The sequence below is a fragment of the Trematomus bernacchii genome, unplaced genomic scaffold (genome assembly GCF_902827165.1).
Source record: "Trematomus bernacchii unplaced genomic scaffold, fTreBer1.1, whole genome shotgun sequence".
Classification (NCBI taxonomy): domain Eukaryota; kingdom Metazoa; phylum Chordata; class Actinopteri; order Perciformes; family Nototheniidae; genus Trematomus; species Trematomus bernacchii.
Window position 1 is genome coordinate 4,090,543 of NW_022987739.1, and position 118,963 is coordinate 4,209,505.

The 118,963-nt window shown below is 41.1% G+C and overlaps 5 protein-coding genes across 6 annotated transcripts; 2 read left to right on the top strand and 3 right to left on the bottom strand.

The window, feature by feature from the left end:
* The first annotated feature begins 502 nt into the window (after window positions 1-502).
* lingo3a (leucine rich repeat and Ig domain containing 3a) lies at window positions 503-35,663 on the top strand. Its single transcript, XM_034146432.1, has 2 exons — window positions 503-873; window positions 33,016-35,663. Exon 2 carries the CDS (start codon window positions 33,077-33,079, stop codon window positions 34,907-34,909), a length of 1,833 nt encoding a protein of 610 aa, XP_034002323.1. The 5' UTR covers window positions 503-873; window positions 33,016-33,076; the 3' UTR covers window positions 34,910-35,663.
* Window positions 35,664-40,820: 5,157 nt separating this feature from the next.
* Window positions 40,821-78,933, top strand: atp8b3 (ATPase phospholipid transporting 8B3). Its single transcript, XM_034147645.1, has 29 exons — window positions 40,821-40,949; window positions 58,186-58,475; window positions 58,674-59,080; window positions 59,892-59,983; window positions 60,120-60,233; window positions 61,246-61,344; window positions 61,951-62,012; window positions 63,567-63,639; window positions 63,812-63,882; window positions 64,203-64,294; window positions 64,409-64,567; window positions 65,574-65,662; window positions 66,061-66,254; window positions 66,357-66,565; window positions 69,430-69,461; window positions 69,987-70,143; window positions 70,514-70,702; window positions 70,815-70,927; window positions 72,394-72,561; window positions 73,072-73,183; window positions 73,292-73,367; window positions 73,452-73,575; window positions 74,469-74,655; window positions 74,981-75,204; window positions 75,307-75,390; window positions 76,110-76,334; window positions 77,298-77,436; window positions 77,701-77,831; window positions 78,364-78,933. Exons 3-29 carry the CDS (start codon window positions 59,062-59,064, stop codon window positions 78,604-78,606), a joined length of 3,477 nt encoding a protein of 1,158 aa, XP_034003536.1. The 5' UTR covers window positions 40,821-40,949; window positions 58,186-58,475; window positions 58,674-59,061; the 3' UTR covers window positions 78,607-78,933.
* Window positions 42,292-48,264, bottom strand: nfil3-4 (nuclear factor, interleukin 3 regulated, member 4). The gene is made up of 3 exons (XM_034147650.1): window positions 47,974-48,264; window positions 43,999-44,101; window positions 42,292-43,909 (listed from the first exon to the last, which is right to left on the bottom strand). The coding sequence occupies exon 3, from the start codon at window positions 43,878-43,880 to the stop codon at window positions 43,173-43,175; it is 708 nt and encodes a 235-aa protein (XP_034003541.1). The 5' UTR covers window positions 43,881-43,909; window positions 43,999-44,101; window positions 47,974-48,264; the 3' UTR covers window positions 42,292-43,172.
* On the bottom strand, window positions 49,015-52,648 carry si:dkey-172o19.2. 2 transcript variants are annotated; one of them, XM_034147649.1, is made up of 3 exons: window positions 52,634-52,648; window positions 52,485-52,552; window positions 49,015-51,839 (listed from the first exon to the last, which is right to left on the bottom strand). In XM_034147649.1, exon 3 carries the CDS (start codon window positions 51,833-51,835, stop codon window positions 50,891-50,893), a length of 945 nt encoding a protein of 314 aa, XP_034003540.1. In that variant the 5' UTR covers window positions 51,836-51,839; window positions 52,485-52,552; window positions 52,634-52,648; the 3' UTR covers window positions 49,015-50,890. The 2 variants fall into 2 exon arrangements, with proteins under 2 accessions (XP_034003540.1, XP_034003539.1); XM_034147648.1 differs by lacking the exon at window positions 52,634-52,648 and having other exon boundaries at window positions 52,485-52,601.
* A 6,501-nt stretch (window positions 78,934-85,434) lies between the features above and the next one.
* onecut3a (one cut homeobox 3a) lies at window positions 85,435-101,674 on the bottom strand. Its single transcript, XM_034147647.1, has 2 exons — window positions 100,648-101,674; window positions 85,435-85,727 (listed from the first exon to the last, which is right to left on the bottom strand). The coding sequence occupies exons 1-2, from the start codon at window positions 101,672-101,674 to the stop codon at window positions 85,435-85,437; spliced, it is 1,320 nt and encodes a 439-aa protein (XP_034003538.1).
* Window positions 101,675-118,963: the final 17,289 nt, after the last annotated feature.

Consider the following 118,963-nt stretch of genomic DNA (forward strand, 5'->3'; position numbering starts at 1 on the left):
CCTTTAAACAAACTCAATTCCCGCATCTCAAATTGCTGTACAAGATTACAAACGAACACTGACAGACCAAATAAATCAGTCATAACATAAGCATAGGCTATTTCAGTTTAAATGCTAATACAATACCAAATCGGCACATTTCTACATTTCTCTGTATTTATTCACATATTTATTTAAGTATATATTATTAAATCTATTTAACATTGCTTTTTCATACAGTGAGTCCCTGCAGAGTATTGTGAGTAAACCCTCCATCAGAAAGCTAAAGTGAGATTAATTTTTAAATTGAGATCTCATCTTTCGTTTCCCCCCCACACAATGCAGCACCAAACAGCCCGAGTACGAGAGAGAGAGAGAGAGAGAGACTGGAGAGAGAGCGCAGATGAGCCCCAGCCGGGTCCTCTTTCAAACACACACACGCTGACACACACATGCAGCGCTCCACGTCCCACACACATATAAATGCCAGGTCACTCATACACATGCAACCCAATAACGAGTGCACCGTCAGTCCGAGCTCCATGCCGCTGTCTGTGGTAGAGCTAACCGCTTCTCCGACACACAGCGCCGGGATCCCGCGGTGAGAGGAGCCGCTGCTGCTGCTGCTGCATTCCTCCCACAAAGAGGAGCGGAGAGGGACCTCATTTGGGGGGCGGTAGATAATTCAACAGCAGTGCTGGGAGGAGAGGAAGGTGAGTGAATGCAGTCCAGTACTACAGCTGCTGTTGCTGGAAGAGGAGGAAGCTCAGTGTTCTGAGTGTGGAGGAGCAACATCATCCTGCACTCAGACTCAGACAGAGCAGACGGCCAACAGTGATCTAAGCACCTCCAGGCTTGCAGATGGAAGGAGAGCTGTGCAAGATCTAGTCCTGGGTGAGCCAACTTCACACACGCACACGCAACCACAACCACATACACACAATCATCTGGTGGTCCACTTGATGTGCTGTCTGGCACTTTTTACCACAGAGAGTTGAGAGACATGGGGTTAATCTCTTGTGTTTTTTTCCCCATGCTGCCACTCTCCTCTCATCCAGATCTCAATGGTCACTTAAACATGATGACCGGCTGAGTGTAAGATTCACCCCCTGATCACTGTGACACTAGTTCACCCCCTCAGCCTCTTCTCACTCTGTCATGATGCAGTCCAGGCGGATCGATTTGCTCTCTAACTCAAATGGACATTTGGTCTTATCTCACGCCGCCCGTGCTTTTCTTTTGTCATCCATGAGATGTTTCATCCATGCAAGCACAGCCTCTCTGTGTGCCTCTGTGTGTGTCTTTGGTTGCCAGTTCTCAATTAGGATTTAATGATCTAAACGGGGCAGAGAGGGGAAGGCAGCCTTTGATCGATCCCTGCAGTCATCTTAGTGTAAGAGGCTCGGTGCCTGTTGTTGCTGTGACACATCTGAGCCTTTGCCTGTGTTTGCTCAGCCCCTCTCCATCTCTGTTAGTGCCTTAACTGTGTCTCTGTTCAGTTCTTTGTGCAGTTCCAGAAATAAACTGTTTCATAAGAAAGGTCTGCAGACAGTTTTGCTTTTATCTCATTCCTCATCTGTCAGGGTGTACCACCGTCCCGGCATTTCTTGCATACATTTGCCTACATACATCGCAAAACATGTAATTAAATGCACATTTAAATTTGGATTTGCATAGAAATAGATTTGCATTTGTTGATAGTCACAACTATGAAGTGTTTTTCTTCATGTAGCTTTCGTGGCATTATTAGAAAGTTAACAGCTGGGAAGAGACAGGAATTTAGGGGAGATATTAATGTGGAGTGATATGCATCAAAAGTGCTTGGCACGATCCGAACTGCAGAAATTCATGTTGAATGTCTTAAACCCTTTGACTACCAGGGGCTAACAGGGGTCTCTACCCTGATTTTTATGTCTTGAGTAGAAGGCAGTTCTTGTAGTGTTTCACTTCGTTGGGCACTTACTTTAAATTCACTGCTATCCCTAAATGAGTGCGAAACCAATCACAGTAATGCAAAAACCCACAAATCCACTGAAACGTGCATCTTATAATTTTTCATTGCCGGTACATTTCTGTAATTAAAACCCCAACACTTTATCATCCTCTCTCTGTTCGCTTCTTGTGTGCAGTGAATGAAGCATTACCTGATTTGTTAACCAAACAATTAAACATCTCAGGCATCGATCCTGTGACGTGATTAGGTATAAATATGTTGTATGTATGGGGAATTATCTAGTTTTTGGGCAAATGTTGATCAGTCCTGTTTGCCATGTTCAAGTATGATTTAGCAAATGACTCGAAAAATGATGTGCAATCGCTTTTTATAGCCGCCATTAGTGTGTGAAATAATGGCTTAATGAAAAGCACATTGTAAAGTGCTTTCATGTTCAATTACCATTTTTCATGTTTATCTCATCAAGTTAAAACTATACTTGTCTCACATGTGTCATTGTCGACACGCGCTGTTGAAAGCCACATTAGCTGCTACTGTCTAAAAATCAACATGAGCAAACCAGCGTTGAAGTGAATGCAACAGCGCTTAATGGTACCCGAGGTGCCACTTAGCCTCTCTATTTGACAGATTTATGTGTCAGTAATGAAATGTCTGCTGACGGTTCTATGTGGCCCTCAGAGTGCATTGTTGAATCAGACTTGTTAGTCTTGTCCATTACTACTCCTACACTTACCTCCTAATTTTGATGCTTTTTGCCGCACATAAAGCTGTCAGCCGTGCTCAATAGTGACATTAGCTCAGCTGAACACTGCCAATGCTCGGCCTCATTGTTTTCAACTCTGGAGTATTTATGAGGGCAGTAAAGCAGAGATGCATCCTCTGTCAGCAAGAGGAGGGTAGTGCTGCTCCTACAGAGGGAGTATGTGGGCTGAGGAGGAAGGACTAGAAGGAGGAAGAGGAGCGAGCGCCCCTATGAGTGGCTGTCAGATACCTGCAGGCTCGCTGGCATGTCAGCTGTCGATGTTAAGATGTCCAGCTGGAGCGATCAAGAGCCCTGTGTGCTGGCCGTCCTCCAACGCACAGACTACTGTAATGCCATTATAGATGTTCAGATGAGGCTGTAAGCTATTGCAGAGCTTAGAGAGAATTTGGGCCTTACAAATCTTTTATTTACAAACTTGATTGCGTCTTTTCATATGTGTTGTGATGATAGAAGCTGGCTGACCTGGTTACCTTAGGGCAGATGTTGACTACCATTTTTTTCATACAAGGTAAAACAAGGCTCTTGTTGTTTTGTTTTAATTTCCTGTAATGTGTTATATAGGTTTGTTGTGCATTTAAATGGTCTGCAAAGACTAACATCCCAAAGTTCCCTCCAGAGGGAGTTTCTCTCCCACACACACCTTTCCTAAAACCCCTCCATTGGACTCCTTTGTTTGCTTCCGCAACATATTGACATCACTCTGTAACACTTGAGTTCCTATTGGTTAGCGTTCCAACACATTGTACGTGATAGGCTTTGGGGGAGGGACATCTCTAAGCGGTTGACTAATCACAACAGAGCCAACCAGCTAACCAATCAGAGCAGACTGGGATCTGGTTTCAGACAGAGGGTGAAAAGAGGTGCTGCAGCACAGGCAGTATGAGAAGAGCTTTTTGAACATTAAAGCATGTTACAGTAGAGGCACACAATTCAAATATTAACCTGAAAATGAACATAATAGGGCCCCTTTAAGATTGGATCTTCCTGCTACTTTATCCGGTTTTAAGTCAAATGTACTTGTTTGACATACTAAGTCAGCATTGCAACATGTGTTTTCTTAGTAATGTAGCTCATTTAAAATGTGGATAAATCCTTTTAAGATCACATCCTATTTTCTGTAAAATGTAATGAGTTGAGCAACACCTCAATCAAGTAAGCCCTGGCACTCAGGGTTTTTCACTCCCTTTTAAAAGGCTTAGGTGCATCCCTAGAGCCGAATGAATGTGAAATCAATGTGCAGAGCATCGACTAACTTAATTACTTTTCCCAGATCTAAAGAGTATCGTCCACACTGGAATTCTTTAGCAAGTTCTCTAAACGGATATGTAATGGTTAAAAATTATGTGAAAAGAACCAGAAATAGTTCCAAAAAACAAGCTAGGGGCTTTGAAACTTTTATCCACAAAACAATGGGTGAGTACGTCCTCTTTTTATATAGAGGACGTACTTATTTATATCTATATACAGTCAGGAATTAAAGTAATCATTTTAAATGAATTAAAGTTTTTCATTCAAACATTTCATCGTTTTGTTTGTTTGGCCATATCTATCGCACCTGCAACTACAGCCTATCGCCATTGTTGCCGCCGTAGAGAATACAACAGAGTTTTTCCAGATTGTAATTTATAGCTGAGCTTAATATAATAGTTTGTATTCAAAAGTAGAGCAGTACAATAATGGTGAGCATACTGCAGGTTGTACTGAGGTGCAGTTTCTTTAAAATGACTTTTAAGGAGCTAGAAGCAGAGCTTCTGTTTTTTTTAACCAACTGGATCAAAGCCCAAGCAATACATCACCTTAGTGCATTAAAGCAGACTAATAAAAGTGCTCTGATGTTGAGGAGTCCATTTATCTTCCACATAATTTGGTTTTGCTTTTTGAAGATTTATGCCAGTGTCTTCTTAAAAGATATATTTCTCTATAATTCAAAACTGCTCTATTATTCGCTTATATGCATGTCTAGTTGCTGAACCTATTTATAGATTGTATGGCAGAGCACACACACTGCCACAGTGCTAGAAGATCATCCAGCACAAGCACTCATCCAAGCTCTGACCATTTATGTCGGCTGCCTTACACTTTTTCACCTCTCAATGCTTTCCCCCAGTTCCTTTCAAGTCTCTAAGCTAAATTGACTTCAAAAGCCGATGACAGGTCCTTTGTGACTTTATTGTACCGGTTCAGGATGACTAGAGCCGTGGTACAGATGAGAAGCAGCGAAAAGGCTGAGAAGTTTTTGCTCTTTGGATGCTGCATATTTTATGTTTCCTGAGGTCTCTGGAAGGTAGAGTCTGTGATGAGATGTCCGTAGTATTACGTAAGTAAAAGTGAGGCTAAGGAGTCTCATGTGTATAGATAGGCAATGCTTACTCACTCAAGAAGGAGTTACGAGACTACTATCTTTTGCTTTCTAAACTAAGTCATTCTGTTTGCCCAATGCTCCTCTGGAAGTGCGAGGCAACACTGACAATCCTTGTTATGTACATTTACACTCAAAAGATCAACACCCTATAAGAGACCTTTTATTTTTAAGTCTGGAAACAGAGAGCAAAGCGTCTCAAGCACTGGGATGAAGAGCTGGGTATTTGTGGAGTTTATATACTTGTCTCTCCCTACGGCTTATTTCATTTTATGTATTTCTATTGCTGCTGGCAGCTTGAAGTGGTGCAACCGTCCCTCCATAAAACAATATTCTCCGGTATGGATCGACCGCATGAGATTGCTGCAGAAAATGGAGTTCAAGGCACCTCATCAGAAAAGTACCATCTTTACCAGCCCCGGGAAACGTACCGCTTTGAATTGTTTGTGCTGACAGAAGAAGTCGATTTACTTATTTTGACAGAAGTGGGCTGGAGCTTCTCATACATAATCTACTTCAATCAACACCAACACTGCAAGACAGCAGAAATACCCAACTTCTGCTGTTCCTCTGGGGGGTTCACATCAGACTCACAACTCTACTGTTGGATGTTACTCTGTTATTGTTACACTCACAACTGTCCTGCGTAAAATAACAGAAGGTAGGAACTATCTAAGCTGTGAGATGGGGCATATAAATAAAGATTATACTTAAAAGGTACATTAAGTAGAATTGGCCAAACAGACTCACTCTTGATTAGATTTGTCTGCTTGGCGTTTCACAAGCTTCACTGTTTTTGCATTTTTCCAGGGCTTTGTCCGCCATTTCGTAGCTTGTTGTTGGATGTATTTCTACAATCAGGCACCTGGTTGCTATGTTTTTATAACAGCAGTATCCCAGAAATCTCCCAAATACAGCAAGAAAAATCAGGCAGAGGGTTGCATGGTCTCTGAAAATCCAGATGTTTGCACCTTCTTTTTTGGTGGGTTAAGTTAAGCCTGTATTTCATCAATAACTGTCAGAGTATTAATAGTTACATTTCCATGTTTCAAAAAGGATATCACTTGCTTATTAAAGCTTATATCTCAAGGAGCTTTCAATCACTAGATACTGATTCGATTTTTTACAAACCAAGTGGTAGATAACACAGATCTTTTAGTTACTATGCGTCCTTCCTGCTCTGTTATGGACCACAGATGCAGCAGCTGAACCCGGCAGACGTGGCTTTCTGCATTTTGAACCACTGAAGAGCCAGCTGTGTCCTACGGGTTGACTCAAGTTGCAAACATATTATATTTCTCTCCATGGGCCCTGCACATGGGAAGCTCTTTAATCAGCTGTCTTTAATTAGGTAATTATGAAAAAGATTAAATTAACACGTGCCATGCGGTGTGTTTTTGTTGTAAGACTGAATCAAAGGTCTGAGCTACGACACACACATTCACACTTCTTCATTTCCTTTTGCCTCAAGCCTGAAATGACAAATGACTCTGTGGCATTTAGACAAAAAACATCCTGAAATGTAATTAAGTTCAGAGGCCTGCAGCTGCTCACACACACATGCACACACGCATCACGTCACCAGCTTCTCCTAATTGATTTTGAAGTGCTTGACGATCAAAGCTAGCTCTTTTTGTTTTCGTCGTGATGACCCATCAGTCCTGAACCTACTAATGACTCAGACTCTAACGAGAACTTTTCATGTTGTGTTCAGATGCACGTAACACTGTGCAAGGGTATTAGGCGCATTATTAATTGATTATTCTTCAAATGGGTCCTTTCATCCCCAAGAGTGAACAGCAAGTTCGACAATCAATGCTTTCAAAATGCGTATGTGTTTTTGCTTATAAGTTATTGTGTTCCTCCCTCACTCCTGATTAAGAATTTGGCTTTTGAACCTTATGAACCCATTTGTATATCCCAGTGAGCCATCAGTTTAAAGTGGACCTATCATGCTATATATGAATAATATAGTGTAGGACCATACCTATATAAGGCATATTTATACTTTTTTTTTTCAAAATACCAAACAGATCATGCATTTTAGCCATGCCTCATTTTGCTCAATTTGAAAAATGTTAGCTCTGTTTTTGCAAGGGCTGATTCTGTGAGAACAGCACCATCTAGAGGCCTGGCATATGTACTACAGCGTCTCCAGCGCTTTCGAACGGCAATGCCGTGGTTGTCTCCTCCTGATTGGTGGAGTTGGCCCAATAGCCGTAGCGCCACCGTCCTGACGTCAGGACAGTGTTCAAATCTGGATCAGTTTTTATCAGATCCATTGCAGCCCCTTTTTTAGAGATTTGGGTATGGAGGAAAATAGAGAGGGTTGTGTTTTCTGACACTTGGTGAGTTCCCTGGAACACCGGGGACACATATTCATGTATAAAAGACGTACAAAAGTGCATTTTGCATGATAGGTCCCCTTTAATCAAAGATTACAGTTCCCTTTTTTTATCTTTCATATCAGCCATAACCCCCGATGCTCCCCAGTCTCTCTACTCTGTGAATCACACTGTCAGAACTAAAGCTGTCTTTTATCTCCTTTCAGCCACTGAACATAGATCAGATAATCAGTTGATCAAATCGCTTTCCTGAAGTGGAGATCAGTAGAACTGAGGGATGAGAGTGAACTGCTCAGTGAGGCCGCTGACTCGCTTTGACTTCACTTGATTTTACCTTCCTTTTCATCGGTTTAAAGGTGTCTTTTTGGTTCTTTGTACTTTTGCAAGGTTGCATTAATGGTGCAAACTCTCAAACTTCACATTTTTCCAGCAGCACAATAGATCACCATTGTGTTTTTGGCTGATGGGTAATGCAAATCTACTTCCCCCTTGCATGTGTGTCTCCATTTGGCTGGTAAATGGTGCTAATTTGTATCCTGGTTGCATGTGTAAGATCAAAGTCAGTGACCTATTTCAAATGGAAATGAGTAAATCATGATTTTTTTAATTTATTTTTTCACAGGGTTCGTTGAATAAGAGGAATAACACCACTATCGTGTCTCCATTGCAAATATTCAGATACAGTAGCTGGTTAGCTTAGCCTAGCTTAGCACAATGCCTGAAAATGGGAAACCGGGAACAATAGCTTGTCTGGCTCTTTCCCAAAGTAACAAAATCCACCTTCCAGCACCTCAGAAACTCACTTATTAACACATTATATCTTTGTTTAATATGTGCAAAAAACACAGTGTGAAAGGACAATTAGCTGTTTTATGGGGGGTTATGTGACAGGCTATTACTTGTATTAGTCACACATGTTCAGGCAGCTGTTGTATGCAAGTATTTTGGTGGAACAAATGATCTTCTTGTGGAACATACAGTATAGCTACCAAACTACTGCGAGCTAACTTCTACCCGCTTAATGCATGCAAGAGATAATTAGCATCGTCCTTTGAGATTTCGAGCACCAGAGGGATTACAAAGTCTTAATAATGCGGATGTTTCACCGACCCGAGGTCAGAAATGTCCTGTTGCACTTTAGTGTTCATTATGTTCATTAGTGCTTTTGAGCTTGTAGCTGGAAGGTGTTCAGACCATCTGCCAGCTGACAGAAACTGAAACACATTACTTCATTATGGAGATGTGTTGATATTGAACCAAGTGACCTTTTACTTTGACGAGAAACTGAAGTGTTCTCATTAATCTGGATATATTGTGAAAATGTTTAACTTGACATCATTGGATTCTGATTACATTTGAAGTTGATGGCTGTAATGATTTTACATGCAGAGCGTGCATTATCAATACCAGTCCAGTTTGTATCCAGTGTTTGAATCATATCATGAATAGCTAATAAAGGGCATCTTACAGTATAGCATATTTTTTGTTAGATATCTAAAAAATAATTACCCCTTTTAGTGTGCAGACTTCTGTTTTTGCACGCACGCTGTAAAAAGTGAGTCTCTTCATGAAGCCCCAGAGAGGCAGCAACATATTTTAAGGCAAAAGCTTTTTTCCAGACTCGTCTTTGAAAAGGAAGTCAAAGCGTGAAAGAAAATCTCTACATTGCTTTCTTTCTGCATCATTTGAAATGATAAATCTGCAGCTGTATGTGTCCATGCGCTACGGTGACAGATGGGTGTGATGAGTTGGTGCTTAGCAGACTGTGCATCCTCTTCCTCCCTCGCCTTCTTCCTCTCTTCTTCCTCTCATCTTCCTCTCGTTCTTCAGGAACATACGGATTTGGTTTGCCAAAGAAAAGATCCTCACAGACTTACTCCGATCAAGCCCCTCTGACAGGGGCTTGATCGGAGTAAGTCTGTGAGGATCTTTTCTTTGAACTCTCCCTGCTGTGGTCAGTTTCTCTACTGTTGTTTTTTGGGACCTTGTAGAGGCTATACTCTGCTTGTGAGTTGTCTTTAGTCCATTCATATCTGTGGAGGCGGGTTGCGTGCTGTTTCTGAGAAGCAAAGGGTTATGCTTGTCAGACTAAATCACAATCTGTGGATTTGTGTGTCTATGAATATCTCACATGCATGTGTATGTACCAAAACATGTCTGTGTCTATTCAGTGCCCCCCTGTCACATTGCCTCAGTTTGACAGGTGTACTTTGATCTGTGCTGTTTGCTACACTTTGAGGTGAAGAGGACAAGCTGCTTCTGGACATCAGGGTTATGAATTTATCATGGGGAGCCGGCAGAGATGCAGCGAGACGGTGTTGCATGGGGCTGACGCTCCTCTCTTCTTCACTAGCCTTCATTGGTTTGTGATTAATTATTCATCTTTTTTATTTTTTCTTAGAAAAACATTGATCGTCCTGTCTGCATGACAGTCGGCCTGTGTGACAGCTCCTGCCTTAGATCTTTCAAAGACATCCCTGCCTGCTTTCCTTCCCGTCTGTCCCCTATACACCATGTACACCCGCAGCTTTCTTTCAAATCATTTTCTTTTTACCCTCCCACTGCTTCTCGCTTTGTCTCATCAGAACCACTTTCAATAGATTTCTCAAAGTCGGGAAGACTGCTTTTACATGTCAGAGTAAACAGTTTCAAAAGAGGCTGTGAATAATTTCCACATCAGGACGTAGCTCTGAGGTTGTGTCTGTTTGCAGGGTCGAGGCTTTTTCTGTGTTTTTGGTGCGGTGCAGTGTGTGTTTCTTACTCTATCCAGCATTGCGTTTCATCCCAGTGCATCCGATGCTTAGTTCCTGTGTGATGTCAAAACAGATCTATGTTTAATGTGCAGGCAGGGCCCAATTACTCTGAGCCCATAGCTGTACCTAGAGACTTTGAAGAGAGGTCCCTTTGCATGCTAGATAACCATGATGGCGTGGCACAGCGATCCCCTTTAAGGACACTGATTGCTCATCCTCTACTCTGGTATTTTTGACGTTTGTTGTCTGCTTTGGGGTCAATTTCCCACTGAAGCGTCATTTGAGGCTCATGTCTGGGTTCCTGTGTTATTTAGAAAATGTGATAGTCTCTGTGAAGAGCATATCAACACCCCTGCTCTTTGGTGCCGCTTCATCTCTCTGTTCCTCCTGGAGGCTTTTAAGGAAAACAACCGAGATCTCTTTCCTCCCTCCGTTTAACCTCAATCTGCTCTTCCTCCACCTTCCTTCTGTCTCCCCTCACTCATCCTTCGTTACTGGAGTTGACAACCTGTGTCATTTGACGAGGTTTACTTTTATCTCCCTTCAGAGCCTCATCTGAGAGTTTGTATATGCGTACATTTTTGCATTTAGCATAATTTATGTGTGCATATTTGTGTTTTTTACCGTCACCTTGCCTGACTCCTATTTGTACGAGTCGTTGCAGGGACAGCAGCGAGTTGATGGAAGCTCTCTTGAGTTGAGATTTACAGCAGTGAGATAAGGGAGTGCAGCTGTCAACTACCGATCCCATGACAACACACACACACACACACACACACACACACACACACACACACACACACACACACACACACACACACACACACACACACATACACATACACATACACATACACATACACATACACATACACATACACATACACATACACATACACATACACATACACACATACACACATACACACACAGTTACAGTCTGTGTTTCTCTGAAGTGCCTCGCTTTTGACAAATCCATTTCACAGTCTCTCCTCCTTTCATGGCTCTGTCAGGATGTATAATCCCCCAACACCTTCCCTACAAACATCGCACATCTCTGCTTTCTGTTTTCATCAGTCATTCTTCAAAAAATGTAAATTGTTCTGTTCTTCTTCTGTTTCTATTTCCAGTTTAATTTAGCGTCCTTGTATCTCATAAATGTTTAAAGGCATTCCCGTTCTCTTTCTTCCTATTTTTCCCTTTTTGTTTTTCATGGTCTGTTTTTCAACACCTTCATGCATGCTGCTTTCTCTTCCACTGCTTGCTTTCTTCAAACACTTGACTTCCTGCTTTCTTTCAACTAGAAGCTCCTGGTTGCATTAGCTAATCTCTCAGAAGACATGGCACAGATACAAGATCTACTACCTCTTCTACTTCAGCTCATTGCTATAAACATCCATCCCCTCATTATTCAACCGGCACAAATAAAGCAAATACGTTGTGATTTAAAATGAATGCTTTGGTCATTTCCGTGAAAACACAGCACTGCATGTGATATTGATGTTTGAAGATTAATCAACAATTAGCTTCTGATGTGCGATGAGAGTCTGTCTGTGTCTCTGTACCGTGAGAGCAGATTCAGTGCCAGCGCTGTGGCTGGAGAACCTATAATTGCTTCAGAATACTTCCTGTAATTAACAACTCTCGGATAATTATGCCACAACCCCAGTCATCACTGTTCGCACATTATTAGGCTCAGTGTGGAGGGATGAAAACAGGAACACCAGGGCTGCATGATGTGAAAAAACAAAACTGTGTGTGCTTATGTTGACTAATATTGCAAATGCGATAGACGAGGGATTATCATTTTTGAAACATCATTGACATTAACATTTAAACATATTAATTACATATAATGCTAGGTTCATATTTGTATTACTGTGACACGTTTACATGCTTTTAATGTTCAAAAAGTGTTATATTTTTCTCATACTGTCTGTGCTGCAGCACCTCTTTTCACCCTCTGTCTGAAACCAGAGCCCAGGCTGCTCTGATTGGTTAGCTGGCCAGCTCTGTTGTGATTAGTCAACAGCTTAGAAATGTCCTGCCCCTTGTCCTGCCTATCATGTACAATGTGTTGGGAGCGCTAGCTAATAGAAGTAAACAAAGGAGTCCAATGGAGGCATTTCAAGCAGGGGGGATTGTTGCCTTTGCAGACCAATTACATGCACACAAACCTATATAACAAACAAAATATTGCACTTACTGCGATTTTGATATTGTACTAGTCCATGTTGCGATTCTGATCAAATGTAGGTTCATTGTGCAGCCCTAAAGCACAAGCACAAACATATGCGGGCACACACTTTACTGTATTGTAACAGCAGAATATTTCCCGCTCTTTTCATTGGTGTGAAGGCTGTAAAAAAGCAACAGTGCACTTGATCCTCATGAACATGGTCACATTTTAGCCCTGTCTGTTTTTCGACAGGGAGTTGTCCCAAATCTAGAGTTTGCTGTCTTTGCTGCAGCGAGATTAAGAAGAGACAGGAAGTGGACAGGGCAGTGTGGCAGTTCCCGATGGCAACAGGACCAGAGGGTGGGACAGTGAAGTAGGCCAAACAAACAAGCTTAGCCGGAATATGAACAAGAGACCATAACATAGAGCGGGATGGCCTAGGTCATTTCATCAGCATGTCATTATTCTGTAATCCCAGTACTGTACCGACTGCATGTGGATAGTGATTGGTCAGGGACACTTGTGGATATTGCTTTTTCCACCTTGATGCCGAAGAATAAGAATTTGATCACAGATGTACCCTATTTAATCAGAAACTGGTGTTATAGTGCAAGATTGCTTTTGTCAAGAAAGAAGAATCCAATTTAAAGTTTGTAGGTATTTTAGGAAATATACATTTAGAACAAAGCTGCAAGGGATTTAGATTTGTCTCCTGCTCTTTCCTGAACAGTCTGACAGTCTATATTTGGTTATCTTTGATTCATGTTGTTTCTATTCATTACAAAAATGCAAAAAGACAGGTGATGGGTATGTGTTCTTCTGGTTGTGTGGGTGTTGTTGAATTGAACAAAATATCTATGAAAGAGCAACACATTTCAGCTTACGATGACATGGGCTTTCTGAATTGTATGGCCTTTTGGGGAGCGAGAAAGGGAAAAAATATCGAAAGAAACTCTTATTTTCTTTATTTTTTTGCCAATCAAATCAGGATGTTCAAGGAATCTTTGTCAATGGACAGTGGAACCAGGACTAAATAGAAATTATCCAACTGGAAACTGAAAATTGTGTAAATTCAGTTCCCAACCATTTCAGACCAGATGCAGAGGAGATTTAATGAGACGTTCAACATGAAGTGACGTGATACACACTAACTCCACAGCACTACGGTTTCTCGCTTTCCAGTGGGAATGATGAGGGTCAGATGCCAGCTAGCATCATGTTACAGCTAGAAAGGCAAAGAATAAGCCAGCTTCAAAGCTCTGTTTTCGATAATGCCTTATTTCACATAAGCTATTTCAACCTCAATACTAATGGACACAACATATAATTAGCATATCCACAAGGAGCTGACAAAGCACATGTTGCAGTGAGCTCTAACGCAGCGTCCACACGGCGGCGTGCGTTGAAGCTTGCCGGCGGGCGTGTCTGAAACTCGACCAACAACCAATCAAATGAATCTCCCGCCCCGGACACACAAGCACGCGGTTTGATTGGCTAGAGCTTGTACTGGCATATGATTTGATTGGCTGACGCTTCCGTCGAAGCTTCAAAAGTTGAACATTGCTCAACTTTTGATGCGAGCAACGCGAAGAGACGGAACCACAATGCAGTTCGGCAAAGCGTGACGTCACCCCATTCAAAGTGAATGGGCAGAAGTGTTGAAGCTTCAACGCACGCCGCCGTGTGGACGGGCCGTAACTGTATGTTTATGTCAGTTAATGACTACAGTGATTCTCTCACAACCTTGGCTGACTTTTTCCATCATATTGTTGCACTTTTTCTTTACTGCTTACTTATCACTTACTTTTAAATCCTCTGCTCTAAAGCAATATTTTAGGATTCTTCCTGGAGCTGGCAACAAGACTCAGGGAAGTCATTGGTCTCCAACAACATAAAGTCCAGCACATTATACCATTATATCATAACATGTTGTTTTTACACTTAATCATTTTATGTATAAAGCTAACAACATGCAACATTTTTTTTTCTATAGACTGAGCCAAGCTAGTTTATTTGGTTTGTATGCATTCGTTGTAAAGGCTTAGTTAACCTGCTGCTATCTTTACCTTTTTTTTGTACCGTACAGACACTGTAAAGTGATTAGACTCTCCTCTAATAAGCAAGAACACGAATAAGCCTATTACTCATATAATAAAAATGTATCTTTATATGTAAACTCTTGTTGGCAATTGTGCTGGTTTTACCCATCTCACCTTGACTTCTTCTACTTGGTGCTTACCTCATCTCCACTCACAGTCTCCTGCTCTTCTTCAGGTCACTCTGGTGTCGTGTCTATGGGAGTCTGCAGGCCAGGCAAACATCCCGACAACTAAAGTCACCTCCACAGAGTACATTATGTGTTGTCACTACGCAAGCTGTGCGTGTTTCAGCATTTCAGTGAACTTGGGTACTTGTGAATGTTGAAGGTGAAATGCTTCTGCAAACTCTCCTTAGATGAGTCCACTTTCTATGTCTGATCTGGTTTTAGCTTTCATAATGTTGTCTGTTTCAGTTGAGTGGAGCTCAGTCAGTGCTCTGTCTGTCAGCGTCTGTCGTATTGAATCACTGTATCTGTCCTCACAAACTGTCAGTATGTGACATGAGGGAGTTTCATTTTCAGCTTCAGTTATGTTCATTCAAATCTGCTTTGAAATACAAGGGAATATATTTTTCTTTGAATTGGTCATATATTTCCTGGATAGTTCCTTGTTAAGGATGCTGAAATTCCTAAAATCAGTATATTTATGTAACAAGTAATGTGCAACGAGAAAGGGCTCACCCTTACCCACAGATAACTATGACATCATGAAGTATTTCATATATTTGAGCTCATTTAGGTTCAATTTCATCATTAACAAAACATTGTATGCAGACGCAGTAGGCAAAAAGGCTTTAAGCTGCATTCATAATCAAATTTCTCTTTGTTTTGCAAGGTTGTTCTCACAGCCTTGTGTTGAAAACAGCTAGTTAAGTTTCGTCCAATGATTATGTCCACTGCTAGCTACAAACAGCTGTCATCTGATTGATTGCAAGTCGAAAAGGTCAGCGGTAAACAAGGTCAAAGTTGAAATAACTTGAACTTTGAGCGCAGCGGTTGGTGATACATTTGCAGCTCTTTCCATAGAAACACAACGGCATCGCCAGTGTAGAGCCGTTTTACCGCCTATCATGTGAATGCAGCTTTAAGAACACACTATCTGATACTTATCCAGCGCAAAACAGTAGATAGACAAAGTTAATGAAGCTGGCGAACATAGTTTAGCATTAAGCAGAAGCATTTGTCAGCCATATGTTTGAGTCAGGAGTTGGTGGAGTCCAAAGCTGAGCTAAAATTAGAGTAAACATTGGACCTTTTCATCTAAAACGACTCAAAATAAGTACACATTTTGTGTTATTTGTCGTGTCTGCTGATGTATAAATGGGCACTTGTCTGCTTATATGTTTATCAATGTCAAGAAGAAGATGATATTTAAGTGTTGTATTTCAGCTTGCTTCCACTGCCCGAAAATCCCTCCTAGAAGGTATTGGAGGTTCAAGTTTCAGTATCTATCCGCATGTCTTCCATTTAGTTTAGTGAGTTCACTTGCTAGAGGAAGGAGTAGTCTGAATCCCTTGTGGTCATGCGCGTAAAAGCTTAAATTGCTCCAATTTGAGGAAACTTTAGTCCAAGTTATAGAAATCTTTGCTAGCGACGCTTGAATTCTGTCTTATTAGGCTTTCGACAGTGCGTGTTATCCTGACAGGGGCTCAGTCAGCTAATCTCTAGAACATTGCGGACGGACAGCAGTAGGATCTAATATGATGTGAGATACACAGGCTCCCATCTATCTGCTCCATCTGTCTTCCTGCTTATAACAAGTGCTGTGCCCACCTGGGACCCCAGCCGCACAGACTCTGATCTGCCTGATTCAGTGCCTTTTCAAAGATGTCTCTTCCTGGTTTATTACGCGGACAGAACTTTCTCCACCTCACTGCTGTCGAGTGATGAATTATGAATAGATGCGGATCCAGCAACACCGCCGGCCGGGCCTGAGGATTACTTTCAATTCGCACACCGCTCCCCTCTCTGCCTCGCTGGTTCGCTCCTCTAGTCAGACTTCTTCTCAAGGGACCTCAAAGGCAGTATTATATTGCCGCCTGAAACTCTAACCCCGCCAATCATGTAAAGAAAAGTTAGAGAAATGAATGTACATGCACTGTATCGTAACACAATGCTGCCCCTGTGTTCGACTTCTACGTGAGTGGCATCTCTTCTTACTGCTGTTAACAATTGTCACTTTCTCACAGGAAGAGGAAGGAGCAGAGCATGTGTGGCCCGTCTCAGATACTCGTTGACTCCAGATAACCGGTTGTAATTGGCCTGGTTGATGAGCAGGCGGCAGGCAGTGAAAGGGAAGGAGAAAGGACAGGGATCTTTTTAATGAAGCCAATGAGAAGGACATGGAGAGCCTGCAGGCTTCAAGAAGGATTAGGGCAGGCTCCAGCTGATTTAGGCTTATGATGCTTCCACAAGTCTCTCAACCTTGAGGGGCTGAAAAAGGACAAGGAAAGGGACACAGCCAGAATAAAGAATGAGAGTTCACATCTTTTTATTTTTTACAGTCTACGTGATATGCAACAGTCTATTTTTCTCCTCCTTTGTGATACGTTGATCTTTAGCCGCCCTTCATCCGGAGATGTTGGTAAACAAAATTATTTTTCTAAAGGTCAGTGTCCCCAAGACACTAACCTTTTAATACACAACTCACATGCATTCCTCTGCAGATTGTGTTTGAATATGCATGCAAGTCTCTCTGTATCTGTATCCCAGTGCATTCATCCGTTTTTCAATTGGAACACGTAAATCTGTGTGTGTGTGTGTGTGTGTGTGTGTGTGTGTGTGGGTTGATGTGAAGTGCAAAGGACTGTGAGCTAAAATATCCCGTCTCTGCCTCTCTGGATGTGACACGGCGTGCAAGAGTGACAAAGAGTGGAGCCAATTGGCATGGAAAGAGCCATGGCTGAAGTGATGGCTGGTAACACAGCAGACAAGCCAGCCAGGCAGGAAATAGATGCCAACAGAGATACTGATCACACTCACCTCCACCTCTTGATGACTTTGTCTCTCTGCTTCTGTCACTGTGCCATGTTTCTAAGTGGAAACTAGAAAGTGTTTAAATGATACCAATAAACAACTGTAGTTGTGCATTTAAGGGAGAAATCAGGTCACATTCATGACTCCGTGTTTACAGGGTTAGGGTTGCCTGCTATGTAACATGCTCATTTGAGCTTGTGAACATGATTCTTAGTAAAAGGGCCCTATGGGGTTTTCCGTTTCGTGTTGTGTGTTATATAGGTTATTGTGCATGTAAATGGTCTGCAAAGGCTAAAATGCCAAAGTTCCCTGCCTCAAACGCCTCCATTGGACTCCCTTTTTATGGGATAAATGTGCTGAAATGATCCGTTAACTGTTTATTTTGCCTAAAGCATTGATGCCTGGTGATGAATTGTCATTATTTTGGGTCTACCGTGTCAAACTAATAGGAAAGGAGAAAAAACAACAGCAATATTATGTGTTAAAATTGACCCTAGGTCTCAATTTCCCCGGCATTAATGGAAATTAAAGAGGGTATATACAGTTATAGGTTGAACAGTTGCCATGCATACGGAAGCAGGCAAGGCAGAGGAGTTGAGAACCTGCCCTTTACTCTGAAGAGTCACAAAGTAATGGCTGTTTCCAAGTCATTACATTTAGAATTTGATCACTGTGCTTTCAAGGGCACACATCTTGTGGTCAAATGGCCCTTGACGCCTTCAAACAGGATTGTGTCATTCTATCAATTTATCAGTTTCTGCCAGACAGAGACCTAATCACAAATTATATTGTATTTCTTTTTTAAAACAACCCCCAAAGATTTGGACATGGGCAAATGAACAAACCGAGCACAAACTATGCGTCCGTTCTACAAGGTCCCCCAATGACGTCCTCTCTGTGCTGTGTCACTTCTCATCCCTGAGAGAAGTAAATCGAGTATGTAGCCTGAGAAGCAGCCTGGGCCGGGGGGTCCGTTGTTGGCTGACACACTCTGTTCACAGGGGCTTAAAGGGAGGATGGACATTTAATACGTTAACTGCCAGTAGCGGCCTGTCCTCATGATAAGCTGAACAGAGAGCCGGGGGCTGACCCGAGTTGTCGTTTCACTGTGAGACCCATACTTTCCTGTCCAGAAGCAAATGACAGTGAGAAAAAAATTGGTCTAGAAGACCCCAAAAAGGTTTTCCCAATAGGACATTTCTGCCATTTAAGATAAGTTTCACAGACTCTTTTATAATGTTTTTTGGACTTTTAAATGATAGAGTTATGCTGACTCACTCGCTTGCCGAGAATAAGATAAGCAGATCAATACCACTGTCATGTCTGATCGTAAAATGTGATGCTTGCAATACAATATGATGCAAACGATACGAGAATACTTTGTCAGATCAAGTCTGAATTTGTTTCTGCATCACAGAAGCTCCAATTGCAACATCAACAAGAACAAATAAGAATACAGGGGGAAATAAATGTAAGATAACATTACAATCACTGAAGACATTGTTCAAAACCTTATACAAGCATTTGATCTGGGTTTTTAATATGAAGATTGACTGGTGCACAAAAGAGTGCTTCGGTCTAACCTTATTACATTTGATGGAGTTCATAATCACTGTTCAGGACATGGTTGGGATCAGAGATTAGTTGGAGATGGTCAGCTTTGCTTAGAATACCAGTATTTTGGGGACATTTGTGGAAAATGACTCACCTAGCTGTTATATTCAGAAACCAAAGTTGTAATAACATGTTAAGTTGTGGGTTTATGTTTTAGACTATCTCTAAAGCTACATCAGACAGAAAGTGATAGGAATATTTGTTACCCATACTGTGTGATGAGTGTATTTTCTGTTTCTGTTTATTTGTCACTTGTTAAGAGCCAGGCTAGCTGTTTCCAGTCTTTATGCTAAGCTAGGCAAATCATCAGGCTCAGGCTTCATGTTGTGTGAGCTGAACTAAATATATAATATAGAACATTTCCGCTTAAAAATGACTAAAATGACTAGATCTATGCTTTTATATTTTGGTGAGCAGTGTAATCCCAAATGTTTCCAATAATTTCTACATTTAGAGAATCCACTGTATGTGGTTGACTACCTAAAGCTTTACAACTTTGTATCTATTTATTGACACATTTGTATGACCCATAATCCCACTTTACTTCAATACTGAACAAAACTCGGGTCTTTATTAATGTTTTGACTTAACTCTATTGCAGAAAATAACATGGTGGGTTTTGAACTCTGTGCAATTAAGCCAATATCTTCTTAAATGTATTCCTTTGTGTATGGACGAGATCCATTCAGAAATGCTTTTTAAATAACCTTTTAACACAAGTTTGATTTCCTCTCAAGAAATATCGTTCTCTCATATCAAAAGAGAAATTACTATTGACTTAATAGAAACCACTCAATACTAAAAGATCAGCTCTTAGATGTGAATCATTAATTACTATAATTGGAATTTTTTAATAAGCATAAGTCTATTGACTGTGAGCTCTAAAGTCTCATGAGGCCTTGAAACAAACAAGCACCGGATACATACGTCTGCCACCCATATAATAGGCCTAAATTGATGGAGCACTGTAATGAATTACTGTTACAGAAGGTTGATAATGAAAACAGGTCAGATTGTGTGTCGATACAATAACACTGCTCCAGAGGCCTGTAGGACGAAGCCGGTTCAACATAACCTGGATATGTTTGAGTTAAAAGCCACATAGTTGCACCTGCAAGGTGAATACAGCTGGTAAAAGAAAAAGTGTTTGAATGCGTACATTAACAGGTTTATGATATCACTGCCTAAGACACGAGTGGATCTGACTTTAATTACATTTGACTCGAGTGTTTCGTCAACTTAATGTGTTGCTTAAAATAATACTTCTGCATACAGTATGTGACACTGTAAGTGTTGCACGTTGCACTGAGTTGATCTCTTATCCTGGAACCTAACCTGCTCCGGACCAGGCTAGCCGTTCAGCATAAGTTACCATGGACATCTAGCCCGCTAAGAAGAGAACCAGCGTCGTAGGACCGGAAACTCAGAGTTTTCCCTGAAGTTAGCTCGCTAAGCGAAAATCCGGCTTCGTAGTACAGGCCTCTATACTACGAAGCCGGATTTTGACGCGCTGCGCTGTCAGTACGCTTGTCCATGTTTGTGATTGGTCGAATGCTCCAAATACCACCCCTTTCCTGTGAATGCGCACCTAACTAGATAGGGCAAAGCTGGCTTGAGTTAACGTGTGTGTGTGTGTGTGTGTGTGTGTGTGTGTGTGTGTGTGTGTGTGAAAAGATGTGTCACCATGCATTACAGTGAAGGCCTGTGGCCCCTCCAAGAGTGGCATCGAACTTAATGTCCTTTTGAGCCACGGATCCCTTTGTGTTAACTCAAGCTGACTGTGCTCGGAGGTTTTGGATTGTGCGGAGGTGTTTGTGTAAGAGCCCTTATATTTGTTTCAACCTTCAGCTGTGGACCTACCTCAGTACATATTGGTAAAAAATAAACCATGAAAAAGTCAGTCTAAACACGATGTTTGATTGAGATGATTCCCATAAAGAAGAATGAATTAAAACAAGGCTGTATTATAATTAGATTACATGTACTTTATTGATCCCATTATCTTTTTACAGCAGCATGTTAACACGGCTTTGCTCATGAGTTAAAAAATTAAAAAACATGAACAGTAAATACATGCATATCAAAAGTAAAAATATGTATTGTCTATAGAAAATATGTTAGAATACACAAAAAATAATGGATATTGTTGTTGGAATTTTCTATTCAGAATATGTGAAGAAACATAATACAATTGGACAAATATAGCAGTAGTTTATTAATTTCAACAACAGTATACATTATTTGCATTGTAAGGACACAAATATTTTAGGGTTGAGGTGAAAAAAAGTAACCTTTGTGGGAAGTGTTTCCTCTTGAATTCTACCACTCTTACCTCAGCCATATGCAGTGTTAATTGTTAATTAGATATTTCCCTTTTACACTTACCTAGAATGAGAACATGTCTCAAAGATGCATGGCACTCTGGTCTACTGTGGTTACAGTTATTGAACAAACTCTATAATGAATTTGCTCCACGTCAATACTGGATTGTGGGTCAAACACCTTTTAATTTATGAACCTGACATGTCATTTAATTAAGAAATATCCTAATGAAATCAGGTTTGTTATTGATCCGTAGATATCCGGCAATTAGAACTTCCTGCTGGTGGGGAAACAGTTATCCATAAGTGATATACCACCTTTGCAAACAAGTCGATTTAAATACCCATTTACGCACTACAATAAAACGGCCGTACAGTAGCTCATGTCTAAATAAGTTGCAACTTGGAGAAACGGCATACATTTATTGAACGTTACAATACTAAGTTTTAATTCAAACTAAGAAATTCACTTCAGACTCTTCTTTCATGTTGCATAATAATTTGATCGTCCACTTAAAATAAGTCATCCCAGACTTCATGACGACAGATGATCTGATTAGATATTCCAAACCGGTGACTTTTAATTACTTAAGAAATTCCTAACATACTGCACTCCTAATACACACTTAAAGTTGTGTGATTAATGAACTCATTAGCAGATGTTGCTTTCAGAGTGCCACACAGATTGATGTGAAATATGTGGCTGCTTGCATTCCTCTTGCTTAATGATGTGTGTCTTTTGTTTGCGTTTGTTTTGGAAAAGGACACTTTACAAGCTGACAGCAGGTTATTATATCTAAACAGATGGAGGATGTGCAACACTCAGGTCTGTGTAGCATGAATAAATGGGTTGAGAGAAGCAGGCTGTGTCAAACAAATCTTTATTATTCAGACCTTGGTCAAAACTAATATGTCTACAAATTGATTCAGTGATGACTGACAAATAGTCACAAACTATTTTGATAATTGTTGAATGTTTCAGTAATTATTTTGTGCAAAAATGGCATTAAGTGTTGTTTTTTAGCCTCTAAGATGGAGTTTTATTTATTGTATATTTATATAGAACATTAATTGTAGAAAGTGGGATGGCCATTTTTTTCACTGTTATGTAATTTTACAGACCAAATAGTACAATGTGTTGGAACGCTACCCAATAGAAGTGTGACAGGCGGGCGGGGGGAGAGTGTGGGTGTTTCTCAATTGCGAGTAAAGCTGCTTCAGAGCCACTATTTCAAGCATACTACGTCATCGAGTGCCGCCGAAGTACTGTTCCAATCTCCAGCATACTTGGAAATCTACCGAGCCCGGCGTACTCCGTTTGGAGAAATATCGAGGCTGCACATGAGTAGACTCCGCGGTCTTAAAATCCCCACAATGCTTTGCGCACGGACCAACTTCCCCAAATCTGTGGCGGAAGATGTAAGGCGAGGCCTCTCATATGACGCACACTTGCTAGCCTGTTCCACACTTCGTTTTCCGAATGCCAGGAAGTATTCTTGACTCGCTTCTGAAGCAAGATGCTCGGCAGACATGTGCTACCAAGCAAGCGTACTCGCGATTGAGAAACACCCAGTGTGTGTGGGAGATAAACTCCCTTTAAAGGGAACTTTGGGATTTTAGCCTTTGCAGACCATTTACATGCACAAAAACCTATATAACAAAATGAAGGAAAGGGAAACCCCCCAAAGCATAATAAGGCATTAAATGAATATTCTATAAAATAATCAGCAGATGCAAAGATAATGAATATCATGCAGCCTGAAACTAAAGTCTCGCAGCACAAAAGTTCAGTTCATGCATAACAAGTGCAGAATCAGTTACTGTAACATTATATGGCTGAAGTTTGATCTACCATCAGTCATGTACTGCAGGTCCGTGATGTGTATCAGTGATGTTGAATGAGAGTATCATGTGTTTGTCTCTGTCTGTACTGTACATCTATACGCCCCTAAACAGTTCTCTCTTATCAAAGATTCATTGCACATGGCAGGACACATTCTTAATCACCTCTTTGTGTCCTTTGGTTTCATTGTTCATGCTTTGCATAGAGCAGAAGTGCAATTTAAGAACCTCACTGTAATCCATTATTATAATTAAAATCCCATTTGGCACCTTTTAAATAGTGTTCCATATGATTACATATGCATGTGGTGCATTGGTATAATGGAAGTTTCCCAACATATCTTATCAGCTAACTGCGACAGTTTTATTATGCGGGGCCGGAGGACGACACCACATTTAATTAGTGGACTGTTTGCACACGATGGCCCTCATCCATCTTTTTCTGACTTCTACTGTCACCTCAGGGTCCACAGCTGCTGGTCAAATACTTACACATATACTATACTCATTTAAATGCATAGACACGCTCATACTGTACCCCATCTTTCTATTCTCCATGGGGTTTCCTTGCCTGTGGTGGTTACCATGGTCCTGCCTTTAATAACCATCCATCACCACAGTGCAAGGTGGAAGTTACAGGTCATAAAAGGGAACAAGCAACTCAGTAATACCTCTGTCTCTGTGCCTTTCTATCACTTCAGGTGAGTGTGTGTAATGGCCTGTGTGCATATGTGTGTGTTCCCTGGACCATGCATGCACTGACAGGGATTTCAGGATGTTCGGGATTTATAGACACTGACAATGGAGTAATGTGTTCTCTCTGGTGGAAACACACACACACACACTCATAGTTTGTGCTTATGTAAAGCAATATGAGTGGGCATGGTTGAAATCAGTGTGAGTGCAGCCATTTGAGGAGCTTTTGTGGATGTGATGCTTCGGCCTGTGTGCCTTTCGGCGTGAATACACCTACACACACTCTAAAATACACTTCCTGCTCATTTGTCATCTGTAAAAACCTGCAGCATGATTATCGTTCTGGCAGCCTTTCCCTCTTTTCTGCTGCTGTTCATTTATCCAGGCCCTTTCTTGTTTTAAATAACACACACATATATATATAGAGTGCTATATACATACATATACGCTTGAATTTGAGCTGTAAAGGGGCTAAGATGCTTGTGAACAATATCGTACACCGTTGTGATTTTCTTAGATAATGTAACTTTTTGACTTATTGTCAATGAATCCCCTGAAAGTAATAAGAACAACTAAATATAGCTTATTCCATTGTGCCACGGAGCTCCCAGAACTATTAAAAAGACATCAGTCCACCACACTGTTGCACTGGCTGACAGATTCCTTCATTACTATTAACATGGGAACTGCAGTTTATTTTGAGTACATCCTACGTACATCAGCCTGCTGCCGGAAACACTCAATAAAGCACCTCGTGTGTTAATTCGCACCTTAAAATAGTCCCCAAAAATGCATTATTTCTTCCCGTTTACAGTAAGTCATGTTTGTTAGAGTGCCCATGCTGTTTTTTATTTTTGAAATATTAAGCTATATACCCGTGACATGTTTTTCAAGATGTTCAACAAAAGGGCTCGGGGCTTAAAGTATGACGAGACTGACTAACGGTTGTAGGTTTTTGGTCTTTTCATCTTTTTTACTTCAAACAATTGAATATTGCTTTCTCTTCCTTTTAAAGTCTCACATAACACGAGAACAGCCCACACGGCTCTGCATTTGCTCACACAGGCCCAGTCTACTTGCTGCTCGGCTGCATTGAAATCCTTTGTCATTCCACTCTCACACACACCGTTTTCATCTAGAAGCTTTATGCATACGTTAGTAGGGTGTGTGCGTGTTTAATGTGTATGAGTTGTCTAAACTTCAGCACTGCCCTCTGTCTGATCCCATCCTAATGTCCTCATGTTGAAACATGTGGGGTTCTCACCATCTATTATTTTTAATAGCCGAGAAGGAGCGTTTGCATAAAACACATTAGCTCAATTTGCTGTCATTCAAGCCCCTAATGGTGTCTGTTTAAACAAAAAAGAGTCTGGTGGGGAGGTAAGGCTGGAGTAAGGGCAGTCTCAGGAATACATGATGTAGGGGTTTGTGCAGGGAAAGCTGGTAAGGGGGTAGAGAGATGGCAGAATAATCGACCAAGCCCCCTGCCCTTGCAGCTTTAAAGCCCATTTACTGTCTAAATCTGGCTCTGCTGCTGTCTAACCTGACTTTTATTTTAGCTAAAAGGCCACACTCCCTCTCCCTCTCTTACTTACATTGCAGGGATTTGGATGGTAATTGGGCTGCGGTCAGAGAACACATGAATACCGGGTCAGCCACTCTGCCATCTGTACTTTACAGACTCTGAGATCCATACGCAGAGAGAGAGGACACCTGGCAGGAGAAGTGGAGGGGTGTCATCGCTGGATGATTGCTTACCACTCCTGCAATTAAACTATTCACTTACAACTGTAATTAAGAATGCCTAAAAAGAAATCTATATCAAATAACAAATGTAAATGTTGACCTAGTAGACACTATTAAAAGTTAAAGGTGGGGTATGTATTTTTGGAGAAACCAGCTCGAGTGCGCTAGAATTTGAAAGTACACAACCGGAAAAAATCTGCCTCTTCCTTCATACTTCCTTACAGAGCCCCTCCTCCAACACACACGAACGCGCACATGACCAATGAGGGCACGAGATAAGTTTGTGCACAGATGGAAGAATGACAGGCAGGTAGGCCATCCAGTTATTTTAGCCGGGCCGGTGAAAATAATTGGTTGTGCTTTTTACAGCGCCACGGCTTCCACAGATGACATTTTTTTATGTATTTATTGTCAAAGCATTTCATATATTCATTGCTATCGGGATGTTAAGAACATTCCATGGAATATAACAAAAAGTGTTTCTGAAATAAATTACATACCCCACCTTTAAGGTATGCCCAAAATGATAGCATTTCAACTTTAAGGATACTTGTTTAAGAAACTGCAGCAATGCATCCAGTAGATTTTGAGACCACTCCCCTAAAACATAAGTCAACCTCATCGTGTTTGCAAAAGAAAAAAATCAGAAGATTATCGAAGTCATCATGAATGCTTCCTCCACCAGGCGGTCAGGATGCTGAACTCTCTCCCCTCCCTCCATCTCTTCCGCCCTCTGACATCTCTCCCCTGAACTCTCCACCCTGCCTCCGACCTTTCTCCCCTGCCCCAAATGGTCCTGGACTCTAACCCCCTAACTCACTTTTCTGCCCATCTCCGCTGCTACTGCACTGAAACTGTACTTTGAACACTTAAATTATATTATTAACATTTTAAACTGTATACCCCGGTTATCTAGGCCCTTTGTTTTGTTTAATGTATACCATGTTTATATAGGCCCTTTTTGTTTGATGTATATATGTCACACTGTAGGACTGCGGGAAACGATATTTCGACATTTCTGGATGTACAACATGTACAATTATTGACAATAAAGCTGACTTTGACTTTGACTTTACCCGGTCAGCTCTGCCATCTGTACTTTACAGACTCTGAGATCCATACAGAGAGAGGACACCTGGCAGTAGGAGCGGAGGGGTGTAATTGCTGGATGATTGCTTACCACTCATGCAATTAAACAATTCACCTTCCACTGTAATTAAGGAGGCCTTAATCAGCATTTTAATTGAGTTGCACAAGGATCAGAAATAAACTAAAAAGTGGAGTTATAAATAATAAAAACAAGACTAAGAATCTAAAGCCATGCTAGCGGCTCAGTGACGATGTCCTGAACACAGCCGTTTTAGATCTAAATGATAACATCAGCATTAAAACATGCTCATGTTTAACAGGTAAAAATGTAAAAAAAGTGGTGGACCCAAAAACCTCAGCGGGTAATTTAAGCCTGACCTGTTCTGTGAAGGTGACCGTTATAATCACATGATCAATTGTGAAATTACTCTGTTTATTCAGATTAATTCGAGTTAAATACAAATATGGCTCAGGTTAAAGACAGGGTCATAAAGGCCCTTTGCATGTAGATGAGACGGGGCATTCAGGAAGATAAAGACACTAACAACTAATCATCGCCTTACTTTGCATGAGTACAGTAGCTGCAATTTTCGGAACGACAAAATAAAAAAGGGGCCATCAACAACTGCTCTTTTCCTTAATGACATTTTAATAACATCATATTCCCAGTTGTTTTATCCAGCTCCTGACGGAAGACTCTGTTGATACCATGGCAGTCACTGCACACCCAGACATGTGCTGAATATTGTATATCAGCACACGTCTCAATATCACTGACATAGTTGTTTATTCATGTTGATGTCACTTAACTCTTACTAAATGTTAAGGGGGCCCTACTGTATGAGGCTCGTCTTCAGCTTCATATTTGTATTTTGAGCCTCTACTGTGACATGTTTTCATGCTTTATTGTTCAAAAAGGTCTTTATTTTTCTCATACTGCCTGTGCTGCTGCACCTCTTTTCACCCTCTGTCTGAAACCAGAGGCCCAGTCTGCTCTGATTGGTTAGCTGGCCCGGCTCTGTTGTGATTGGTCACCCGCATAGAGATGTCCTGACCATTAGCCTATCAAGTATGATGTGTTGGAGCGCTAGCCAATAGGAGGGCGAGTGTTACATGGTGATGTCATTATGTAACGGAAGTAAACAAAGGAGTCCTATGGAGGCGTTTCAGGCAGTGGGGGAGTGTGTGGGAGAGAAACTCAACTGGAGGAAACACAGGGATTTTAGCCATTTACATGCACTAAAACCTATATTACACACTATAGGAAAGGGAAAACCCCCAAAAGCGTAACAGAGCCCCTTTAAATGTTCCTAAATGTTAAATGGAAATCATAGGATACTTCCGCATGAGAAGATGTGAAAGAATCTTTGACTTTCTGTACCGTGGCTTTTATTTAGCCAGAAACATTCTGTTCCCTTTTAAGTACTTGAATGCTTCAGGCTACACAAATGTGTTCCTTGTTGCTAACATGTCACCTAAATTTGTATCACAAAGCTAGTGTGATCTGCAATTCAAGCGTCTGAAGAGCAGACAACAACAGTGTTTGTCTGTGCTCGCATGCTGTCTTTCATTGTCATGGCAGAGTCTTTTCCTTTTATATATGGAATGTTTCAGGCTTTAATATATCCAATATATTTTAGATTGCACTTAAAGGTGGGGTAGGTAAGTTTGAGAAACCGGCTCGAGATACACTTTTTGTTATATTCCATGGAATGCTCTTAACATCCCGATAGCAATGAATATCTTAAGTGCTTTGACAAAAAATCCATAAAAAAATGTCATCTGTGGAAGCCGTAATACTGTAAAAAGTACGACCAATCATTTTAGCCGGCCCGGCAAAAATAACTGGATGGCCGACCTGCCTGTCAGCCTTCCATCGGGGCACAAACTTATCTCGTGCCCTCATTGGTCATGTGCGCGTTCGTGTGTGTTGGAGGAGGGGCTCTATAAGGAAGTGGCAGATTTTCTCCGGTTGTGTATTTTCAAATTCTAGCGATCTCGAGCCGGTTTCTCAAACTTACCTACCCCACCTTTAAGAGTCATCATCTTTGATCAAGGGCCTTTTTCACGGCAGACATTTTGTCATGTACCTGTAGCAAAAGCACAAGTTTTAATAATGGCTTAGTTGCATTTAGCTATTTCAGTCTTAGGTTCCTTGTATTTTGCATTTTGGCTCACTTCCACACTGCAATGGCTTACAGGGACACTTTAATTTAACAGAGCCATTGCTAACGTTATTAGTTAAACTCTTCCTGCAATAATAAGTTAAAACGTCTACTGTAAAAATGGTCTATTAGCCTCCAAGAAAAGATCTTCTTCTAAGTAAAGAAAGCTGTTAAACTTTCATAAACTCAAAGTCCACAACAAACTATTCGGTGATGCTGGCCGTGTCTTTTTAAGCATTGAGGCATTACAAAGTCATTACATAAATAATTTGAAAGTCAACAGCTGAGATGCCCAAATATGTAAAGCTGGTGTGACTAAACCGCGCATCATTCCTAACAGAAACAAACAGCGGTTTCAATTCAAACCACCCCCTCGTGTATAAATATTGCTGTTTTTCCAGAATAGAGCATTACTTCGGGCAGTTTTTCTAATAGAAAGTACTGGATGAGTAAATGTTGCCTGGCAACCGAATGATGAGTTAAAGAAAACTGACCTTTTGTCTAATGCTACAGGATGAGTGCACACAATATGCACTGACAATGATTTTGCATATAATAAGTCTTTCGGACAGTGACAGCAAATGTTCTTTTCATCACAGTTTTTGGGCAGCAGGTGACCTAAATATGATCACAGAGAAGATGCAGCAGGTAGAGTTAAGGCAGGAAAGCGAGTAAACAGGTACCACAGCATGAAGGCAATATTCCACTCTGAGATTTGCATGAAAATACTAACCTAGATATTTACTGAAGTGCTAATAAAGGAATGAGCAGCAGCTGTGCAGGCAGGTGGCTGCAGACGGAGACATTCAGGTGAGGTCAGCGCACGGAGGAGGAAACTGGTGGACAGGTGTGTGTGGAAAATAATACACTATGAAGAGAATTTGAAGCTGTAGGTGGGGGGGGTGCAGGCATCTCCATGACAACGTTAGACACCTACAGTATTGTTCTATCGAAGCTGATGTGCAGTTTATAACAGACCTGCATATTGATTGTGCCTGCCAGACATGGCTGGTGCAGATTGGAAAGTGAACATCCTGCGACTTCACTGGCAAGCTTTTATGTACCTCAACTTATTCAGTGATCGTGATGTTTTGTTAAATGTTTGTTCCCTTGTATCTTGTCTTCAATATTTTTCCTGGATGAAATGGAGCAAGAAAAATGTCAGACGTAAGCTGACAATAAAGTATTATCGTATCTGCAGTAAAGTACAAGGACTAAGAGTGAAGGTGTTGTTAAGACACTCTTTTCTGAGCAGTACCTCAACTCTCTGTCTTCAGTGTCAGCTAAGGGTCAGCAGGGTAGACTATGGTTGTGTTCCTGCTGTGCAATCACGATAACAACAATTATTTTTGACTTCAGCTCACTAGCAGGTAACAGTAGCCTCCTGAGCAGCAGCAGCAGCTCTGTGTGGAGCCCACGGGGGGGATCATGTACAGCAGAGTGCACACGGCCCCATCCACCTGCTGTTGACCTGTGCCTATTGTTGAGTGACTGCTACCAGACATGTGTTAGGAAAACTGGCCATGTGACTGACATTTTTATATGTGAGGTGGGGGCTGTGGGGAAGGAAGTTTGTGGTTACTTTTGTAGTCGCTGCCCACCTGCTGTTTACTGCAACACATGGTTATAAACGTAGGAAACTTCTTAACATTCAGATGTCACTGCATCTTAAAGTGCTTTAGTTACTGATTTCAGTGATTATATATAATGAAACTCATATATATATATATAAACTGTACATAGTTTACACATCAACGTTAGGTTTTTCAAACTGACTTTCTTCACATAAATTGCTGTACAGAAAAGGATCTGGGCAGAAAATGGAAAATCTGTGGGTGTGGAGTTAGAAAGAAGTGAATTTAGCAGATCTGTGTAGCCCGCTCCTCATCTCTGCTTGAGGCTAGCAGCCCAGGATTACATTGCAGAACTATGGATACTCTTGCATTGTGGATAGGTGCCAAGTTGTGAAGAAGAAAGAAGAATGTGTGGAATAAAACAAGACACAATGCCTGAGCTTTCATGTATGATCATTTATAAAGAATGGACCAAAACACAAGGACTGCTTTTGAGTGCAGAAATAGCATTTTCTTATTCTAGTGGGCCTTGTTAGACTACAGTGATAGACAAAATGTGTGTGCCGCCTGTGAAAGGCTGTCAGGCTGCAACATCTGACACATGGAAGTGTGTGTTGGCAAAGTACATTGCTGCCTTCCACAATGTCCTTTCTGATCCAAACAATGGGTTTGTTAACAATCTGAGATGTCCACATGTTGTGCTTTAAACTTATTTTTAAAGGGGCTTATTTTCAGAGAAAGAAAACTCCCTCTGGAGGGAACTTTGAGATGTTATCCTTTGCAGACCATGCACAAAAACCTATATAACACACTACAGGAAAATGAAAACCCCAGAAAGCATAATAGGGCCTGTTTAAGGAATATTCTGCTCATTTTAAGCCTGCCTTCTATCAGCAGTTCAGAAAGTTAATTTAATTCAGCGGCAGGTTGGGTAATGGAAATATTCATCTCAGAGCCAGGGTGTATTGTAAATGTGTGGAGGAGAGGGACTTTAAATCTGTCATGAAGTCATCTGTAACAGTAGCAGCTGTGAATTTAAAACCCTTTAATACTGTCTCCTTATATCTCACAGTAATAGATGTGTCTATTATTACTTTGTAACTGATGAGTAGGGCCCGGCACATTTCTGGTAACATTTGTGTTTCAATGTGTTTTCGGGGACAATTGTGTCAATGAGCACATGTTGTGTTTCATTTTAGTGACATAACCAGCACATATTGAAGGTCAGGGACCTCCTGATGTGTGAAACAGTTATAGTCCCACTGCTCAGTGTTTTAACACACTGTCAGCCTCACCACTCAATAATGACGATGTTATTGAATATGTTTTCTGGAGTTTCTCTCCACCATCCCACTAGTTGGTATTTCACAATGGGCTTTAAAAGGATTAGCACTCTGCTGCCAACAGCCACCAGCAGACGGAGGGGGGGGAGGGGGGGGGGGGGGGGGGGGTGGGGTGGGGGTGTGTGTGTGTGTGTGTGTGTGTGTGTGTGTGTGTGTGTGTGGGTTCGTGTGTGTAGGTGTGTGTGTGTGGGTTCGTGTGTGTAGGTGTGTGTGTGTGGGTTCGTGTGTGTGTGTGTGTGTGTGGGTTCGTGTGTGTGTGTGTAGGTGTGTGGGTGTGTGTGTGTGTAGGTGTGTGTGTGTGTAGGTCCGTGTAGGTGTGTGTGTGTGTAGGTCTGTGTAGGTGTGTGTGTAGGTCCGTGTAGGTGTGTGTAGGTGTGTGTGTAGGTCCGTGTGTGTGTGTGTGTTATATGAAACCCATAGGCAGGTCTGGATCCTCTCATATAAGCCTCATGCCTCAGAGACTTATGCAGATGATGTGATGGACTGGGCTTTTGTGGTGCACTCAGTCGTAGCCTTCTGCTATGGCCAGTGACCTTGTCAGGCATTTACTCAAAGATATACTGCGCCATACGATACAGTCTGTTGATTGGATTGTTCATTGTCACTGTCATATTTTATTTAGCATCTTTACATGCAGGTATTTTCTTCTCCAGAGAGTTTATTTGTTGATATTCTACCTCCCCACAGTGTATAAATGGACCGTTGTGTGTGCCTTTTGCAGTGCTAATAGCTGTTGAAGTGTTTCGAGAGGCTGCAATTGTTTTCCTTTTTTACGCATTTTCAGTTGTCTCACTATGAGGTCTGATGAATACAATCTATTTACAATGTAACTGTTTTCATTTACAATGCATGAAATAGCTAGAGAGCAAAACAACTGTCGAATATAGAATGGACTCACAGCTATTCCCTTTTTGTGTGTGCTGGCATGACTGCTTGTGAGGCACAGTCCCCCCATTGTAAATCGAACTGTTTCAAGTTGAACTGAATAAAGACTCAGTCCTTTTAGAATTAACTTGAGCTCCAGCTTTAATTTAGCTGCTGTGCCGGGTCAATTATATTTTATAATAGTAAATCCTCTCATTTGGAGTGTTTGGAGGGGAATTGAGTTCAATTAATTTGTCTCACTGTTGGTCTCCTTGTCTCTCCCTCTCATTCTCTCTATCCTCCCTTTTGCCCTCCCGTTCTCTTTTCTCTTCCCCTCTTCTCTCTCTTCTCTCAGGTGTCTGGCCCAGTGATTCAGCCCCAGACAGGAGCAGGAGGAAGCCGTGGAAAGGAGGGCCATGGGGGTGAGTCTGGGCCAGGATGTAGGCTGGCTCCTGCCTTTCCTGTTCTTGCTTCTCATGATCACAGTGTCACCCAGCCATGCTCAAGGATGTCCCCAGCGTTGTGATTGCATTGCGAAACTCAAGACTGTGTCCTGTTTCGGTAAACGCCTGTCCTCACTGCCAGATGGCATCCCAGGGGACACCAAGACCCTGGACCTCACCGGGAATAAACTTCGCTGGGTGGAGCATGGTGACCTGCTCCCATTTACACGTCTTGAAAAGCTGGACCTGAGTGAGAACATGATCAGTGTCCTCGAACCGAACGCTTTTTCTAGTCTCCAGAACCTCCAGTCGCTTTCACTGAGGAGCAACCAACTGAAGCTGGTCCCCATGGGGGCTTTCTCACGTCTCTCCAACCTGACTTCATTGGACCTCAGTGGGAATAAGATTGTAATTCTTTTGGACTTTACTTTCCAAGATTTGAAGAGTCTGACAAATCTGGAAGTTGGAGACAATGATTTAGTTTATATTTCCAACAAGGCCTTCCTGGGTCTAGTGGGGCTGAAGGAGTTAACCATTGAGCGGTGCAACCTGACGTCTGTGTCCAGCCAGTCTTTGTCCTACCTGCAAAACCTGGTGACTCTGCGCCTGCGCTACCTCAGCATCTCCAGCTTAGAGGACCAGAACTTCCGTAAACTGGGAAACCTGAAGGGCCTTGAGATCGATCACTGGCCCTTCTTGGAGCACATTGCCCCTCACAGCCTGCAGGGTCTCAACTTATCTTGGCTGTCTATAACTCACACTAACATAACCACTGTGCCCACATCCGCCCTACGCAGTCTGGCACATCTCACCAGCCTCAACCTCTCCCACAACCCCATCTCTGTGCTGGAGTCCTGGGCGCTGCGGGACCTTATTAGGCTGAAGGAGCTGCATCTAGTAAACACAAATCTGGTGGTGGTGCAGCCATATGCGCTTGGTGGTCTTAGGTCCATCCGTCTTCTTAACTTCTCCAATAACGGCCTGGTGTCCCTGGAAGAGGGAGCCTTTCAGTCCGTCAACACTCTGGAGACGCTGCGTTTGGACGGGAACCCTCTGGCCTGCGACTGCCGCTTGCTATGGATCCTCCAGCGCAGGAAGACCCTTAATTTTGACGGCGCCTCCCCAGTGTGCATGTCGCCCGTGGAGGTGCAGGGACGGGCGCTTAACGCTTTTTCCGACTCAGCTCTCTTTGATCACTTTACCTGCCAGAAGCCCAAAATCCGCAACAGGAAACTGCAGCAGGTTACTGCCCGTGAGGGACAGGTGGTGTCTTTCATTTGCAAAGCAGAAGGTGAGCCGGCACCGATGATATTCTGGATCTCTCCTCAACGCCGCCGCATCACCACAAAGAGCAGTGGCCGCCTCACAGTGTTACCAGAGGGCACTTTAGAAATACGATACGCACAGGTGACAGACAGTGGGACCTACATCTGCATAGCTAGCAATGCTGGTGGCAATGACACCTATTTTGCCACACTTACAGTCAGTGGGCTGCCTCTAGATGCAGCTCTTATGGCCAACCGCACGTATTATGCTGGAGACCTTAATGACACGAATCTGAATGACACCAGAGTCTTCTTGAAGTTTACTTTGGACCTACAGACCATCCTCATATCCACGGCTATGGGCTGTATCATGTTCCTGGGGGTGGTTCTCTTCTGTTTCATTCTGCTCTTTGTGTGGAGTCGAGGCAGAGGGCAGCACAAGAACAATTTCTCAGTGGAGTATTCCTTCAGAAAGGTGGATGGACCCGCTGCCAGTGGAGGGCAGGGTGGGGCACGCAAGTTCAACATGAAAATGATTTGATTATTCTGGACTGTTTCTCTCATTAGTGTTGTTTACAAGCAGTTTCAAGCTAAAGGGACAAGACACTGGATTAGACTTTGTGCTTGAAAATCATTTAATACTGTTATTTATAGGACATTTTATTGAGGAAAAGGTTTGTTACCAAAACTACTGTATATGCAGTATGAGATCAAGAAAATCTGCATGGATTTGATACGTGTATTTCTATTGCTTAGTTGTGCGTTGTCATTTATTTGCAGAAGAAACCTGGATCATTAATGTGTAAAAGATGTCTCGAATAGACTGTTAAAAGCAACAAAATCAGTCCCACCAGTCTTTAACCTCGACAAATCTCTTGCCAACTCAATCCTCCTGCCCTACAAGGAACTCTGTCCTCTTCATCTCGCTGCTCCATCTGAGGTGATGCAAGGTCTCCAAACTCATGAATACATTATAACAAGGTGGTGCTCAAGGAATGCCAATAACTTGCCAATATGTATTTGAAGAGTTCCAGCTATATACTGCATATTTAGACGTATTTACAGTCAGGACTTTAGAGCACTTTTGTCACATAAATACAGAAGCGCTTATTTTTTGCTGATGTTAGGTTTGTATAGATTACATTAGACTCTGCAACACTGCCAATTTGACTGGAAAAGCACCATGAAATGTGGTGAAGGGAAGTGACTTCTCATTGGATACCACTAAACGTTGGTCCAAGCCGTTTCAATCACAGACAGCATTCTGCCGGTTAGGTTTTCAATTGTTTATTCAGTACACTGTTCTATCCTCCTGGTATACAAAAAAAACGTTTGTAAAAGAAAAACGCATGTACAGAGTTGGCTTCTTACTTTGTGTATTATTTGTATATTTAACACTTGTTGGGATGCGTTCATCCCTAAGCTGAGTATATCATACTGTATAGGTAGAATGAATATATATATATATATATATATATACTGTATAGGATGTATTATATGTTTTGTTATCATTGACATTCTTGTGATTGTTTATAGTACTGTGATCAAACCGATGTTTCAATTCTACTGTAATTCTACTGTTAAAATATCTGTTTGACATCATTGATGTCCAATCCACCTTATCATGTCCTCAAATCCCTGAGCTCACAGAACAAATTATGAAGGGCGTTTACATAAATGTTCCGCTCACTTGTCTATTTTTGGTTGTAGATGACAGTGGGGAACCAGACTGACCAGTGAGATGTTAAGTGGGTTCTCTTCAGGACTTTCAGTCACGCAGGCGTACAATTAAAATATGATGAAGGTCATAATGTAACAGAGGGAGGAGAGCTAGAGAAGGTGACATCGCTTCAATAAAACAAAAGGCTGGATGGTAACTTGTAACAACATCCTGATAAACTGCAAAGCATTTTGTAAAAGTAACAATGGTTATGTAGATGATTCCAAACTGTTTCAAATATATTGATTAAAATAATACAAAGAATGTAAATCAGTGTATTTTGTTCCTTAGGATTAATAGTTAGTCCTGGCACGTACGTATGTGTCAGTGTTGGGCCTTGCAAAGCAATTTGTGGTAGTTTCAATACTTTATGAAAGGCAGAAACTGGGAGTAATGCAGTGTCCTTCATAGTTCAGAGTCAGACAAAGCTTAGTGAGAGTGAGCACAATGAGTTCCTGTTAATATTCTCACCTCAAATAATATCTCTGTCGGAGTTGGGAACAAATATTCTGCAGCTGTAACAGTGTTACTCTGCTGCCCTCTGTCGCTCAGAGACGGTACTGCAGTCTACACTTTTAATGGAATTTGACCTGCAGTATTTCAAAATAAATTGATTCCTTCCTTGGCCTATGCTCTTTCACTAAGTTTCATGAAAGTCTGGCAGGTATATTTTCCGTAGTCCTGCTGACAAACACACAAACAAACCTAAAAAATGTTTTGTTCATACACATATACAACGCACAACAATTTTAACAGATTAAATTCACAATATGGACTTAATAATTATGAACTGTAAATATGTTACCGGACTGATTTGACATCAGTTAAGTTTTAGAAGTGTAAAACAACAAGATACTGTTCATTGTCCTCTTCTGATATCATCCTGTAAATATGAAAACCATTGTGTCTGGAAATTGTGCTAGACTGTTTTGTATTGTACTGTTTTATAAAAATGAAGCACACTCTTTATAAAGCATGCTTAATGTCTGCTATGGTGATGTCTTTGCCCTGTCCCATTTTTATAGTAGTCATCTGGTCACGCAACACCGACATATACACATACACCTGTGACCCCGTCACTGTGAAATAGTGTTGCAAATTTGTATTTTATTTCCAGGAGTTCTTCATATTTAAATGTTTTAATCAAATGGATGGATGTCCCATGTACATGCCACATTAAGATATACTTTCATGATTCACTCAAGTTAGTGATGTTTGTATAAATACTGCATAGACTTTATGAGAAGAGTTATTATTGTTCATTTTCTATGCATTCATCATAACAAAAATTACAAAAATAAAACACATTTTTGTGAGCACAAAGAAATAGTGTTGCATTCTTGGTTTTATGTGTTTATGGATCCAGACTGTTCGTTTTGTGTTTAAGTTGAATTTATTGGAATCAGTGTAACTTATAAAACTGAAGTAAGCCCAGTGGGTGAAGTTAGTTTACAGTGTACTGATGTTCTGACTGGTAAAAGGTCAATAAAAGACTAATTAAAACGTATATACACTTCAGCAAACATTGATGAGGAAGTAGAGTAAAAGAGGAAGATGCTCTGCCCCCAGTGCTCTTATATGTATTTAAATCTGTTCCAATTATATCATTTTTAAAGTGCATCCACCCAAATGTGTTTTGATTATTGTTTCTTACCTTAAATGTTTGCCTAAACTGTACTGAATGATGAGTCCCGCTAAGATCCAAGTCCAATATGCAACTTGTGATGTTAAAACTTGACTTAAAAATGACTACCAAGTAGACCTCATGGTCTAGTTAGTTGCATTCAAATATTTGACAACACAACATCTCCTATAAGGATTCAGTCACAACGAAAGTCCGAGCACATGATTCATACATCACGATCATCAGTCAGCGACAGCTCGTGCCCTGTGGGTGGGGGTATTGCCACCATATGAACAGACCTCTAAGAAATATTTCACCAAATGCAGATGACACTATTAACTTTGTGTTGCTTTTTAATGACCACCATCTTATGATACCAGGGGATCTAAACCAGGCCAAGAAAGGCCCCTCAAGGATTCACACATGATCCGCTCTCTTGGTGCTCGACACTTTAGCACCCTCCGATACCCGAATATGACTCATCTTAACATATTGCTTTTTCCCAACACCTCGAGCCCGTGGTTTTTGCACCTCTGATGCCTCAGGTGTCACTTATATCATCGCTTTCTTTTTGTCTTGATCCAAAATCAAGCCTTCCCAGCATATGTAATGTATGCATATAAATAAACCTTAACTGTACTGAACTATGTGTTTCAGGTCAAATCCAAGTCCAATATGCATATTTATGCATATTATATGATGTGGGGTCTTAATTGTATCATATACTACTATCCCTGTATTGAAGAATCTGTTATGATTCTCAACTCATTTATTCAAGTCTCTTCTAATAGCAAAAGTCAGTGTTCTAACAGCAAAAGATAAGAGACCATCTTGTTAACCACTTAAAATGTGTGAAAAAAAGGTGCTAAATGTCTGAACATGATTCTTCTCAAAGCTGCCCTTTTTGTAGATAAGAGACCATGAGTGACTGAGACCACGAGTTGTTGCTTGTGGCCACAGCTTTGTTTAGTTAGAAGAAACCATTTATGATTCACTTAATGATATACTAAATTATTGATGTGCATTACACTGCAGTTTTATTTAAATGTTACTCTCCGGTGAAGATTTCAAGAAACTCCCATCCTAGCTAGACATTTAGCCAAACTACATTAAATTTGATCAGGAAATTATTAAATGATTCTTCTCTTTTACTGGAAATCACTGTGATTCCATTTTTTTTTGTAATCCTAAATAAAACATCTGAAACTCCCCCCCCTCTTTGTTAAGAGTTGACTGTTGTCTTCTATGCTGAGAAGGTTCAACTCTCTGAAGAGGAATTATCACATGTCACCAACATTTCAGATGAACCACCGAGAGATGTGTCATCAACACGCATTAGAGACACGTTAGACTTTAACATGTCATTATTACGATGGATTCATAATGTATTTCATTTACTTTGAGTAGACTGTCTCTCTTATTTGGTTTAGAGGGGAAATGTCAGAATGCACTTTAACAGGCATAATCTCTACTTCTCTAGAGCTATTTCCAGATATACATGGGAACAATGATGGGCAATTGAAATGATGTAACTAAGTGTGTGTGTGTGTGTGTGTGTGTGTGTGTGTGTGGGTGGGTGTGTGTGTGGGTAGTAGTCACACCTTTTCTGTTACCATGGTGTTGAAACGTTGGTGGTCTAAATGGGATTGTAGTGGTTAGCAGTTGCAGAACAAACTATAAACCTGAGAATAGAGAGTGCACATATTTCCATCAAGGTACTCCTTTTAAATACACTGGATGATAATGAAACCAAATAAATCCCTCTTACTCTGATGTATTTCATATCAGCTGCTGATGAACCCCAGATTTATAAATGTCTCTTTATGACTTACAGTTAGTTTGCCATAATAACTTAAATGTCATGCAATTCATCTCTATTTGCAACTTAGACCCATCACACACTGTTTAGTTTTGGTTTCTGAACTTATTCATTAGTTTCACAAGATTCAGTGGTGACTGGTGAGGTGCAGTGAATTATCTGCCACATTGACGTGCTGGTGATGGTGAGGTTGCAACATTTGAATTAAATAAATCTTGTAGAGAAGAAGTAAAACGGCCAAGTAAAGGATTTGTATCCATCAAAACTTGATTTATTTTTGTAGTTCATGGCCACTAAATGCAAAGATCCCTGGCCTCTTATAACTGAAAACAGGGCCAGACTTCTGAGTTTTGGTTAAAAAACAGAAAGAAAAACTGAGCAGCCTTTTAACATTGACACCAAAGATCAGCCAGATGTAGATTTAATTGCAAAAGGACACTTACCATTTTCATGTTTTAATATTAATGTCTTTCCTTGCATACCAGTAGTAGCAATGAACAGGAACAACACTGGATCACTGCCATGTCTTCACATTATAATTCTGTTTAATAAGAAACATAATGCTCAGGGCTTATGCTCTGGGCCATTAGGGAGTCTGAGGTGCCAAGAGGGATTTCAACTATATTTATATCAACTTCAAGTTAACAGTATTTTAGCTTTCTTGGACTGGGATCTTACCCTAACAAAAGCATAATAATGCAGCATGGCCTACCCAGCAAGGACACAGCCTTTTTCAACTTCTATAGTCTTATGTGAAAGAACAACACAAGAGATATTATAGAACTATTTTAGAAATGTAGCCTCGTAAATGCAAATTCTACAAGTTTTACATATGTTAAATTAGAACACCTTTGACCAAGCCTATAGATAAAAGTAAACTTTCCCTGGCCCTCACTTAAAAAAATACTGGCTTTTGGTAATCACAGAAAGCAGAGATTTGAACCACTATTAAGACGAAAGCAGTCACACCAACATTTATTTGGCAAGCTTTGTTTTGGTAAAGTAACATTTATATAAAAACAAAAACAAAAGAATGCCCATATTCAAATTATTTTAAAGAATCCTTCCCGATTACCGGAATCACACAGGTGGCTGTTTGATTCCCTACTCTACTCTTCACTGTAAACTTGTTTGTACACAAAATATACAGTAGCCTATGATATTATATTCTTGAATACATAAAGGAAAATAAAAACTGAAACGCACTTACGGTAAAGCCCTTTGCCGATAGGTCAGGTGAACCTTTACAATTAAAGATGGCGACGACAAGATTCTAATGAAATTAGCCTCGGCTAACACTTCCTGCTCCTCAGCTCACAGGCTCCTAACTGGGATTACAGCACAATAAACGGGTTTAAAAGGTTTTCAAACATCCAAAGTAGAAGACCAACATGTACAGTTTGGCCCTCTTCGGACTTGTAAGTATATATCTCACTTTGACTTAATTACAATAACATTTTCAAGAAGTAAAAATGTGTGTTCCTAGCTGTTAGCATTGTGAAGTGTATGCTAGCTGCTTTTTAGGAGTTAAGCTAAAAACACGACATCTTCATTTGCTGAACTCTAAATGAGGTAGAAGCTAAGGGTTATAAAAACACACTAAATGCAACAGTTACATATAAATAATGTAAGGGAATTAAAACAGTAGTTTGAGGGTACCTGTATGAACATTTAGCACTCATGGTGTGTCTACAAAGACTACCACCTTCTCAGACTAACATAAACAACTTATACCTTAAGTTTCTAATGCCTGTAAAGGTAAATCAATTGGCCTTGTAACATAGAAAATGACACTTTTAAATATGAGGTGTGGAAGAAAGACATTTGAATGATAACATGTTAAACATGGAGCTGTTTTTATCTTATCACGTCTGTTTTAAATATCCAAAACACTCAACAATTTATTATTTTATTTTTCATTCCACATCCATGTACCGATACCCCTCTATTTTCATGCAATATTATCAGCTCCATTTTATCAAATCATTTTTGTTACTTCCACCCCTCAGATTGTACCACCTCCAATTTTTTAAAACATGATAAGAAATGTTTGATAGTCCTGGCCTTAAACACAACTGTTATATATTTCTAAAACACTTTGTAGTCAGCTGCTCTCTCGTGCCTACACTCCAGAATTTCTCTGAGCGAGCAGCAATTTCGCCATCAGTGCTGTCAGGCAAAGAGCCAGAAACCAGCTGTAGCCCCGGTGGGTTGCTGACTCACAAATAAACTGAAAGAAACAACAGATGTCAACTGGAAGAAGAGAGCCGTAAGCTACAGTCTGTGTTACCTAAAGCAATAGCTTTACTGTTGTTCTCTGGACCGGGGACTATATATTTTCAACAAGCCTTCAGTCTCCCTGAGGCTGCAGAGCACTGAAGAGTTAGCCTCTGTATGAAGACACAGCTTCTATGTCCTTTTCTGTTCAGGAAAGCAAGTGACATGGTGATTTAAACATTAGATTTTGGGTTATGGAGGAAGTGAGGAGAGATTTTCCGACATTATTAACAATCAGGTTTGTAAAAAAACAATGTAGACTTAAATATTTAGTTGTTTTAAGCTTTTAATGTTGTATACATATTTAACAAAATGTCATCCCCAAGCTTATTGGAATATTAGAAGATTCAAACACACTTTATGTAGGAAGGTGACTAGTTCTGCCCACACAGGAAACCCAAAGAAATGCCTCATCACACTTCACTGTTTCCATTTTAAGGGAGGTTGTAGGCAAGTGAAACCATGTGATGTCCTTTTTTTTTAAGTCAATGGGTTTGTCTTTTTAAAATCAAAAGAAATGTGCATTGTAAGATCTTTTCAATTGTTAAAAAGGAAATTGTTTGTGCAGCTTGGATTGGTTGGATAGTTTTTAGTCTAGTCCTAAGTGAGCTGTAATCTTTATAACACACAATTCGACATCTTCTCAACTTTGTCATTAGAGCGCTCGCAGAGAAAAGCTGAAGTAGTTTCAGAGCTCTATTTTTTTTGATGTGTGGTTTGAACTTATACCTGATTGGAATCTATTTGAACACCTACTTACATTTTCTGCCGTAATGTTCTTAATGTGGCTGTAGTGTGTTACTTTGTAACAGTGCTTCTTTGAATGCATTATGCACTATTTATTAACAAAAATAAAGCTCTTGAATTACAGTCAGCAGGAAAATATGACTGTAAATAAAGCGAAATTTAAGAATTTAGTTTCTCAGTCAATATGTAGAGTGGACAAACCTTTGTGTTTTTGGATAGAGAAGTTCCGATGGAATTTATTTTACTTATCGATACCTGGACTTTAAAAACTGAAATATATGATTATTATTATTTTAACAGCTGTATAATACTAATCCTATATGGCTGTGATCATTGTTGTAAAGCATTGCTCAGGTTAAAGCTTTGTAAAACATTTACAAAAACATACACAAAAAATGAATGCCAAACAACTGAATATTTGTCACACTCATCTCTGGTGAGAGTTGAATAAGCACAGTAGAGAAGAGGGCAGTGAGTTTAGCTGATAAATGATAAGATAACATTATATCGTTTTACTGAATGGACTCTCATACTCCACCAATACCAGATCCAGCATTTTAGGCTGTAACCGAGGAATACAGGTATCAGTATCGGAGCAAGGATCTAGGAATCGATTGTCAATCGGACATGTATTGTCTGGTTGGAGAGTAGTTTCTATCCCCTCTGGAGGTGATTTTGCCAGGTGGAGATGGCCAGGACCGGGACAACACCCCAGGGTCCTGCTGCTCCTCATCCTCATCTGAAGCAACTTTGGTAGGAATTGGCCTCAGGAGGGGAGCTCCAGGACGGGATGAGTGCAGGAGATCTTGAGAGAGGAGAAGGGGAGATAGGAAGCCAGAACCCGTAGTACTGGACGCGTTCAAATATGAATAGCCTCTCATGGCATGAAGGGCATAAGCAGGGATGAAGAGAGGGTGAGGTGGTTGGTGTCTGGGCATCACAGGGTCTCTGCCACCCCAGTAATAGTCCCTCTGAAGGGCCTGGTGGTGTGTGTGCAGGTGGGGGTTTGGGTGAGCAGTGTAGGCTGCAGAGGGGACCAGGCCAAAGCGCAGTTTGATGGCCATTAATTCAGCACTAAGTCTGGTGTTTTCTTCTTTCATGGACAGGAGATGAGTCTCCAGCACATAGTCGTTCATCCTTCTCTTCTCCCGAGACCGCTTGGCTGCGTCGTTGTTCTTCTTTCGTTTCTCCCAGTAGAGGTCATCCTTCTTCTCGTCAGGTATGAACTCTCTTTTGCGACGAGCTCCCTTATGACCCAATCCCTCTGTCACTTGTAAAATATGACCATCTCGGCCTCCATGTAAGAGTGACGACAGGGTGTCCATGCTAGATGCAAAAGGGAGTAACAACCAACCTGAAATCAAAAGGAAAGTTGTGAGTCTTCTGTGGGAGGTTGAGTAATACCGTCTTGTATAATAGTAACCTTATCTGATTTGCATTTACCTCTTCTTATCTTGGTTTGCCTTCGATGAAAGCACCGTAGTATTTCTGAATGCGGTGACGGCTGAAGTCTGAGAGACTGTAGACACGTGATATCCACAGCTGTCTTTAAAAGGGGAAAAAGGGTCATGATGAACAATGAGTCATGTTGAAAAATGTATTCAAGTACTGCATCTGTTGGTTTTGAGTGTAAAAATCTAATTGAATTGTGTTGAGATAGAATAAGTCGAAACAGGGGTGATTTCGGCCCACACATCTTCCGTCGCAGACTGAAAACCCACATGCACCTTGGCCAATACATTAAAAAAAAAAAATTCTGTACCTGTATGTCAAAAGGACTCTGGCCATTTTAGCAAGAAATCGCCAATGGGTAGAAAGTTACTATGAGGTTGTGCATATGTGTTTTCTCTCAGAAAAGCTCCAGAAGCTACAACAGCCCACTCAGTTGCGCCTACTCTGTCTAGCGCCTCCAGCATTCAAACCTCCCCCTTCCTGACCTCACCTCACCTCACCTTCTACCCGTCTAGACCACACGAAAGAATGTGATGGGAAACAAGCAGACTGAGAAAATGTGTTGTTATCAATATTCTCGTAAATATGTAGTTGTTTCTGCTGCAACATGCATAGTTACATATGTCAAACAGAGGCTAATGTACTAATCAGCACCACAGGTTGTTGAGAGCTCACTTTATGCAGGTTAAGTTCACTCCAAAATGTACTTAGAATTATGCAGAAACCTTGTCACTTTGCAAAGTAAATTTGTTTAAATGATACAGCATTTTTTGATATTCCAGATAGCATTTTTGAGTATTGATATTGAACCTAGCATATGATTCAGTTGAGTGAAGTGGGGATACTTGAGCTTGTCTTATAGAAATGATATACAGGTTGTCATCAAGACTTTTCTGTAGTTGAGTTTGAGTCTAACAGTCTTTGTGTTTCTCACTTTATCCACCCAGTCACCACTTCCCCCTACTCCATCTCTTTTATCTACTTGCCTCTCTTTACTCTTCGAAACTGTGGGGAGAAAAAGCAGTCGGTAAAGGTTTGTCCGCAATGTGACATACGGCAGAACGTAAAAATCTAACTGGAAGACATTATTGAATAACAGGTCTGAGAGTAATGCATGAAGCTTCTAATACAATCTCTTTCATTTGTGTAGGTTTGTGGCTGGTTTCATGGGAAGCTGTGCAAGAAAGATGAGCATTGTGTTGAAAACCACAGCCAGCCCTCTGTGTGCGTGCAATAAGCAGAAACTCACACTGACCCACACACACTTTACGCTTACACACGTGCCTTTTACCTCATTGATGTTCTCCTCACACCTTGTTCTTATTCTAACAACGGATAAAGTTAATTTCTAATCAGACATCATGCTGCACTCTATTGCAGCTACATGCGTCACCTCAGAAAGGAACTGTGAAATAAACTGTCGCTCAGGATTTCACACATGAGGAACCAAATCTCAAACCATAACCTCACGGTCTATTACCTCAAACATTCTCATGCAGTGTCCTTTTTCTAAGTAACTTCTCATTTGTAGTTATGTGATTCACACTCAGTAACTTCTCAGCATATTCACAGGCCTTAAAGTCAAATGTTGACGTGCCAGTCGGTCTGCTAAAAGCATCAAAACAAAAGTTTCAAAGAGGCCATGCAGCCCCTGCGGTGGTTAGAACACACATCAGGTTAAAAATATTCAAGCATATGCCCAACAAGAGCGAGGACCCGAAGCCCGAATGTGTTTGTCTGAGTGACATGTACACCTGCATATGCGTGACACAAAGACTTAGCGTTGTATGATGTGCTAGCAAACCCAAAAAAGCAACAGCAGGAAGAGAGAAAACAATAATCACACAGGGAGACAGAGAGAGAGAAAGAAAAAAAGAGTGGGTTCCTGAATGAAATCTCTCTTGAGGCTCGGCCTGCTTTCTACTCTGCTCAACATGTGCACCTGTTTCTTATTGACTAATTATAGCCCGCCTGCTTTTTAGTAAGGAACTCTCTAACTTCTTCTTTTTGAGTCTATCCGTTTTCTCATACCTAACCATCTGCTGTTGTGCAGCTACTGTTATAACAACTACCTTTTAGGAGAAGGAATTTGGTCATTTTGTGGCCTTCCCTCTTCTATGTTCATGTCTATTGTTAACTGCCATTGTGGAAGTTAAAGTACATCGGATGCTCTCTTGAGGGAATAATGTTTTTTCACATAGTTATTGACTAGAATGTTCTGTTAAACGCATCAATTCATTGAAGGGCATTGCTATTAATTCATAATTCAAACTTTGTCCTGCGCTCGTCATATATTGTAAATGGAAGGCAACATTGAAATATAACATTTACTTTTGAAACTGATGGGGAAATACCTGTAATGTATTTACGGCATCATAAAAAGAGGAAACAAGTGTTTGTATGAAGAAAATGTGGTCCTAAACCATCATGTATTAATGCATGGTTGAACACCATCATATCAAATATATTTATTGAGTTCAAGATTCTGCTTTTAACCAATTATCCTATTTTCTTTTATCAACATAGTGTACTGTAGGAGGCTGATTAATACTTTGTTTTCTTTTAAATCATCAGTCTGAGATGTACAGCTCTATACCAGCTTGTCTATATAAAGGGTTGTGGAATTTCAACAAGACCGAACTCCTTGAAATAGTAAAATAACTTTTGTAGCTTTTATTCGGTAAAGTACAAGAGCTGTTGTATCTCTGAGTTTGGAAAATGGTGGTTGCGGCATTTATAACGGTTATGAAAATTTAAACGCTGTTTCTCATGCGGTGTTTGCAGCCGACCATAATGTGAGACTTCGAACATTGTGTTATGCAACCAGGACCAAAATATCCTGTAAGAAACCTTTGTGACTTGTGTGATACTTGTGCACAGATATTAACTCCAATAAGGCCCAACAACAAAAAACGTAAACTGTTCACTCATGTTGTGTGTTGGACATCAATGTTATGAACGGTATATTTGTATTATTATCATCAAATTGGGATGAACATGCCTGTCACACATGATCAGCTTTCTAATGTATTTATCACAGTAGAGCTTTACTCTGACATCATTCTACTTTTTTTCACTCAGTAATACGGCGTACACTTTACACGACAAACTTTTGTGTTAGGAGCTCCTTCTGGTATCCTCAAAATGAACGTTGATTTCTTTTAAGATAATCTCAGATCATTTTCCAGTTGTAAATCAATTGTAATCGCTATTTTAATAGTTGAGTAACTTTTAAGGTAATTCTTCATGCAAATGAGAATGCTTAATGTCTCATATTTCCTGCTTTTCTCTGTTTTATGTCATTAAACTAAATATCTTTGGGTTTGAGGCTGATAAAACAAGACATCTAAGATATTATCTTGGACTTTGAGTAACTCGGATTGACTTTTTTGACTTTTTATAGATCAAATATCAAGAGTATAATCAATTGATTAACAATAGTTAGTTGCAGCTCTGCTAAACAACCAGATAACCAGATAACATTTTGACCTTCGGTTTCCTGTTCATCTATCAAGATTATTATGGTTTCATATATATTTTGAATGTTCAGTACTCTACCCAGTTAGTCATGTTATAAAAACATAATCAATATTTTACCTCCTTGTAATTTATCTTGATATTTACAAGGTAGAAATACTTCCTCTTCCTCAAACAATCATAAACATTTCCTGTTAACCTACTCTTTATTAATTGATTTTGATATTCAATACAAATATGAAATGTGAGAAGCTTCACTTATATTTGAAATTGTTATAATGGCTATACAAGTTTTCAAATTCTAACACCAATTCTAACACCAATTTCAACACGTGAGACGTTGGGCTGCACAAGAGACTGATGAATACATGTGTGAAAAACATTCATCATCAAGTCACTGATACCTAAACTATCTCCTCTCTTGAATACATTAACTGACACACATGGTCCAAATCCCTTTTTGATTTGAAAATAAACTCAAGATTTTACCTTTTAGCTGCTTTGTGCAGAAAGTCCTCTGTCCGCAGAGGAGCCAACGACCTAATGCAGAATTATCTCGCTCTCACCCGGTGCTAATACCCAACTTAACGCAGTGAACTGTCCTTTGAGACTGCGTCGTGAGATGGATGTTCATAAACAGGGGGGCTCGTAAACGCTTGTCGCTTTTTCGGTCCTACCCTCTCCTCTTCTTAGCTTTCTCTCAGTCTGTGTTGTTTTCCTGTCTTTAACTCTGATTGTCCACCTCTGCTGTCACATGAAAAGTGTCTGACTGGCCCCCTTGATCTTGATAGAGTCGTGGTGTCAGTGGCGTGCCCACACAGGGGTCTCACCTTTGCTGAAACTGTCAGTTTAACACCTACATGTATTGTATTATTAAATTACTCAAGTATACAAACTAAGTAATATACCATTATTTCATGAAGTAAACACATGCATTTCGTTTTCTTTGAATACAGTAGTTGCATTATAATGTGGTGTTTACAAGTAGAAACAGTAGTAGTAGTATTATTAAAAGTAGAAGCAGTATTATTAAAAGTAGTTGTAGTAGCAGTAGTTTTACAAGTAGAAGCAGCAGTAGTAGTATTAAAAGTAATAGTAGTAGTAGTAGTAGTAGTATTACAAGTAGAAGCAGTAGTATTAAAAGTAGAAGCAGTAGTTTTACAAGTAGTAGTAGTACAAAAAGAGTAAAGCATATCTGATATGAGTAAAGTGTAAGAACTGACATTTGTTGTGTATGTGTCAAATAAATCTTTGCCACCTCAGATTAACAAAAAAGAGAAGTGTTTGTCTCTTATCAGTTAAGACGTTGGTGGTGTTGAGATAACTTGTCTGAATACTTAAATCCTCACTGATCTGAAGACAATGCAGGCAAAACAAAAATTCCCTTTGCAATTACAACATACTTCTGTCATTACATTTGACTTTAACCCCCATTTTTACTTGTATACAGTGTCACATGAAGACAAGTTAGATGTTTGCTTCCTGTTATGTGCTGAAGCCGTTTCAATTTAGAAAAAGAAAGCACCAGGGTTTAATGTGAAAATGCTTTATTGTTGTTATAGGGCACAGAGGTCGCAGTCTGATCTGTACGACTACAAAGAGATAATCAAACTCTCGTATGTTGCCCTGACACCTGTATGTGTTCAGTCTTCTTTTTATTCAAAATGCCCCTTTCCGTCTGAGGGATGTATGTACAGTAACTGTAACAAAGTCTTCTTGTAAAAACCAGAAAGTATATTACATCATTGTTCAAATTCAACACCATTTTACATTAAACAAAGTGTATTCCTGAACTATGACCCAGAATAGATTATTGTCTTTGAAAACAGCTAAATGTGACGACAATGTGGTGTTTGAGAGTTTCAAAATCGCACAATAAAGTCTTATAAAATCTTCCTGAGATTCCTGTTGCAAAGCTTATAGGACAGCAAAAACATGTTTAAGAGATTTTCGTTTTTTTTTTGCAATAACAAGTTCAATGTTATTTTACAAATGATTGTGCACAAAACCTGTAAAATGTTTTTTTTAAGACTCAAGTACCTTTCCAAAAAAGGATGACTACCTTTCTAGTAGGGTGATAAAAAAAAAAATCCACGATAAAATATATTTTGTTCCAACTCACCTTTTTTTGTTTGTATAAAATCCGTGCAAATCTTAAATATAAAAAAAGGTATAAATACAAATATATGCTCATACATACAGAAAATGGGCAGAAAGGTCGTCCTATTTGTTAACAAAAACCGCATGTTTTTAAATACTGTGTTGTAGCGCCATCTGCTGGTAGCTTCAGGAACATGTCCTTACAGAATATGACCTGAAAACCGGGAGGAATTAAATTAAACTAACAAACACTACAACTAAACCTATAAGAACAGAAAGAAGCAAATCATTTGAATGTTTGAACACAACTTTATGTCAAAACGTATAAGATCTGTTAATAATAATGTAGGCTTTCTCCGCTGTTTTGTTTTAGAGTGACAGGGCAAGAGAGAAGACTTTTCAAGATGGAATACAACTTTTAGTTGTTCCTTTACATACCAATGTTGATTAATGCATCTATATGGATATAGGCCTATTTAAAAAGGCTGCAGGAATAACAGATATTAATTGTATGTTGGAGCATCACGCTATTTATTTGTTTTGACTTTGGAATTCATTTAAGCGTTTTTAAAGGACCTATAGGTTACTGATCTTAAAGTATTCCTAACAATATTTCCTCAAGAAACATTTTCAAGAGAGGTGTTTTTTATGTGTAAGTGCAGACTGCTTTAAAAAAGGTATTGTACGCATTAGGACATGTTCTTATTGATTTCTTAAAATAAAGGTAAATATGAGCAGATGCAATGGAGGGCGGGGTCTCGTGATGCTGGAGGTCTACAGATAAACGGTTTGATTTTCCGCTGAATCTAATTTAGCTGGGAAATCACGCAGTGGGGATAAAGGGGAATACCAAGCCAACAACAACCTAGTTTCGTTGGCTTTGTCAGCATGTTTTCCACCGCAGATATAAACCGTAAAAAATCACATCATTAAATCTTAACCCCTAATCAACCCCATGTCTTGCTACAAAAAAAACTGGAATGATTTTTGTTAGATTCTATTATTTTACAGTAGCATTAAAAAGTGAAAACTTAAATTTATTTTGGGTTTCTGACAGGGCTGTTTTCATTCTTACAATACAACAGTCAGAACAAACACATTTGACTTGCAGTAAATTCGCATTTGAGACATGGATTTGATATTATCTGCAGACTATATTTTGATAAATATGCACACTGTAATTGGCATGTTCTTCTCATAATGGCAAAACATCGAACGGCCTGTTGCATTGAGGCTTGTTAAAATGACCAGATGTAAAGCATGTTTTGCATCCATTGGCCTCTAAATAAACGGTAATAAGCGTCAATCAGGACTGAGGTGCATCCCGTCTGCTGAAGCGGCTCTTTAATCCCCCCAGCTGGGTGTCTGCCTCCACACCGAGACCCTGGCCTTGTCTCTCCTGGATGTAGAGAGGCAGGCCGGGGTAGACACCCGGCGGGGGCAGGTATGAAGACCGCCAGGGCAGCAGGAAATTATTGCACACTGCGGATGGATTCATGTGGGGCAGCAGCCAGGATCTAGGTGACCGGATGGAGGCATGGTGGAGGGGGTCAGGTGAGGGCAGAAAGGCTCGGAGGGAAGACGCATGGGTGGATTTGTAGATGTCGTCGCTGGAGGAAACCTGTCGCTGAGCATCCATCTCTGCCTCTGGACAGAGGACACGGGGCCCGGAGAGGGGGGAGAAGCCTTGTGAGAAGAGGGAACTGTGTGGATTGAAACCACCCACACCTGTTGAGCTAAAGCGAGGAATCTTGTCCTCTAATGAAAATGCATTGCTGCCGTTGTTGCCCCAGAGCCCTGGCTGGAAAACGGCAGGTGATGAGGGCACATTGTATGTTGCAGAAGCAGGTTTTCTCCTTTCTGCACCCAGGCTGCTGTGGTAATGCATGCTGAGCAGCTTAGCCCGCAGCTGGGTGTTTTCCTCGCTGAGAGCCAGCAGCTGCCCATCCACTATCAGCTCGCTCAGCCTCTTCTTCTCCCGGGACCGCCTGGCCGCCTCGTTGTTATTTTTCCGCTTCACCCAGTAGTTTGAGTCCTTCTTCTCGTTGGGGATCATCTCCCTCTTGCGGCGGGTCACGCTGCTGCTGTACGCCCGTAAATTCAGGAGGCGTCGAGCCAACACGGAGGACTGGGTCACCGGGAGGAAGAGGCCCGGGTCAGGCTCCGTGCAGCCGCTGCTCTCCACCGAGGAGGAGGAGGGCTGACACGGAGCCACGGCCCCGGGACCGGTACGGCTCCCCGGTGTTGACATGGCACTACAGGAAAAAGTTTAAACAACTTTTTTTTTATAAAAATTACTCCTTAATTAATATCTTAAAAGACACTAAAACCTTTAATTTAATAAATATATAATGTGCAAATTAACAATAATACATGTTTAACTTTTTATTTTGAGTTAGACCTACTTTATGGAAATGATAAAGGTATTATTCTAATGTCATTGATTATAATACAAAACATTAAGTTAAAAAAGCAGATACATGAAATGTTGCATGTCTTTCAATAGCCCTAGCTCAATAACATGAACGATTTCAATTGGCTATGTTAAAACACAAATATTTCGCCTGCATTAAACTTAATATTCAAGATGAGTAGGCTACTTTAGCACAATGTTTAATTGCAGGATGTTAACATTTAGTGAAGTTTTGCATTGTGGTATGTAGCCCACCTGAATGATCTGAGTACTTTTGCCCCCACTTAAATAATTATTTTCGGCTTAACCGAAAAGATGACATGAAGTGTCTTAGCCCAATATTTATTTTGAGACATGGTTACATTCAACCTCAAGTAACCTTAAATAGCCAAAGTAGGCCAGTAGTTTGATAGCAGCAATGTTTTGTCTCCCACAAACCAATGCTGAATGTTCGACAGTGTTACAGAGATAAACCCGCCGCACTGACCTGAATGATATGCCACCTGTGAGAGGATTTGGAGGAAAGGATCCACTTTGCGAGAGCTTCTTGTAATTCTGCAACACACACAGTTAAGTACAGAGTTTGACGTTGCACTCGGTTATTAAGAAGTGTGTGGATGTTGAGACTGCGCTTACCTGTCAATCACAGACTCATCGGTGCTGAAGAAAGCAGAGCTGCGGGGCCGTGCGCACATTTACTGAAGACACGCAGCCAATCGCGTTGTTTCCTCGCGCTGTAATACCGTGGAAACTGATCGCAACTTCACTTTGGAGAGCGGAAGTCCAAGACAACCGTGTGGCCACGATCAAACCAACAGGTGATACTGAAATGAATCACTTTGGATCAGCTGCCCTACTTTTGTTTTTGTTGAACTATTTTACATTGATTCGCTCTTTAATCCGCACATTGTCTGCACAACAGTGCACGGTTGAAGCTTTATTTACTATACTGTACTTATAACAGAGTTTACAAAAGGGTTTGCATTAAAACCTGGGATACATTGGATTGATTGGCGATGAATAAAGTAGTAATTTCTAATATCTTGTAAAATAATATACAAATAAAAGGGATATATATATATATATATGTCCTAATTAACAATGTTGATTTAATGAGGTAAATAAGATTTAACCTGATGGCACTATAACACATCATTAATATCCTCAGTTACTATACCCAACCTGGTGTTGATACCAGTACATGCACATCTATGCAAACTGCCACACTGTAAATGCTTCATCTTTAATTCCTCCTCTGAGGCATGGTCTATCCCTTTGGTTTATCCATCCGTCTAAACAATACTTTAAAGAGTTTATGTTGACCTAAAAACATACAATGACAGTTATTTTTTAACTTATTATGCTTAATGTTACATGTACTAATGTTAAAGAGAGAGAGAGATCACCCCCAAAATCCCCCAAATACATATTATACCTCTTAGAGATATCAATCTAGATGGTTTGTTGTGTGTTATTGTGAGCTATTGCCTTCTTTCATATAACATATAACCACATGGCTCTTACCTTGAGGTGCTAAGGGTGCCAAATCGACTGCAACGTCTCTTTCCAGAAATCCTGACTTGGTTAAAGACCGAACATTCGGACCAAAACTCACCTTTTTAGACTAGCTTTTAACATGTGATTGATGCCGTGTCCTTTTGATAAATGTGGTTTTATTGCTCGATTTTAAATATTTGTATCTTCTTTTTTTTGTACCTCTGTAAAGCGTCTTTGAAAGTGTTTGATAAATAAAATATATTATTATTACTCAAAATAATCCTCCATCCTTGTTTTGAGCCGTTTTGTGTAGCAACTATTACTGTATCACTTTGCAGCATTACGCTTGCTGCAGCTACTAGTGGAATAAAGGTGCATAATGGAGTGAGAAGTAAACATTAATTGCGTCTTTCATAACAAAACGGCTTCTCCCCTGAAGTTGTGAAGACCCCTTATCGGAATCGCACGACCACACTCAAAAATGAACTGAAATGGAAAACCACACTCTATTGTATAAGATCACTTTTTTTGCAGTTTAGATTTAGCGGTGGTTTGCTGAGTTTGGGGGCTGTCCACATCAGGTTGGAAGCTGCATCGTCTGCTCGGTGTTTTTTATAAAACTCCAGCAGAATTTTCTGTCTGACTCACTGTAACCACAGATGCCAAAGTCAACCATGTTCCAACAGTCAGGTTAATCTTTGAGTAAAACCTAATCGCAAGATTTGAAAAGAGTCCATCAAATATCAGAAGAAGCAGAAAACAAGTTGTATTTATTACTATTCCTCCTCCAGGTGTATTATACATGTCAAATGTTTCACCTTTTAGGGATGAATTAATAAGAATGCAGAACTGATTTATTAAATTATTCAACATTGGCAGCACTGACGTTATCTGTGCCCTTTGAGGTTGACTCATTGTCACTGTTTCAATGAACTTGTTTACAAAGTATTGTGGTATATCAAGGTATTCCTGTATAATTTGTACCACCGCCACTTTCTCATTGTCGGGCACCCCCCACTTCCTGACTGCATGTTGCAGAGGATTGCTCTGCATGTGTGGGATCTATATTGAGCAGTACATTTCCTTTAGGTTTGGTAACAATAGTTACGTTTCTCACTTATGGGACATTCCCGACTACACTTAGCTGCTTGTTACCTAAACATGCAGTGGGCCTTCCCCGCAAGCCTATGTTAAAGGTAACTGCTGACTTTATAATGACACTTTTCTTATTGTCAATTAGTGCCTTTTTAAAAGACCAAAATCAACAAATCTTTATTATTATACTTTCTCTATAGTTTGAACACTTACTTTCCCAGCATAAGACACTGAGCCCATGTGTTCACACAAAACACATCAATCTTTAAACAGATCATGAATTTGTTATTTAGACATTTAAACAGGCTGCATGATTTTTTTTGGTCACTATAATTGTTTAGCTAACATATCAGGAATGTATTTACTTGGGACTATCTCAAAAGTGGATTAGGCCATACCCTTTTTATGTACCTTGTATATCTTTGCTTTTCATTTAGCCAGTATTCCTCTTAATCTGTGCTTTTGCTAGCACTTACTATCCATAATGAGTTTGTGTTAAGCATTGTGTTGAGCTATTTTCCATCATTTCCTGGTTAAAGTATAATGTTTGTTTATGTATTTACTCTTCAGGCTTTCCAGTAGTTAAAGGGAGTGCCAATCAAACCTTATCTTCACGCAATTGTGAGTCAATTTGATGTGATTTCAACACACTAGGATTCCTCTGAAAGGTTATAAACTATTGAATGAATGCCTTGTACTCGATATACAGTAGAGGAACACTGTTTATGCTTTTCCTACAGAAATTGGAGTCGTCTCCTTAAGATTTAGTCAAGTTGCATCCGACCAAACCTGTAAGAAACTGTCAACATGACTCGGTTATTGAGGATAGGTCTTTTCATTATTCCTGTGAACTTTGAGGCTTGTTTTGTTTGTTTTGTCACCCCCCCTCCACACAACACACACACACACTCCCACCCAAAAACTACCATGTTACTTGACAATCTGCTGTACATTGAAACACCACTTCAATGGAAATACCGCTGCTTTGTTTTGGCTGTATCTTAACCCATTTCCCACTCTATGTATATCATGTCAACCCTTATTTAATTTGTTTTTTAAAGGGGTCTGCTGGCTTGATTACTTCGTTCTTAACTCATGGCTGACTGTTTACCACTTCTTCTTTTGTTTTAAAGGAAGTTAATTTGAGGGTCCTGCAGTGTTGCACGCATATATCGGTAATATAAGGCCCTGGGAAATAAGAGCATTAAGAAGCTTCCTAGAGACCAGGGCTTTCTCACACTCACTGAAGTCAGGGTAATGCACTGCTCAGATCCTGTGAGATACAGAATCAAATGAGAACAACCCCGCTCACATTTAGCACGAGGTGGAAACTTGGCCTGTATTTTTAGCTGTGTGATGCATTGCATAGAGATGATTAATGTATCTGTTTTGGGTGGGGTCTTGTCGATCGTGCTCGAGTGTAAGGTTTGTATAAAGTGCTGATCATGAGGCGGTTCAAACGTGACATTATGCGGTGCTCCTTGATGCTTTCTCAAGTCACAGTTAACGGTAACCTAAGAGAAAGAAAATATTTAGATCATTGGTTAATCTTTGTGGACAACAGCACGGTGATAACAATCAAGAAACAAACCTCACTGTGCTTTACTGACATGACATGTTTGAACAGCTTGCTCTTATTTCCATTTTGTAATGATCAAAACATGAGGAAGTAGCACTCGTCATCTTTTCCTCTTGTGTGTGTTCTCACTGGCTTTTGATGCTGCGGTGAGAATGTTGATCTTGATGTGACCTTGAATTATTACTAATTTTAACAGAGCTCAGTTCCTATTGGCCGAGTAATGTAACTTAAGGTATACTGTTTGACCTGCCAGTTACTTTTTTTTTACACGCACTAGCAGAAACAAACTGTTCACACACATGGTTTATATGTATTTACTTTTCAGCTACGAGGGTCCTACATGTGGCTTACGCATAATTTAAAGGATATGATCAAATGTTTTAAGTCTCTCGCTGTAATAAGGTGTTAATTCCTGTGAGAAATGATTTTGTCTCGACTTACTGTGAAGAAGTCCCTTTCTTATGCGAATCCGAATAAGTGATGAAGTGAACACATCATATCAGGCTTGAAAGATATCAATATGATACCATAAATATATATTGTTTTTTGCAAATAAGAACTGTGGATAGTGTTCCCCATCTCTTACATTTGGAACATATTAGGAAGGGTGCTTTACATCAAGTATTATCAGGAGAGTAACAGCTCTTTCAATGTGACAGTATTGTTTTAAACTATTAAAGCATTTATTTAAGCATTTTATTCATCAGATCTTTTTGAATCAGTTTTTTATATTTAAAGCTATTTGAATAAATATGTCAAGTTATTTAATGTTTTCTATTTGGCTTGGTTGTATTTTTTTTGTTATTTTAAATTACTGAATGAAATGTGTAGTACATACATGTTTCATTTAGAGCTATCCTTTGTCTTTCCCCCCACATTTGCAAAGTAGACATTTGACAATCCCCCACAGGCTTTAAAGGCCTATTCTCCTGTGTGTTTAATGTGAGGTAGCCATGAAGGGAGCAACGGTTAAACTGTGGTGGAAAAGCCTGGCCTGTTGAGCACCATCGGTTCATCTCCCTAACCACTGTGCTGCACAGACAGCTGTAACATCAGATAGGAAAGATCGCCCTAGATATGCACACGCTCACACATACAGTACACACACACACACACACACACCTAGAGACGTAGAGACGTAGGATACACACCTTTAGCTGTTGATATGTGGCATTTGTGGGAAGAGAAGAGACAAAGATATGAAACCACAAATAGTACATTTAACTGACATTTAGTGAACCTATACATTCAGTAAGCTTCCTTTTTTTTCAGACGTGCTATTGTTGTCAAATTCACCCCCTGTGACCTTCATCTGATGGTTAAACTGCAGTGGGTGCTACCCTCCACCAGGTGGCATTAGACTCATGAAGAATGCACATTTGAAACTACAGCATGTTGTCCAGTTTCTTAACTGAGGCACTTTATATACTGTATGTTCCGTAAGATCCTGTTTTTAAGGGCATATTAATTCAAATATGCTATTTAAAGTATTAGTAGTAGTAAGTATTTAAAAAAGTTAATTCAATGTTTCTTACTAATCTGAAAGTACTGTACATCACAGATTAATGTAACACTTTAATTTCACTTTTTGAGTGTTTTTGACCGCACACTGTTAATAGGGTCTGGGGCTCTTGCTTATACAAACAACTACTAGACTGAATCCAAGGGTTATTTACTCTTTATTGCACACATTTGATTCCTATTTAGAGTATGATTATCATTTTTAGTAAGCGATTGTGGGAAAATGGACCAAAAAAAGCAGTGAGTGAGACCAGTGGTTGTCACGCCTGCTCAGTCTGAATAGTGTCGTACATTCCTGTAAACCAATACTCCCAGATTACCATATTGTCACAAAAGGCTTTCCGTGACACCGTTTGTTAGTTACAAAGGTTAACCCTGTGAGTTTATCTTCAATCTTGGTTTGCTTCCAAAGACTAAACATTTTGTCGTTGTCATAGCTGCATAAAATAACCTAAACAGTTCAGTGATTTGTTCTGCTTTTTCTTCTCTTGTCTAGGCGCCCCTCCTCCACTCCTCTTCCCCTCGTCAGGTGAGGTGCACAGGGAGTACAGTGTGCGATACCTGAGCCTTTACCTGGGAGCGAGATGAGGGCGGGGCCTGAAGCACACAGAGGAAGAGGGGGATGCGTGGAGCGGGTTTGCTTTTATGTAAACCAGCTGAATAATGGTTATGAAAACAACCGTGTTACAGCGGTGGACAGTAGAGCTTCATGATTGATGGTTCTGCTTTGTCACCTGGCTGCTAGTACTATACACTTCCCATGGATGGCACTAGCTAACAACGCAGGTAAGTGTGTGTTATTTATAATCTGCTGCTTATGGTTCATTTCAACAACACTCCTAACAGCTTTACAAAAAAGATTTATAAATGAGAAAATACTATTTTAATGTCCTTTTTGGGTTTTAATTGACAAATGTATTGCTTGAGAGGTAAATGGTGTGTCATCAATTACAGTTGATTTATCTCCACGTTAATCCTTTGCAGGTTTGATTCAGATGTTGGATCTGAGCAGCCTCAGTTGTCTCTCGTCGGGATTGCTCATCCAACTTCCTGCAGATTTAGCCAGAGGAGTTGTTACATCTTTGAGTATTTCATCATAAAGAAAACAAGCCTTGAGTTGCCTCTGTTCACTTTTAGTGACATTTTGTTTGAGTGGTGAATCAGGGATGGGTAAGGTTTGTAAAGTTACAACTAGTAGGGAAGTCTGATTTGGACAGCCATACTGATATTGTAGCCTTTTGTCTGATGCATGTTAGCATGGTGACAGTGTAATGAGTTACCAGGATTTTAACTAGAAGGACACAAGCAGCCATATCACTCTGTTGTCTCCTTCATAACCCGAGTCTACAAGCGTCTCTTCTGCATCATTTCCATGGAAGGATTTGAATCTGGTACGTTTCCTTTGATATCTTCCATTTCATATTTTGTTACTCTCCACCTGCTGCTCACTGTCGCTTTATCTCACTGTTGACTTTGAATCATTAGAGGTACAATAGAGGTATCAGCGTTTTTTTTTATTCAAAATGAAACCAACTTTTAACATTCTCAGCCACTTACACAAATTAGCAGTGTTATATTTACGTAAGCAGCCTGCATGTGATCTCTTATCTCAATTGAAATCTACTATAGGGGCATCATGTTTCTCCACCAGATGCTATTAGAGACATCTTCGCCTTCTTGAGGCTCTGAATAGGCAATGCAATAATCCCTTTGAGATGTATTTACAGTGAACAGCAGTACACTACTTATGCCTGCATATTAAAATCCATCTGTTGTCTGCTGTAAATGATACATTACATCATTGCGTGTAAATGTCTCTTAGAGCTAACTTTCAGGTCCTTCCTTCCTGCAGCGGTCAGACTATACAACCAGCACAGCCCCTAGTAGAACCCCCCCCACACACACACCACAACACAGACAATAACACCCCTTGCTGTTAAATACCAACCAACTATGTGCAATATATAATATATGCTGTTAAAACTGTGCTATATATACCTGGCTGCTAAATCCTAAGAACTGTTACAGGATGTGTATTTTGAAAATTACATATATTTTTTATTATATCATAACTTAGTACTTTTTAATGCATGTAACATATGTAACATTAAGCTGTCTGTGGTTCTTTTTTCTGCTGTAACTACGTAAATGTCCCCTCTGTGGGACTAGTAAAGGGATTCTGATTCTGAGTGTGTGTGACAGGCCTCACGTGGGAGGTGAGGGCGAACAGCAGAAAGCATCACAAACACAAACAGATTAAATCCTTTCTGTGCTTCCGCTGGGGGAGATATGCGGTGAGTCAGTGCTTCCTCCCCTCCACACGGTAACCTAACACCTGTTGGCATGCTGATACATTGAGACACATGTTAATGTGCTAATACATACGTCTCCCTTGTGTTTTTCTCTTCTGCTGTTCGTGTCTGTTGCCAGGACAATTTGGTCCGCAGCTTCAAGTACTCCCCCCTGACCTTCCTGCCCCTGACGCTGTTCGAACAGTTTCAGCGAGCGGCCAATCTCTACTTCCTCCTCATGGTGGTGATGCAGGTCAGACTGCCTCTCTCGCGCTGTCTCTTGTGCTTTCAATCTATAAAATATGTTATTTATTATTATTATTATTGTTATTTTACAGGAGCAGCTTATATTTTATAATATTGTGGGATAAAATGTTATTTTTTATTGTGCAAACAATCCAAAGTTATGAGAATTATGCCAATATGTTTCTTTTATTGTATTGTTTGCAACATTTTAAAATACACAGACCTAACAAATTATAAACAGTGCAGGAAGAGGCAAAACAAAGTCATAAAATGTGAACGTTATCGTACAGCGGTCGAATGTTTTTTCCGGCAATTGAGGTACATTATTTAGTTGTGTATGAAAAGCCATTCCAGATATTTGTTCCCCCTTAAAACGGATGGAAAATGGAATGTTCCTCAACCTGGGATATACATATCCAGCTATATATGAAATAGTCTAATAAAACTGTAGATATGTTTCTTACGGCTCTGCAAATGTATTTGGTTTGCACGTAACATTGGCATGAATGTGATGTCTCAGAACACCTTAAAGGAATTTCTTCTAGTTTGTCACAGACATACAGTAAACTTGCACCCATGGTTGAACTGATGAGATTTTAATGGTCAAATTCATTATGTCACAAAACATGTTTGTGCCATAGCTCATGAATTCAAATACTATGACATTTTCCAAGATAAATGAGGAAGTGATCATCTTTACACTTGGATTTAAACTCCAACTTGACTGGTTGGTAGAGTTTAGTACCTGGAGGGGGTAATTCCAGTACTGTAATTTAAAGGAGGGTAGATGAGAAACAACACACCTTAAATAAACTCAGGAGAAGAAATTAGCCTCAACTGAAACAGGATGTCATGCTTTTCAAACGCTTAACTTAAATTTGCCTCGTGTAGTTTGACAGAAATCCTCTAAATTCAAGGTCTGCTTTTGACCGTTTAGTCTATTGTGTGCGTTTGGTTCATACAGTATGTGCGACTCCTTTCCCTTCTGTGTTTTCCCCATGCTTGTGTGTGGTTTCCAGTGTGTCCCCGTCATCTCTTCCATACCTTTCTACATCACCATCTTCCCGCTTCTCATCGTCCTGTCAGTGAGAGGGCTGAAAGACCTTGCCAACGACATGGTAAGACCACCAATCACTCCGTAGTAACCCTTTCTCTCCTGCTGGGTGGAGTCTAAGGAGGGGGAATATCCCCCCCTCACTCACACAAATGCAAGATCTTAAAACGCAAATATACGACCGGCCTCACTCATGCATTTATGCACCTGGCACTTAAGAATGTGCACACTCTTCCCTCTCCTTCATTGTCCGCATTGACTCCTTGTCCTCTCCTCATTGACTAAACCAGTCATCCCAGTAGCATTAATTTTCTCTCCCATCATTAAAGCTTTTCCTTTTAAATGCAGGCGTGATGTTTTGCATGGAGAATTCTCTGGTTAAGTGCATCACTGAGTTACGGTCGTTAACAGCTCTGGGTGAAACGCTTGCTTGACCCCTCTCTATTGACTAATCATTTAGTGGAGGGTGTAAATCTCCCAGCTGGTGTCACTGTAGAGCCCCGTAATGGCGTTTCTCCTTTCTCCTCTCTCCTGTTCAACCTTTCACGGCCACCCTCATTCCCTCTCACACGCTCCCTGTCCATCACTCTTTTTCTCCATCTGTGTCTCACTTCTCTATCTCCTTCTCTCATTATCTTTTTGGGTCTCACTCTGTCCATCTGTGGTCCAGGCGAGGAGGCGCAGCGACTCTGAGATTAACTCCCGACCCTGTGACGTACTGGACTCCCAGAGGTGAGGACAAAGACGATGTGTTATTCTCTCAGGACTTCCAGTTTGAAACGGCCCTCTAATGAACCTCTAATGAAGTGTGAATGAGTGAATCCCTATATGGTCCTGCTGTGCATTAGAGCAGGGCCAAAACATTTTCCACACTTATTGGAAGACATGAACTATGACCAACCTCTTAATGACATCTTCTCCCGTCTTCAGGGATACTGTTGCCTCGGTATATTCCCTGAGAGTGTTACACTCCAGATGATATGTCTTCTCTTGGGGATTCAGACATCACTTAAAAAAGATGTGTACACTACCCTTAAAAGTGTGGTTAATGCTTGAGAGCTGCAAAGAAGAGAATATTTTTGTTGTTTCTAGTAATGGATAATACGTTTTTCAGATTAAATGTACTTTATTGATCTTGAATGTATATTATTTTAATTAAAGGTGTTGCGTTCCCTCCAAATCTAGGGGTACCAAGGGAAGTAACAAAACACAACGTTGACCAGGCACGAGAAAAAAGAGAGGAAACCGTTCTCTGGAGTCACGAACAGGCCTTTTAATAGTCAAGAAAAGAACACGGGCTGCTCACCAGCTAACTTGCACATTAAACTAGTGTCCCATATCCAGGAGCACATCTCTTATTGATCTACACAACACAGGTTGTACGCATGCAGCCAGAGAAGGAAAAATGGGGAATCACTGCAGTCTTCCTCCGGTCCTATATGGAGGCCCTGATTGGGAATTTGGAGCACCTGGGGAGAGGCTGCACCTGGGGACAATCAGGCTGCACCTGGGGAATCAGAGGGAGAGAGAGACAGACACACACAGAGGCCGTTTCTCAATCGCGAGGATATTGGCTTCCAAGCCAATATTTCAAGGATGCTACGTCATCGAGTGCCGCCGAAGGACTGTTCCAATCTCCAGCATACTTGGAATTCCACCGAGGCCGCGTCCTTGGTTTGGGGGAAATTTCGAGGCTGCACATGAGTAGACTTCGCGTCCTTAAAATCCCCACAATGCTTTGCGCATGGACCAATTTCCCCAAATCTGTGGCGGAAGATGTAAGGCGGGGCCTCTCATATGACGCACACCTGCACACTTGCTAGCCTGTTCCTCTCTTCGTTTTCCGAATAGCAGGAAGTATTCTTGCCTTGCTTCTGAAGCAAGATGCTCGGCTCGGCTGTGCTACCAAGCCAGCATCCTCGCGATTGAGAAACGGCCACACACACACACAAACACTACGGCACGTAACAAAGGCCTGTACAGACTTGCTACACTGTAAACGTGTAAAGTACTGGTAAAGTCACATATGTCAAGAGTTTACTTATCGATAAAAAGTAAGCGTTTTTTAACAATAATATAACATACTAATATTTATAATAAATGGCATCAATTTGGGTTAGGGTGATTTAAAATGTGATAGTGTATTTTGTTTACACTTCTGTCTGTTAATTTGTGTTGTATGTATACATGGTAGCATTGTAGATTTGTGAACAGCAAATTCTATAAAATGAAAGGGCTTGTTTTGTTTGTTCCCCATTTGCTCCTTCCTCATCTGTCCTGCCTCAGTTTCAGCAGAGCGCAGTGGAAGGATGTGTGTGTGGGAGATGTGCTGCAGATCCACAAAGACCAAGTCATCCCTGTGAGATTTCTAAATGATGAAACATTACATTAACAGAAATATTAAATGAATCTGAATAAATTGTTAACCTACCCTTTAGGTGGCATATTTTATAACTTTAAGTGAGAAATGTCGGCATTAGAGCTGCTAAACTTTTAAATTATAAATATCGGTTTTCTCTCTTTCCTCGCAGGCTGACCTTCTCCTCCTGTGTAGTTCAGAACCTCACAGTCTCTGTTATGTAGAGACGGCAGATATCGACGGGTAAGAAACTCTTTCTGCTCTATTAAGCTTATTCTGTAGAAAATGAAGGATTTAATTCATCATGTAATGATAACATGCCTGTTTTTATGTAGTCACTATGATAAATATACACATTTTAGTAGTAATATATCAAAAACAAATGGATACTACTTTTTGTTACAAGTTTAAAACGGAAGTGCTTTAAGGGTTATTTCAGAGTAAAGACATTTCCACATTTTCATCTATGCGTGTAACTGCATACTCCCTTAGCTTCTCATCATTATCTCTTGTACATGATTAAACTATTAAGTGTTAATACAACTTTTATTTTCTTCATTCAGAGAGAGTAATCTCAAGTTCAGGCAGGCGCTCAGTGCTACACACAACCAGCTGACCTCCCACCCCTCAGAGGAGACCCTTGCTGCCTTTGATGGTGAATAAATGTTTTCCATTAAGGAAAATCTCATTTAAAACTAGACGAGTAAACTTCTTTAAGACTTGCATTACTTGTCTTAAGAAACAGCGCATTCAATTTTGATTTTTCCAGGTGTCGTTCTCTGTGAGGAGCCAAACAATCGCCTGTACACCTTCAGAGGCCAGATGCACTGGCGAGGAGAGAGTCTTCTGCTGGACAACGAGCACATACTCCTGAGGGGAACCGTCCTACGCAACACAGAGTTTGCCTACGGCTTGACCATATACACTGGTACATGAAGCAAAAACTTATTTAGTTTGGAAAAAAGAATATGAACATATACAGTATTTCTGTGGAATGAGTCAGTTAACGGAAAGATTGTATTTCCCTTTAGCAAATGGTTAGTAGAAACTGCACAACTGGTCTGTTGAGTCTAAACTATAAAGCAGACAGGAGGAAGAGAAACCCTGAGACGTGGCATCATGCCTCATCGAGGTGTATGATATCAGAGATAATACCATACAAAAATGTGCTGTGTCCATGCCACCTATCCTCATTTCACCTTCTACTGTGGCCTCCACTTGTTTCAATGACAAATTGTAATATGTGGAATGCATTATACTGCTAATTATGGACAGTACTTAACTCTTGCAGCTGTGTCTTAAATGTGGGTCTGTTAACGTCGGGCAGATAACCGGCTGCTTCTGTCTTTTAAGTGATCATTGATCGGATATTACTGGACCATGCAGAGGTGTCATGGATGACCCTTTCAGTTCGGGTGGAGCAGATCAATAGATCAAATTCTTCCAGAGATGGGGCTTATATCATTCATCAGAGACTGTCTATCGGTGTGACCCCAGTTCAGCCTGATTATAACTCTTTACCCTCCTCACACACACACTTGACACAGCCTACTTTAAATTATGCGTGATCAAGGTTGAAGTATTGTTGTTGTAGGAAGTTTGTCCCTGAACATTTTTGAAGACATGGCACACACATTTGTCATTTTAACTTTCAGCAGTCAGAGTTGGAGACAACATCACTGGAAAACATAATGTGATATCATATTTTATTGATCTTTGCAAGGGAAATTCTCTCTCCCCGCTGACCCTCTCCACAGCCGGGTCAGACACCCCCGGAACTGGTAGAAACTCAGCATCTTGCTCAAGGGCACGTCGGAGGATACTCACTGACACGAGGGCTTGAACTTTCACCCTCTGGCTGCACAGCGGTCTCCGAACTTGCTCGGACCAGCAGCCGGAGCGATAGCATCTAAGAGTTTCTGCTCCGCACACAGGCGCAGACAGCAAGATCCTGAGGAACTGTGGGAAACTGAGAGTGAAGAGGACTCAGATGGAGAGAGTTTTTAACCAAGTGGCGATCGGGGTGAGTGGGCAAAGGGCATGTGGGGTGACGAGCATGAGATATCTTATGACTTTAAGATACACACACACACTATTCTAAACTGTGTATGTGTGTCTAGAACTCAAGACTTACTGTTTTTATTAGGGAGGCAGACAGTGTCCAAAATGTTAAGAGTGTGTTGAAGACCTTGCTTTTTAATAAAGCCTATAGTTAGAGCTAGTTTAAGAGTTTTTCCACCGGAGTCCTACATTTTATTGTATTTTTACTGTCTTTGTTTTATTTTATGTCGATTAAATGCTTTTGTATTTCACGTTCTATCATGTCTTTTATAACATTTTTGACATTTTAATTATCTTTTAAAACCTCTATGTTTGTTAATCTGTAAAGCCTATATAAATAAAGTTTAATTTGATGTGTAGATCGTCCTGTCCGTGCTGCTGGCAGCTCTTCTCCTTGCCATCGGCGCCGGCGTGTTTTCCAGCTGGGTCATGAGCCACACAGGGCCTACTTCTGCTCTGGTGATTAACGACAACCCCGTCTACACCGGGTTCCTCATCTTCTGGAGCTACATCATCCTGCTCAGCCCGGCCATGCCCATTTCTCTCTACATCTCGTTAGTTCCATCTAAGATGATTCACTCTAGCAGGGTTGATACAGCTGTGTTTGTGTGTTTACTGTCTGACTGTGTGTGTGTCCTCCATGTGTGTGTTCACAGGTTTGAGGTGATCCACACGGTCCACAGCCTGTTTATCGGCTGGGATATGGAGATGTATTGGCAGCAGGCCGACAAACCGGCCCAGGCCAGGAACACTTCACTGAACGAGGAGCTCGGCCAAGTGGGATACCTGCTGAGTGACAAGACTGGGACACTGACCCAGAACCGTCTGCTCTTCAGACAGTGCTGCATAGCTGGGGAGGTCTACGGTAAAACATGTTTTAACTAGCTAGTATTTTTATATTTGACTGTTTTGGGCGGTCAGATTTTCGTGACATGATTTCCAAAAGAAATCCCAATAACAACATTGTCGCAATTTCTACAAAATACTTTTAAAAAGAATGCACAAAAATGTATATTTCACTTTGTTTAACCCTTGTTCAAAAGCTGTTACCGTTCATGGTGTTCGCGGGTCAGTTTTGACCCATGATTTATCTCAGTCCAAAACGCACACAAAAAATGACTATCATCCAATATTGTTTTAACTACATCATAACTAACTTATTATGCATTCATAACCATACTATCCTGTTGTAATTTAATGTTATGGCCCAAAACACATTACACCACATATGGCACACGTGCATATGTGTGTTCAGGTTCAAGTGTTAGTGTCCATATTCTTTGAGAAAGGTCGAGTCTAAAGTCAAAGATGAATCTTGATTGGGCCAAATTTGACCCCGAGTGACCCACAACAATGCTGCTGGGTCTCCCCAGACCCGAACACCAAATTATACAAAAATAAAGAATTGGATGTGCTGCATTATTTACTAATAAATTATCATATCTGTTGGAAGATAACATCAACCCCAACTCCAGCACTTTTACTTATTACAAAACAAAGCATATCTTTGACCTTACGCTGCATGGGTAGCTCTAAATTAAAATTCAAACCACTCACAGACTTTTGAACTACAACATAAAATGATTTGAAAGATGAATTTGACATGCCATCCTTAAACAACCTTGTCACAGGAGTGCAGTAGTCATGTTGACTCTAAAGTTAAGACAAATATGAGAATTATTTCTCCCATTTTGAAAACAGCTTCATATTAGAACTCATTCATAATATTAATCATATGTCCTTGTAAAGAACAAAGTGAACAATAGTTGAATAAAATCTCAAATAAAAGGACAGAAGGTGACCAGCCCTATCCATTAGTATATGAAATAGTGTAATTATTGAGATTATAGAGTAAACTTGTTCACACTAACTAATCTTTAAGATGACACAATAACACACTATTCATATTTATGTTGACTTCACTTTGTAAAAAATAAAAAATCCAGTCTTTGTCCAAATTCATGTTTAGAGAAGATTGCATCCCAGTAATTTGCTTCCTTAACAATTTATGTAACAGAGTTTGATAATGACCCCAGAGACAAGTTCCCTCGCTGACTTTCAGTGGAGCAAAGACTTCCTCAAGAGACCCAACAGGAGACACTAAACATGCTCTCATCAAACAAACAGCGACTCCGTCTAATTAATGGTTAACCCCGACTCTGCTCAGTGAAAACAAAACCAGTTAAAACCTTGTCAGAATCATATCAAACCATATGTACGGCACACTGTACACAATGACATTCTGTCTAAACATCAGTCTAAACATCAGTCAGGCTTCAGAAAGCAACATAGCACCATCACTGCCACAATGAAAGTGGTGAATGACATTACAAGTATTTTGGATAAAAAGCAGAGTTGTGCAGCTCTATTTATTGACCTTTCCAAAGCGTTTGACACAGTCGATCATCACATCTTAAAGCAGAGGCTACTCAGTATTGGCTTATCCAGCCATGCAGTGGGGTGGTTTGTGAACTACCTCTCTGAAAGGTCCCAATGTGTTCACTTTGATGGGCTGTCTTCTGAGTGGTTGAACATTGCTAATGGTGTTCCTCAAGGTTCTGTTTTAGGTCCACTTTTATTCTCCATCTACATCAATAGTTTAGGTGAAAATGTGGATGAAGCTACTTTGCATTTTTATGCGGATGACACCGTGATGTACTGTGCAGGTCCCTCCATTAAGGAGGCGGTTGTTAAATTACAGGCTGTTTTTAACATTATTCAGACTCAGCTCTCTGAACTAAAGCTTCTTTTAAATGTTGAGAAAACCAAAGTAATGCTCTTTTCTAAAGCTAAAAAGACTCCAGAGACTGCTTTGGATATTGTGACTATGCAAGGACAAGTACTCCAAGTGGTTAGCTATTATAAATACCTTGGTATCTGGCTTGATGATTGTCTTACTTTTAAACTTCAGGTCACTAATCTGCTTAAAAAGCTGAGGGTTAGATTAGGTTTCTTTTTCAGAAACAAGTCCTGTTTCTCTTTTGAAGCCAGGAAAAGGCTAGTCACTGTGACCTTTTTACCTGTGCTAGACTATGGTGATTTGTTGTATATGAATGCACCTGCCCATTGCCTGGAAAGGTTAGATGCCGCCTATCACAGTGCTCTGAGATTTGTTACTAACTGTAAAGTACTTACTCATCACTGTACCCTGTATGCCAAGGCAGGTCTGCCTTCACTTACTGGTCGGAGGCTCAGGCATTGGTACATGTTCATCTACAAAGCCATGCTGGGTAAACTACCTTCTTATATCTGCTCTTTGATCTCACGGACAGTGGCAAGTAGCTATTGTCTGAGATCACAGGATGTGTTTTTATTACATGTGCCAAGTGCTAGGACTGTTTTAGGTGCTAAAGCTTTTATGTGCGCTGCTCCTCTGGCTTGGAACACCATGCAAAAAATATTGAAACTGAGCATTTTGATTCCCTTGCATCGTTTTAAAGCACGGCTGGATGAAATATTATTGGATACCTGTAAATGTAAATAGGTTGCTAATGTATACCCCTGTAATTATGTTGTGATGTCCTTTTGTTTTCTGTTTGTTTTTATATGTGTAACTAAATGTGCCGCAGGTCTCCCTTGTAAAAGAGATCGTTGATCTCAATGGGATTTTTTAACCTGGATAAATAAAGGCTACAAACAAACAAACAAACTTCCTGGTTCAGCCTTCATTATTTATTCAAAATGCTTTTTGTTGGTCAATAAATAAAATAAAATGATCTTCTTTTACAGGTGATGCTTCAGGCAAGGCAGAGGACACAGAGGTACCATAGCACTGCTCTCAAATCTGGGTCTTTGAACCGTTTTCTTTCTTTTGTATTTCAACCCGCTGCAAAGATGGCATTTTCTTTCCTCCTTTGTAGTATATCTTCTGTTGTAGAAGTGCCTGTTTTTCCGTCATCATTTCTGTAACCATTTGCCCATGAGACTGTCTTCGTGTTAGCCACAGTTGCGACACTGTATAATATTAAGCTTTGTTTACAGGTTGCAGCTCAAAGTTGCTTCAACAATATAGCACACAACACAAAATACACAGAAAACAAGAAAGCCTATTCAGGTCAAATATAAAAACGTATCGGCACACATATAGCATACTGTATGTAATGTCGAAATAGGCAAGAGAATAAATATAATAACCCAAAAGTTCACACAACAGATAACCTACTCAGTATAAGTAATAGAGATATAAGACCAAATGAATAATAAGATAAGAATAATAAGACTTGTAGACTAATAATGTCAGTGCAGATTAACCTTGGATGCACCATCTTCCTCCTGTATGTCTGCAGCCCATGGACCTGAGCTGGAATCCCTTCTCCTGCGGCGGTTTGTTCATGTCGGCTCCCAGCCTGGTGCAGAAGCTCAGAGGACAGCAGTGTCCAATCAGCTGCCAGTTCCTCAGAGCGCTGTCTCTCTGCCACACTGTCATGGCCGAGTGGAAAGAAGGTTGTTTCTGTGTGAAAGTATCCGTTTTTACTGTGATCCAGATCAAAGTAGCTCAGTTCTCATCCTACATCTGAGAAAAGTGCTAAACCTCAGGTTATACCTCAGACAGCGCTGGTTTATTATTTGATGAGATTCTCAGCGTGTGATTCATGTTTCCACTGTTTGTTTTGTATTGACCTGATGGGGGTGCTACAATTAAAAAGCCAAAAAACCTGTATGTGAACTTTGAGGCACTGCTTTTCAAATGTTGAAATAAGAACTTGAAAGGATGCTCACATTGATTCCACATCCCCATCACTGGTTTGACCTGATAATAACATAATATTCCTTGCAGACATCATGTTTACATCCACCTTGTGTGTTCCTCCAGAGGCTCCAGTTTACCAGGCTGCGTCCCCAGATGAGGAAGCTCTCGTTGGGACAGCGAGGGAGCTGGGCTGGGTCTTTCTCTCCAGGACACGAGACTTTATCGTTGTCTCCGAGCTGGGTGTCACTCGCGAGTATCAGCTGCTCGCTCTGCTGGACTTCACCAGTCACAGAAGACGTATGTCAGTACTTGGTGAGAGCAGCACTCGTAATACACACTTCAATCTTACAATCTTTTATAATTTACAAGTTGAACTTCTTTTTTAAATAAATTATACATACTGTTTTTATTTGTTTTCTCTCAGTGCGGGAGCCTGAGGGTGGGTTAAAGCTGTACTGTAAAGGGGCCGACCTAGTGATCCTGGAGAGACTGCAGAAGGACTGTCTGCATCAGGAAAGGACTGAACGAGCCCTGGAGGTGAACTGGAGTTTCTACTAAATGTGTGCCGTTATTGAGCCTACTACTATTTTTATGACACTCTGTTAGTATCTTTGGTCTCCATGGCAGTATTAAGAAGTTACACAATTACAGAGTTCACAATCTTGGCTCTGTGCTAAGCATGTTAACATTTGTTGAATATCTCAAGACGCAAACAGCTAAGGTTTTCCTGGTGGTAGTGCTGTATGAAAAGTCAGAGAATCAAAGTTATATGTCAGGGTGATATTAATGTGCTACATTTCACGGACCTTAATATAGAGAATTCACTGCAAACTCAAATAAAATAAATGTCAAGTTCACTCGTATAGCACATTTCAACAAAAACTCAAATCTGTGCTTTACACAACACATTAAAATCAAGAGTAAGCAACAGAGAACAGTTTATAAAAGCTAATTTAAATACAATCATTTAGGAGACAAGTAATATACAAATAAAACAAACAAAAATACACTGACACAGGTATGAGAACCAATTAATACTAGAAACTATAGATGGGCTAAAGGAAAAGTTAGAAAATGAAGTCATTAGGGTGTTTTTGACTATGCATCTGGAAAGTCTCTACAAATGTATTTAAAATGTGCAAGGTTTTGATCCAAATATAGTCATTTGTCAAACAAATCGATGTTTAGATTGTCTTTTGTATGAATATCTGTATGGGTCACATTGTACTGAAGGCACAATATCTTCCATCAATTCTATTAGCTTTGACACACTGCATGGATCATCTCAGAGTAGTTCAAAGTTCTTGATCAATAGAGTTTTAAGAACGTATCGGGCCCTGCTGAGAGTTAAAGCATTCCTGCCAAGACCCAAGAGTTGACCTCATGTTTCCTTTGTCAATTCTTAAATGCTGCTTGACGTGTCACTCAGTGAATAATATACAGCCTGCAGAGGTGGGAAGTAGTGGAGTACAAATACTTCGTTACTGTACTTAAGTACATTTGTCTGGTATTGGTACTTTACTCGCTACTTATTTTTCTGACTTTTTACTTTTACTTCTTACATTTTCAACACAAATACCTGTACTTTCTACTTCTTACATTTTCAACACAGGTTTGTTACTTTAGTTTGAATGTGTGTTTGGTGGCGTGATCATTATTATTTAGAGTCATTGCGTGCCTATTGATTTGAACACGATCCGTGTATCCATCATTTCCTGGTCTTCTCTAAAGAAGAGGGACCAATGAGAACGTTGCCGTTGTTCAGCATCGAAACATTCATTAGCTAACAATGACATTATTGTTCTATTAATATAAAGGGAGGTCAGGTACTCTTTAAAACAGCTGCTAGTTATGGGTACTTTTTACTTAAGTACATTTCGAAGCCCTCTTTACTTTTACTTGAGTAAAGAAGTTTAGTCAGTACTTCTACTTTTTAAACACGAGTATCTGTACTTTTGCCATCTCTGGAACCTGTAATAACGTGTGAACTCGTCTCCTGTCAGCTGTTTTCCCAGGCCTGTCTGAGGACTTTGTGTGTTGCGGTTCGATCTGTTCCCGAGGCATCATGGGAGCAGTGGAGTAAAACTCTGGATCAATCTGCAACCATGGTTACCTCTGACCGCGACGCACTGCTGGAAAAGCTTTATGATCTGATGGAGATAGATCTGCAGGTGGGCTCCTCCTCGGTGGGATCTTTCATGTTCATGTCACAGGATCATCTTTAAATCAAGCCTGTCATTATTTATTTCTTCCCTTTTTACTTTTCCCAGAATTCCCGAAAAGAGGCCCTATTATGCTTGTTTGGGTTTTCCCTTTCCTGTAGTGTGCTTTTAGGTTTTTGTGCATGTAAATGGTCTGCAAAGACTAAAATCCAAGCAAGAGTTGCTCTCAACATTCTGTTTCCATAGCAACACATTGACACTATCCAACTGTTGCTGTGTTAGTGTGACAGTAAAAACATCGCAGAATAGGCAAATAAGAGGATTGCTAGCGTTTAACCACATACAAATGATGTCCTTAGAGCCTATTACTGCAGACACTTTACTTTTCAAAGCAAATCATGTGCATTTTTCCATGTTATCAACCTTATAGTACCTTTTTTATATCCTTGTCTCGCTACGTAAAAAAGCCAATATCCTTCAGGAATGCTTAAAGATAATTTGTACTCTTATGGTTCGTAGCTTATTGGGGTGACGGCGATAGAGGACAGACTTCAAGAAGGTGTTCCTGAGACTATTGCTCTGCTTCAACAGGCTGGACTTAAAGTATGGATACTCACTGGGGACAAAAAAGGTATCGTGTCTTACTGTAGCATCATTTGGAGTGGCACCACTTTTTCGCTTCATGTCTCACTGTGGTTTCTGTCTTTCCTCTCTCATTCCTGCTCGTTCAATCTTCTAGAGACTGCAGTGAATATCGGATATTCTTGCAAGTTACTGGATCCTGATACCAGATTACTGGAATGGCAGGAGCTCAGGTTAGCAGAGATACAAATACACAAACACACACATGCACACACTCACACCAGCTCATTGATCTTTGTATGTTTTTGCCCCTGCAGACAGATACTCCAGTCCCCAGACCCAGGGGTCACTTTCTTCAAGGCCAGGCAGACAGAGCTGTGGGCTGTAGACAAGCAGACGGTTGAAGCGAAGACTGCTTTGGTGCTCACTGGACCTGAGCTGGTAAACACTGGACATACAGGATATAGGTTACACATTTATATGATGAATAACTGTCATCATATAGTTTGCAGAAGATTTGGCTGTGTTTGAAATTGCCTATTAACCTTCCTTTCACTCTTTGTTAAAGTACCCGTGTAATGGCTTTCAACTGTCATTTACTGGACATAAATCACAGCCCCAAATGTAATGCTGTGCTTTAAACTGTCCAATGGCAGACTGCAAGGCCGATGGTTTAAATAATTAACCTCTTGATTCAGTTATTACAAATGTCAGTGAGGTACTTCAAGGAAATGTTAAGGGGCAAAGAACAGGATCCTAAATATATAATGTACTATTAAAAAAACATATTTAACACTAAAATATTTATTAATTCAAACATGCTTAAAGATTCAGAGTGTAAGAGTTCATTTTGATTTGGTTTAGTGATGAACAATTTTCATTCAACTGTACCTCGGAACAAGAAATGTGATGTCATGTGATACAGAATAACATCATTACAGTTCAACATTTCTTGTGAAGTTACTGTTAGAAAAATATCCCTCGTCACCGGCTTGAGCTTCAATATGAGGAAACATGTATTTATTATCCTTGCAAGAATGGAAGTAGTCATCACATACAGAGCTGCATGGGACAAAATAGTTCCCCGAATAGTGTCCTTGACATGCTTATATACAAGAGAGTGTGTTACAGTCACAAGATGGAAGAATACCGGTTAGCTAAGGCCTGCGTAAGCAATAAACATGATAGTCATATGCCTATCTCTCTAGGTTACGTACACAGCTACGTAGGGCCTTTGTTATCATGTGCTACACTGATATTAGAAGAGTATATTCAGTATTTTCCCAACAGTAACTATAACCTAATCTGAGCTGTTTGATGGTGTTGTTCTCCAGGCAGAGTTTGACCAGAGGCCTGAGTGGGGGGCTACGTTCATGATGCTGGCGGAGCAGTGTCAATCGGTGCTCTGCTGTCGCGTGACACCGGGACAGAAAGCTGACGTCGTCTCATTGGTCAGGAAACACACCCGCTCCGTCACCATGTCCATCGGGGACGGTGCCAATGACGTGAACATGATCAAAAGTAAGTCAGGTTAAACTCACAATAGCGTCGCTTGAAAGTGGATAAAAAAAGTCAATTTAAGACGGCAATCTTTTGGCAAACCACAAAGCTTACGCATGCTCAAAGAAGATTCTATAAAATGTACCAAACTTTAACCAGGATCAATATTACAGTTTTGGTTTGAAATGATCCAGATTTGTAATGAAATAAGTACACAACTAAACAATACTATACCAGATGATATAGATCTACTTGACTCTTAACACCCTGTCCCTGTGTTCTGCTTTGATGTTCTTACATGTTCTTCCTCTTTTTCAATGCCTTTTCCGACTGTTGCCACCCCCAGCGGCTCATGTTGGCGTGGGCCTTGCAGGAGTGGAGGGGGGTCAGGCCGTGCAGAACGCAGACTTTGCTTTGTCCCAGTTCAGATTTCTGCAGCGGCTGCTCCTGGTCCACGGCCGCTGGTCCTACAGGCGCATTTCCTTCTTCTTGCGCTACTTCTTGTTTAAGACCTGTGGCTTTGCTCTGGTGCACATATGGTTTGGTTTCTTCAACGGCTTCAGTGCTCAGGTTAGCTGTACATGGATGAGACTGAATGTTACATAATGAACTGAACTCAAATATGGAGATAATCATCCTGCATTAACTCAACCATCTATTCTTCTCTTGCAGTCTCTATATGAGACATGGTTCATTGGTCTCTACAGCGTCTTGTACACTGCATTCCCAGTTATGTGTTTGGCCTTCTTTGAACAGGTGAGACAGTTAAGGAGATGCATCTTTTGATGTATTCAATAATCATATTTAAAAAAATGTAAACAGGAAATGTCCAAGGAACATTTCTGGCAAAAATTCAAGTCTAATGGGATCAATATTTCATGTTGATATTCTAAAATCATAAATATGCATATACATGTTACGGTGCACACCATAAAGAAAAGCTGTTAGGGCCACTATGAATTGGTTGTTCTTTTGTTTTATTTATTCTTTTGTATTTCAATTGGTTCAGAAATGATTAGAATCATGATAAAGCATGATGTGAGCAGATTTCTGCCGCATAAAAAATAAACATCTTTATTTTAAATGAACATTGCCATACCGATGAAAGTACCTGAAAGCCTTTGATTTTAGGAATTTCAACATGAAAGAGACTTAAAGGCTTTTTAAAAACATTTAGCGAGAAGTGTGCCTTGGACTTTTCGTTTTTTCTTTACTTTTTTGTGTACCTGCAAAGAGTGTTTGTAAATGTGTTTTAAAACGTGTGTCATCATGGATTTCTTGTCTTTTAACTGCAAACCAAATCTACCCTTCGGTACAGCTTTTACCCTGAAGAGCACCTTATTTAACTTGTTTGAACTTCTAAGCACTCCGGACCGTGTCTTTTTTAAATCATGAATTGTGATTGTAATATTGGAAATCATTGAAATACATAAAATGTAAGTCATAAAGCTTCATCCTCCATCTTTCTGTTGTAGGATGTGAATGCAGAGAGCAGCCTGAAGTGGCCGGAGCTGTACCGGTCGGGACAGAGACAGGAGCTCTCCAGCCCTCTCATTCTCATCTCATCGCTCCTCTATGCCGTCTACTCTTCTCTCGTCTTCTTCTTCATCCCTTTTGGAGTTTTTCACAACACAGCTTATGACTTCCAGACCATGGCAGTGACTGTCACCATGGCAGCAACATTCACTGCCAACGTTGAGGTAATGATCACATTTTGTATGGATGCAAGTGAACCACAGGAAGATTTAATCATAATTTAAATCATGTTATAAAATAATATATTGTGAAAACACAGGGGGAATGCTATAAAATATTATTATTATTATTATTATTATTATTATTATTATTATTATTGCACAATCCACCATCTTTGCACCCTCAATGACATTACATATTATGTGAAATTGGATGTTTTTTAGTTCATATGCAATAAATACATCTTTCTCTACGGAGCTTTTTCTCTATTTTACATTTAAATGTAAAACACAAGATGGTGTCTGTGTATTAAACATTATAAACTGTATTACATACACACAAATATTTATTTGTGGCTGACTAATATTCTCTTTTAATTCTCATTTGATCAAATTTAGAAAAGAGAACTTAATTGATATATTTGTTCATTTAGAAATGATGGAATCTACTTTTTTAACTTCAGCTGCAGTTGCCAAAATTGAGAAGAATTATGATAATTAAAATGATGAAATTGTGATGAATGATCAATTGCTTAGTCCTTGAACTCATGAGAAAACAAGCTTTATTAAAAGTTGGGGTAGGCAACTTTGGAGAAAACAGAGTAGTTAGATTTTGAAAGTAGCAAACAAACAGCTAGTCCTTCAGGCCTACATTCAAAGCAACAAACACTTGAACACGCATTGCCAACTGCTGCTGGAAGACAATTTCGCAAGTGTTTGGTGCAGGAGCGCAGGTTATCATTGTCATCGCTTACTGTATCCAACCACTATAGATTATAGGCATACACATATTTGTTACGATATAACAGCTTTGTTTGAGAACCGTAAATACAGAAGCAGGCTGGGGAAGTTTCCAAATGTGGTGGTCATTAGAGAAATCTTACGGCTAGTTGGGGACTCTTTGGGAACAGAGCGTGAGGAGGAGGAAGGCTGTATATCAAGATGACAATATTTCTGTTTGTGTTTTAGATTTCTCTGATCACCAGATACTGGACCAGGTTGAACGTGGCAACGGTGTGTGTCTCTGTGGTGATGTTCTTCATCTGTTCCAGGATCACCCACAGCACCCGTCTGTTTAAAACTTCACCCATGGACTATGTCTTTCTCGGTACACTTCTACTCATCTCACCGCAAGCTTACTCTATTCATTTCTGTCACTTGAGCGATGTTACTCCAGGCTGTGTTTTTTTTGTTACACCCATCATACAGCATGAACTTCTTCACTCTTGGGGTCAAATAATATAAAAACAATTGTTGGACAAAACATACATCCAAACACAGTTAAAAATGCTATTATAGTAAAATGTTGATCTGATGATGTGTAACCACCCCTGTGAGCTGGTTTGATTGCTCTGCGTGTGCTTTTCATCAGGAGCGTCTGATAGGGCCTTCATTGATCCACTGGTGTGGCTCACAGCTCTGCTCACCACCTGGACGGCTGTTTTACCCTCAATGACCGCTCTGGCTATCAATGTCATCCTCAACAGGCACGACAAACACAAGGTAAGACTGCACGAAAAGAAAAATAAGTAATTTAGATAAAAAGGATGAATTACAAAAATTATCCAATTACATCGATATGTCAAAGCACACGGCAATTAAGCTCCTGTACATCCGTCTTTTATTCACCCTTTGGCTTTTCTTTATTTGTAATATAGTTTCTTGTGTTTTTTTCTTACCAATATTGTATAAAATAAAGCTTTGAGACTACTTTACCAGTACCTTCAAAATATGGTTATGTAATATTTTGCTCAGTGATTATTTTTATAGTTGTGTCGATCCTACTGGACAAGTTAACAGCAAGTTTAAAACTATATCTGCTTGACGTGAGGACCAACTCGATATGATTTAAATCTGGTTCTCATTTCATGTTATTTTGGAGCTGTAAGCGTGCTACCAATCTTAGCGTCTTTTATATGCGATGGGGTTAGTTGTTTGCCATTCGCCGAGGTATTGATTCCTTATAAACACAAAAGCAGAAGCAGTTGTAAAGCTGAATGTTGACTGATGTCTCTCTCACCTGGCTGTGCTGCAGGTCCACAGTGTGTCCTCTCAGCCGGTGGAGCTGAGGTCGAGGTTTAGAAGAGGAGCGTCTCTCCGCCGCTCGTCGTACGCCCTCTCCCAGGGGGCCGGGCCCGGGCGCCTCATCTCTTCAGGAACCTGCATCCGCAGCACCGTGCCGACGGTGGATGAGCAGGTGACCGCAGATAATAACTCCACTGACTCACAGCTCCAGATCAACATGAAGAACAACAGTGATGCACCAAATCACGCATGAATAATGACAATGGTACATTTAGGGTTTTGATATGGGACAATATTGGATCATACATATTCTTAGTGCAAAATATTATTGAATATAATACTTAAAACAGGCAACTCTGTAGAGCCTGCACTGATCTTTTGTAAACCTATCATTTTTGCAATAAAGTAAACAATTTAATATACAAAATACATTATGTACAATACATTTTGTTTATTGTCTGTACTAGACAGTTTACCTCTGCATGAATATCTCCTCTTTGTTATTGTTGTGGTAAAAATCAAATTTCCATCCGCGGGGGTCACAGGGGACTTCCTTTGAAGATCAAACCAAACACAATAAACCGACAGCACTGCTTTTGTTTTACAATTGTTTTTATTTGTTAATTTATTTCAAAACACGCAATTTTTACCCATATTATCCTTTTAAGTTTTTATTTTTCTGTAACAGTTATTACTCAGATTTTTTTCCTTCACAAAAGTCTCAACTAGAGTGAAACTAAAAGTCCTCCACAGGCTCTCCGGCTTCTGCAGTGGGAGGAGGGAAAAGAGGCTTTCTGACCAGACGTTGTGAGTGGGTGTATCCCTTGTTTCTGTGTGGGTGGAAGTGTGTGTGTGTGTGTGTATGTATGTATATGTGTCTGTGTATGTGTGAGTTTAAGTGCAATAGGTGGAATGTCCTTGTTGCCGGTAAATCACAGGACCCGTACAGCTGAACATTGTCTAGGTTTGATAGCCAGATTGTCATACCTCTGATTTCATCTTTGGTTTCAGCAAACACTCTCAAAAGGCAGACTCACCCTCTCCAGCATGTGTCTGTTTGTGTGTCTGTCGCTCTGAGTGCAATATAAGCCACCGTCTCCAGACGACTTTGTAAACTTAAGTAAGTACAATGTAAGTGTCTTTGCATTGATTGTGGCCCTTCCTTGGCGCTGGGGACAAAGACAGTCGAACATTGTAGAACAATGGAGCCATGAGCGGGGTAGCTTGCAAACATCAACATGGACTCCATTTTGATGTCAATGGCAGTTTGGGGGCATTTATGTAAAGCTGTGTTGACATCAGTGTGGTGGAATGGGGGTTATGGAGGTCAAAGTGTGAGGGGGAGTGTTGAAATGTCAAGGGGAGGGAGGGGAGGGGTTGTACACTCTGACCCAGCAGCAACGATTAAGATTGGGGGGGTCAGGTGTTTGCATAGTTCTCTGTGCAAAAGCCACCAACCGGAGCCATTTTTATTCCTCGCGGCTGATTACATCATCATTAGATTAGCAGGAAGTCGTGGCGGGTGATGGAAGTGTGCCTCTGCACCACAGCTGTTGTTCTCTACTCCTGCAGTGCACTACATTGTGGCAGGAGGGTGAAAAGTGACAGGGGATGAGGAGGGAGTGAATTTCAAAATGTCTAATGGTTTTGAGTTATGTCGAGTTTGATGTGATGGAAGGTGGATGTTTTGCGGGTGCGATGGGGCAGTCGTTTGGCAGTCGGCCACTACAGCTCGTCAGGATTCAGAGAGCCTCTTTTCCCTTGATTTCATTCTTCCGTCCTCCCCTTCCTCCTCCCCACTGGCCTGCTCTCTCTCAACCTTTTTCCTTGTTTTGAAACTGATTGTCTTCTACCATCACAAAGACACTTGGTTCTGATTGATTAACAGGTAACAGAAGAGGGAGAGCACAGTGTGACTGGGGGTGTCTACATCAGTCCCATTGGCAACACTTGATCCCACGGTGAAACGACACACACATATGCTGTTTGACAGTAAATGCTGGGCGACATTTCGGGTCGGATCATCAGTTGCCAAATGGTACTGCGGTTGGTTGGTCGGTCAGTCAGTAAGAAATGGTTTTCAAATTTTCGCATGACAAATATTGCAACCCATAGGAAAGGAACATAAAAAAGAAACACTTTGTCTTCCACATCGGTACAAATGAACACACATACACAGATTGAAGAAAAGCATGTAGACAGACATACAGGTTATTCAAGGCCGCTCGGGCCTGTGTGTGTCCCTCTGATTAACTCCAAGTAAACAGCCCGTCTTTGGAAAAGCAAGACACACATTTCAGGACCCGAGTGAGGACCACAAGCTGAGGAATGAAGATTGAATGCTATTGATTGGGAGGAGAGGAGTTTGACCTCCCCCAGCACACACTGCCCCCTACTGTCTGGATTTATATACATCAAAAAAACATAGGGAAAGGGGAAGGGTTGCAACAACACATGCACACAACCAGTGAATCCAACAGTGACGGAAATTCTAAAAACAAGGACCCCTCCAACGCCTAAAACCCAAATCCTCCCACCCCTTTTTTTTTGTTTTGATAACCAAAATATCACCCTCCCCTTCTCCACCCACTCCCAAGTCTTTCCATTCTCCTCCTCTCCCCACAAAATCACAGGTCATTCCTGTTGGTTTCTATACAGTTATACAATATCCATGCACAAAAGAAAAAAGCGCACCTTCTTTTCAATAGGAGGTGCTGGTTTTTAATATTCTAAGAACATCAGGAGCACTTGAACACACCCAGGAACCTTCAAAAGTAACTGTGAACGTTTTTTTTTTCAGAGAAAAGACAAATTAAAGGCAGAAGAAAGCTAACAATGAGTAAAAGGTTATTCCTCCTTTGGTTTAACATCACATTTTTGGTAAAGACTTCAGCCCAAATCATATCAAATCAAGTCTTTTTTTTTTTCTTGGTTTTGTTATTTTCCTTTAAACATACCCGCCTTGGACAGAGCTTTGAACTAAACATCTAAAGTGAGTTACGCTCTTGCTCCCCCCCCCCTCTCTATTCTAGCTGTCTCTTCTGTCTCTTCTTTTCTCATGTAACCCTTCACAGAAACATTCACAATGTCTTTTTCCTTTATGAAAAACAGTAAGTACATGCCGTAGCAAAAACAAACAAGAGAAACGTACGAGAAAAATGAGCAAACAAATGAAAAGGAATTTAACAGTATAAAGCTTCAAGTCACAAGTTCCAAAACTAACTATCATAGTATCATAGTTTCATAATCATTGTTATCATTAGCAGTATTATTTTCAATCTAAATTACATAAAGTTTACATGAAAGGTTTTTGAGGTATTTCAGAATTAATTGTCAACACATGCCTACCGGGTCTTAGTACTAGCCAGGGGGAGAGGTCGACTGGACAGACAGTGTGGAGGGTGGAGAGAGAATTTGTGTCTTTACACTGTCAGTGAGTCTTCCACACTTTTATAGTGCAGCCTCTGTGCTTGCACGCAGTGGAGAGAGACATTAAGTGGTAAGATTTTAAAAACGACAGCCCTGCGAGTGCTCAGAGCCTCGGCCTTTTTACCTTCCTCTTTCTCTGTTTCACAAAAATATCTCTGATGCGAGAAAGGTAAAGTGGCCGAGAATCTAATCACACCGGGCGGGAATAAAACAAACTAAAAACATGAAGGCTGTGAGCTACTAGAAGAAACACTAAGAAAGACTGACAGATTAATGAGCAACATATACATTTGTTTCAAATAAATAGTGTATAGAAAATGTTGTATAGACTTTCTACATGATAAAGTGCTTGTATTCTAGTGTATCAAGATGGAAAGTCAATATGGGAGAAAATGCTGACACAGCCCCCACTCTGTGTCCCCCTCTCTGGCCCCCCTTTTCTGTCCATCCAATTATGGGTGCGTTGTCTGAATGTGAGTGCATGTTTGTAAAAGGGTGTGCAGCTATATGCATGCACCCACATGGCTGTGTGTGTGTGTGTGTGTGTCCAGTGCAGTCCCACCCGTGGTTGAAGGGAAAAGGCACTCAACTCTGTCTGCATGGCGGCCACCTCCTCCACGTGGCACCATGCAGTCCGACTGCACTGTGTGTATGAATGTGTGTGTGTGTGAGATATCAGTCTGTAATATTTTTGGGCTAAGAGGGGGGGGCTTTTTTTTTTTTTGGTTTGTTTTCCCCCTAGGCAGTTTGGGACCGGTAGGCTGCAGTATCTTTGGTATTAGTGGCGGTTTCACAAACCACTCAGCTTAGTGAGGTAGCCACATTGGTTCTCACTACAAACACATGTCATTTTCTCAGCCTAATACCTAGAGCTGAATCTAGCTATTCACCTATGCTCACTGAACTGTATACCACAAATCGATTTCAGCTCATTATCCTTTGGCGACGTCAACTCACTGCTTACAGCAACATGAAGTTAGTCAGTCTCTCACTCAGCTTCTCTACAATGACCATCTTTTTATCTAATCTGCACCGCAAATCTGACTACATTGTTGGAAATGCTACAGTTGCATCTTGAGACCATACAGTTAACAATTGAGTCCCGAGCATTACCCCCACCCGCCCTCGGATAAAACAGCCGGGACATTTGGAGGTCATGATTTGTCCCCCTCCAGTTTGCCCCGTTCCTTGGGCTCAGCTTAAAGGGGGCTGAGAGTAACACAGTTCTGACACGAAATGCCAAAAGAGAGAGAGCGTCCGTCGTTTATTCGTCTCTTCAGCAGCTCCCTGTTTCTTCTTTTTCTCCTCTGTCTCACGGTAAATGTCTCCTTCGAGTCCATATTCACATAGAATGCAAAAAAAAGAAAAAATACGTCCTTCATCGGCCTCTGTCCTTGCATCCCTCCTTTTTTTTATCCTTTTAAAAAGTCCTTCCTTTTTTGTTTTTGATTTAGCAACAAGGTGCCTTACTTATGCACAACAGAGCACAATAGTAACAAGAAATAGAAACTTTGTGTCTATGGAACTAATTAAATACCCGCATCAATATAGAGAGGAAGAGAGAAAGAGAGGGGGGGGCAATGGGGTTAGAGGGACAGAGGAGGTAGAGAACCAAAGATAGAATGAGAGATTTTTTTCTTCTGCTTCAAAATGTGTCCAGTTATGTTTTGGAGACATTTGTATTTGTAACACATACTGTATGTATGGTATCTTTGTCATTTGAGGTTTGGTTATTGTATGCCTTAAAATCTGATTCTTTTTTTTCATTTTTTTACTAAAAAAGTATATTTTAATTCAGATAAAAGCTGATTGTTGGTTGCTATGGCCCACACCGCCCGTCATCAGTGGGGCGCACTGTAGCTGTGTGTGAGCCCTAGTACCATATTCTCTGATTCGCATTAAGGCAGTAAGCATTGGCACTAATTATTGTAGCATTTTGACAGCTGAGTGTGGTGGTTAGCTTTGGGTTAGCTACTGATAACCCTTGTGTGGGAATAACCAGGAGATTTGGTTTGAGTCACATCTGTTGTGACCTTTTTTTTGCAAAACAGATGGGATGGAAGAATGATTTGACAAATGAAGCCTCCCAAAAAATTATGTAAATTAAACCTCCGCTACACTTCAAATGTGTCTCTCTCAGTAAGCCTTTCTGTTACTTTTTACTCTGTTGTGATTTCTCCGATTTCTTTGGATCTTGATTTGGATTGGCTAAATAAATCCCTGCCTTTGCTAAATCCCTGCGTTTCCAGCATTCAGTTGAACCATCCCCCTCCTCCGGCTTCACCAGTGCTGGTTGGATGAGGAACAACAATAGGATAATGGTTAGCTATTGATCTGCCTTCAAAGAGCTGCGAGGGCCTGAATGTGTTGTGCCATGACTTCTCCTCAGCATCTAGTGGCTTCTTCCCTCCCTCTCCTCCGCTCGGAGCCCCATCGCTCTGCTGGATGCAGGTGTCTGCTATCGGCAGCAGGGGGCACTGTTGCTCTGCAGAAACCGGGTTGATCTGGGAGGGAGATGTGCTGCTGCTGCTGTTATGAGGCCTTTGTGTCCCCATCTCCAGTGGGTTCCATGTGCTCCTCTTACATCCTGCTTTTCATATGCAGCTGTAATGTAGTTGGCTGGATGCCGGAGCGTGTTGTTGTCGCTCGGTTCTCAGTTATTGATCAGAGAAAAAAAGCTCCCAACAGAACAAAGAGCATGTCCAGACATCTCAACCGCCTCTCCTGTTGGTCAGAGAAACACAGACTCTATGCTCAGGCGTAAGACATGTCTCCCTACAGGTCTTCCAACATCTGTGCAAAAAATATAGACCTGGGCCTGGAAGACCTGAGTATCTCTACCACTGAGCATCTTGAGTTTCACCTTCAGGAGGGGTCAAGGCCCCGCTCTCTCTGTCTGCATCGATTCATTTTTCAATTCATTAGTTTGCCGTATGATCAGGCTGAGCTGCTCTCTGAAATGGCTGGCCATAAGGGAATACCTTTTGGCTGAGGAATGAAGGAGACAACAGGAGGAAGGGGGAGGTAGAGGCGGAGAATTGGAAAGCCTTGTTGTTTTTTTTCATAGGCTGCGTTGTTTTCTTTATGACGGCCTTGTGTGTGCGGGATGGGGCTTGGATAATAAGGCTATGTGCTGTTCTGTTGTCAGATTTATTGCCGTTCTTTCGCCCTTGTTGCTTCCGTGTGCCGGCGTGGAGGAGATGAGAGAGAGAGGCAAACTCAAAGGAGGTGAGTTGGGAGAAAAAGCAGAATCAGTGGCTACTTGTGTGGTGATGGAGGCCGGCAAAGTGTCTGATAACGTCCAACAAATACATCAAATCTTTGGTGTCTCTTTACTTTGTCAGATGCCATAAAAATGATTTTCTTTCAAAAAAGACAGAATCAATGATTGTCCTTTATCTGAGTTACGCAGAGTGGACCTGACTTCACAATTCACCTTTTTTTTTAGATTATTCTTGTTTCAGGTGAGAGCTTGAAATTCTGACTGACAAAAAAGATGATTGCATGGCACAAAGGATTTCTTTTGGTGTGAGGACACGTTCAGACGGTCCTGGTCAGGAAGGGTTGTCATACACAGGTTTCACAGCCAGTCTTCCATGTTGCATGCTGCTCCAACCTGGTTCCCCGGCCCTCTGAAGGTCCTCCCCTCCTCTCAGGCCTTGGAGAAGGTGGTGGCGGAGGTGCCCGGCTGCCCGGGGCTGGCACCGTGGTCGTCGTGCCAGCGGTCCACGCAGCGGCGCCGTGCGTTCATAAAGAAGTTGCTGACGGTGCTGAGCTCCAGGCCGAGCTGCTGGGAGATGGTGATCTGCATCTCTTTGGATGGACGCTTGTTCTCCTTGAAGATGGCGATGAGTGTGCGGCGCTGCAGGTCAGTGAAGACGAGGCGCTGCTTCTTGGGCGCCGTGTTGCGGTCCTTGTGTTGCTCCTGTTCTTTGCGCTTGCAGGCTTGGTGTGGATGGCAGCGGTGGGAGGGATGGGGATGAGAGTGAGAGGCAAAGAGGAGAAAGAAAACACAAAGCAAGGTAAATATACAAAAGTGATTATTTTTCAGATTGGACAGCAAAGACAGAATGTGGAGGGATGTTAAGTAACTACATGTACCATTAGCCAATACTTAAACACATACAAAACTAGTTTATACACCAGCACAGATTCTACTGCTCCATCTCTATTGCCATATTAAAGTTGATTTAAAGCTAATCCATGCCTCCTGCCCAGTGGGAATATTCCTTCCATCCTGCAGAGTGCAGACAGGGAGCCAGCCTGCGGTGAGAGAAAGATGGGGTGAGGAGGAGGAAGGGGGGGGGGGGACGCCTGGCTGTTGCCTGCTAGCTGGAGACACTGCTGTTTGATTCAATATTAATGCAGTTTGAGTCGCAATGGGGGACTGAGTGACTGTTGCACAAAAGTAAGCATTTTGTGTGTGTGTGTGTGTGTGTGTGGAAATCAGAGATAGAGGAGGGGCTGCCAAAGAAAAGATTGGAGAGAAAAGAACATAAAAAGGTGGAGGAGTAAGACAAAGTGTGTGTGCATTTGTGTGTGTGCATTTGTGTGTGTGTGTGCATTTGTGTGTGTGTATATAAGAGCCAAAGAGAGGAGCTGAGGAAAGGAAGGAGGGGCGGCGAGTGAAGGAGAAAGAGAGATATTGACCGATTTTGCTGTAGGAATTGGGGGGTTCTCTGTAGGGACTGAGGTCAGAATCCCCCCCAGCAGGTCTACAGTCTGCTACTTCAAACAGAGCCCACTGGAGCCCACTCTATTGAGCTCTGAGAGGGTATTTATAACCCACCCACCCCTCCCTCCCCAAACACAAACACTCGAGAGGTGCATGCACCGGCTGCTATGAGCCCCTTCCCATACACAGAGCAATTTTCAAAAGAAAACGCAGCGAGCGTATACTGCTTGACGTTTGGGAGGGGGTGGTGAGGATGTAGCCAGCAAACACAGAAATGAATAGTTAATAGAGCGCTGTATTGTGGGTAAGTGTTGTAACTCAAAGTATTCGTAGGACACGGGTGGAAAGCAGCAGACAGGTGCAGGGTAAAAACAGAGAAACGGCGCCCAGAAATGGTGAACGAGGAGTTGTGTGTGTGGAAGCTGTGTGTGTGGAAGGTTAAGGCACCACCTCTGCAGCCACATGTTCCCCTGCTGGCTGAGGATCGAATCCTGCCAGAACAGACTGTGTGTCCCTCTCAGCTTCCCTACTGTCTCAATAAAAAGCGAGCAAATTGGAGCGAGAAAGATGCCGTCCCTGTGGGGTCTACACCTGCTGCCGATGCTATTGTCTGATACTTTCATACTCTCCTTCAATAATGTCTCACTCTCACGCTGCGTGTGTGTTGATGCATTTAAGGACAGATTTCATTTTTCCCTCTTTAGTTCTACTTGTGTGTGTGCAGGAGTGTGTGTGTGTGTGTGTGTGTGTTTAGGGGGGGTTGTGATTATGCTGAAGTGGCTGGAGCCAAGCAGTGGCGCTGTGTGTCTAATTACAGTGGAACAGAGCCCATTGATCAGCCATTGCAGTCCAATCTGTTTACTACAGATGTCTAACCTGCACACGGCTCCATCCATCATATTCATATTTCACATCAACACTGCAGCTAAATGTATCGCACACGTGCTAATATGCTACGTACACATTTGTCTAAATGCATGCTTGTAGGAACAGTATGTATATCATCGTATAAGTTTGATTTATTATAGGATTAAGGCTAGTCATGACGATGAGGAGGATTATCATTTGGACTTCATGCTGAGGTCTCAGGAGGTCAGACGCTACAGGACGGAGTATTGAAGCTGGCACGAGACACAACAAGGTTTTGTTTGGGAATTATTGACACATATAAGGCCTATCACTACTATAAGGACTTTCTTACCCTGAACGCGCATTTCTTCGAGTGACACCGACCTACCAAGCAATATAATATCCTTCAACTTGAAGAATAAATGTTATTAGGCCAACTTATATGATGGATATTTTAGAAATTGTTAATTGTTATTAATCAATATGACAACATCTTGTCATATTGATTAATAACATCTTTGGTTCTGGTCTCAGTCTACCGCAAATAAATGTTTTTATAATTAATTATTAATTAAACTTTTCTTTTGCCTAGTGTAGTCTCTTAATTCAAGCTAACTTGGAGAAAAGCTTGTCATTTTTTACTTTTTTATATAAATTAATCGGGATGTTAGCTTTTGGTGTTGACATCAAATATTAGTCTAACAAGGATGCTCCTCAGATATATAGGGTGCATTTTTTAAATAATTCTACTACTTGTAAATCAGACACAGATGTATATCAAATATATATGTGTATATAAATATGTATATACGTCACACACACACTTTATGCATAATGCAATGCAGCTCTTTGTATTATTGTGTGTCATTAATAAATGTTTAATCATGTTTCCCAGTTAACCCTGCCAGCGTGAATATAGATTAAATTAAACCAATGAACCAGAAATGAAGTCATCTTTAGGTCAAATTGTTTAACTCAGTGGTGAAAATTTATCCCAGCGACAAGCTGCGGTTTAATCTTTATTTAGGTATTTCAAATTAAAACCAATGCAGACGCATACTAGTTAAAGTCACTATCACCAACAACACATATTCACATCTGTATTCAAGAAACAAAACCTAAAACTGGTCAAACGTTGGTTGGGATTGTGCAGCCTTGATGGGGGAAGAACAGTTTCCAACCATTTCTCCTTCAACACAGTAAGTCAAATATTTATAATTTACCAAATAATATACCTACATTTCAGACCAGAGTAAATTCTGTTTGACTTTTTCTAAAATCATGTGTGTAAAGGTAAACATGTGAGGATGCTCTGCTTGTTCCACATGTAGGGACTCACTCTGCATCAGATCCCCACTGACTGAAGAGGAGCTCTGCTCAGCAAAGACATGCGATCCCCTCCGGCTTTCACTTGTGTGGAGGAGGATTCGTTTCCCAGCAGGACAATGAGCCGAAACATGCAGCGAAGTGTGTTTGAAGAGCAGGGAGGAGCAGTGAGATGTGCTGATGTGCACCGGCTTCCCTCCACAGCCACCAGACTGCACAACAGACTGCAACCCAACGCAGGGCGAACGGAGTTATTATAAAAGATGAAAATACAAAATATTTGACCATTTTTTTTGAGTTTGTCTTTTTTTCCACATAACTTGTATAATTGTTATGCAATATTGATAAAACGTTATATTACTTTTGATTGGACTTTTGCTTTTAAAAATTAAAAACCCTCTGGAGCAATGCAGTTAATATTATTATCAATATAGGTTTATTACTTTCTCAACATTTCCACACTGGCTTTCCTTTTTTTTTTGTACAGCTTTCAGTTGCTCTTCCCTGCAGTGCCTGACCTTTTTCTTCTGTGATTTGTTCACGTGTGACCTTGCACAGGTATGCATGTAAACACACACACCATATACACGCACAAACACACACGGACACACACAAACACACACATTTTATTTCCTATTTTGGCAAGAATATACTTGTTTTTAAATGAATCAAAGACAGTGTATTAGTTTAACATCAATTCATTCACTTATTTCATACTATCATCAAGTAGAGAATATTTAATTTCGTGTTTATATAGTCTCACTATCACTTTGGTTTCAGGCAGTACAATCTAGTAAAGAGGGGCTTTAACAACAAGTATCAATATATTGTTTTTAAGAAGACAATAAATCTTCAGGGTAAACGCTTTGAAAACTAACTGCTGCACAACATTTTTATTTACATTTTTTATGGCCCCTTTCATCTCTATAAATCCCCAAAGGTCAAGATAAAGTAGACATAAATCTGGTGTTTTCTGTTCATAATAAGCGAGCCTTGGGAGGGGAGTGTCTCTCTCTCTTAATGTGGCTCCACATCAGCTCAGACAGTCCCAGTTTCTCTCTCCACATCCCTCCACCGGAGAGGCACGTCCTCCCCCCCACCCCCCCATCGACCGCTTGCTTTGTGCGGCTGCGGTCGGCAGGTGTCGCTCTCTCCGTGGCCCCGGCTGCACGGGGCGCCACAGTGCGCTGCCTTTGCTACAGGCGCTGGATTTACTAATCAATATCGATCGATCGGTGAGGAAGGGGGCCCTGATTACTGAACCAAGCTCGGCGTAGAAAAGGAAAAAAATCAATCATTGCAGCTTTTAGAGCTACAGTAGGCACCGAGCAGAGAGACGGACATAAACTCATGCACAAAGAGCAACCGGACAAGAGCAGAAATCCCGGTTCTGTGTTGAGTGTTTTTCGGAGGTGTTACGCCCTGCTGCTGCTCGGCCGGACACAAATGTGATTTCTATGACTGCCTGTATGCAGCTGTGAGCAGGAGCTGACCTACTTTTAATGGATCCCTCAGGCTCCTCACAAACATACAAAGACAGATTAACAAAGACGTGTTTTTCATGGGATTTACTATAATATTTTATTTCCAATAAATACAAAGCAGTTTTTTTTTTTGTATTCAAAGGCCTCCTCCTGCATTCTCTTTCATCTTAAACTATCGAATTCCTTAATGAGTGATTTTCCAACTAACTCCTTTCCGCTCCGATGATAACGGGTATAACTTAGGCCTATTTCTTTTCCACTGATGACATTAATATTCTTTGCTCCACGACAAACCAAGCGAGGTTAAGAGAAAGGCCCTGGGTGTTCAATATCGATCGATAGATTCGTGAATAATTCGTGTGTGAAATTCAGTTCGTCCAATTAATTATGCCTCGGAGGGGTGGGGGCCGACGAGGAGATTCATGGAGGGGTGGAGAGAGCAAATCCACCAGGAAGAAATGGAGGAAAGGAGGGAAGGAACAGTGATTATCGGGACAAAAAAAAAAATATATATGTGTTGGAGATGAGTAAATGATGATCACCTGTTCTGTGTTTGCTGTTCACAAGTCTCAGGTCCCTGCAGATGTGAGTCCATCTCCAGCATTAATCATGTATTGATCACCACTGCCCTTCCTGCTCATAATGAGAAAGTCAAACGGCCTAATATTATGCCCATAGTGTTTTATGAAACCATGATTACACATCTGCATCTGAAATTATATACTCCTCCAAGCTCCAAACCTCCACTCCTGCAGCACAGCCCTGCGAAGCTTACGAGGTCAACGTCTGCTGATTTAATTAATTTACCAATAAACATGTTTACCGGTTACGGCTTGGCGAGTTTATACACACACACACACTCACACACTCACACTCTGCAGCTCGTTTTAAAATGTGAATCATCACTATTAATCTATGCACAGCCAGTTTGCTTGTAGTAGGAGGCTTTAAGGGGGCCATACAATGTTATGATGACGCCATGTGTGATGTGGTTGCAGGAAAGACTGTAATGTAACTTGGGTCGAAAATAACCAGATTTTTTTCAGAAATTAATTTTTTTTATTATAAAATTGTAACCACATCAGTGACACATAAAAGTATGTTTAGTGTGTTACTAAAACAAACACCAAGTTTATTTTTTAGGGAATGAACACTTCGTCTCCTTTATGCCCCTCTCATTAAATAGCTGCCCCCCCTAGAACCACCACTGCTAGCACTCTTTTCCAGATTGTAGCATGATTGGGCAATTTGATGTTGAGGCTTCAGTGTTTTATTAAGTAACGCGCTGTTGCTTTAAAGATTGATGTATATCTTCTTTGTATACGGTGGCATTTATTTTATTCTGTGCTGCAAGGCAATGCCAAGTCCCCCCCCTTCCCCTCTCTCTCTTTCCCTCGCCAGGCCAAAACACTTCCAGCTCGATACCCCTTAATGTAATGAGTGAGAATTGGTGTTAATATACTGATAAAGCGACACAATTTGTTTGTTTGCATTCTCCAGCGACTCAGCTGCAAGGCATTTCTTCTGCAGCACTTCAATAACACTCAACCTGATCTCAGTTACACCTTCGCCCACCTCAGTCTGAGTCTCAGCAGCATGCAACATTTTACTTTTACATTTTCTCCACCATTCCTGCATGCACATTTCATTTAAAAAAAACTATCATGTCCTCTGTCAGTTTGAGATAAATATCATTGTATGCAGCTCTGTTTTCACTCCAACCTGTTATTATCAACCCAGTGGTAAACCTAAGAAATTGCAAAGTGCTTTAAAAATCGAATAATCAGTGAAGGCTGCTGCCTGCGATCATCACACTCCTTATGAGGTTTTATATAATTAGATGCACTCAGCCATTTAAGCGCATGATTGAGGGAAAGCGTATGACTGAATTTTAACCCACATTATTTATTTATTTTTTCGCCAGTTTAATAACAGCCTTGGTCCGCATGCATGTGCCATTTGTGTGTGGAGTGGCTCCATTGTTAGAGTAATACTCTTATCTGCGATTATCATTGATTTCATTCATAATTGCTTTGACCAGTTATGCGTGATATAGCAGTAATGATCATGATGCTTTATTTTGGAGAGACAGGCAGGGTTTCATTCCCCCACAAACAACAGGTGTGTGTGTGTGTGTGAGAGAGAGAGAGAGAGAGAGATACAGTGTGTGTTTTTATGTTATTTATTAATTTATTTGGAGCTTATTTTTATTAGAGGAATTTAGACGAATGTATCCTGATTGTGCTGGATATTTGGTGTGTGTAAAAACCGGACTATAGTTTTTAAAATAAAAAATAAAAAGGGCTTTCAGACTCTCAAACATATTGCTTTCATAAAATAATAAATAAATAAACTCGTGACTGTTAAATTAAATTCAGCCCATAAACTATTAATTGAAAGGAATTAACATTTAAATAACAGCCTCTGTGGGGTTTCTTCTGTGTGGTGTGGTGTGGTCGGTCAATACACACTTCTGAGGGTTCATGCGGATGTGAAACCGTGTATACCAGGACTCAAACTCCCTGTAAAGATTATTATTTTATCTGCAAAAAAAAAGCATTATTTTTATGTTATTTATCGTAAACACAAAACAAACGAATATGAGGAGGAGAATTTAAGGACAATAAGAACTAATACATATTGTTATTGAGGATGCCTCTCGATTACAGTTTTCAATAGGATAAAGTCATGTATCTAATGTATTTAATACACTAATGTCAAGGTGTGCAGGTTCAGAAAAGTGGCATCAGGATTTATCGAAATATGCTCATATTCTCCAAATGTCAGCTGTCACAGCTCTGTTCATTTCTTACTCGTCGCAGGAGAATCCGGCACTGATCTGCAGTCAGAGGATCTGTTTGCCCTCCGCGGGGAGACAGACAGGTTTTCAATATGCAGGAATTCAGAGATTCAATTCAATACAGTTCTCACTTAATCATGAGGAGAAGAGTCAACAGAGAAACTTCTGAACCAGCCCTTATTGTGGTTACAACTAATTGCATTAATATTGTCTTTTTTTATTGTTTTTCTCACAATGCTAAACAAAGAGAATTAGATTTCAAATAATTAGTGTTTTTGTTATTCTTTGTCTCTTTAGGGTTTACTTTTTCATTAGGGTTTATTTAAGGGTGTGTTATCGCGAAGCTTCAATTTTCACACTTTGCAAATCAAATCAGAAATGTATTTTAATTCTTAGTATACATTGTAGAACAGTACAAAGCTATATTTTAATTTTTAAGTGATTGTGTGCAACAATTCTGAGCACGTATGGAAACTGAGATTATACCCAAAATAATAAAATATCTATGAAATAAGGATGTAAAAAAAGTATCTAACTTTAACATTTTAGTATAAACATTATTAAGACTGCAATATGTTACTGTGTAATTGTTCTTTTTATCTGACAGAGGTGCAACAACACACACAGACTCACACACACACTTTGCAAAACACCTGAATAACCAACTGAAAAACGAGTCAGCGTTTTCACATCGGCTCAGTAAAGCAACAAATTATTAATTTGAGAATAACCCGCAGCAGGCTGTTCGTTATATTTAATAACGTGTAATATAAAGGCTATATGCGCTCACATCGATTCATTCATCAATTGATTTCACAGTCGTTTTGTTCCTTTGTTGATCTGTGTGGGGTTGCCCAACCGGAGTTTCGGGTTGCATCTGTGGGTACGATAAACTGTGTGAGTGTGTGTGTCTGTGCGCAAAGCCATGCACGTGTGTGTGTGTTTGCGGTTTTGTTGAGATCGACCCTGCAGAAAGACTTACAGAGAAGCTCCGTGCAAACCATCTGCAGGCTCTCACTTAAAAAAGGCCCCGAGACAGTTTGACATCAGGAGAAGTTTAATATTTCTGACTTTACCTGATGTTTCTATTTTCTATTTTCAGAAATGAATTATTAAAACCAACAATTAACCGAATGCGGGCTGCTTAACTGGCAATTCAACACCAATTTGTATCATGTGTTTGGCTCTCAAAAAATGATTTGCCTTAAATGAGTGAACAAGAGTTTTTATTTCATATAAAAAAAATATTAAGCCTAATTCTATTGTTTCGCAGAAAGATATTTCCTCTTTTCTATTTCATATTTGTTTCCAGAATTAAAACACGTGACTCCCCGTGAGAAATACATTGAATACTCTGTTTTCTAAATGAAATAACACCTAATAGTGGATTGGATGTCTTCCTGCTGTTTTAGAAAGCTTACAGTGTTCAATGAGATTTGTTCCTTCGCTTCTCTTTAATGGCGTGGACAATGTCCTTGCCTTGTATTCTTAAACTGCACATTAAACAAGCCATTATGGGCCCTTTAATAACCGATGGCCTGTCAGGGCGTCAGATAAGCAGCCAGGACACACCACTGCTGCTTCGACGAGCACTGGACTCAGACTGTAAAAACCCTCCCTAAAAAAGTAACTTACGTATACCTAATTTTAGATATCTCACTGCGAGCATTGACATCTGACACTTAAAAGGTAAATGTTTGTTCAGCAACAATAACATCTGCAAAGAATGAGGATGATCAGGAAGTTGCTAATACAGGTTGAAGTAGAAAAATACTGTACAAGTCAAATTATTTATATCAAACTCTTAGTCTTTGCAGAAATTGACTGAAAGACAGTGCTACGTGAGTGCAGGAGCAGACCCAGTTTTTTTGGGGGCATCCCTGTTACATAACAGCTCCATCGACACAATGCTGATGCTCTGGTCAACATTTTAATTGCACAACAGTCTGCTCTTTGGAACGTCCCCTGCTTGGTGCTCTTATGTAAACCTCTGCAGATTGTGGCGGGTCAAAAGCCACGTGATCTGTTTCTTCATCAGCCCCACATCTGACTCCGGAGTGCAGGGACGAGTAATGAGATGTAATTATGATTATCTTAGGGTTTGGACTCCTTTTGTATTTTTTCTTTTGCCTGGGAAATGAGGAGGGGGGGCGCACGCGGTGCCATTAACCCTTTGATGCTAGCCTCGTGCATTCAGTCGACTCTGCCAGCAATTTGATTTAAAGGTCATTCTCTCATATCGATCCGGTTTGGCGAGGGGGCGACGGAGTAGCGTAGGAATTGATCATCTAAAATAGAAGAGACGGTATTCGAAACTGTACAGAGTCCAGACCTCTGCTGCATTTATAATTGCTTAGCACGCCCCCCCCCCCCCCCCCCCCCCCCCCGTGTGAATTGGAGCAGTGTGTGTGTTTGCATGTGTGCGTATGGCTAAAAACAGAAAAGTGTAAAGATGTGGGAGATGTGCAGACTCCTGTCTCTGTCGCTAATCCGATTTCTATTAAAATTACATTATTTTGAATAATAAGGTCGACTTGGTCAGTACAGTGGGTGGCATGTATAATGAGGGGAACACCACGGTGAACTGCCAGTCGTCTGGTGCTGCTAATCCGCCTCTTACAAAAATAAAGCGGGAGCTACTAAACCTCCAGCAGTGTAAAGTCAGCATTTGCTTGTATTTTTGACCATGCATCGTCGTGTGCTGCAATCCAGCGTGAAAGCATGCATTTATTAGTCATTCTGCTGTGTGTTATGAAGGGTGAGCTGTTAATGGGAGAAATGGTGTTGCATGGTGGAGATGGGAGGGGGGTTGCATGGCGCAGCTCCAGAGATGGAAAGCAGAGGCCGGGGAATGGAAATCGATACAGATCCAGGGCTCGCCAGATCGGCCTTAACAATGTGGCGCAGACATACTCTATATCCCGATCACATACACACAGGAGGGAAGGAGCGGGGAGGCGACACGTATGCAGGCTGTAGCTCGTGCTATGATATTGTCCTGTGTTATGCAGGCATGCAGTGGTGAGAATATAGGAAGCTGTAGCCTCAAACCCAATCAATCAGGATGCATGTGTAGCCCCCCCCCCCCCCCCCCCCCCCACCCCTGCGTAACTTCCCACGATGCGTCCACATGCGAATATTCATTACTACAACAAACAGTATTTGATTTTACATTCTGTTCTTGTTTATCTTCTATTTTACATACTCTTGCATGTACTTGTTCACTTGTACAACATTCTCTGCAACATTAAGCTTTTTTGTTTTTGCACTATTTGTATTTTCTAAATTAGTTTTTATCGTTTAATGTCTTTATATTTATGTTGCTTTGTTGGAAGGACTTAAGATTTTCATTATGCAAATGTTAAAGTTAGATTGACTGACTCCCCCCCCTTCACCAACCACATACAACCAGCCTCCTCCAGATGCAAGGCGTGAGATGTCATTTCATCTGCTCTGAGCTGCACTGAAGCCGGGATTTAAACCAAATAGCCTGGAGCTATAACCTCAAGAAAATGGCTGTTGCTCTCCCACCACATTTCAAAGGCGATGCTTGTACATGCGTGTCTCAGTACTTACAGCACACGTTGCTGTGCTTAACGAACAACGAGGCTCTGAAACCGCAGCTGCACTGTTTATCCCCCCTATCTTCCCCTCACACATCAATTATTAAAGTACCAATCGATCATTTCGCAGGCTAACATCAAGCCATCTCTTCATGAAAAAAAAATCCTGTTTTAGATTAACCCGCATCAATCACATCTTAATGCCCTGTCCAATTAAACCCATTTTACCGGCTTAAATGACCCCAAAAAAGAAGCTTCACTGCTGGCTATTTTTGCTGCTCTTGGATATTTTGGTGAGCATCCCAAAATAAAAAGAGCTCCAGTTAGAATTCTACAAAAAACAAGAAGACGCTAGAGCTGTGATTTAAATGGAAACCCCAGTTGGTCATGCTGGACTGGAAAGGATGCAGGATGCAGGGTGGTGTGATTGACGCCATTGTGGATTGTAATATTGATCGATGGGTGGAAGCTGTTGGATGAAATAATGGTGTTTAAGGCCTACAAGAATGCTATTAACTATGTATTGGTAAAACTCCAGTTCACCACCTTGAACTGTCCTCGAAACAGAGAGAAGAAGATAAGCTGCGGTTCAATGTGCATGCACGATTATTTCAGCACTCTGGACAGCGGCTTGTAACGTTAAACTAAGGGAATTGACCTACAAACTGTGTGCTTCCCAATAATAAATTAGAATAAGAATAAAACCTACTCTGAATAGGAAAAGCAATCTTTTTTTATTTGCATATAGCAATAATAAATGCCCTCTTTCTGCTAAAAGCATACACATTAAGGGAACACTATGTAATGAATGTCATGTTTTTGGGATGTCTATATTTCATGTAAATATTTCTCTATATTTTTCTCTTATAATAGTCTTTTTTTTTAAATGTTTTTTATAATTGTTTTATTTGTTGGTCCCTTTCTTACAATGTATCTTCTATAAACACCATGCACCAATGCAAACTCCTCGTATAGCTTAACCTACTCGGCAATAAACCTATTTCTGATTCTGATTAAGGCAACTCAATATTTAACAAGGAAAATAAAAGTAGGCCTATATGCATTGCAGAGATGCATGCATGGGGGAAAGGGTGCAGTCACGGGGATGGGGTGGTGGTGGTGGAGGGGGGGGGGGGATTGCTCCAGGATTAGGCCCGTGTAAACTGCGTGTAGTCCATTGAAAGATGAATAGAGGCCTCCCACCCTCATTCTCAACAATGTTTTGCCTCCGTGGCCCGTGGGTCTTGACCTGCACACCCCGGCACGTGCTCCGGCCATTCAAATGGTAATAAAGCAACTGCGCTTTTTTTTTAAGACAGGGGGGACCCTGGCATGCACCTCATCACTGTCACATGAAAGGATAAAGGCGAAAAAAGATAACTGCTATCAAATGAGAAGTAGGGATGGTCTTTTTGTGGGAATATTCCGGATTCTGAAAGATATAACGACTATTTTCTATGTTTTCAGCATTCTTCTGTTTGTGTCTAATAGGCGTGACTAGTGCAGGAATGACCGTATAACCCAAACCCCACAGGGCAAATGAGAGAGAGTGCATTACACACACAAACGGAACATGATTACAGCAAAGAAAAAAAAAGGTGTGCAAAAGCGTTTTTTTATTTTTATAACAGCTGTCCTCTTTCCCCCTTGTTCCGGCTCCCGCCTCCCCCCTCTGCTCCAGGGGAGAGACCAATGGGAGAGAGTGCTGAGGCGGGATAATTGATAGATGCACTGGCTATCCTTATCGATCAGGACTGTATTGACCCGACCAAATACATTGAGATGGAGTGTGGAATTCAACACAGATGCAAAGACGAATTGTTTTCATCGTTAATGCGATCTTTAAATGCCTCCCAAACCTTTGCTTCCTTATTTGTGCAGCTTTACAATCAAGTTGCCTGTTTATACAGTCGTGGAAGAATACTTTAGTTTTGATAATCAGCAAAATGAAAGACACCCAAAGGTTAAAGCTGGCTCGGGTGCAATGAAGAACACAATAGGTGGGATGCCTGTGGGTCTTTGCCCTCGTTGCATTAAGAGATGTTGAGCGTGAAGGGCAAACGTCCCGCCCACCCCCCCAAACAGCTAAAGGCCCATCTCTGCTCTGCTTTTCGTTTCAGGGCTGGATTGTCATGTGTGTGTGCGCAGACACTGGCATTTTCACATTAGCTAAGCAGGGCAGCTGCATTGATTTGTGTGACTGTGATGAATTTGGAATAGTAATTTGAATTTATTGATTGATGTGGCCGAGCGAGTATGGCCCAGCCTCACTTTCAGCATCACAAACCCCCCCAACTCCCACTCACAGCCCACATGCGCACCGAGGATAATGGTGATTTTAAATGCAATAAGTAAAATGTTGCTGTGCACATTTACATACAAGTCATTTGTCATTTTGCCCAACTGGCTTTTTTTGTGGCTGCAGGTTAATGCATAATGCATAAAAAGTGCACTAAAATCAGCTGTTGCAAGACAACAAATAAACATTCATTTATTGGATATGTACTATAATGCAATATATTTTCAAAATCAAATAATGAATAACATGTCGCGCCTGCATCACATTAATAGTGCAGCCCTAATTTCCATTTTACAACCAAATACGCACACACGTACACGCGCCTCACACCTATAGGCTGCTGTGGGCCTGACCACGGTAAAATATGCAGAAGGTGTAGCACTCACAGGACTGTGCCACTCCAACATGTCAATTGAATTGGGGGGGGGGGCGGGGTTTATCCTGATGCCGGGTGTGGAAGATATAAAACCTCACAGCCCAATTAGCTTTAACAGCAGTGGCACTTAAAGAGACAATTGTGGAGTGTTTAAATCTTTATTTACCAGAACCCCACTAAATGCGCAAAGGAACAATTTACATGCCATTAAGTGCTTTTCAATAGGGCATTGACTGGAACTAAAATATGCCACTATATCTGCTTAATTGAACTATTCGCTGAAATACGACACAGAAGAGCTGATTGACGTTTGGAAGCACAGCACGTCTGAACGAGGCCTTTACACAAACATCAATGCGAGAGGACCTCTCATTCACATCTCGGTTTTAACCCCAGCGCGTCTTCTCGGCTTTTCATTTACGTCCTCAGGTGTTGCCTCAGGTGGTGTGTTAAATGGTTTAAAGGGGCGGGAATGTGGGTTTCGAATAACAGCGTTTACGCAAAAGCACTAGAATGTATATGAAAAAACAAACAGGCGACAGCAAGGGTTTGTGCCACAATGTGTCTCTTTCTGAAGAGAAGGGATGCCTGTCTGTTATAATTTCCCAATAACCCCACACATGTTATCTGCCAAACCACAACAATCACCGTTTCTTAGTGTCAGAATTGATAAACAGGCCATCGACCAACTTTGGAGAAAAATATACCCCAGAGTGCAGAGGAGATACGGGCCAGAGAAAGACGCATCTGTTTGTGTCTCTGTCTTTCAGATCCAAAATCGATCATTTATCAGTGTGCTACTCTGAAATGGGACGCCTGGACCTGAAATATTGATCCATAGGAGGTCATGCTCCCCCGACTCTTTGGCTAGGCCTAGACGATCCTTGTTTGCGACGACGTGCTTATTTGACAGGGGGAGTGAAAGATTACTACATCAAGTGTGTTTTGATACAAATGAGTCCAAAGTTAAACTGAGTATTTGAGTTAACTTGTCTCCATGTTTGGTTTGCCTTCAAAGTATTATAGCTGTCAGATGCAATCAATTTTGATCACATCCTGATTTGATTTTCTTTGTTTGGTCTCTTTCTATCTGTGTGTTTTTGTTTGTGTGTGTGACAGAGAGGGAGGCCGAGTGAGAGGGATATGTGTGTATCCATGCTGTGCGTAAAACCGCTGTATGTGAGTAAGAACAAACATCAGTGCACAATGCTGTTTGCACCTCGTCTGCTTTTGAGAGAGGCATCCTCTCTTTTGTTTATACCACATCCAGTGTTGCACAGCGTCTGTTTACACTATCATGGATTGTAGCATCAATCAAAATATAGATTTCCCCCAACATTTAACACCCCAACTGTCGTGATGAAGTTTTACTCGATACAATCGACTAATAACTTCTAGTAATGTCTGTTTGAGCAGCTATTGACAGTCTTGCCACATTGACTTCTAATTGATCCCTCCACATCACTCAGGTTGGGAGCTGTCTCCTCACTCACCTGCAAGCCTGAGCGCCGACATCCTCTGAAACTCGGGCTCCTGGAGCCACTTCCACATCCTCCTGAACGTCTCCCGGCCAGACTTGAGTTTACTCCACGGTTTAGGATTCCGCAGCAGGTCAGACAGAGTTCCCTGGGACCGGCACAAGATCCTCTGAGCAAAGATGGCCTGGGGGATGCTGTAGCGCTTGAGCTCTGCCGTTATTCGCTGTGCTACCTCCTTGGTGTTTATCTCCTCCACCTGCCCTGACCCACCTCCCTGCCCTCCTCCCCCCACCGTCTGCCTGTCTCGGTCTGACAGCATGGACCCGTTTGCCTGAGAGTGCGGATGGCTATGATGGTGCATGCCGTTCAAGGATGTCATGAGTCCGGCCCCATGGCCCCCGAGACCCCGGGTCAGGTGCTCCTCGCCCCGCGACAGCATGTGGGACTCAAACCCCCCCGAGGAGATCATCTTGTCGTTGGACAGGTGAGCTCCGGGACCGTAGGCGCTGAGAGTCTGCTGGGAGCTGTGCAAGGATCCGAGCCCGTTGGACAGTGGGGACAGAGACTGCCCCATGCCGGACATGTCTTTAGGGTAGTGGCCGTAGATGTTGCCCATGGAGGCGAGGCTGCGGTCGTCCCTCATCAGGGTAAAGCTGCCGCTGACGTTCCCGGCGGAGAGTCGCTGGTGTGCCGGATGATGGTGAGCATGTGGGTGTTGATGGTGAAATTTATCGGAGACCGTGGAGATGGGCGGCAGGTGCTGCAGCGGCGTCAGCGTGGTGTAGGTGCTGCTCAGGCTCATCCCGGAGTCGCACGACATGGTCATGGCCGGGTGCAGGGGGCCAGACAAAGCGTGGTCTGTGCGGTAGTCCCCCGCGCCCTCCAGTATCGAGGCCATACTGGACACCATGGCTGACCGTCCGTGCGACACCAAGTTCCGATGTGACGACTGGCGCGCGTGTTGAGAGTTCATTAAGTCGCTCGTCTGATGGGAGTGAGACACACCGTGCAGATTTCCAATGTTTTCCATTGTAAGCTCCATCGTTGAAAAAGGATCTTTATTTCCACCCCTCTCGCCACTCACTCTCCCTCGCTTCTCTCCCTCTCTCTCTCACTGTCGCTCTAATCTCACACTCCTTTCCAATAAATTTTGAACGATTTCAAAGCCAAGCCATTGATTGTAGTTGCCTCTCTGCAGTCAATCCAGCATGGTTTTAAAAGATCGGGTCCCTGCCGCCACACAAACTGCGCCTCAGACCTCTGCTCAGTGTGGAGGAGGATTTCTCTCGCTGTGGAGCACCTTCTACTAAACCCAAAGCGCTGCTCTGCTCTCTGTGTGTATTGACGTGCCTGCGCTCATGTTAAGATGAGACCGAGCCTGTGCGCATGTGCGCGTCCCCGTGGCGTATTCTCGCACTCGCGCACTCTGTCTGGGGCCAAGCTGACGTCACTGGCCCCTATATGTCATGGGCAGGGTTGAGAAGGTTACTTTAGAAATGTAATCCGTTACAATTACTAGCTACTTGGAACCTAATCAGAGTATCACAATCAATGTTATCTGATTACTATTGGATTATCTCTATATCAAATGTAATGTAAATAACAAGGGAAATAAATATCAATATGAAGTTTTTATTTATGTTAAACAGAACAATGTAACCTTAGAAAAGAAGAAATCAAGATATTTAGTATCAAAAATGATTTTATTTATAGGAAAACTTGCCTTCCGGATATTCTGGCAGTAACCATACACCAACAATTAAACACATGAGCACATATTATAGTTTAAATAAGCCCAAATATTAAATTGAAGCTAAAACTTAAGCCCACAAACAATTTCAGCACCATATAGGTTGACCTACTGAATTTAAAAACAGAACAAATGGCAATCCCTGTACTCCGTTACTCCCCAAACCTGGTCATGGGTTGTTCATGTTGCACACTGAACCCCGAATTCCTGAAAAAGATTGCATTAGTCACTGAGATAAAACACAGAAGTGCAATCCTCTGCAGTGTGTGCAACATTTACACTCAGATGGATAAGGAGGACTTGCTCCTTGTTTTCTCTGATAAAGCGTTTGACACGGCGCCAACAACATGTGATGACTCTCTTAGAGGTTAAATATTAATTGACATGTGTCACATCGGGCCACGAGTGTAATGAGAAAACCACACGTTATTTTTGAGGGGAGGTCACAGCTCACAGCCTTTATATTTTTTTCATCAAATTGAAGATGCATCATATCGCAATGATAGCAGATTTTATTAAATTGTTTATGAAAACATGAGATTCTCAGCTTCAGAGTGCATGAATGACCCTTGACACGTTGAAATGATAACCATCTTAGCAAAGAAATGTTGTCTCTAAAAAGTGAACGATCAGATGTCTTGCCGTTAACTTTCACTCATAACTTTTTCTCTTCTTCAGCTAATACTTACTGAATAAATCTTTCGAGTTTCATTTCATCATCGCCTCTAGGCTTTGACCCCTTTCCGCATCTTTGCTCCTCGCGTTCAGGCCTACAAAAAATCAAACTCCCTCACATAAACTCTCACATGATGTTTCGTGCATCTCAAAACTTCTATATAAAACGTGCTGCTCGCTGACGTAAATCCAGGTCAGCAATCCATCAATGTCAAAGTATGTATGGATCAGGAGATGCATCGATAGGTTGGTGCTCCTTTTGCAGGAGCCCGCAATATGAATGCAATACTTAGCAGCATGTGGAGATCGAGGCATTGGATTCTGTTGAATTCACTCGTTTTGGGTGCAAACTGAGGAGAAAATGCTTTAAAAAAGTAAATATAGCTTTATTGGTTCCAGGTATTGCTTCCTGATGGGGTGCATACAACGTCATAGGCACCTGCACAGTCCAGCCAATATTCCAATATTAAATTAAAAAATGATAAGGTTGCAAGATTTGGTACTGCATTCATTTGAATTATAATGTAAGGTGCTTTATGTTGTTTTGTCCCTATATGGCTCCAGAAATGACAACATCTGCTCATTATAAGCGTCACACACCTATAGGATTTATTGCATGGTGTTTGTTTTGGGTTATTAATAATAGCCCATGCATGTGCAGATATAGGGTGAGATGTAGAGTAACACATGAGGGATTAGTGAGAGAAATCGCAACATCAACACCTCTGTGACATGTTTGAGACATGTTTGGACACACTGGGGAGTGTCACTTTGCAAATGTGTGTGCGTTGCAACCAATAATCACAGCAGCCCTCAGCAGGCCTTTAGTTGTAAACTATGTGAGCACAAGTGATCAGCCCTGGCATTTACACCAATTTCATGTAAAATTAGGTCATTAGGATTTCGACCTGAAGCTGGGAAAAAAAACTCCAACAGTCCAGGAAGTGGCATCACTTATCATTTGCAAATTGCGTAAACTAATTTCCATGACCAGTGTTTACCAACAGTTAGGTCAAAGCTATCCATAACTGCACTGATGAATTGTGATATCAGCGGCCTTGGCACACTGCTCCTCGCCCCCAAAATAATGACCCTAAAAAGTGTTTCTTTGCTGATTGCCAACGGGGGATGGTGGCTTTTGGCTTGTGCCATCAGGAGAACAGCAGTGTCCGCTTGGGTTAATGTCCCTGTATTGATCCCAGCAACCACTGCTATCGAAAATGAATTACCGAAGCCCGCACAGCAGCGAATCCGTCATCTGTGCTCAGCCAGCCGGCCAGAGCAGCTTATTGGTCGCGGTGGTGATGGATGTTAACTTTCATTGCTGGCTCCTTGCTCCTAATTCACCAGGGTTTACAACCAGAAACAAACGCGCTGAAAAGTTTTATACTTTCACCAAGAACTTGTAGACTTCATAGCCATCGCCTTCATGTTCTCTCCCCCTCATTTGTTTTTTTATTCTCGATGGGCTCCTGTGCACAACAACGCGAGGTCATGTAACTCCACAGATAAAAACAGCAGGGCGACCAGGGCGTGGGGAACTGATCAGTGTACTTTCCCCAATTTCCAATCAATGTTGTTTTCTTCTATTTTATGCAGCATGGTCAAATCGTTCATTCAGCCAGCCAAAATAAAAATCTGAATGCAAAGTAAACACATCTATTTTCCCCCATAAAAAATCCATGTGTCCGCCTCGAGCCCAGTTTTAATTTGTATTTTAATGTACTGTTTTCGAATACTTAAATAAGCATATCCTATGGCGAATACAATATGAAATATTAACTGTGTCGATATCTGCGGTGTGACTGGGGCGATGCCGCAGAGACCCGGTGATTTATTTCATATTAATAAGAACGGGCGAGGCGGTGGCCTCACGTTGGCATCGACTTTACACACCCCATACACACGCACACGCGCGCACACACACACACACACACACACACACACACACACACACACACACACACACACACACACACACACACACACACACACTGCAGTGATTGTGCAGAGGTCTTTTTAGTGTTTTAATGTATCTTTAATAATATAAAACCGTGTTCCAAAAGTTATAATAATTTCTAGGACTTCAATTCAATACAATATGTTTGAAGTCACTGGCTCACCATGACTGTGTTTTATGAGGGCCAAAGCATTTTGTTTTTATCTTTAAGCACTGCTGTCGTTTGCTGATCAACTAATCAATGCTGAACCCGGAGCTCCGCTCAATGCATTGCTGAAGGATCGATGTATTTCCCAAAATGCATTGTGCTAAAATGCTTTAAGTCAGGTGTGTCCTGTCATGTGTTTGACCTGTCTCAACAGGCAGTTTCATTACAGGAAATGACCACATAGCACTCAGCTGAAAAGTTAACGCTGAGCTTTTCATTTGGCTGAGTGCTGCAGACCGTCAGTGTAAAAAACACATTATATTCAATCTATATTTGCCTATTGTAAATACTAACTGCCGTGTAAATTATTAATATTATTGGTGGTGTAATTATAACTGAAAGTATTGTGTAGATTATAAAAAGTCATAATAAAAGACAGGATCATATTTTACGCAGCAGGCGCCCAAAAGTAAAAAATTCCCCCTCAAAACTACTTGTAATTAATTGTATTTATATTAAACATAGTGTGTTAATAAAAGCTATTTCTAGTGGGTCAACTCCTCTGTACGCGTGTGTATTTCCCAGGATTCACTCGATAGAGACAGACTAATCTTTTCATGACTTCTTGAATGACTCCGCGGCTGATGCATCACACTTAATGTATTCTAAAGTATATTTACTTGAATCTGGCTATTGGCAAAAGTTAAGCAGCAGTGTTTAGTAATGTCGCATTGATCAGGCCTCCGAGCAAGTCAGCGACACACACACACACACACACACACACACACACACACACACACACACACACACACACACCTACACACACACACACACACCTACACACACCTACACACACCTACACACACCTACACACACCTACACACACACACACACACCTACACACACACACACACACACACACACACACACACACACAGTGGCCTTGTTGGAGAATGTACCTCACATCTGCCGTGTTTGCATATGGTTCTTACTGTGTGTGTGTGTGTGTGTGTGTGTGTGTGTGTGTGTGTGTGTGTGTGCGTGTGTGTGTGTGTGTGTGTGTGTGTGGTGTGTGTGTGTGTGTGTGTGTGTGTGTGGTGTGTGTGTGTGTGTGTGTGTGAACAAGAGGGATTTACATTAATATCATTGACATCTTAGACGCCCCATCAAGTGTTTAACTATGTTCATATTTCTCATATAAATTACAGATATTTCCCCACATTAAAAACTAAAACGTGTGCTCTGCGGGGTGCATTTGCTTTAAATAATGCTAAACTGATTATCTTTTTTTTGTAAGGCTGAATAGTTTCATGTTATTATTTTTTCACTAGTTCTTTAACTTATTGCTTTTCCACCAACATTTCCCACGAACGTACAATAGGCTACAGGCCAAATCAATGTCACCCTGCGTTTTGAATGTTACCTTGTTTGTCCTGTTAAATCTTTAAACGGGAGCCTACTGTTTAAACTGCGTGTTTCACAGTCAGAGGTGAAATTTAAAAAGGCCCAAATGTTGAAAAAGAAAAAAGAATCACTTGCACTTAAATCGCTGTGTTTGTAAAGCGTTGTCCTGCAGTTTGTTACGGAATTAGTGTGTTGCCACAGATTTTTATTTAGGCACATTTGCATTTGAAAGCGCCCAGCAATAGAGGGCTGTGGTGATCAATAGCCCTGGTGCCATATCGATCCATCCGCAGTCTGATCGATTGGCAGGAAGAATTGGGCACACATGTCTTCTCTGCTTTCGGTTTCACCCAAAATAAAAGTATATTTATTTAGAAATAGTCGCTTTAATGCAACAGGCCTGTCTCTAAAATATTTAGGACAACAGGTGCCAAATAAGCCTGCGCCTTCCAGAAGAGAAATCAATAATTCAACGGTAAGATGTTTCTTGATATATTTCTATAAATATAGTTTTTTAATATAATACATTTTGATAAATATTATAGAGGATAGTAGTAAAGCGTCCAAAAAACCCGTGTGTGTATTAAAAAATAAGATGGGACTGGAAAATAAAAAAATAAGGTTACAAGAGTTTCGGTAGTCATTTTAATAGATACACATATTTCTTCACGGAAGTGATTTTCACTACTGGGATTTGGGATCTGTGAAATAATATATGGGTCGTGCAATTAATCGAAAAGAAACGCGATTTGAGAAAACAATTTCTATATACATATACTTTTTCGTCATAAAGGTAATTAAAACGCCACAGATATATTTTGATTCGGACAAGCTGTTATTGAAATCAGCATCACTCCGGTGTGTTCACATGATGTCACTGCAATCAATAGAGCTACTAATCACAAACACATTCAATAAAGCATCGATCCCATCGGGCTGGATTACTAAATGTTAGACGGATTAACTCGTTTTTCTGCTTCTTTCGGATTCCTCCAACTTCAGCAGGGAAGGCCTCAGAGTGCTTTAATGAGACGGGGATATTTATTGTGTTGACAGCAGAAAAACAAGACCAGACTTGAGGATCAGGCCTTTATTTGACTTGTTTCAGTCTTTGCAGAGTTACAATAAAATACCCAAGTTAAACTATTTCGTGATGCAAAGGTTTTATTGTCTTAAACACACAATAGATGCAGTGTAGTTTTGGCAATGAAAATCGTGGGCTCCTGCAGCAGTGCAACATAAATATACATAAGACATAGACAGCAAGTAATGCAAAAAGAAACCGAAAAGAAACCCCAATGTGAAAGCAGGTGCAAAACTAAGTAAAACATATATCTTAAAATAATATTACCACTTTTATTTTATTGTATTACATGTTTTTTATTATTGTATAACTATCACAACCCTGTAAATCTAGTAGACTGCAGAGCATACTGTTTTGCATACATATTCCAAATATATAAAACATTTAAATATTGGAAATAATATAAATAATATATCGAAATCCCCCCAAATTAAAAATTAAAATCTGCAAAGAGAGAAAAAGTTTAACAGGACTTTACTTTTGAATGTGTGTGTGAGAGAGAGAGAGAGAGTGTTGGCATGAGAGAGATACTTGAATATCATTGACATCTTATATTCCCAATGGTGTTTAATTATGCTCATATTTCTCATATAAATTGCAGATAAATTAAGATTAAACTCTAAGACTTTCCTAAAATGTTACTATATTTGTAACGGAATTATATTTCTATTTTGACGAGTTGTATGATGTGTAAAAATAGATCAAAGCCTGTCTTTATAAATGGATTGGGAAAGTCTATTGATTTGAGCGGAACAGATGCAAGTGAACCGAACATGCTTTGGACTCATTTTAGATTTTTTTGTGTGTGTGTGTTTACGATCCATCAGCTCTCTGCTGTTTAACCGACAGTATCATTGCAGTGTAACTATTACATGTAATTTCCCAGCATGTGCAGCTATTGGGTGAGATGTATGGAGAGTAACACATGAGGGTGCAGGATTACTGAGAAAGCACAACATCAACACCTCTGTGACATGTTTGAACACACTGTGGAGTGTGACTCTGCAAGTGTGTGTGTGTGTGTGTGTGTGAATGCATTTAAACAAAAGGTCCGAATGTATGAATATATCTATAGCAGTTTAGTTTCTGCAAAAACACACACACGTTTGTACTTCTCTGCTTTTAGATTCTGGATTACAGCGCTCATAGATTGTATTGGGGATGTATATAACAGCTTTGACACGAGGGCCTAATATCTATACGTTTATTCAGCTTCATAGATCGTGGCTTAGAATGATTATAGATTGTAATGTGTACGTATTATCTCAGAAGCTGGTTAAGAGCATTATTCATTGTTCTTCTCCCCCTGCCCTCCTGCTTTTAAACCACACAGCTTTTTCGTCTTAAGCACTGCTAACGCTGGATTTATTAGGCTTAAAGAATAGCCTACACATCTTCCTCAAAGGGGATCAGACGTTAAGTGTAGATCAAAAGGATAAGGTCTTAAAAACAGAACAATGCTTCGTGCTCTACACTTATTCTTATTCCCACATGCATGTTAATACAGGGATTGTACACAGAACACTTTAGCAGCTTTTTGTTTTAAATTGTATTCATACAACTAACAATGATGCTCATGGCCACAGGGGTGTATTATTATCTTCCCTGCGTTTGATTTATTTTGCTCCAAGATAAAATGCATGTTTTTAATTGAGTGTAAAACCAAAAAGGGTTTATTTAAACGCTGCATCTTTGCAGAAAAAAAGTGTGTTAATGAGACAAAACACCCTGGATGCTTTTCCTTTCTTTCTGTTTTCCCTCTGTGTTTTTAAGACAGAATACAGGAGGCGTATAGATATATTTAAAATCCAGGCTCTCACCAGTGTGCTTTTGTATTTTCACAGAGACGGCTCTCTGTGTGATGCATGACACAGCTGCAGGGAAAGTGATGGACTCAGTCGGATACGCAACACTCACACACAACACAAACGACCTACTACTAGTCATCCTGGCTCTGATATCAAACATTTTGCTACAACTGCAGCACATGAGTTTTTTTTAAGCCCCGTATAAATAGTGAAAAATCTCTCTGCCGGTATCGTTTTGTTGTCTTGTAAATCTTTTTTTTACATTCATCAGGCGAGCAGTACAACCTCACACACACAGAGTATGAAAGGGAAACATGTATCAGTCAGAATAAATCTGGAATCAAGTACAATTGGCTTTTGCTTAACCCCCCCCCCCCCCCCTCCTCACCCACCACCGCCTATACATGCCCCCCCCCCCCTTTCTCCCTTCTTCCTCCCACCCCTCCCCTAGTGAAACTCCCACCCTCCATACCCGATAGAGCACCCGTTGCTAAGCGACAGAGGGAGAGATGGATTGAGGAGACATAGTCGATCAATTCTACCGAGAGAGAGCGAGAGGGAGAGAGGAAGGGAGGCAGGGGGAGAGAGAGGAGGGAGGGAAGGTAAAAGAAAGAGGGAGAGAGGCAGGGGGGAGAGAGATGAGGGAGGGAAGGTAAAATAAATAGGGATAGAGGAAGGGAGGCAGGGGGGAGAGAGAGGAGGGAGGGAAGGTAAAAGAAAAAGGGAGAGAGGAAGGGAGGCAGGGGGGGAGAGAGAGGAGGGAGGGAAGGTAAAAGAAAAAGGGAGAGAGGAGAGGAGGACAGAATGCAGAGTGATTGCAGTCGTACTGAAGCTCCAGTTCGGGCTGAAGACCCTCTTTTGAAACATCTATCTTTGTTAACTGTATCGTGCCTCCCGAAAATAAATCCATCTGTGCAGCTGTCCTCCCTTCCATCTTTGTCCGAGCGCTTTACTTGAATACTTTTATCACCACAAATTACAGTCCGCACAAGCCTGTGTTTAATATTCCCTCACTCAGAAGAGAGTTAATTGTATATTGCATGCACTCTTTCTCTCCGGGCTACCTCTCTTTCTCCATTAGTCACTGCTGCGCACACACACACACACACACACACACACACACACACACACACACACACACACACACACACACACACACACACACACACACACACACACACACACACACACACAAACATGCAGATACCCGGCAATACCACATGCCCCTCTGTGTGTGTGTGTGTGTGTGTGTGTGTGTGTGTGTGTGTGTGTGTGTGTGTGTGTGGTGTGTGTGTGTGTGTGTGTGTGTGTGTGTGTGTGTGTGTGTGTGTGTGTGTGTGTGTGTGTGTGTGTGTGTGTGTGTGTGTGTGTGTGTGTGTGTGTGTGTGTGTGCGTGTGTGCAGAGCTGGGTGTTGAGCGCATCGACTGAGTATCGATCCCACCACTCACCTCCCTGCAGTCAGCTCTTGTCCTACATAGCATGCCCTGTCTGATTTCTACCTTAATGGCTTTTATCCAGCTCCAATCTTTATTTAAACTGAAAAGTAGGAATTAGCACCCACTTCTATCCTAGTCTCTCTTACTTTTTCTTTTCACTGTCATCTCGGACTGAGTATCAGCAACCATCGGCCCATTGACCCTCCTCCCTTCCTCCCCTGGCTATGATTGCATTCCCTCTCAGAGATGTGCAGTACAGTATGTCGCTTGCATTTCTCCTGGTTTCTCAGCATTTGGTGCCATATCTTTATGTGAATCATATACGATTAAGATGCCGCATGTAGACCTGCAACTAATAATGATTTCCATTGTCGATTAATCTTTTGAATAATTTGTCCATTCATCGATTAACAGTTAGGTCTATAAAATGGCAGAAATTACAAGCTCAAGGACACTTCCTCAGATGATGTTTTGTCTGACCATTAGACCAAAACCCAATGAGGCTCAATATACAATCATGTGACAATATGAAAGCAGGAGCCGCCATTTTGGGGCCTTTTTGCTTGAAAGATGGTTACATGTGTGGCCTTGTAATTTTCTTCTGATCACTAATTGATTTAAATATAGGTTCTGCAGAATATGGCAGAAAGTGACTATGAAACAGTCTCAATTTAAGGCTGATCCTTCATATGACCTACTTAAGCAAACATAAACATCAACAATGAAAACAGCTTTTCGTCTTAATGCCTGCCTCCAGATTTGATCTACCTCAAAATCATATGTTGGTTAGTATAAAGGCAAAGTTGCAATGACGTTAAGCTGGGAGTTAGGCGGTTAAAAAAAAGCAGGAGGAGATCATTCTTTAGAAAATTCATCTTTTGACATATTTTGAAATGACTGATAATGAGGCGGGATCAACAACGATAGAAACCAAAGAACAACACAAGCTAAAAGAAGCAGTGATACATCACAGGCGAAACAATATGCAACCCTTGGTCGGCCATCCAACAGATGGGGAGGAATGTGGGCTTGGAAAGATCTCAAAACCAAACCTTAAGTGGTCTTCATCCTCCTAGACCGGTGTGAAATATGTATATTCCATGAAGAACATGGCAATATGTATTTACGTTGGTGGCTAAAACAAAGCTAGCTAACACTTTGGCTCCCATCAGTTGAATGTAGCTGACATTAGCTGGATTTGTTGAGCAAAGCGAGCACCGCACTGACTGTAATTATGAGCATTATGACCATGTTGCACCAGGCAGTGGTTTGTATAAAGTTGAGAGGCTAGACCACTTAATAGAGTTAACCAACGTGTGACCACTTTGCACTTTCAGGATCCAGTACTGTATAAACGCTACTGAAACAAAGTTTACGTTGTTTAAACATCATCATATTACATGAATAATCTTAAAGGTAAATGGATATATCACCTCATAGCAATGCGTCCTACAAACACCTGTTTAAAAGTGAAAACAAATAAATAAAGTTTCTACTTCTACTTTGTAGTAGAAGAGCATTATTTCACATTTTGTGATCATATCCTTTAATGGCCGCAGCTCTATCCGTATGCACACTGTATTTCTGTGTTGTTTGAGTTAGACATCATTGATCAATTGTAAATGGGGTCATGTGACAATACCAGTTATTTAAGATGTTTATATCCTCATGCCGGATTGTCATGGCAACAGGGCAGACGTCTCAGCCCTGAAATGAGCAGCATTTATTCTGCAAAGACTACTTTTCATATTGATGGCCTTTCCTTGTTGTGATCAGCCAGCCACAGCCTGGGGAGGAACCCTCTGCGTGCCGTCATCCCTTTCGATTTGATTTGATTTGTTGCTCATAGAGCGAAGTGATGGGAGAGACTCTTATCTTGGCCGAGCAGAAACAAGCCATACCAAATAAGACACATCGGACTATCTGTGCTGGCACACACAATGGGGATTAATTGATCCCCTAATACCACAGATAAATCAATTCCTTCCTTCCCCCCTGAGCTCTCTGGCCAATTGCACGGCCCAGCCATTTGATCAACAGAGCATCTCCAGCCAATAAGAGGAGGCTCGCAGGTTGACTGACAGGAGGCACAGAGGTGAGCCCGGAAAGAGGTTAGGCAGAGGGAGTCCATCAGAAAACCATCGGCAGCAGGAGTGAAAGATGGCTGTGGTGTATCAGAGTGATCCACAGAGAGCATGCACAGGGGTGGAACAAAGCTGCATAAGAAGGTATTAATAGTATCTCTGTGAAGTGTGATTTAGGAACATGCTCTAAAAGAGGGAAATGCTCATTTGCAGATGTGAAAAGCAGACAAAAACAACTAAATATAAATTAAATGTCACAATCAGAGTTTTGATGCATGCAACACCTTCAAAAACCTTATCAACACATCTTTTTTGCAGCCGTCTTCCTGATATACAGCTACATCCCTTGGTCAAGACATCAGCCATTTTCTCACTGTTACCCCATCTTATCTCCACCTTCGTTTGATCCATCTCCATTAGACTCTCCCTTACACAGCCCACCACCATCATTCTCAGTCTTTCACTCCTTTTGTATCTCTCCCACCCAATCTTTCTCTTATCAGCACCTTGGCATTTCTGTCTTTCCCACAAACACTGTTTTCCTCACACAGCTCATATAATAACAGGCTAAAAATATGCCTTCTCTTTTTTTCTTCTCTTTACAGTATTGATTTTGCCCGTAGCATTGTCTATGGAGAGAGAGCGCGAGAGAGGAGAAAGACGCGGGGGAGAGAAATGAAGTAGAAACAACTGGAAAAAGAATCACTTTCTACGTATGTGGTAATGCTCTCACCTTCCCTATTTTACTTAAGTGGAGAACCATACACTACTTTACTTCAGTGCAATACCCCTCAATTGAAGGGTAACTGCATTTACTAGGTTCCTTTCTCAGCTGCACTCACCCTCAGAGAGCAGCTGAGCACTCACACTCTTATACGCTTTTAATAACAACCCGCTGAAATGAGAGAAACCTTACCATTGCAAACATGTTCCAGATCAGCTTTTCAGGGGAAATGGTTGGCTCTTTTGGCCCTGGTGTGTAATGGGAATGGAGAGAGTTGATCAATAGGCTATTGATCGTAGCTGGCCAGAGTCTGGGGAATTGAGAGTGAGAATAGAGGGGAGTTAGGGTGGGGGTTGGCTCCAGGTTTAATTTTTAAAATGCTCTATTTCAGAGATGACAAATAGTCTATTTGAAAAGGTAGAGACAAAGACGGAGCGAGAGGGAGCGTCATAAAGTGATGGAGAAAGAGTCTGCTTGCTGTGCTGAGAGCTGAGACCTCCCCGTTTCCCAGAAGTTACAGTATTTTAGAGGAGAGCGGCTGAACTACAAAGACAAAGAGAGCAGGGACTTCTCGGGCTACAGTAACCAGTGTGTTCTGGCAGCGAGAGGAGGAGGAGGGGAGCCTATTATAAAAAGAATCCTTCAGATCTAGAAGGCCGTGCAGCGCACAGACAAACACTTTGCAGCAGAATCCTGCAGCTGACATCACATTTAACCTCCTCAAATGTGCCCTAGCTACATGCATGCAGATTGAATGTACTGAATTTTACAGAGCACGTCTTCAATTCTGAATTCCTGCCAATATCTGATTTCTCTGGCCATATCTTTAAACCAATTTAAACAGCGAGCCATATTCAAAGCTTGGGTTTACCCTCAATCACCCACATCACCCTCAGATATAAAGATACTCTGAAACCGCAGCCAATTCAGAACTGGGCACAATTTAGACAAAATAAACATGAAACATGAATACATCTGTAAGATAAAGGGTTAGCTGGGTTGTGACCCCCATAACAGGGCTCTACTAGCACTTTCCATCTCTTTTTAGTCACTAAAGATGGGAAAATAGTTTGCAATCTGCAGTACTTCAAGAAACCTACACATTTTTATTGTGATGTTGAGATAATTGTTGGTGTAAATTGGCAGGTATCCGACTTAAATGAAACGTTTGAATATGCCAGTAACACAGGGGAAACAGTTGCTTATGTTAAAGGAAAAGGAGTTCAAACTGAGAAGAACAGTATAAATAAAACAAGAACAAATCTACTTACCAAGTTTTCCCCCAAGTTACCTTTCATAACAGACCTATTTCAAATCTCTTTTTATGTCAATCTGCAAAACAAAAAGTGCAAATGAAATTCCTATTTTCCAAATGCCTCTCTCACAAACATCCAACAGTATAACTCTGGGATTTACGTAAAACACACAGGCGTGTAAACGTGAGGAAACAAGCTGGAAGCATCACTTTTGAAGGTTGCTCCACTCAACTGCAGGCAATGGAAAGCAGTTAGAGTACTAGTCTGTAAACACCCCTGAGAGAAACCTATACCTCAGTAAAAATGCAGCTGTAAATAATGTATTGAATGCAAACTTAAGGTCTATGGGGAGATATGGATAGGCTCATTACTCTTTTAGTTTGCTGGGCTTTTACGTAGTCCGCACAGCTCTCAACAATCTCCTCCAGATGCTCCCTCTCTGTTTTGATTTAAAGATGCTTTTACCTGCGGATATTGTTATGGATATAGGTATTGTTTTTTATTCTCCACACATCTCCCTGAGGTTTGAAGGCTGTTAACTCATGCACCCACCCACATGCTCTGTGCCCTGTAAAAGCAGGTGTGTGTGTGTGTGTATATGTGTGTGTTATCTGTGGAGGTGAACATGCGGCCTAAGCCTGTGTGCCCTGTCCGGGATGCATTGATCTCGAAGCAGGATGTCAAACATTTTAGCGCTGATCTTGTCCTTGTTATTGCCTCGCACAGCCGGGGTTGTTAATGCATTAAAAATCGTTTGTCCCTATCTTTCCAAACTTATCTCACCCTACTGCCCCGAGCAACACAAGAATACCCCCCACTTGTATCACTCACACCACTCCCGCCCCCCTCCCTCCACCCTCTGTTTCCAACCACCTCCTTCCATCCTGCGTCTCAATCAATCTTTACGACACCCGGTTGCATCTCTCTAATGTTTCCGGACTTGACCGTATCCCTGTTCAAAAATTCTTAATTAAGCCCGTTCTGTATGTTTACCGTTGGGCAAATTACAATCTGACAGGGCTAATAAAACAACATTGGCGAGAGAAGGCCGAGAGGAGCATGTGCTATGACCCTCACCTCTTTCACCTGTCTCTATCTCCACCTCAGCTTATCTCCCTCCATCCCCACCTCTTCATATCTGCCTATTTTCTACCTCACAGGTTTTGAGGAGGAAAGGGAGGGGATGGGAGAGAGAGAGAGAGAGAGAGAAAGGCGCTGGTTTGGCACCAGTTGGTCGTGGTGTTATATCCATCGCTGTCAACGCGGCTATTTGTTTTAAATACTCACATGTCGTATCTTGGTATTAGCATTCAACATACTTGTTTCTCATCCCTGATTATTAAGATTCATGAACCTGCCCGCCTGCATGTCAACTCTTACAGATATGAGTCATATATCTATGTTCACATCAGCATCTTTCTTCATTTAGGTATTGACTCATGCACTGTTCTCACATTCTGCGATCCATAGCCCACACAGGGTGTGTATTATATCTCTATTTCTGCACAGTTTTGTCTGGTCACTTGAGAACTGCCATTTGCTTTGTGCTAAAGCATGATGGAGAGGGAGGCCATGTCACAATCATCTCTTCAGCTGCTCGGCTTAATGTTAAGCACAAAGAAGAGCCCATTGGAATGACTCTAGTGTCTGATACACACTTAAACAGTTTATAGAACCACAGCAGTGACGCAAGGAAATAAAAACCAGAACCCACACTCAACATTAATTCTAGGTTTAGTATGGTGGTTGATTTCTGAGTGTCAGTTGTCAATATTCTCCCACAAAAGGAATGGAGAAGCTGCTTACAGCTGCAAAACAATTGACATCAAGTGTGGGTGATAGTTACACAGCTCCAGAAAGATTAAAGAGGACATATTATGCACATGTTTAGGTTCATATTTGTATTGTGTGTCTCTACTGTGACATGGTTACATGCTTTAATGTTCAAAAAGCTCTTTATTTCTTTCATACTGCCTGGGCTAAGCCTTTGCAGACTGTTGAAGTCATACCATCTTGCATGGCTAGATACTTTAGAGCAGGGGTGTCAAACTCAAATACACAGTGGGCCAACATTTAAAAATGGTACTAGTGGAGGGCCGGACTGGTTCAATGTTTATTGCAAAACTTATTGAAATGAACTTATTGCACATATTAAACCTGGAACTAACAAAGCTTAAATTATTGCCTATAAAAACAACATTAAACATTAAATAATCAGTTGCATTCATTTCTTATGGCTCTATCTGCAGCTTTTCCCGAGTCATTTCTTATGATTACATTTTTCCACAGGCCAACAACAGCTTCAAAAAAAACGATTTCCCTCAAAGAAAAAAACAAACCTGCCCTGAAAAAAAGTGCAAAAGGAAACTCAGTGTGCTGCTCTGTGATGCTAGTTCAAGCCAGATACTTGGCATCTCATCTTGGGTGCAAGTTCATCAATGTTTGGGGTCAGGCTCTGAGCTGAGGAAATCCTCAGGATGGAGTGAAGGTGTGCGTGCAATATACCTGCGGGCCAGATCTAATAGTAATTAGAAATTATCCTGCGGGCCGAAATGAAATCCACCAAGGGCCTTGAGTTTGACACATGAGCTTTAGAGCATATTGAGAACAGCTAAATCTCCCCTAACCCAACCAACCAAATCAAACCAACCAATAAAACACCCTTTAAAAAACCAAACCAAGTCAAATCAAAGTCAGAAATAACTCAATAGTTCACATTACTTAACCAGAAAGTTTTAATTCCCAGTGGAGAAAAGTACCAGCCGAGTCCAGGTGTTGATCATCGATTTATCATTTTACAGTTGTATAGCTTATACATTTGCAAAACAAAATAAGTGCGGCTGAGAATGATGCATTTACAGACTATAACATATTGTATATTGTTTGCTGACTGTCTCATCTAGCTCAGAGACAATCTGAGAGATGTGTGCATCTCTAAAGACGGACAAACTGGCAATTCTACACATGTATACGTGTTGTGTTCAGGCTAGTGGTTTAGTGTGTTTGCATTAGAGTGACAATGTATGCCGGTGTGTGTGTTCTGCAGTTTGTATGTAGCACCACACCACCTGACAGGTGCAAAGCCCTGTGGGATGGCACTGTTGTATCTTACACTTGGCTGAACATATACAGCACATCAGAGGTGTAACAAATCCATTCCTGACTGCCAGAACCTTTCAGAGAGTTTCTGAGCCTGTGAACAACACATCTTCAGGTTTCCACACCTCAGAGCTGATGTGTGTCAGACAGACAGGAGTGTGTGACTTTGAGGAGAGAGAATGGGATTCATACAGACGCATCATGGCCGTGTGTGTGTGCTTATGTTTCTGTGTGAAGCATCCGTGTCTCAATGGCGTCTTTAGAGAGGCTAATCAGAGGAGAGGTTGAGGAGAGTGTCAGAGTATCAGGCTGGCTCTGGTGAAGAGTCCTCGAGCCCTCTCTCTTTCTGTGTTGACACCTCTTAACCTCAGTCTATCATCTCTCACACTCACACACTCCACTTCTATTGACACTCGCTACCCCGCAGCTCTCCAAAGACCCGAGGAGAATCCACTACAGTGATTGTCCGTGAGAGGGGAGCCTCGGAGCATGCTGAGAAGAAAGGATTATATAATGCACCGACACACAGAACAACAAGATGTGAGCAGATTTTAGTGGTTGTTTCTTTTCCCGATGTTCCTGTACGGATAAAGGGAGGGGGGGGAAATCACAGATAGGATGATAGATCCACAAGTTGAACAAAGCTGTCAGCCCCCGACAGAAAATGCTGAATCCTCACATGCATCAATTTGTAAATGAACCTCCCTCTTTTGTTTTCTCGCACCAGGAAGTGTGCAGGACCTGTGTGTCCAGCACTGTCACTGGCTATTGTAAGTGGGGTCAGAAGCTCGGGGTCAACTGAGAAGAGGTCAAAGGTCATAGAGCAGTGGGTCTTGTTAAAATACCTTTTAGCCTCCTTCAGGGATATTATGTAATGGCTCTGGGAATACGTTAGGTTCCAG

Excerpts from the sequence above, each read along its gene's own strand:
- lingo3a (XM_034146432.1), top strand. The coding sequence starts at position 33,077 with ATGGGGGTGAGTCTGGGCCAGGATGTAGGCTGGCTCCTGCCTTTCCTG.
- nfil3-4 (XM_034147650.1), bottom strand. The coding sequence starts at position 43,880 with ATGGACACCCTGTCGTCACTCTTACATGGAGGCCGAGATGGTCATATT.
- si:dkey-172o19.2 (XM_034147649.1), bottom strand. The coding sequence starts at position 51,835 with ATGTCAACACCGGGGAGCCGTACCGGTCCCGGGGCCGTGGCTCCGTGT.
- atp8b3 (XM_034147645.1), top strand. Across the intron at positions 61,345-61,950 it reads AAGACCTTGCCAACGACATG|GCGAGGAGGCGCAGCGACTC; the intron begins GTAAGACCACCA and ends TCTGTGGTCCAG. Across the intron at positions 63,883-64,202 it reads GAGACGGCAGATATCGACGG|AGAGAGTAATCTCAAGTTCA; the intron begins GTAAGAAACTCT and ends TTCTTCATTCAG.
- onecut3a (XM_034147647.1), bottom strand. The coding sequence starts at position 101,674 with ATGGAGCTTACAATGGAAAACATTGGAAATCTGCACGGTGTGTCTCAC. Across the intron at positions 85,728-100,647 it reads GTCGGCGCTCAGGCTTGCAG|CCTGCAAGCGCAAAGAACAG; the intron begins GTGAGTGAGGAG and ends ATCCACACCAAG.